The following is a 108,535-nucleotide window of genomic DNA, read 5'->3' on the forward strand; positions in this document are numbered from 1 at the left end:
TGCTGACCACACCAGGAGTGACTCAGAGCTGCCTAACGCGCAGCCTGCGCTCGCAGCTGGCCTGTGCTGGCCATCCACTGCTGCCAGGGACGAATGCTCTCCATCCCTGCAGTCGGGTGGGCCAGCATGGTTATAATTACCTCAGTACACAGTTCAACATCTTTGGGTCCCAGCCACCTGCCTGCTCTTCTCCCCATTTTTATCTTCCTGTTGTTACTTCTGTTTCCACTGCTGTCATTTTTTGGTTAACAAGAAAGCTCCATCAGTTCCTTCAAGAGACACCTTCAGACTGCTGTGCAAATTTTAACAAGACTTGACCTGGTTAATGGATGGCCAGGAGTATCATTTTCCAAACACTCCAGTGACCTCAGAGGTTTCACGAAAGTGACTTTGTGGCTTTTATCACTTAGGTTGCCCTAGCAAGGAATTACTTCAGGAACTTCATCCATAATTTAGCAACTTGGTATGTTATGGAAATGATATGTGCAAGAAATAGACTAATAATTTCTCCATTGAAAGCTGTTACTGGGTAAGACAGATGCAGGTACATGCTCCATGAGGTACCTGAGTATTAACAGTGCTTTGCAGATGTTAGGACACATTGCCATTGGCTTTGGTCCTTTATCAGTTTATGGAGTTCCTGCTCTAGATGTTGGGTCTTTTTCTTCCCCCTGTGCCGCCCCTCAGTTACACAGACGCAATTGTTCAGTAAGGCTGCACAGTGAGCAGCATCTGGGTTAAATGCAACCCTGTCTAAAGGGAAAATCTCATATACCTAAAGACCCTCTTACATCGCCAACCAGTTTAACACACCTGCTGTAATGTGCTGAGCCTGGCTTTTCAGGTAAGCAGATGCTTTAGAGCAGCAGAAGGGCCTCAGCCACCGCTGTGCCCAGGGACAGGCTACCTGGAGCTCTGCTGCAGGACTGTGCTAACCTAGGTCTGTACTCCAGAGGAGAAGTTAATCTTCTCAGAAAGGCTTCAGCACAGATTTAATCTTTCATTAGCTCTTTAAAAGTTAGGTATGAATTTGTGTGGCATAAAATTACTAAAGAAATACATCCTGCTTTGCCCATGTCCTCCCATCAAAAATACATATGCAAACTTCATTCCTGTCTTTGGAATTTTTCTGCTTACAAATGGAGAAATTAAAATGTCCACCAAGTCTCTTGTAATCCTTCGTCTATTCTTCCCTCTCACCCCACTACTACAGCTACAGAGAGACTCATATTAAGGAGAAAGGAAAAAATAAAGTTTGGCATAGAATCTACAATGTCCACCCACTCCCTGACCAAAAGACAGGGATTCAGCAAAGGACTCTATTTCCTAAAAAGCCTTTAGTTCGGGAACACTCACTGAATGAGTCCATGCAGCCTTCATGTACACTGACAGTGGTTTTTCATGGAATGAAAATGTTTAATCGAGGAAAATGTTGACAGCCACTGATTTCATCAATACTTGCCATGATTTTTCTGTGATTTTTCTTCTGAAAATTTCTGTGCAGAAACTTCATCCATCCAGTCTCCCCTATTGTTTTTGAGTTATTCCTTTCCCATGGATGGCCTTCTTACCTCCATCTGCTGGTAATAAAGGAAAGAGAGGCTTCATGTTTGTGAACATGCGTACATACATACTGTGTATATATGCCCACATAGAAAATAGTAGCAGGGTGCTTTTACTTCTCTTTATTCATGTGGGAACAGCCTATTACACATGGTAAAACTTTCACACGCCAACAGTTTTGCTGCATTTCTGAGCCAGAAAAGCTTGCAGCTCTGCAATAACAGCAGGCCTAAAACCTAACAAAAGAAATCACCCCTCAATAAAATTTTGCAGAATCGCTAGCATACAAATTTAAGCAGTCTAATAAAATACTTAGAGAGCTGATCTTCATTCTTTGCATATGGCTCCTGTAAATTGTATCCAGATATGACAGCAGTGCATTCATTAGCAGTATCAGCAACATAAATATTTTCAATAACAAAAATACGTGAAATGAAAAGGAAATATAGAGTCAGGGCATCATACAGTATAAACAGGCAGAACACTGTTCAGGCAATTCTTTTATTTTCATTTGATAATCTATAAATGCATGTTATACAAACAGGATGGAGAGTGATAGGCTAGTCATTCGGAAATATTTGATCTTAGGTGGAGTAAGAAAACATGCTACAGTGGGGTGGCATAATACAAAACCTCTAATTTGGAGCATGCAGTTCTTCAAAAAGAAGGATACTGAGCTGCCGCAAACACTGTCCCTCACTTTTCCACTCTTTACTAGTAGTAATGTAAACCCTTCAATAATAAAGAGATTTTTAATGTTATTCATTACTTACGCACTTCATGTTCAGCTCTTCTCTTAGCTTGGAACTTTGTGCCATCTGGGTAGTGAAACATGTTTTGAACACCATCAAGTGAGCTATCTACTGCAGGAAAACTTTCCATACTTGATTTTGAGAAAAGCTCTATATACTTATGAAAGTATATTCTTCCAAATGTAAATGCATATTAGATTTTGTCAGTTTCATTTTAAGAACATTCTATCAAAACACAAAGAAATCATATTACCAACTTCATTGGATTTAATAACCTGGGTCACAAAGCCAACCAATTCTCTTTATAAAATAATATATCCTTATTTCTTTTTGTAGTATATATAAAGCACCTGTTCAGTACTTTTTCTCCCCACAGACCAAAAAGTATGTTAACAACCTCTAGTTGCTGCCAGTAAAACACTTGTTGCCTGTGAACAACACAAATCCTTTCTGTTCTCATTAACAGAGGGAAAGATTGGGCTCATTAAAACCAGGCTGTGCTTCACAAGCAGAGAAGGAGAGAAAGGATATGAAAGGGACAGGGTCAGGAAAAGTGTCTGGCAGGTACGGATGTTATTTGTGGCTGTTTTCCTCCATATAAGCCTCAGGATTACCCCAAGAACTGACTGTACTTTTGAAGACAAACGAGAAATTTCTAGTTATCTGGGAAGGCATATAGGGCAGCCCGAGAGAGCAAAACACTGTGAGCAGAAATCTTCCCAGGGAGACTGAGACACAGCCTAAAACCAGACAGACAGGAGCAAGGAGGGATGATAAACAGGTACAGGAAAAGTAAAAAAAAAAAAAAAGAAAAACTAATTTGAACATGAGTGCTGAGACAACCACCCTGTGCAGGTGCACAAGTTCTGTCTTTATAGAAACCTCATTAGTATTTACTGTAACTGCACAACAGCTCTAGCCTTGGAGGTAAGTCTGCAGGACAAGAATTTCTGTACTGAACCAAGAAGTTTTACAGATTATCAGAGTCTGCCCACCAGAGAGTGTCAGTTTTCTCCCATAGATATGAAAGAGGTACCTCTACAACTTCCAAACTCTAGATCGAGAGCAGAGCGAAAGATCACACAAGGAACAGTGAAGAGGATGCCTGCTGACTATTTTGCTGGGAAAATAAAGAGCAAGATGGAAAGTTTAAGCCTAACTCAGAGCAGCAGCTAAAAAAGGCAGTCATTCTAATAGTCAGCATGACAATGCCCAAGTAGCTTTGTGAACTGAACTTCAAATCGCTATGCCGCAGTTGCCCACCTCAGTAAAGGAGGTCATAGGATTGCCCTGCTCCACAGGGCAGTTCATTAAGATTCTCATTCACTCTAAATGAAGAGGCTGAAATTAGGTGGAGTGAGTTTTTTCCACCATAAATCTGGTTGATACGTGGGCATGCAAAAGTAAGATCAAAAAGCTGATAAAAAAATGCTGGGATCCCACATCCAGGACAGCTGCAATTCAGAATGCGCTGCAGGAGGAGGTGCCTGAGTAGTAAAAACAAGATCATTTTCCATCAAAGATGATTGGGGCAGCTGGGAGAACATGCTTATAGAGGAGAGGGTGGCAGTTCAAGAGTTGCCCATATGGCAGACTCCTTGTTGCTTGACTCTGTGAGGAACCTTCCTCTGCATGATATGGTACGTGACTGACGTGGTAATGCATGGTGTCCACAACAGCTCAGCCTCTGGCCCACTAGGTATCCATGCAGCACTTAGGAAATCGGAAACATTAACGAAAAGGAGGGAATTACAGTGTACTAGACATTTTAGGTAAAATGAATCTTGCCAATTGTTGGCTTAAGTGTTATGAAAGGCATTTTCAATGCCTAGAGGGCACCTGCAAACATTTTTGCAATAGAAACCATGCCTTCTAGGATTTAGTATTTTTTGATCAGTTCTAGAGTTCCCCTTGTCAGATGTCTCTTCTCCACTGACCATCCTAGCACCTCCTAATGTAAATAAAGCAATATCCAGCATAGGCTATAATACAAAGAGAAATGTTTTCTAGTTATTTTCTATGTCTTTTAAAAGAGGGAATCTGATTTGATCAGGAAGTCCATTCCTGATCACACCAAAACCTCACTGTTTGTAATATACTCTTAATGCCACTACAGTATTAGGACAGGTGCTGACTGTAGCTGTGTTGAAATTCCTCATTAATTACGCGATTTCTACAAGTATTGTTACTGCATTTCCACCTGATTATTGCTCTCTTCTGTTGTGTTTTTATTACTTAGAAATAAAGATTAACCAGGTACAGGCTGTTACCGGTCTCTGTCACTTATCTAAGCTTCTGATTAACCTTTCCATCCAGTTGTCATGGAACTGTAAAGCATGGTTCTGCCCTGCACAGCAGGGGTTCTTTCCATCGGTAGGCTCTCTTCCTACACTTTATTTTTGCATCTTCTCAGTCAACGGTTGATATGCATCTTTCATTTTTTTGGTCAGAAAAAACTCTGTCCTGTGTTGATCCTTTTTGAAAAAGAAATGTTATTCAATGCTCGAGGCTCCCAGAGTACAAGGCCCAAATGCTGACTATAACTGAGCACGCTTACATTCTATTGAGACTAGAGGATTCCAACAAATTAAACACTTAATTATGTTAATTTTTAAAAAGTACATGTTTTTTCTTGCTGAGATTTTCTTAGTCTCCGTCATTGGATCCTGTTGTACCTTTTCCTGGCAGACTGAAGTGCCTTCTGTTATCAGGTTTGTGCTTCCTAAGTAATACTTAAGGACAGTGATCAATGCATCCACTAACCTGCTTCTAATGAAGAGATCCTTAAAATCTTCCTTTGTACTGCACCTTTTCTAGTTACTTAATTTCTGCTTAATTAGATCTTCCAGGAATCTTCTCCAGCATTCTGATAACCTCCCTGAGTTGACAACATTGGATCACCATCAAATATTTTAGGCCAGCAGGAATGTTTGGAGGTCTCCATTCCAACTCCCTGCCCAGCGCAGGCTCAGCCATGGGGTCAGACCAGGTTGCTCAGGGCTTTATCTTGTGTGGGCTGGAAACTCTCCAAGGATGGGACAGCACCACCTCCCTGGGCCTGGCCCTGTCCAGCTGTCCTTGTGGGGAAAAAGCTTTCTCCTATTTTCAGCCTCTCTAACCGTGCTCACCTTGCTGCCCACCAGCCCACCTTCTCCCCAGAACTGCCCCTGGCCCGATCGGCATCGCTGCTGGGGATTTTCCTGCCCGGAACTGGGCTGCACAGTGCTCCGGCTCCACGTGCACAGGAGTCCTGACAGACCCTTCCTCCTGCCAACCCCAGTCCCTCTGGGAAAGGCATCAGGACTAGAAAGGTAATTTTATTATCATTAGCACTAGCTAGGCTTTTCAGATCAAATATCCCAAAAGGAATCTTGTTAAAGAAATGAGCAGAGTATTAGTAGAAAGACTGCAGTGACAACATCTTTAGCCTGAGTTCTATGTGAAAGTTACAGTAGTCCCATAAATTTCACTCTGGTTGTATCCCTCCAAGCCTACCCTATCACCCTGGTGTTGGACTGTGCAAGGGGAAGGTCACAAAAGCTGATTTTTAGTTTTTCTGTTTAGTTTCTTGTTTTCCAGTCTCTGTAGCAATGACCCCATGTAAGGTTAGTAAAACCACATGATACATTAAGCTAGTAGAAAACATTCCAAATGGTGAAACTGATCAAGAACTGATCAATCTGTTTCATAAGCGGGTATAAGTCTGACAATAAAGGATTTTTGCAAGAATCTAGTCTGTATTTATCTGGTTCTTGAATGATGAATGCTTAGCAGAAGCCTACTAAGATCAGGGACTTTATCCCTGTTTCAATACTTTCAATTCTTTATCTCCGAAAGTACAAGAACTTTGTCTATCAGCAGTGTTTCCTTTCCGCAAAGTGCACCGAATCATTGCAAGATGCCTTTCTTGATAACCAGTTCTGCAGGGTTTTTTTTTTAAGTCAATGAGCAGCCCAAGTTTCATTTAATTGCTGTATTTTTATTTATATTAGTTCAATGCATTTAAAAGGCTGCTCTGGCTGGAATGGAAAGGAGGTTGTTGCACTAGCAAATATTTCTCCTGTAGGCTGACAAAAAGAAGCTGTCTCTTAACCTGATGGCAATGAAAGACAGCAAATGAATCATTGCTTGAGGAAACCAATTTATTTAGTCACTCTGTGTCGCTGTTATTTATTACTTGTCAGCACATGTTGTTAGTTCAATTAAATATAAAAACCTGAAGTTCTCTTCTATCCCTCCCCCAACGCTGATTTTTAAAAACACACAACAAACAAGAAAAATTACAATCTGCAGTGCTAAAGCAGAACCCGTTGGGTTTATTGTGCTTCTCTTGTTTTAATTAAGCTTTGTTTATTAAACTTCTGCAGCTAAGGTATGGGGATTATTAATCTTCTTCAGTAGCTAGAGATAAAAGTTAGCAGAGAGAGAAGACATTATAAAAGTACAGTTTAGAGTTCCCTACTGAGATGCACATAAAAAAAAAATGAAATTAAGTAGTGAGACAAAGTGTTGATTACAGCATTTTATCAATAAAAATACAGGGAGCTGCAGACAGCAAACATTTTCTCCCTTTTGCTTACAAAGGAATAAAGAATGAATACTCCTAAGTTTGACATATGGGCATGTATGCCCATTTATAACGTTAGTAGAAAATGTAAAAGTCGCCTTACAATATAATCACAGATGTACAAAAAAATCTCACGTATATTTCAGTGCTACCTTTCCTCTTGCATCCATGTCCTTTGTTTAAGACATGATGAGAGTAGATAACAGAATTTTTGTTCCTCATGAGAGGATTCATTGTTCTTTGTGTAACAATACAATAAGTATGGAAAGTCTTCCTCAAATATAAATATAAAACATAAAATAAAATAAATAGAAATATAAAATCTACTGGTGAGTAGAAAATTTGGCATTTGTAGATTTGTTTAATATGTATCATCACTAAAGTAACAATAAATTAAGATTACTCTACTCAAGATTCTGTTCCAACATTAAAGAGAGGGTCTGAATTGCAATTCTAACTAGGTTTACACATCATAGAATCATAGAAGAGTTTGGGTTGGAAGGGACCTTCAAAGGTCATCTAGTCCACCCCCTCTGCAAGGAGCAAGGACATCTCCAACCAGATCAGGTTGCTCAGAGCCCCATCCAGCCTGGCCTTGAATGGGGCATCAACCATCTCTCTGAGCAACCTGTTCCAGTGTTTTACCACCCTCACTGTAAAAAAATCTTTTCCTACTATCTAATTTGAATCTACCTCCCTGTATTTTAAAACCATTGTCCCTTGTCCTGTCACAACAGGCCCTACTGAAGAGTTTTTCCCCATTTTTCCTGTAGGGCCCCTTGAGGTACTGGAAGGCTCCTGAAAGGTCTCCCTGGAGCCTCCTCTTCCCCAGGCTGAACAGCCCCAACTCTCTCAGCCCGTCCTCATAGGAGAGGTGCTCCAGCCCTCTGATCATCTTCGTGGCCCTCCTCATCAACCATGTCAAATACTGATTCCTGACCCTGATTCCAGTTTTCAGTAATAACCATGCATTATACCCCAACAGCATTAGGAGCTGCCATTCTTCACTGATCACAGCTCTCACTTCAGTTAAGTTCACTCCCTTTGGCCTGTCGATATTTAGAGAATGGTACTAGCAATATTATCTTTTCCTGCAGCAAGTGTAGTTGTAATTAGGGGCTCAGTGCCTTCCTGTTGTCCCCATGTTGTTTCTGGCTTACCTTCCCGATACAAATTTCAGTGCTAATTTAGGGCTGTGGCAGTGGTACTTGCAAAAAGTGGTCCACTAAAAAGCATTTCAGACATTCACATTTTTGACATGCAAAACTTCTCATAAGGTAATAAAAAAAAACTTAGTAAACATAATTTCTCAGTTCTCAAACAGCCAATGTTTTTATTAAAACATCCCAGCATAGCATTAGTGCAAGGAACAGGACTGACCAAACTGGAATGACCCTACCTTGCAAACAGACAGGTGCCTGCAGAGCTTCGTTATTCTTGCTACAAAACCAAGATTTACCAACTGTAGATTTAGTAAAACCATGATCTACCAATTCCTGTATCAGTTTATTTCACCAAATGTGTAATTTACTGTTGATAAATATCATCACGCCAAGATACGTATAAAGGCCTACTCTTAAAAGAATGCAAGCACAGAAATTGTTGCAAGGTGCTCTCCTGCAAAGCAGATACAAATGTTGTATTTTTTGAAAGAATATGCAGATTAGCTATTGAAACAACAGACAAAGCTCTAGTATTATGTGACCTGACACCAATATTTGGCAAGAAGAGACATATTTGAATGGCCTAAATTCCACCTGGTACCCAACTGTTTCTATTAGTAGGTTCTAGCTCTTCAGAGATGCCCATACAATATGAAAGAACAGGCTCAGGAATTTAAAGGGAACTTTGATTATGGTAGATGGTACCTATTTTAATTTCCTGGAAACAATATTAATAGCTCTATGGCAGTTTAGTACAAAGATAAATTCCATAAGAAACTTATTTATTAAAAATACCCTTTTTTACACAGTTAAACAATAAGATAATCCATTAATACGGTTGCTTTGATCCACGGAGTATTTAAAAGGGTTAGCAGAAACTGAAGATAGAAAAGACATTACCTGCCTTTACAATGGCAGGAGGTCCCTTCAGCTTATGTACCAATACCGCAACCACTGAGTTTCAGTGTATCTCCATGTCCTGATGAGGCCTGGAATGCAAGTGGGAGAAAATATCAAACAACTAATGTTAATTTTGCTTGGGATATATACCAGGCTAAAACTATCTAAAAAGACAGTTTAAGGAGTGATTATATTTGTAACAAAGCAATACTACAACCTGTGATGATACAGGAACTGGTGCAGCCAAAGACACAGGACACTAAAGCAGGGGCACTAGGATTTGCAGGGTATAGAAATTCCCCTTTATGGAGGAAAAAGTGCTACGGTTGGTAAATCTTGATGAAGAGCAACTTACCTGTCCCCACTTCCAGCAGATTGGGTTAGGCATCCTAGGTCAAAGCGCCACATTAGGACTGAAGTAACGAGGGTGGTGGTCTCACCCTTTTTACTCATCTCAAGACTATGAGCATTGCTTCACCCTTAAACTTCAAGATTTCACCTAACTACACAAAACACAACAAAATTTCCTTGCTCCTACATTATATTTGTTTAAACCACAAGTCATTCCCCGTTACTATTCTGCTCCCACCCCCATTTTTACGTAGAGAAAAGCAGTGCTTACAATGTGTTTATACAGTTTGGGTTCTGCTCTTAGTATACAGTGCTTTGAAACTGACATTGTTAAAGCAACACAGCCCCCTAGTGTGGATGCAACTCAAAAGATTAATTTCCATACAACTATGACACACCAGCTTTAACTACATTATACATGGTAACCATTACAGTGACTTTGCTTAAAAAAAAACACACCAGGAACCAGAAGTATGTAGACTGGAAAATTTAATAGCTAGAATACTTTAAATTTTGAGCAGTTCAGCTAACCATTTTTGAGTGAAGATCTGCATCACTTCAAGACAGAATTAAATCATGGACCTTAACACTATAAGGGCTGCAAGAACCTGGGATATCACTTGTCTGAGATAATCCAGCACCATTTTCAGTAGTTGGATTTTAACTTCTCATTCTATTGTATCAGCACAGCAAATTCGATCAGGATGCTGATCCAGGTGGGGAGGAGCAAATGGACAGGATTTCCTGCTCAAAAAAAGTTTTCTGATGTGGTCCTTTACATACCCACATCAACTTTAACTGTACAAGAGTGGTATAGGAGGGAAGAGACAAGGAGGCAGTGTGGGAACAAGTAATCTAACCAAAATGTGTTCATAGTTCCTCACCAGTATTCCTATTCAGCTTAATGTCTTTCCCAGTACTCCATTTCTGCCTGCCTTTACAGGCAAGTTTCAACATGTTTAGACTAGACAAGCTTTCCTAGTTATGTGTCATGTCCTCTGTTCCTCTGGTGACCTCAGAAGTCTTTGTCTGCATTTCTTCCACTCCCAGCTTCAATACAGACAACACAGAACTGCACACAGTATTCCAGGCAAGTAAAGCAGAGATTTTGTAAGGAAAATAAGATTGACTGGAAGATCATGTATTCATTCGACAAGTCAGTGTACAATACTCATCTAGAACAACTTTGCAGAACCACAGATACAAAACGCAAAGATTCAGTTTTGCGTCTGACAATAATCAAGACAGATCCCATGAAAACAGATGCCATTTTCCCACGTGCTTAAGAAAGTAATGATGCACTCAATGATTATGCTTTTTTTATTTTTTTTTTTTAAACAGAGATGTTTCCTTGTTCTCTTAACCTAATAACAACGCAATATTTACACCGATACTCTGACTAGAGTCAGTTTGATTAATCAGCATGTGGCTAAGTCTTTTTACAAACTTCAGATTTTTTCTTCACCTTCTATATATTCTGTTTACATATGTTAATACTGATGCCAAGAAAGACCCATGAAACATGAGACTTTACAAAAAAAAAATAATTCCAGTATTTTAACATTTGGATTTGGCCATAAATAAACTGAATAAACATTTTTCTCTCTCCATATATTGCAGATTGACTTCGCAATAAACATGAAGGTGTATATTACTGGGACTAAACTGCAGGACTTCATAATCAGTTTTTAATTTTGTGTCTATGCTCCTGAAGTTATGCTGTTCTTTATGTTTCTGCATCAGTTAATCACCTTATCTCCTTTCCTGACTAAAGGACCTGTTTCACAATTAATCTTCAATTACTTCTGTGAAAAGGGCACATTTACCAACGTTGGTGATCTCATAAAGCTAAATCAGTGCTTAGAATTTTGAAATGGGCATGTAAAATGCCATACCACAACTTATTACGCATTTATGTGCACAAAATCTTTTTCAGTTGCTGTTGTTTTAGCAAGCTCTTGACACGCTTTATCTTCAAATGAAAATGAAGTAACTTTAGTCAAGATAAGCACTTTCGTAGACTAATATTTTAAAAATAATAGTAATAATGAAGCAACCATTTATGGTCTTTAAAGCTCTGACTGTGTAAAAAATCTGCTGGTGAAGAGATGTTTTGTCCCATTACAGGGTTCCCCCGCGGTGGCTGCTGTTTGTGAAACCCTGCTCCCTCAAATACAGACAACACTGCAGGAGAGGGCTGTCCAGCTGCTTTGCTTGGAGAGATTCACAATGCAGTGGCGTGCTGCTCAGGTTTAATACGGCATTTCACCAGTAGCCAGTTAGGACAGCATCATCTTAAATCACCTGCACAGATTATTTGATTCCTTACATGCTACCTTTGTATCTATTCAGAAGCAACCTGAAGTCAGTGATTAATAATTACAATAATTTTAAACAGCAAAGAAAATATTTTATAGTTTAAAAAAAAAAAGTTACACAATGCACTACATCTCTTAAGCAAAATATTTTTCTGAGAACAAATACTGTAATGAAAAGGGTGTTACAAACAAAACTAATTCTCTGAGGAAATGCCTGTGATTTGTCTTTCAAAGGTGGCATTTGAAGTCTAATTATTATTCTCTATGAAATCACCATAAAAATAACATCAAAGCCTCTAAAAGAAATAATAGATACTTTTGGCTCTCTGGGGAGTCACACTTTTTTATTTACCCAATACAAACACAATCAACTCTCCTCCTCAAAAAAGCATTGTTCTTCATCTGTAAGGAAATTAGAAAATATTTCTGTTGCAGTGCAGAATGTAATCAGTATCTTTTTCCTCACGCTGACCAACACCGAGTGTATAATACTTTCTCACAACAAAGTGGTTGATCAGAAACCAGTAAAATTATTTTAAGATTTCATAAATAATTCATTTTACTGCATTTTACATACAAATTGCCTCTTTCTCCAAGTGAAATATTAAACTTATTTTTCAAGGAAAAAAATCAAAGAGATATTTAAAAGTGAACAACAAAACAGTTGTATAATGACTATTTTAAATACACTGGATTTTTTTAAAGTGTGTAGTGATATGAATCAATGCAGGAACCCACACAATTTAGATGAACTGTTTTTAACCTAAGCAGCAACTCTACAATATCTTAAAAAATAAGCTGCACTTGTGTAATCAATCACATGAAGTCTCTCTTTTAATTTAATTTTCTTGGAATCCTTCTCTTCTTTTAAATTTCAAATGAAACTGGGCTGTAATTACAAATCTTCTCTGTCACAACCATAGTAACCTGTTTCATCTTTGTCACACTACACATTAAAGTTAGCATATGCAACTTCTTGATATAGACTTGAAATAACACCCTTTGACCATTCAACACACTACAAAATGATCTTTTATAAGGTGACCTGGAAAACCAATAGGAAAATCAAGCTCAGTTCAGAAAAAAAAAAAGCCATATACCTCTAGCAAGTAGGTAGCAGAAGAGAACTATGTTCTAGTTTATCATTACTTCTAGCAGCATTTCTTTGCTGCCAAACAATTGCAGATGTATTGTTCTGCAACACCAGTGAATAGACTTTGTATATTTGACTGTACCAGTTCTGCCGGTGGGGTAAGAAATATATTTCTAATTAAACCTGATTTACATTCAGCTTGCCTAAGACACTCTAAGATATGCCCTACCGAAGCACGGCTTCTGCACGAGGTAGCCCTTTGCTGTTCAGTGGCTGGCAGAAATACATGGGAAACACACAGAAGTATGCAGTCACCAAGGAATCACCTCTGCAGGTGATAAAACCACAGGTGTTGGGAGTACCAGTAAAAAAAGAAAAGACACTGGTCTAGAAACATGTGTCCTATCAATCAGCTATTACCATACTGTACATTTTTCCTCAATGTTAAGGACTGATTTTTGTTTATTCATATTGCTTGGTAGCTTCCAAACCCCATCAGTGCTATGGCTGATTGCAGAACTGGCAAACGAACCTCGACGTGAAAGAAGAGAGGCAAACAATAAGGAACAAGATTTCCTATTGGTCCAGATATACAAGGTTGCATAGCAGGACTACAAAGTAAATATCCTTGCAGGTGAGCTTTTTCAGACTCACTTGAAAGGTGAGCAGGCAAAGTGAGGTATTCAGTGCCCTAAGGATTGAAGTAAAACTTATTTTTACAGTCTAAATAGTTCCACTAGCCTATGACTTTACAAAGAACAAGACAGCATATCTAGGTTTTGCCAACTGTCTGTCTTTCTCTCATTACTTGCTTTTCTATTAAAAAAAAAAATTATACTGAAATAAGGTGGATTTTCCTATTTACAGGGGACAGGAAATGACTACATCAGTTAAACTCGAGGTCTTCTAAGCAGTCTGATTTGCTGAGTTGCCCTACATATTATGCCACATATTCAACAAAAAAAGCTTCATAGTCAAGGAAAAAAACTCTTATTTTCTTTATTTCAGTTATGACACAGAAGATAAACAGCAGAAAACAGTGTCAAAATTAAATGACCAACAATATAAAAACTCTGGTATTTGTCACTTTCAGGCACTTTCATAACACTGAAAATAACAATAGCTCAACTGTTTATTTGAAAACAAAAAAATCCCTCCCTTTAGAAATTCAACTTTCTAAATATTAAGTGTGCTTTTAGGTGAATCTCCATTCATTTTAACTAGAATAGCTACGTTATGATGAGCTGGGCCCCAAGGAGAAATAAGCAATCTCAACTCTCATCACAGAATGCTGAAGGCAGTCACATGACAAAAGACCTCTTCAAAATGGTATTTTAAATTAAGTACATATAAATCAAGTTTCTCAAGTAGTTTAACAAGTTCCTAATAAATAAAATAGCTGCTGATTTCTAACCATGGGCGTACAAAGAACTTGATTCTCCGAACCTTTCTGGAAGGCACCAGGCTCCTGCCACAGGTCTATACAGTGTGTTATTCTTTGAGTGGATAACCCAGCACAGAGACTCGATCTCAGTGAGGCATCAAACCACTCTGTGCACGTCATGAAAGCAGCACGCCGAAGGCAATGAAACCACCTATCAATGGCTTAAGAGGCAGGTCAGGATATACAGCAGGGTTTGAATGAGGAATGTCATACCCAACCCAAATGTACTTCAGCACTGAAGAGAACAGACATCATATCCTTCAAAACAAATAGTGAAAATTAAATCTAAACAATCTTAGGGTTGTTTTTTTACATCACCAGCTTTCATCAGAGCCTTAATAGCTCTGGCCCTCATCTCGAGCTCCAGAAGCTCCAGCTGTTGCGCGGATGGTTGAACATCATCTGATGGAGGAACTGCTGAGGTTGCTGCTTTGGGCTCCTTTGGGCTGGACTCTGCCAATCCCAGTATCTCATTCACACTTTTCTCAATGTCCTTCTGAAGGTCATCTATTTGACCAGCTCCACTTCTGACAGTGCTTTCTTGCACATCTGGGCCATCTTCTTCATTGCATGGGCCTTCTATGTCACTATCATATGCATCTGCATTTATGCTGAGGACATCACTATCTTCTCCCTTGCCTGTAATACAAATGTAACAATCATAGTCAGAACCATTTTTCTTTCGACTTACAAAATTACTTCTGCTTAAAGTGTTTCTCTGCAGTTTAAGAGTGGCAAAAAGATCTACAAATTTAAGACAACTAATTCCTCCTCTTTTTCTCCTCCAACTTTTAAAGTTGACCTAATGTAGACAAGTGTTAATGCATTTGTATACCAATTTAAAAGAACATGCTGTATAGCAAAGCAGCAGTACCAGGAAAATTTATTCCATCACATGGAGATACATGATCTATTTTCCTAATTAAAATGTCATAAGGTTTTATTTCACAAGGAAGCCTCTGCAGTGTAAAACTGATTCTTGTTTATTATCTTTAAAGCAGACTTAGTTTTCAAAATGCAATTCTGTCCCAGAATTAGTATGGACTAGGAAGCTGGGCAAAGCCACCTTGGGTTCCATTCAGAATTTGGAACTGTATATACAGTGTTCATACAAGCTCATTGGCCTATATGTTTAATTAGCTAATGGGCTTTACTTCCCTCTTTTGCAGTTTTACCCAGTAATAAAGTTCATGACCAGCATTTCTCATTATCTTTTTCATTTTGATAACTTTTACTATTTCCTTCAGCCACAGTTGCAAAATTCATTTTAGCACACTTAATTCCATTTTTAATTTTTTTTTAATTCACTTTTGCTTATTCTCTCATTCTCTCTTTTTTTTCCCATAGCATCACAGGCTGCAGCTCAGCAGAATGATTAGAGTTATATTTTTTAATTTATATTGATACTCTCAAAAGCTCTTTAAGGCGAAAATCTTGAGCGAAGCCACTGTTACAGCCCAAAGCCATCATGATACCATGCTTGGTTAAGTCATAAAAAACAACAATGAAGCAATCATCTGCAACAGTCATCAATTCCCTTTGATAATAAAAAAGTGGAAGAGATCTGCAGGAAATCTGTCAGTTCTAAGGTCACTCCATACAGTATAACGAGCAATATTTAAGGCATTCCTCACAAAGACATAGCAGCCTGCTTCTAAAAGTTTTGATGATTTTATTGACTCTTGTGTTCTCTGTTTAATTCTCCTCACTAATCACCTCAGAAAAACACGTTTCACAAAGTTATTCCAAGAGATATCTTTTAGATAACATTCCAAAATGTGAAATAGGAGTTGCGGGAAGCAAATAATGTTAGATCTTTGCAGAAGACAAATATAGCTTATAAGAATTTGCAACAGTCTTTAATTGGAAAAGATATTTCTGATGTTACTGCATACAGCTAGTCCAGATGAAAATAAATAGACTGAGACAAAAACACCTACAATTCTACTGCTGTAAGCACAAAATAATACTGGCAGTTGTTATATGGTGCTGGTTTAATGACTGGAATAAAACAAATACTGCCGCAAGTTAAGAAAACTGGTTTTTTTATACAGCAGATACTCAAATCTGTACCACTACCTTACTAGCTTTTGCATTTTCTATTCTGCCAATCACTGTAGTACCTGAACATCCCACCCATGACATTTTTACATTTAAAAAGAGAAAATATACAAGACAGAACATTCGTCCTCAGGGATTCAAAAGTCTGAGAGTGTACTTCCACTGGCACTGACTTTAAGTACAATATGCCAGTTAACAAGAGTGGTGGGTGCCAAGCACCATTTACTTAGACCTCAAGTGACACAATTAAACAAAGCAAGGTATCATATATCAAGATTGAACAAAAAGATTAAATTATAAGCAGTCTTTTGGCAAATAAATATTATAATGGATTTCTACCGATGTCAGAATGGAGTACTGTAGACAGTAATGGGCAAAACAGGGACTGAACTCGATAAAAGAGCGAAATCATTCTGGGGAATTTATGTCCTAATTGTGGTGAACGGACAAGTGGTGAATTGTTTCTCAATTATCTATTCACTTGTAGTGTTGTGAGGATATTATTTTGATTTTGGTGCGGGGAATTATTCTTTTTCTTCTGTTGATGTGTGTGTATTTTAATTTTCTCTCTCATCTCAAGAGAAAGTAAAACTGACTCTCGAAGAATTCAGCAAATCGTAATAGCAGTATTAGCAATCACCTGTATACCAAAAAATTGAAATGATTGAAGATCCTTTTCAGGTGAAAAACTAGATATGAAGAGCCAAATGAGTCTTGGAAGAGCTTCAGCCGTGTTCCAAAAGCTAAACTAGCAAACTTTGAAGAGCTGCAGTTAGCTTCTAGCCACAAAAAACTCTCCAGTCTCACAGAATAAAGAAGCCAAAGTTCCTACAACGTGTTCTTCAATGCTCCTGTCTTCTTTTCTGGAACTAGGCCCAAGGGAGACGCTGTAAGCCTACACCAGCTGATTTCTAAAAGGATGCTTCTCTGTGATTGCACCTACTGTTCAAAAGAGAGCTATCAGTTAACTGGAATTTGTCACTGCCCAACATCAACAAAACAAAATTTCAGCTTTCTCTTCTACATACCTTGTTTCGATTCCTGACTTTCCAGCTTGTTGTCTTCTCTCAGAGAAGAAGTAGAGTCTATACTGTTGTCTTGTCTGGAAACAAATAAGATGACATTTTAATCTATGTCTTTTACAATTTAAGACAACTTTTCTAAGAAACATTTACTTTAACTAAAGAAATTATGTGGTAGTAGGCCAATAAGCCAGCTACAGTATGAATAAAGGCAAAAAGTGCTAATCTAAGCACACTTGAGAATGAGCTTTTTTTTTTTTTTTCCTCTTCGTCTAGTGATACACAAGGATAAAGTAACTATTTCCACTAAACTCTAGCCTTTCAGAATAGTAATCCTTACTGGTAGATTTCTCCTAACATTAGGAGTTTTTTCCTCTAAAACTCAGAATAAAATGTTACACTGTTAAATTATATGACAAACTACAGTTTCGATTGCATTCAGATACTATTTGCTGTTTTCCTTTGAAATTAAGAGGCTACTTTCAGGAAATTACCATCACCCCACCACCATCCACCTCTCCTACATCACAACCTCATAGTTTTACAAAGGGACACTTTGTAAAATGAAATGCAACTCAACTGTTAAAGTCTATTCAGTACCTGCATTTCTCTATTTCTTCTATTTAAAAATTTCTACCCTTGACATGTAAGGTTTCGACTGTTTTATATAAGGGATAAGGAAGAGATACTTCTGTGGGACGTTCATGTCCTTCACATGTTTCACATGCACTCTTTATACAAACTGTGAAAATACTGTGAAATGTATAGGAAGAAGGAAGGCAGAAGGACCCAGAATCACAGGAAAAGTTCAATTGCCATGTTTAGTGAGCATTTTGACAGTAAGATTGCCAATTTCCTATCCTGAATGTCAGCGTGGCACTGGTTTCATACATAGTAATATGGAATCAATGCAACAACCCTGCCTGTGGGAGCAAACCACTATAAAAAGGACAGCAGTATTCTGGTATCAGAGATGTAAATATAATGACTTTTACAACTTGTTTTTCAGTAATGGCCTGAAGGCTTTTCCTAAAATTGAATACAGATCTATTTTCCCCATGCTCTCAAATACAGATTTTTTTTTTCTCATGTGTCCAATGGCTATGTCAGGAGGGAGAACACCATAATTCCTGTAGCCATCTTAGTCTGAAAGATAGAGTCATTTTGATTGCTATTTCCTTTTCTATTGTAGCAAAGGCTACAAATCAGTAGCCTCTTTTGTTTCTCACACTTTTTGTACCCATTGCAATATAAATGTGTATGGTTGCATACAAGAATTGATTAAGGAGAATGTGTAGCTGTTATCTACTGTCCAGAAAAGAATTTTTAAAACCCAGAAGTACTTTTGCAGCACGTTTAACTCTTTCAGAATTGATCAGATTGGACTGTACCGCTGGTGAACCGTCACTACTTCATTCGCTAGGTGGGCATTTTGCACCATCTTGTGGCCACGCAGAGCATTTCAGCTCACAATTCAGTTTTACTCTCAACATATTAACTTTGTTTAATTTGCTTGTTAGCAAGAAATACTTTTTCTAATTATCTCTACTTCAGTATAGACTTAAGAAAGGGTAGCACAGCATCATTACTGCAAACAATGGGAGCAGAAGATATGCTAATCTAAAATTAAGCACAGTATAAAATTTTAATGCCTTCCTTCATAATATGCTAGTAAGTGATTACAGCAATTTGGAGCTCCCTCTTTTTATTAGTCTTTAAAAACACTTCTCCCTCAGGATGACATTTAAGTTCAAAGTCACTCTTCCAAGATAAAAAAAAAAGAAAAGCTGAGTTTATAACAGAATAACATTTGCACAGTATATTCTTTTCAGTAGAAAGAGCTTGTTTGTGACAAATGCTGTAAATTTAAATTTTCCCTATGCTAGCTTTTCACGTTGGCATGCTCTGCAGTAGTGCAACGCTTACCTGGGCTCACACACATGGATTCTGTACAGAACCTATTAGTTTCAGGAATTTGCATAGCTGTGAAAGAAATCTGGGTTTGAGGGTGATTTGGTACCACAACTCCAGCAGATTACGCAGAGTGAGGTAAGACAGAAGCACAAGTTAGGAAAAGGGGTACTGGTCAGAGAGATGGATGGCTAAGGACTAAGAACAGCACTGCAACAGCAGTAGCTGGGATTCCAAACATCAGCAGTAACTGGGGTTGGAGACCAACAGGAAAAGTAACAGAAAAAAATATCTTCACGTAGTGCACTAGACGACAGTCCGACAACATGAGATACAGTCATGCGACACTTTCCTTACAGTGCTTTTAACTGTTGTTAAGAAACATTCACCTAAATCTCTGGAGTGAGGATTAAGATCGGCACCTCTGCTATTCTTGACATAAAGATGATGTATCTTCCTAAATTAAAATTTCCCATTGCAGTTTCAAGTCTAAAAAACATTTTCAGAAGTCTCAAATCCTTGCAAGCTTCCTGTAAATTTTTGTTCCAAGGCTAGTTTTCCATGACAAATGTGAACTAAAATAATTAATAGCAAGCCATTTAAAAAAAAAAAAAAAAAAAAAAGAAAAAAGGAACAAAGTCCTTATGAAGCAGTGCTCCTCAGGAAAAGTATCCCAAATGACAGATGCTAATCAAACAGTTTAATGAACTATGAAAGATCTATCAGTATGATCACAGGTGCAGTTTGAGGACACCACAAGAACAGAAGACAGAGAACAGATGTCAAATGGTTATGTATCTGTTCAGTGACTTGTGTAGTCAATTCTTTTAGTGTTTCCAAATGGTGAAGATAACCAAATAGTCCTAGAGGTGTAAATATCAGACGCCAATTGCATGCTTGTGAACAGCCCAGTACCCAGGAGCAAAACATGTTAAAACAAGGTAAGTCTTTAAACTGCTAACCTTTCTAAAATAAAACAAGTAAAAACTGCGCTTATGACTGCAAAGCAGTAAAAAGCCTATAAACTCTTGAAAAAGTAAATATTAAACTGCAAATTGTCACACGGTGAAAAAAAAATAAGCACATAAGATTTTCAAAGCAAAAGATCATTTACTCACATTATACACACAAACTATAATGGCATTACCATGCTTGTTGTTTTAATACTTCTAGCAAATAATTTACTTTCAATCCTTCTGTTAGAGGGTATTTAAAGAGCCAATTCAGGGAACAGGAAAGAAATAGCTCACGAACATCTTAATACCTTTCGAATGAGATTGGAAGACTGCCTACTTGGTTTTGCAGGACATTTATTGGCTAACTCAAAGTTTTCATATAAATATCTGTCATCATTTGGAAGTTTGGTGTCGTAGTTCAGCCCTGATCAGGACCAGACTACACAGTCTGTCTCTCGCTCCCCCCACCCTCCGAGAGAATAGGAGGAGATGATATAAGAAAAACAGCTCAAGGTTTGAGATAAGGACGGGGAGAAATTCTTAAAGTTACCGTCACGGGCAAAACAGACTCGACTTGGGGAAAACTATTCATTTATTTTCTAAAATTAGCAGGAGAATGAGACAGGGAACAAGATAACCTCCCCCCACTCCTCCCTCTTCCCGGGCTTAACATTATCTCTACTACCTTCCCCTCCCGAGCGGCACGGGGGGGGGGGGGAAAGGGAATGGGGGTCGCGGTCAGTTCATCACGCGTTGTTTTACGCCGCTGTATCATCGTCAGGGGAAGAACTCCTCGCATTCCTCCTCTGCTCCAGCGTGGGGTCCCTCCCATGGGCCACAGTCCTCCGTGAAACTGCTCCGGCGTGGGTCATCTCTTCCACGGGGTGCAGTCCCTCTAGAACAGCTGTCCCAGCGGGCCCTCCACGGGCCACAGCCTCCTTCAGGCCTCCACCTGCTCTGGCGTGGGGTCCTCCACGGGCTGCAGGTGGATCTCTGCCCCTCCGTGGACCTCCATGGGCTGCAGGGGGACAACCTGCTCCACCATGGTCTTCACCACGAGTTGCAGAGGAATCTTGGCCAGGAGCCATATTACTCCTCCCCCTCCTTCTGAACTGACCTTGGCGTCTGCAGCCGTTCCTCACAACAGGCTGGCAGACACCTCTCAGGATCCTTTTTACATCTTATTCACTTCTCATCTCCTCTCCACTTCTTGCAACCGGGCCGGGCCGAGTTGGGCCCAGTCGGCTGCCCGGCGGGAGGCCAGAGGGTGAGGCCTGCAAGGCCCATGAGGCTCGCGCCTCCCCCTCTCTGCCCCCCGCTCAGCTGCTTCACATCTTCCCTCCTCTTTTTCCTGTTTTCCCCTACTTAAATACGTTATCACAGAGGCGTTATCACGGGACATTCTGCTACCAATTGGCTCGGCCTTGGCCAGCAGCGGGTCCGCCCTAGGCCCGGCCGAGTCCACTGAACAAAGGGGAGCGACTTCTAGCAGTTTCCTACAGAAGCTACCACCTTAGGCCCCCCCTCACTAACAAAACCAGAACATTTGGTATACAGCAATTCTCTTGGTTTAATAGGATTCCGTTGCAGACAGTAACAAAGAAGCAACAAAAATCTGAGAACTGTATAGTTAAAAAATCTACAGAGAACTCACAAGTAATGAAGCGTATCTATTGTAACAGCAGTTTCCAGTTACTGGCAAACACAGGCCCTGCTTCTTCAGTTATTCTGTGTGCTTATTCCAGGATTTCTAGTATTTAACTCAGAAGAAGCTGGTGACAAAATAACAGAGTAAGTGATCTACATGCTAATGGAAGCACCTGAAGCTTTTACAGAGCTGAAATTTAGGGAAAGCCTCAGGATTTCCGCTTCTGCTAGGAGAATGAGAATATGTGCATTAGAAAAAGGAAGGTTCAATTTACAGTTACAGATGCAATACCATTCAAAAGTTTCAGATAAAGGTCTGAGTTTTGCAATCTTCCCTGTACCTGGAGAAAAGAGTCTAGATCTCTGCTACTTTCAGAACATACAGACAGGGTGCAGGTCTTTAGAGACAGATAAGTATTTGCATATTTTGGGAAAGATAATTAAAAAAAAAAGACACAGTACAAACTATCTCCTTCTAAGAAAGGATATTTTGATACACTTCTAATTTCTTCAGGTTCATTGATTTAAGCTTTCTGGATTTCTATTGATATATGGATACTGCTGAAGAATAAGTTTGTTGGCTATTTTTTTTTCTAAAAAAAGAACAAGGATCAAAGAAACAAACTGACATTTCCAATCAGTTAACAAATTTTTTAAGACACTGAGACTTGCTATTCACGTTTTCCTTTCCCACATTTACAGGTCCATAAAAACAACTATGACAAGTTGTACTTAAAACAAAAAAGGTTTCGTGCTGCATCATTAACAGAATGCAGAAAAAAGTTGTCATTTACAGAAAACCACAAGTAATGAAGACAAACTAAGAAGTATCAACAGGGAGAACATAAACAAAGAAACTGTCTTTTTCATTCTGAAGTCTTTTCTGTTCCCAGGGCAAACAACTTCAACCATTTATTTAAACTCAGATGATAATTTAAAACATATTAGTGATTACAAAGAACCAAAGTTCAGCTCAGCAATGCAGTTTTCACTATTTCTTCACTGTTGCATCCTTAGCCTCCCTGCCTACTGACTAAATTGTTGCTGTTCTGGCTGAAACAGTTTTCTAAAGTTTCGCAAAATCGAACTTACATTTATTTACACATAGGATTCAAAAAAGTTAACCTAAATGCCCAAAGGTTAGACCTATTTAGTAAAAAAGGCTTGTGACATTTTACAGTTGCTAAAGCATAACACTGTTCTACTTACTGAGCACTGGGTTTAATGACTAATATAAAATCTTAATTTTCCTCATTTCACCTATTTCTTTCTATCCCTTTATTTCTCTATCATCCAAACAGCTTCCCCTTTTTGTTTTCTGTTTAAGCTAACACACAGCTGAACCTATAAGCCAAGGTTCTGAGACAGTAACCTTGTGTGTAGCATACTATTTTTTAACCCACTGCATTGAAAGGGGAGGAAATGCCACAATTCGTACACCAACATATCTTGCCTGGCCAGTTTGGAGGGTTCTGAAATGTTAAACCATCAGGATTAAGAACAGAGATACAAAAAACAGGGGCACCTCAACTATTCTGTTCATTAAAGGAAGTAATCTGCTCTATAACTTTGACCAACGTCTCTTAGTTCTTTTTACTTTTTTTAAACACAATTTCTTCCCAGTTCTGCTGTCAGTTATTGCTTACGTCTTTCTCATTAGCAACGTAAGGTGACCTAGCTTTGTCAGTTTTTGGCAACTACAACAATGGTTAAAGAACTTGGTCAGTTTTATTTCTGGTGTACTTCAACACAGCTATGAGAAAAGGTAGACAATACCAACTCATTTTGGTTTAGTCACTGCTTATGCCTGGAATATTAACTGTACTGCGTAAAAACAATAGACTTCCAAACTGCAATTTAGATTCTATAAATGCTATTTTCCTGAAACCTTCCTACTTGCTGTGGGTAAATCGGTTAAGTGCCTTCAGATATCCACTAATTAAAAAAAAAAAAAAAAAGGTGAATCCTGCTTGCTTTCCTTATTTTGGTATTTTATTCATTAATTTACAACAAAAAATTCCCCTTTTTAGGTTTTTACCATCTAAAATCATTACTTTATTTACATATAAGCAAGACTTTTCTCAATCTGTTGTAACTAAGGGTCATAAATACATGTCTTAACAGTAGCTTTGAAACACCTTGCAGCCATGGAACTACTTTCCTGAAATCTAGCAGCACTAACCCTGCCACAGCTCTCTCAGATGAAGAACATTTCATGTATTTTGCAACAGTAAAGAGCTTGTGAATTAAGTCTTAAAAAAAAAAAAAAAAAATAAATTCTCCAGACATCAAAATCCTGGGGCATTTTTCACAGTCTCCTTAGCCAACAAGTTTCTCTTCTCATTCTGTTTAGAAGTTCATTGGCAGAACATCAATCACTTAATAGAGATTCCTTTATGTAAAGAGAGTTAATGTGTTTTGTAGTATTTGAATTTTTATTTTGCTTTTTTAAAGAGCCAGCAGAGGGCACTGTCCAAAATAAAAAAAAAATATCAGCCCAAATGGAGTGTACTGACACTATTCATAGATTATGTAAGCAACAAATAGCAAAGGGGAGATACAGTTGCAAATAAGCTCCAAATGGAATCCCACAAGAAATAGTGTCAGAAGATATTAAAATGTATCACATGAGAAAAAACTGAAAGATCACTAAACTTTATCACTCCATTTTCTTGTAGATTTGTATGATGTATGATGAGATGTGATGAAAAAAAAAAATTACTTTATTCAATAACTTCATAACAATTCTTATACAGGATCAGAAACCAGCTCTCTGTTAAATCAAAAATACTGACCAGAATGTGAAATTTGGATTACTATCACTACCTTTCTCATCCATTTTTTTCTATTTAGTAAGTATGAGAACTAACCAAACCAGCAACTAAGGGGTACTTTAATCTGCCCAACAGTGGTGTATTGTCTTGTATAGTCTCAGAGGTTTATTAAATATGTTGTTGTGGTTTTGTTTAGTGAGGGGGGGCTAAGGTGGTAGCTAGGTGGTGCTAGAAGTTGCTCCCCTTTGTTCAGTGGACTCGGCCAGGCCTAGGGCGGACCCGCTGCTGGCCAAGGCCAAGCCGATTGGTAGCAGAATGTCCCATGATAACGCCTCTGCGATAACGCATTTAAGAAGGGGAAAACAGGTAAAAAAAAAAAAAAAGATGAGAAGAAGCTGAGCGGGGGCAGAGGTGCAGAGGCAGAGGCGCAGGCCTCATGGGCCTTGCAGGCCTCACCCTCTGGCCTCTTGCCAGGCAGCCGACTGTGCCCGACTCGGCCTGGCCTGGCTGCAAGAAGTGGAGAGGAGAGGAGATGTGAAGAGATTCTGAGAGGCATCTGCCAGCCTGTTGTGAAGAACTTTTCTTGTGAGAGGAACGGCTGCAGACACCAAGGTCAGTTCAGAAGGAGGGGGAGCAGTAATGCGGCTCCTGGCCAAGATTCCTCTGCAGCCTGTGGTGATGACCATGGTGGAGCAGGTTGTCCCCCTGCAGCTCATGGAGGTCCACAGAAGAGCAGAGATCCACCTGCAGCCCGCGGAGGACCCCACATCAGGGGAGGTGGATGCCTGAAGGCAGCTGTGGCCCGTGGAGGGCCCGCTGGGACAGCTGTTCTGGAGGGACTGCACCCCGTGGAAGAGATGACCCACGTCAGAGCAGTTTCACGAAGGACTGTGGCGTATGGGTGGGACCCCACTACAGAGCACAGGAGGAATGTGAGGAGTTCTTCCCCCAACGATGAAGCAGTGGCGTAAAACAACGCGTGATGAACTGACCGCAACCCCCATTCCCTCTTCCCCCCTGGGCCACTTGGGGAGGTGGGGGAAGGTAGTAGAGACAGGAGAAGAGGGAGGGGTGGGGGGAGGTTATCTTGTTCTCTGTCTCATTATCCTGCTGTTTGTAGTAATAAATGAATAGTTTTCCTCAAGTGGAGTCTGTTTTGCCCGTAACAGTAACTTTAAGGATTTCTCCCTGTCCTTATCTCAAACCTCGAGCCTTTTTCCTTGTATCATCCCTCCCTATTCTCTCGGAGGGTGGGGGGAGTGAGAGAGAGACTGCGTAGTCTGGTCCTGATTGGGGCTGAACTATGACAATGTGCACTAAACCTGCGGACTACCTGTAATCAGGTCAGCAATGAAAATGGAAAAGCTTTTTATCTTGTCTTCTATAAGCAAATTTGACTCAAAATTTTGTACATTTTGGGTGGTAACTAGTAATTTTATTTTCCCCTTCACTACCTCCACGGAAACTGTCAGAAAGAGTTCCCTCATTCACTGTAGAAGTGACTTAATAGCATACTACACAAGACTTGCCTTTAAAAACCAGACAAGTATTTTAAGAAAAGGTTAAAAATTGTTGGCCTTTACAAAACTGGCAGATGTCAACCTACGAATAAGAAACCAGAAGCCTCTGTTATTGAAACTCTAGACATTCTACAACATCCCTAACAGAGAACACAGGAACAGGTGAGTGTCAGTGCTGCTTCAGCTGGGGCAGGAATGAAGGACCAGAAAGAAGGGTGGAAGAGAAGGGATACACTTCAGCTGAGTCAAAAATACCCCTAACAGGTCACTGACCTAAGTGGGAAGAAGTCACTCAACCTGCTTTAGCTCACTCAAAGAAGGTTAACCTAAATAATATTACCTCACTTCCGCTGCAGGCTAGGGGAGCGCATATGTTCAATCACCACAACTCAACTGATGAACTGATGGTAGCGATAATACCGCCACGAAAATCAGTTATGTGCTCAAGAGACATTTAATGTTATAAAGTGACACAACTATGTTTATATGTTGAGTGCTTGCTAGCACAACTCACTGTCATTCAACTAAAGTAATCACACAATTAAGGATACAGCCACTGGGGCTTTCAATGTTACATCTGATCATTTCTCACGAAAAATCCCTGTATTGCTCAGTATTCTTTTTATATTCAGTATTCTATAAATTAAGTTTTTAAGTGTTTTGTCTTTTACTCACTGACTGACTGATTCACCTCCAGTCTTGTCTCCTCCATCTGCCTCCTCGTCAGAATCAGAATCAGCTCCAACCTTGCCTAGGTATACACAGTTTCAAATATGAAAGTTTAGACAGGTGATATAATTAATACTATACAGTTAGGCTTACTCTCAATTATTAATTCTACTGTAATCAGCAGAAGATGGGTTTTTTTCCCAGTTAAGTAGATGTTCTAAAATTAGACTTACTGAAGACCAAAAACTTTGAGTTTTCTGCTACCCATACGGTTGGCATTTTTCAGTTATGCTGTATTACAAAAAAAAAAAAAAAAAAAAAAACACAACAGAATAGCTATTGCCTATAGAGTTGTACTAAAAATAAAGCATAGGGGACAGAACAATTAGAAGGTACTCTGCAGTATTCAAAATTCAGAGAGTTCCATTTAACTGAGAAGACATCAATATGTTTACAAATAAATTCTATACCCCTTGCATATGAAGTGGAAGTTCAGTAAGATACTAAAAAGCTGGAATATCCTTAATCAAAGTACACAAACTGTGTATCTCAGCAGAGCAGAGATCCACCAAGAAACCTGTAACTACACCAAACACTAGTGCAATTGCTAATACAATTGAACTAGTATTGCAGTATGTCAGTTTTCCCCCACAGAAAACCAGGAGGCAACTTAATGTTAGTTTACCTAAAGTAATGGATTTCCAACAATACTTCTATACTCCTAGCTTTGTTTTTTCCACCAAGTTAAAAGCTTTGTTTTTAGTCTGGATACTGAGGAGCAGCAGCTTATACTACTGATTTCTGAATGTGTCCCTAATAGCTTCTAAATCAATGGACAATTTCATCAAAGCTTAAAAGATCAAAACCAGCATACATATACACACACACTATACATACATACTATTAGCACGTGTATATTTGTAATGGTTATATATAAATACATATACACACACACACTAATATATACTTATTGTTAGAGAGGGGGATGTGTACACATATATATATAGATAGATAGATAGATATATATATATATATATAGGTAGCTAGAAACAGTTTAGAGGCAAACTATTCTCTGGTGCACAGCGGGGCCTAGATGTTTTATTCATACCTTCAAGTATCTTCAACAGTTTTTTTTCAGATAACAGCTCCAACTGCTCCAAGCAAAGCCTTTTGATTTCATCCATGGAACAGTTCTAAGGAGACAGACAAGAGAGACCACCAGCTACTAAAAATTTCTGAGGACAGAGTAATTATGAACCATAAATAGTACTCCAACTGTAGTACTGAATGAAGCATAAACTCAGATTGCAAGTCCCTTCCCCATTCTGATCTGCATTGATGCAACTATTGAAGAATACCTGGTAGGTGTTTGACAGCTACCAAAAATTGTGTGTGTGTGTCTTTTTTTTTCTGAAAAATTAAACAATGTACACTATCAGTTACTTGACCTATGGCTTGGAGTTTTCACCGTAGCTGCAACACTGAGCAGCAGAAATACTGTGCCATGTTTGAAGCATGGAATAGCAAACAACTGCAGCCCTGACTGTTTCTGATTCTGCATCACTCAGGAGCAGGTGGATTACATAATTAAGCCTGCAAATACCAGAGAAAACTATTGAATCCACCTTCACTGGATTGACACATTCTTAGGCAACACACCAACAGTTGCATATCACAATAAAGAAAGCATAAGAAATACATAAATTGTGATCTATTTTTCATGCTTGATATATACCACAGGCTGCCAAAGATTTTACAGGTATTTCAGTTACCTTCACTTCTCTCATACTATTTGGTGCCCTCTCAGTGAAACTAAGTGATAATTTCACACTTTCAAATGAACTATGATACCACATAAAAGTAGCAAACTTAAGAAGTGGTGAGCATATTGTAACACTCCGGACTCTACTGTAGGTTTCGTTCTACATCACGAGGCAACTTCCTTTCAAACTTAATAATGCCTTTGCCTCCAGCTGCAACAGACCTCTTCTCCCAGAGGTGAGAAATGGATGAGACTGTATGCAATTCACTAGGTGCTTAAAATGAAGAAGTCCTGCCTCACCTATGCTAATATTATGACTCAAACATTAAAGATAAAAATTTTAAAACTATTAAACAACATCACAAAAGTGGCATTCTACCTGCAGCCTCTTCTTCTGTACAGGCTGCTAGCCTAGCTTATTTTTACCAAGCCCTACAGTTCACAAGACTCAAAAAGTGTATGTTCTAAGCCAATAAAAGTCTAGCAATACTATCACTAAAGCCCACAGAAGTTACAGCTTCAGAAGCTGTTTAGCAAGAAGGGCTTTTATTGCCTCATCTCAGACATTAATGCAAATAAATCCAGCTGACACAAACAGAAATCAAACTTTTATTAATAAATCAGCATATTTATTACTGAACAACACTACCGAATTTACTCCATGCAATTATGAAACTCCTTTTGCATTTAACTAACTAGTACAGACTGATGGTATAGAAATAAGCAGCCTGCAGTTCCTCACTGGCTGAGCAGTGGAAAAAGGAATAAGCTGGAATAACCATATCATATCTTTAAAAAGTCTCGCTTTCAGAGACTTGATACGGTCTTTATTTAAGAAATACACAGGCAGCTTTTAAGCTGGAAGTCCACTAGACTCAAGAGATAAACGTGCTTTTATACAAGCATTCAAACTTGTAAGAAGTATATAAAGGTATTTCAGTACCTTTAAAATATCAGGCAGCATCTTCTGCAGTTTTTTCTCCCCTATAACACAGAAACACTGATGAAGCATTTCTTTTTTGTCCGTGATGTAGAAACTGACTGGCTTGAGTGACACACTGAGATCTAATCCTCCTTCTTCTATATCACTCGGTTGTTCAGCTTCTTCCACTTTTTCTCCAGATGGTACATTGCACTTTTCTTCCTAAAACCAAAGACAACAAGTACAATTTTCACATTTTCTGATGAACTGGAGAAGAAGGAAACTTACAGCTTCATTTGTGCTTGCAACAGGTTTCCTTTCATAGTTGCAAGGTACATCTTAAGGTGGACTTCTGAGCTTCCAAATAGCGTTTTAGTTTGCATGGTAACTACATTACAGAATCTACTTTTTTTTTTTTTTTTTACATAAAACCATTCATATGCTAGGGGAAATTTTAAAAGCTTCAAGAGGCAAAAAGTGCTTTTAAATATTAACAGGAAAATATTACCTGCAAATACCTAGCTGCTGCTTATAGGCAAAAGTATGCTTTGAGGCAGAGGAAATCTATCTCCCTGATTTGCTGTGCAATTAAAACACTAATCTTACAGTTTACAGCTACCCAGCTAAGAAGGAAATTGACATACAATTCCCTGTCCGGTAGTTTACTAAGAATAAAAGTCGCCTTCATGCAGAGAATACATCTTCCATACATCAGTGGAAGACCTCTACAGTTAGAAAAAAAAAACAGGTTTTGACAGCCCCACGATTCACTCCTGAGCGTCAGTCACCGGAGTTTTTACACTCGCACAGCTCCCGGAACAGACTCACGACCCCGCACGCAGGGCCACCACGACTGGAGTCGCCTCTGAGCTCGTGCCCCACACCGCTTACACCCGGGAAAACACAGACCGGCCCCCCCTGGCCGGGCACGGGGAGCCCCACGGCACCGCCCGTCCTCGCCGCGGGTGGGTGCCTTTGCTGCGCGCCTCTCCGAGCGTTCCCCTCTCCGCAGCTGCACGCTGACAAGTTTTGAGAGAACGCAGCCAGCCCCGTGCTGGTGCCACCGGTCCGGACGGCAGCCGGCCGGGAAGCGGGCACCGCCGCCACCACGGCAGCGACCGCGGGCAGGCCTCGCCGCCGAAGCGCGCCCGCCCCCTTCCCGCGCTACCTCCAGGGCACTGTGGCTGGACTCGGTGCTCCGCCGCTTCCTCTCACTGCCGGCCGGCCCCGAGGCCCCCTCCAGACAGCAGGACCGCGACCGCCGCCGCTTCTTCTCCTTCGAAGACTTGCGGCCCGGCATCGCCCGGCCCGGGCTCGCCGCCCGCGCGCCCAGGACGAGGCGTGCTTCCGGCGGAGCCCGGATAGGCCGCCTGGCCACGCGTCAGCGCGCTGCGCGGCGGGGTGGGCGGGGCTGGGCCCCGAGCCGTTGGGGCTGCCGGGGGCCGGTGAGGCGGGCGGCGGTGGGGCGGGGCCCGGCCCGGGAACCGCGCCGCCTCCGGGGCGGAGAGCGGGTAGGCTCCGGCCTCCGAGTCAGCCTCAGGCGGGCTTTGCGTGGCGCCCGTGTGGGTACGGAGTGGTCGTGGGGTGCTTTTCTAAATTTTGTTGAGTGGGGCTTTTTTCGGGTAGCGAGGGCGGAATAAAACTGTTTGCAGATTAGGCAAGGCACCCGTTTAGGCAAATATCTTTGATCCTCCGTAATTGCTGTTTAATCCTGACCAGTTTTCCCTGGCTTTCAGCCTGTTTCAACAACGTGAGGACCTTCCTTCGCTCCCCTTGGCAGCTCTTTGGAACCGAAGATCCTGCCCAAAGCCTTTGGGGAACCCCAGGGAACCAAGTTAGCCAGGTCCCACTGTCGTTGTGCTCAGCGGCACCTGCAAACCCTCTGAACAGGCCTGTGAGATGTTCTGCCTGGGGGAAAAAAAAATAAATAATCTTTAAGGCTGATTCATCTATTCCGGTTCTGATCTTCGCTGCAGTCCATATAGTCTGCCAAGCAGAGAGACATTAGACTTAGTTCTCTTGTTCCAGAGAGTCATCTCTCAGACTTGCTTAAAAATTGTTAGAGCCGCTGTCCTGAGTCCTGGTATGAAGCTTTAAGCAACAGATTACACATCACAGTAAACACCTAAACTTGGTTCTCATGTAACCATTTGTCCTCAGAAATTTGTTCTTATGGATTTGGTTGGTGCATTGCTAACGTCTACTGAGACATGCTCCATTAAAAATGGTTCAAGCATGGAAATATCCATAATTTAAAAAATGAAATATGCATATCCCAGTGAATGCTCATATCAACAATAAATTTAGTTTTCTGTGATATTTCATGAGTACTGCAAAAGTGTGACACAAACTATTTTTCATGGGATGGAAACAAGTAGGAATCACAGCAGAGAAGCCCATTAAAGGCAGATGAGCACTCTGTGCAGCTCGGTAATACGCTGATCAGCCTTCAGCCACCATGTAGAGGCAAATGCTAATTAAAGAGGATAGTTAGCTCAAAACAAAGACCAGAGTAGACAAATGTCCATCATTACACAGAAATAATTTGTCTTAAGAACCTCCTTTTCTGTGCAGAGACCTGCAATAATTTTCTTCTTTATTTAATGCACCAGAATGTCCATTCATCTTTTGGGTCTGTTTGTTTCCCCAGATTCAAACGTTTTCCAGTTTGATGTATTCCACATTGTGTTGGATCTCCAGACAGCATTGGTGGTACTGCCCCATTTAAGTAGACGTCCACCAAATGCAAGTTGTACAAAGCCAGTGGTGATAAAAAGCATTGTGGCCAGATGATAAAAATAATAAACCAATACAGGTAACACAGTGGTTGACATTGTGTTTTCAAAATGGTTTGAATAATTAATTAAGTATCATCTGTTCTTTTTTCAGTAAGCATGAGTTCCTGCAGACTAATAGGCAGTCACAGGGTCGGAGTTGATCCTGATTAGTATATGTTGTTAGCTTACCTGGATGGGTGGGAACAGATCCTGATATTTATCATCACAAAATGAGATGTACTCTGAAGACGGCAGAGGTAATGTTATTAGGAAACGTTGATGAGAGGTGTACGAATTTGACATGAAAATGAGACCCCTTGAGCAACTATATGGAAAGCAAAAGGTTAAGCAGTATATGCTTAGGCATGCAAACAGGACAAGAGTTTAAGATGAATCAGGAATCCTCAGATACCTAGTAACTGCCAAAGCTTCTATTTTTACATGAAACCTGCACCTTTTTTTTTTTATGTGGACTATGTTTTCAGTGAATGCAGCATCTATTCACGCGGTGCAGAAGCTAACTGGGTGTGTTGATAAAACAATTTCTAACAATACCGGCTTCTATGTGGTCACAGGGTTCAAAATTGATTGTCAAAAAGAGGTAGTTCATACTTAACACTTCTTTTTTTCTATGTGTTTGATACAGATAACAGCGACTTGTCCCACATTTGCAAATTCATCTTTGCAATTGGAAAGTCTAGAAGAAAAAATTCCCACCCATGTGGAAAGTTCAGTCTCTACAGTGAATAAACATCAAAAATCCATTGGAACCACAGGAAATCTGAAAATGCCCAGATACTCCTTTAGGCTTTCAACAGTCACATATGGCATCCTGTTGATTAACATTTAATTTCAGTCTATTACATACACATTTTGAAAAGGTGGGAAACTTCTACTGATCCTAGACTTAAGATTTGTGGATAGTTTAAAGACAGCGAGAAAAAAAAAAAGGAAAGTGATCACAGTATATAGTAAGAGATCAAATTCAGCTAAGACAACTTAACTAAATATTTTTAAGTAAAAAAAAAACTTGGCACAATTGGAAGCAGCAGGTTATAACATTTCCTAAAGCATTTACAGTTACCTCTTTAGTACTGCTCTGTGGTACTACTCTTCTAGAGTAGATTACTTTAGCATATTACATTATAGAGAAATGACTGCATCCAACGATTCATGCATGTATAGTTCCATGTACAGTGCTTTTAATGCAACAGGTTTGCAGACTGAAGTTAGTCTATTTCTGTCTGCAGCCTGAGTAGTTTTTAACAGTCTGCTTAAGATTAGACCCTGATGAGAGCAAGATGCATAATAATAGTAATAATAATTACAGAAATCCTTTGATTCATGTGTACTATGTTATGTGACTCTACTCGCTGTTTGTCTTGGCAAATACAGCAGTTGGTGCTGACCTAAGTCAGTTTTGATTCCTCATTCAGTTCCCTGGTAAGGCATTTTATATTCTCTGCTGAGTTCTGGTCTAAGTAGATGCCAAGTACTTCCACTTCATAAAATCCAAGGCAGGCCTAACAACAAAGGTTTGATGTGAAGTGCTACTGCGTGCTGCTCACTGTTCTAAGACCTTCCATCCTAGCTTAGAAAAAGATGCCAACAGAACTGTATCATCTACTGAGAGGCTCTGAATTCATAGAATCATAGAATGGTTAGGGTTGGAAGGGACCTTCAAAGGTCACCTAGTCCAACCCCCCTGCAAGGAGCAGGGACATCCCCAACTAGATCAGGTTGCTCAGAGCCTCATCCAGCCTGGCCTTGAACATTTCCAGGGATGGGGCCTCCACCACCTTTCTGGGCAACCTGTTCCAGTGTTCTATAACTCGCATTGTGAAATTTTTTTTCCTAATTTCCAATCTAAATCTACCCCCCACTATTTTAAAACCATTACTCCTTGTCTTATTGCAACAGGCCCTACTGAACAGCCTCTCCCCATCTTTCTTGTAGGGCCCCTTGAGGTACTGGAAGACCACTATCAGGTCTCCCCGGAGCCTCCTCTTCTCCAGGCTGAACAGCCCCAACTCTCTCAGCCTGTCCTCATAAAAGAGGTGCTCCAGCCCTCTGATCATCTTTGTGGCCCTCCTCTGGACCTTCTCCAACTGGTCCATGTCCTTCTTGTGTTGGGGGCTCCAGAACTGGACACAGAAGATATAATTTCTCTTCCAGGGACTCTTGAAATCTCTCAGACTTTTACTGTTCCACTGATGAATCAAATCAAGAGCACTTAGCACGCAGATCAGATTATTTAAGTTTTATTGCTGTAGACAGTAAGCTAGCTCTCAGTTCTGTGCTAGGCACATACTTGTTTTCAATGGCCTCTGGTCTCAAAAGATTGTAAACCGTTGATGTCCTGCCTTGCACATTTCCTAGGCATAGATTTAACATCCTTTCACTGAAACAGAAACTTCATCCTGGTGACTTCCTTAGGGTTTTGTAGTTGTTGATAATCTCAGCAGCGGATTTTGTAGTACACTCGTATATTTCTGTGTTAATGCACATGCATGCTTACGTGTACCACAATGGAGTTTTAAAACAGTATCATTTAAAACAAGAGCAATAGCGATTATTCATTTTCAAGATAATACTGACAAGGATACTTAGTTGTTACACATCAGAAGAAAAAGATGTCCACTACTTTGTGCAAGATTTGAGTTTCTCCCCTTTTTGCACTCAACCTGTGTTAGCTCATACCTGGTTTTGCTAGCTTGAGAAAATCCTCACTGAAAGCTACTGCACAAATGCATGAAGGCATAAGAATGCCAACATGCTTCTGTATCAATTAAAAAAAACCCCACTTTATTCCAAGATCTTGCAACATACTGTAAGATTTTGCTGTGTGTTGCAACTTTTTTGTTATCTCCTTTACACATTACCTCCATTGCCAATGCTGTCACTGCACGTCTGTGGAGACACACCCTCTGAGGACATTCCTGTGGGGATGAAATCTAATGTGTCCCCAACTCCCTCTGTTCCTGCAGAAAATGCTAAATCATGAAATGGTCAGGTACCACAGTACCCTGTAGCAGCAGCTGTCCTTCTATCCAAATATTCCTGGCCTGTTTTGTATATCTTGCCTAACATGTAGTTCTGCAGTCCCCAGATGAAGGATTGCTTCCTGTGTCCCATCAATTCCCTGTGAAGTTAAGTGGATTTTTTAGTATCTCTTAATATACCATTTCTTGGAGTTGTCAGACTATGTTTATTAATATAAACATTAATTTTTGGTCTGGGAAGTTCATGACAATTTTCACGTAAAGAGGTAATGTGTAACAGAGCAATTCCACAATAACAAAAAAAGAGTTAGAGGAGTATAGATTTCTTAACATAGCACATGTACAAACACAGTTAAAGAGCACAACATTAAAAAGCTGAAGCTTCAAGAACAATTGTGTAGTAGGCAACCAAAATTCAACAGACAGGCACATTATTTCACAGACATGTTTCCTAAAGGTAGCTTCTTACATGTTTTCCCAGGAAGGGACTGATCTACTGTTAAACACTGTAAATTCTGAATAATCTCTTGGACTGCTTTGTACATGAACCTGCAATGGATCAAGTGAGAAAAACTGTGACTAAGGCCATGATCAAGACTACGAGGATACATATCTGGAAATTCATACACAAGTGTAACAGTGCAAGTGTGCAGCTAAGGATCTGAGAGACAAAGTGTACTGGAATACTTGTAAAATAGCATTTTCCCTTTTCACAGTCACCAGTTACTATGTTAAAGCTACTTCATAAAGCTTGACCTCACATTTGTACAGTTTAGAATAGAATAGTTGTTGGAAGGGACCTACAATGGACTAGTCCAGCTGCCTGACCACTTCAGGGCTGACCAAAAGTTAAAGCATGTTATTAAGGGCATTGTTGAAATGCCTCCTAAGCCTGCTCCAGTTTCTGCTGCTCAATCTCTTCTCTGCACATAAATTTCTCTCCCACTCTTCAAGATGACTTTTTTTTTTTTTAAATCACCTAACATTTTACAACATACTGTAGAGTAAGACACTTACTAACAACTGGTGGAGTAATCCTGTCATTGACAAGTTAAAAGTAATGTAAAAGCTTTTGTGGAAGTTCAAGCCATTTTACAAGATACAAGATACGTACTTATGAGTGAAGCAAGACATCTACATGGCCATTAAAGATGCTACCCCTCAGAAACTCACTTAGTTCTAGGTTAAAAACAGTAAGAGCCATAAAAGACGTAGGTGTCAAAAAGGAACTGGAAAAAAGCTGATGGAAAAAGTAGGTAAATGCCATTTCCTTACTAAGATATTTGACAAGGGTTAATTATTAAGCAATGTTAACTAATAAGCTTGTGAAAAGCACCACTGAACTTGACAGTTCTCAGGGCTCCTTCTCTGCTGACAAAAAGCATGATCAAGGAACAGACTGTGCTGAAACGTAGAAATGTCGTTGAAGTGAGTGTTGGAGTTGACAGTCACTGAATCACAGCCACTTCCTGCATTTTCATCTTGATCACCTTTAAGTACTGAGATGGCTTGACTTCTTGGTGATCTATTTTGATCTGAGCTACATCAGAAGGACTCCTGCAAAGATCCTGCGCACTGTAGACTTCAGAAAAGCAGTCAAATGACAAACAGTGAAAAAAGTTTTATTTGCTCTGTATCGTGCAACAAATCAAGTTTAGTTTATCCACAGTATTTTCTCCATTATAGTGTCACAAAGTATGAACAGAAGCATCTTTTTTTTTTACCCCTGCATACATTATGTCTCCCAAGTACTAAGAAAAACAAAAAATTATAGCAGATTAAGAACAAACTTACAACATTCCTTTACTTTAGCTGGTTCTGATACAGAGGCATACTTTTTTATTTGAGAGTCAATTCCAAGAGACTTAGCTAATTGCACAGCATTTGTATCATCACTGATTAGCGTCCCAAGAGCCACAAGCAGTCTGAAAATGGCTTCAAGATCTTGTACAACTTCCATAACTGTGGTGATTACTGATAAACATTGAGCTTTGCCCTCAATGTTGTTGACTTTATGTAAACATACAGCATAGTTCAACATCAGTGTGGCAAGCGCAATGTGGATGTTCTTATTGCCCAATTTCGTTTCTATTGCTTGTGTCATTATTTCATCTCTCTGTTCCATCATGAGCTTCTGGCCTGCCTGGCTGACAAAACAATTGCAAAGAACTCTTAGTGCCAAAAGCTGGTTTGCTTGCTTTCCTTTAGGGTTCAGAAATTTAAGGAGAAGGATGATAAATTCTACATGATCCTTTTCGCTGCAGAAGTTCTCATTCACAGTGGGATGCCTGACAGACAATCTAAGAATGTCTAGAGCTGGAAAGACAATATCTAAGAAACAAAACAAATATTTTAGTGTTAATGTCACATTATGTGCAAATGTGCTCATGAGTTTCAGATACAGACCCCTAACTTGGCCAACAGACAATAACAGTTTCATGCAGGAAGACACTGAGGTAAAGCACAAGTTGTCTGAAATTCATAAAGACAGGTATTTACAAACCCCTTCTAGTAACACTTTAATCACAAAAAAACATGCTCCTTAACTTAAGATAAACAGTGCTTTGCAAACAATTGTAAAGTCTTTCCTAAAACCTCAATAACACTGAAGGCAAGCACAAAATATGGTAACTAATCTCTGAAAGCTCCTGAGTGACTGACCACCCCTACACGGGCAGCATTTCCCTTTGTCCTCATTCCCTATCTTACAGTTTGCTACAGCTACGAACTGCTTACAGGAAGAAAAATGAGAAAAAAAAAAAATAGGACTACCTCCAACTCTCAGACATAATTTGTGAAGGAAAAAAAGATGTCCTCAACTGATCAGGTGGAAATTACTGTAAGGAAACTGAACTTGAGAGTTTTTCAGTAGTTCCTCCCCACTTTATCAAGTTTCAAATGTATCTGGCTTCTTGGGTCTTATATTGGTATCCCATGCGTATAACCAACTCAAAGCTGAACTTGCTTAGCTAATTATTGAGCAGTTTTTCCTGCAGATATGCAGAATCTTGAGAATTAATGCTTTGTACAATACAAAGAGTCTGAAAGGTATAAAGACATTAGCCATCGCCAGCTGTGCAAAACAGTTCAATTAAGTGATTTTATATAATGAAAATAAATTTTTAATACCAAAATATTCTTCCCATTAATAAGTCTTGAACTGCAATTTCAAGAAAACAGTTCATTTTTAACTGCATATTTAGATATTTATATATGCAATGTATCATTTTTTTCCAGAAGGTGGGTTAGCCTTTCCAATCCATCAGGGCTGAAAACAATACATTATCAAATGAAATTATATCAGCTCCACTTTCATTCAGAATGTCATTTCACTAATGCAGTTCTGACCACATAACCTAGCTTCAGTAACTTCTTTTCTACCATATTAAACAGGAGCTCTTTAGGATTTATTAATAATTTATCTCCATTATTTCATCTCTCATTTGATAAAAACTCAGGACTCCAACCTCACACTTCTTTGCTCTATTTCCAAACAAGCCTCACACCTTTCTCTTGAGGATGGTCCTGCTAATGAAATAACCATGACTGATGTTTTTGCCAGGTTTCTCGTTTATGTTTACTGTTGTGCAAACAACAAAATCTGACAAGCAATTGCCAGTTTTGCAATTCATGCCACTACCTCTGCTACAGATCAGTGCTACTAGCATCTGTTTATCATCTTCTGGTTTCTGCTTGACTTATAAACTCTTTGGGACAAACTCTGTGTTAACAGGCAGCGTAACAAGACTTTTGGCTCATGGTGAAGTATTGATGAGATGACAGTACAAAAAAAATAATTGCAAGTATTTACCTTCTGGCCAGTTAACTGCTCTCCGTAAAGCCTGAAGTTGCTGTGCTGTAGGTGTTTCTGCAGACGTGTTGCATGTTGCAGACAGTAACTTTTCTAGGAGTATCAAGTCGTCTTCTGTAAGCCTATGTTCTTCAGTTGTACTGCCATTAAGTTCCTTTAATTTGCCTGTAAGACCAACAGAAGAGGCATGGCTTTCTGACATTAGAACTTCACAAATCCAGATCTTGTATGAAATACTACAAAAGCGCTTTACTAACAAGTTGCAACTATTGTAATTGTTTTTGGAGGGTTAGAGTTTTCACACTACTTTTCCCAGTCCCATTATCTTTCTATTTTTATGTTTTTAATCATTGCAATGATTGCTACTGTTAAGCCCCCTCTAATACTGCAACACGGAGATCTATAGTTCAAATCTCAGCCTAGATGCAGGCAAAAATGCAGAAAAAAGAAATCACAAGACCATTGGTTTGCATGACTGAAATATGATGCCCTTTCTCCTCTTTTCTATTACTAGGTAGTAAAAACAATAAAGAAACTATATGTTCTTAGTGTGATCACAGTTTTTATATTTTTAAGTGCCAGAAGCAAAATATTATTGTAACATGTCCTATTTTCAAACTTCAAGGCAATTTAGAAATCAAAGTGTTGGAAAAATTATTTTAATGTATAGCATTTTCCTTAAAATGGGTCTAGTATTAAGCACCTGCCAATAACAGTTTTCCAGAATTGATAAGGGCCACAACAATAAACACACAAGCAGGCAGTTTTACATTAGTACACCCTTATGAGTTTTATAGTACACACAAAAACCACTTGTGGGCCTCTTATGAAAAAAAAACATACATATCTCAGTCCGGCCATTTACAAATGTATTTAACCATGCCCTGTTACAAGACTACATGAAACTCAGTAAACCTAGTTTTCAGATTCTAAGCTTCAATAACCAAACAACTCACTAAGGCTATGGCTAATACAGCTGTCCTTCAAGAATACTGGACAAAAACAAACTGAAGTATGTTTTTATGACTAAGTAGAAGTCTCTGCTTTACTTTAACGTAGCAGAATGAAAGTCAGCCTCTAAGCAAAATGAAATTGTAAGTAAAATGTTTCACTAACATTTTTCTTTTGAGAATAGAGTAGGTCACTGTAACCTTTGGAATGTACAGGCACAGCTGGAACCTAATATCCTTAAAGAAAAGGAGGGATTGATACCAGACTAAAAGAGCAAGTTATTCACAGATGTTCCTTCTCTGCAAGGGGTGTAGAGAGAACATCACCAGACTAAAAGAGAAAGTTGTTTAAAGACGCTCCAAGTTGAATAGTTGCTGAACTTAGCTTGCTAACAGTATTTTTCTTAGGTAAGTAGCTCCTTGCTCAACGACTGTGTTAGAGGCCTGAGCAAGGAGGATAGGGGTTTTGAACCAATTTGGGCTGGTAGATATTTGGTAACAGATTTAGGATGTATATTGAGCATGCGCCAGCAAGGAGTTCAGCTAAAGGACACTGACTTTTGGGGGCCTGTGACCACCAGAGACCCCCAGCGGACCACTGACCCATTTTACTACACATGCACAAAGGACATTTAAATATGCTAAATAGTTCCAGGAAATGTGATGAATATACTAATGATTTATTGGGAAACTAATGAATATATAGGTATAACCTCTCTATATATTCTTTGTTTTCGGATAACGGCATGCACGTTAGGTGGAGCTATTCCCCATGCATCCAGCGCTGTAATAAAGAATGCTTGCTTTCGGAAACTCCAGATTGAATCTTAGAGAGTTTCCTGACCAGCTTTTACAGTAACAAGCCACTCTCACTGTTCTCTGTCTTAGTAAGTTCTGGACAAATTTTTACTGTAAAATCCCTGCAAAAGAGGTAGCTAAATGTATTTACTAGCGACAACCTATAGAAAAAAAAATTCTAGTTTGTAAATCCCTTCTCTTCTCCCAGAACAAACAAATACCATAACACAAGAAAACTCAGGGGCACAGGACAAGGCTGACTGAAGATTCTGATATTTTTAAACAGAAAATGAAACCTGAACAGTATGTAGAAAAGCAATACTACAGACAGGACCCAGAGAGACCTTAACAGGCTTGGAAAGTGGACCCACGCCAACTTCACAAAGTTCAAAAGTATAGTATTCAAATGTACCAGCTTAATAAAAAGACACTGGACTGAGAGCTGAGGGGGGGAAAAAATTGGATATCCTGTATTAGATAGAGTTCTTGTTAAATCCACTCATACTCCTAAGCCTTCGAATACCTGCACCATTAAAGTGATGAATGTAATTTTAAAAGGTCAAAACCAAGAAACAAGAGGAAAGCTATGGAAAATCGCTTAGCTTTTTGAAAAGATCAAAAGTGAAGTTACTTCAGATAGATGAAAATTAAAACCATCCTTGAAATTAAAACACAGACCCAGTATCTGTGTAGGATTGGCCTGGTCAAAGGTGACAGCATCCTTCTTTGGAAAATAAATATTTTCAACTTTCGCTGCAGCTGACTCGTAGGCGCCCATTCCTACAAAAAGGGAACATGAGAAGTTCAACAGTGTACCAAAGTGTCTGACATAGAACAATATCCTACACTAGGTCTCTCCTGTTGGACACTACTCAGAAAAGTATCTTTTAAAAAACTGAATGCTTATGCAAATAGCTGTCATTCCTTACGTTATTTTTACATTTCAGGGTTAAAGCTTAAAGCAATACTTCACAAACTGTTCTCCCCCAATGTAAAGATTTACTGTACAAGTGTACATTATTAACAGTGAGTTCTGAATTACATTAACTAAACACACAGGCATTCATAGGAATGAGTACTGCAATTAAGACATGAAAAAGACAAGAGTCATTTTTAGAACAAAGATCCCTGCTGTCCCCAAAATCTTATCTTTTGATTGTTTTCATAATGAATAGGTGAAGTTTTTATATATTGGAAGACTTGCAGATAGACCAAGTTAATGTCACATGCAACAGCAGCCTGAAATCTCTTTAGAAATAGAGCAATAAAAAGCTTTAATCTATGACCTATAGTATTTTCCTAGAATCACAGGGAAATCAGTGGTTGGTACTGTGTAATTTCTACTAAGTACATATATCAGTTTCTTTGATCAACAACACAACTAGTAAGGAACCAAAAATCCTCTCAAAACCAGATTATTATCATACATTTTAAAGCTTCTGTGCATGATTCCCATGTGTAAAGGAAGGCTCTGTTATCCCTATTTTCTGAATAATTTCCAGAGTATAAGCAGCTTCAATCACCTCATTTTTAATTAAGTATAAATTTGCATCAATGCAGAATCCATGTCAAATGCAAAACTGAAGCAAAATAACAGAGATGCTTTCCATTGGCAGGCATCATCTCTTACCTGTATATGGATCAACTCCACCCACTGGAGCTACTGCATTTGATGCTGAACCAGGAACATAGCGACCAGCACCTGAACAGAGACATTAGGCTTTTTAAACATCATCACTGGTAAAGAGGTAACGCATACCTGCATTTAGCTACTAGTTTTCAAACATCACTACTAAAGGTGTTATTTTGAACTAAAGAAATTAAGAAGAAGTCTTCTACACTTCCTGAAATTTAAAGATTAAATCTATGGCTACATGTGAGGGTGGTTCTGGTGGCGTTGATGGCGTTTGCAAGTTAAGTGGCCGACAGCTGGGAGACATTCTGGCACAGTCTGTGGTACAGCTGATACCTTATCCATGACACCTCCAGGGGGAGTGGACTCTGTTTGCAGCACTGAGCCTTCAAGTAAAGGAACTGCAGGGTCTTTGCATCTGCAGAGACCATAGCCTGAGCCACACAAAGCAAGGGAGAAGACACAGCTAGAGACCACAGTAGAACAGGAACGGAGAAAGACTGTCAAGATGGAGAAAGCTGAAGGCTGTGGCTTTTCACAACAGCAAGAAGGCTTCTGCTTCACCTGCAGATCTGCAACTGCAGAACAGGCACTGGTGAGGACAAACACCCAACAAGGGATGCATCAGAGCCAGCTGAGACTGCACCTCACGTCTGCAAAAAAAGTAAAGGCAAGCAGCAATACTGGGAGGCTTCCTCTTGCAGGGTCTGAAGGTACCCATCTACTAACACGACCCCATGTCTTGGGAGGTTTGTGTCTGCTGGGGGCCAGGATGCTGCAGAGATACTGCCAAGGCTTGCTAGGCCTTCAGACTGTTACACTGCTACTCTTCCACATAGGCATCGATGATACTGCCAAGGAAGTCCTGGAGAATATCAAAAGTGATTAGAAAGTTCTGGGAGCAAGTGTGAAGGGCCCAGGTGGTGTTTCTTTGATGCTGCCAGCAAAGCAAAAGCACTTGAGTAGAAGCAGGCTCATCAAGTGGGTCAGCAACTCACTGCATGGCTGGTTTTGCAGGCAAGACTTTGGTGTCTATTGACTGCAGGACCCTCTGAGGAGCAAGAGCTATACTAAGCAGGGATGGGATAAGTCTGACAAAGCAGAACTGGAATGTCTTTGTAAACAGGCTTGCTAAACTAGTGAGAAGGACTTTAAATTAGCTATGCCAAAGAGGTTTAGAATCTAAAATTTACGGTGGAAGGTACCAGTACAGGTCATGTAATAAGAAAAAAAAGAAATAATAAAGAAAAATGAAAACTACTTCTATGAATACACCCATTCCTGTGTTGGCCATGCATACAAAGTTTGACAAAGCAATGCATAAGACCTTAGTCCCCTGCTGTAGAGGACACAGTGACATGAGGCAGACCAGACAGCAGAGGACTCTCCTCTACTGAACAGATCTGGACATGCTTTGACAGTGATGGAGTCCACCTCACCAGTCTGACCCACCCGACTGCCCTAAAAGGAGAACTGAGCTGAACACGGAAGTAACTGAACACGATGAAATACGCATCTTAAATGTTAGCAAGACAGATTATGAATTTCACATTACCTGTAAATGGATCTGCCGCAGGTATTGTACTTGATCCAGATGAAGAGCCTGGAACATAACGTCCAGCACCTAGTGAAACAGAAAAGCAACAACTACTATACACAGTTTGATGTTATTAAAATGTCAATACTTTTCAGAGAAGCAGCTCAAAAATAAAGCCAAACATCAAATATGTCTTATTCTTTATTGTAGCATTATAAAAAATCTGGTCCTATCCACAAAGAAGACTCCTGATGCTGAACAAATTCTTCCCAATTATTTGAAGGTCAGATATTTGTTTTCTGGAGCATAGGCATTACATATTTGGACATAGCCAAATCAAAAGTATGTGCATAATTTCAGATAACTGCAGCTCTGCAAGTTACATCTGAACCTGATTAACAGCCTGTATTCTCATTTCTAGTTCATTGCAAGAAAAAGATTTAGCTCAATTTTAATAACATTTTATTCCTAACTTCATCTTTGTTAAACTAGTTTAAATAAGACTGGTTTATTTTGTAAATGTGGTAAGCAGGATGTAATTGATTAAGCATATGAATTCAGGATATGAATAATTAACTTGTTCTAGTTCCATTTCCTGCCTGAAAAGGGGTCATTTATGTATTTCACTCAGTTTCAGTTAATTCTCTAACTAAATTTTTGTATTCCATTAACTGCCTGAACAGCACTTGGCCACTTCTTAAAGGAATATGAAAAGTGGAGTTTTCTTCTACTGGAAAAAAAAGACTAGGCTGAAAAATACAACTGACTTGATTAAAATTTTGTTGGAGATTTTTTCCTGACATATGTCACAAGTTTGTGAAGTTTTCATATTTTTCTTGTCAGATCTCTCCATGCCTTGCCCTCAATCATTTGATGACATGAAAATCCTGTACAAGAGTGCAGGAGCTATAACACTGAAGTCTGCCTGAGCAGATAGACTGAAAACTGACTGAACAGCCAGGCCTACAGGGTGGTCATCAGTGGCACTACATCTAGTTGGAGGCCAGTCACTGGTGGTGTACCCCAGGGGTCAGTATTGTGTCCAGTCCTGTCTGACATCTTCATTAATGATCTGGAAGATGGGTCGGAGTGCACCCTCTGCGAGTTTGCTGATGACAGAACTGGGAGGAGTGACTGATGCCATCATTTAAGTTTAAAATGTTTACCTGTAAACGGATCTGAAAATTCAGCACTTGTACTCAAAAGTGTTTGCCCCTTAGTGTTGTCCATAATAAACTTGGCCACCTGATCCAGAAACATAGGATTTAGATCATTCTTTTGCAGGAAGTTGTATGCAGTCAGCCAAGGATCATCAGTGATGTTATATGGCAGTTTGTAGGAAGGCCCACTTTCATTTACATCAATAGTGAAAACATAGTCATACTCCTTGAAGTAGAATAAAAATTAAAACAAATTAGAATTTTGTCAGCAATTTTTACATACAGGCGTAGCAAATGCAGACTAATAATGGCCTAGACCCTTGCCTAAAGACTTCAATTATATCAATAATACTCTCCTATACAGGCTGCAAGTAAGAAATACTTAAACCATACACTATGTTTTCCAGAATTCTCTGGTTCTAGAAGAGTAGGCTAGAACAACACATCATGATAATGCAGTGCAGAAATATTACAAAATAACAGATGGATCAGGTAACTCTTATGGACAGCTCTGGCTGCCTGCAAAGCTATAGAGCAGTCAGATGCCTCAAACTCCCGTCTTGAAAGCACACTTCTGATACAACGAAACAACAAATTCTTAAGGTTTCTTTAAGCCACATGAGATATAAAATTAGTATGTCAAAGGTGTGCCTTCTGTGGTAGCACTAGACAGACTTTTCTGTGTCTATTTCAGTAAAGGAAACATTTTTCAGCTTACCTGTCTTTAGGTTAGAAAGTTACTACAGAAAAGTGGTACAGAAAGCCTAGTACCTAATATTTTAGGTAAGCCTTGCATTATAAATTGTATGGTTCACTACTTTTGGACACCAAGTTAAAACTAACTTCTCAAGGTATTAGCAATAAATACTAGGGAACTTGATAATTTCTCTACTAATAGTTTACCTTTCTCCAAAATATTTGTCTCTGTTAACTGGCTTGTTTTACAAAATATGTTTCAAAAGTAATAAAGCAAGTAGTAGTTACTTATACTTCTACCTCTGAGATTTAATAGATCAAAGTCAACAAAAAAATAGGAACAAATACCTGTTTTCCAAATTATATTTATTTAAGCAAAGACTGGAAGAAATTTTTTAATGGGAAATTAAGCATTTTACTTAGGAAGAAATAAAACAAGTTGAAGTTTTCATGTACCTTTCCTTCAAATAAAACCTTTCCAGATGTTTGTTGTGTAGCTCCAGAAGAACCAACAACATCGCCAATCTTTATCCACCTTCCTTCACTAACACTCCACTGATATGCTTCTACTTTCCCGTTGTCTTTAATAAGCCGTGTCTGTCCATCTCTTGTCCCTGTAGACAGGAGCATTTAAGAGTCTGAACAAATTCAAGAGTCTGATTTACTTTAGGATAGAAGAAAAGTCTTCAAAGAGTGGCTAAATTTAAAAATTAAAAGATAGTTCACCAACATTTAAATTCACAGCACGGGGAGTAACTAAATAGAGTGTGTTGCAACAAGAACAGCAGAAATATTGACAACAGTATTTTACAGCTACAGTAATGGTATCTGCCACCAAAAGTCAAAAGTTTACCATATTCCCAGGGCGATGACAATCAAGAAAGGTGATATTCTCCCATGGTCTAACAAGATGGGAAGCTCCATATGATAGTAAGATTTATGCCACTTGCTGATCAGAGCTAAGGGCTGAGGTCACTGGTTACTTCAACTTGGGAAGAAGTACTTGTCTATTTAAGAGTAATCTTAACTACCACTGCTTCCATGGATTCTCAGTAATCTCCCAAGTACCTGGAAAGCGTAAACTGAGTAAATCGAGACAAACTAATTTTTAAGCTGAAAACTAAAGCAGAAAATTTGCATCTACTTTTCTTTTAGGAAAAAAATTCCACGCTCAGTAGTCCTTTTGCAAATTACCTGTCTCATATCCTATTGGCAAAGCTGGCATAACAGATCCAAAACATCTTGAACACACTGCAGCATCCTGAATTCCACCTTCTAAATTATCTCATAAAAGAAATATTTTTTACCATTTTTGTCTACAAAAAACTCATGTATTTGAACTAGAGCCTTGCGTCCAAAAGAATCAATGAGAGAATATCAGAGCAAAATTAAGCTGTTTTGTTCAGCAGCTCTGTTGAAAGTGATCAAAGCATTAATTTTGGAAACTATGGAAATTTTCAATACCTCAGAACCAAGATTTGGAGGCATCTCTAACATGGCATAAGTACAATAACTTACCAGGATCCTTAAGATGTTCTCTTCCAGGAAGGTCATCAGCATTAATGTCGCCTAAATCACCAGTTTTAGGGTCAATGGATGCTTGGGAAAGCTCATTTTCAAAAGCCTGAATCTCCTCAGCACTTGCTGTACGTTCCAAAGACTCTGTAAACACTCTTACAATTCCATCACTGAACAGAGAGAAAACATTCAAATAGAAACACTATTTTAAATGTCAAAATTATTACAGACATTCTAATGATTACTTCTATATCATGAGATACTATCGTTATTTCCAAAACCCCTTCCCCATCATTTTTATGAAAAAATTCACTCTCATGCTAAAAATACCCAGAGAAGGACTTAAGCATGTAAATCCATGTGCACTACAATTTTAAAATCAAGGTAGGATATTGCCTATCAGAAGGGTTCTTTATACAGTACTTATAAGTCCATTCTCAGTCTATTCCTGCTTTACCACATTTCCAAAGAATTTACTCTACCTCTGCAATTCACATAACAAAAGAATGGCTTTTTGGATGAAGTATAGCACATGCTCAAATTTAATACCCATGCACTCTTTAATGGCTGTATTTTTAAACAGAGACAAAACTGATGGAACTTTGATGATCCAAAGTGATGCTTGCAATTTAACCACAGGTTTTTAGATTTAGATCTAAAAATACACTGAAAGTAAAAGCTGGATACCTTGCACCAACTACGATGTCACCATTATCTAACACACAGCAGCACCATACAGACTGAGCTGGGAGTCTGATTGTTTGAGCACATTCTCCTTGTCTCCAGATTCTAAGAGATCTATCCTCTCCAGTAGTTACAAAACCTGAAAAGAAAAATTAATACTTTTAAAGTGTATTTTTAGTGTACTGTTATACTAGATGCCATTCTGCAACTGGGTATCTAAAAATAAGATCAGTAAAAGAACCTTTCTACAATTTAATACTTCTATCAATTGCAGGAAGAGAGCTAAAAGAAAGCCACTGAATAGCTGTCTTATAGAAAAAGTGCATAAATTGCAGGCAAAACAGCCAGACAGGGACTGAAGTTATACTCAAGATAAACAAAAAGACTCCTTCCTTGTTTCAAGAGTTTAAACAAAGAACTTTGAACAATTTTGTAACCATCACTGTTCCATCTTACACTATACTTGCACAGTATACATGTTACCATTTTAGTACTCTGCAACAGTGCTGAAATACAGGTGGCAACCTGTAGAGGATGGGAACAAGAGCAAATGTATCAAAGTAAATGGAAACTGAGTACGTGATGAGAAACAACAGTACTACGGAGAAAATGAGAGTACGTGATGAGGGGCAACAGGACAATGCCAGCCGGAGTGCGGACAGCGCGTGATCAGCAACCGGATTGGCTAACTAACGCATGATACGACAGTGGATTGGACAGTAGTGGGGTGGCAGAACTCGTGCAAAGAACTGTCTTATTGGTAAAGAGTATAAAGCACTGCTTGCAAAATAAACTGTGTCTCACTTGCACCACAAGTTGAGTCCATGCGGTAATATGCTACAAATGGTGCTTGACCAGGGACTTGAAAGGAGGTGTGAATAAAGTCCGGACCAGTGGCATAGCCCAGCTGAACCAGAGACCGGAAACCAGAGACTGGGATCAGGATGCACGTAATCAAGAGGTGCACCCATCACCTGCACACAGGTGAGCCGCTGGGAACCATGGGAGAGAAAATGTCCTCGGAACAGATGTAAGGCATTGATGTGATGAGAATAATGCTAAAAGCTCAGGGCAGAAATGTCACTGGCCTACAATCAGTGACTTCGCTAGAGTGGATTCGTGATAATCATCCACAATTTCCAACAATTGGGACGTTTCAACTAGAGGCATGGGAAGGAGTGGGTGCAAGCCTGCAAAAGGCCACCGCAGCAGGAGATAGCCAGGCTTGCAAAAACCTGGCCACTTGGGGACAAATAATACTAACCATCAAAATGCTTCAATGGAATCTTACTACTAACACTCCCTCTTCTCTTGAGGTATCAGCGCCTCCGTTGCCAGATCCCCAAACCGCGGGCACGCCCTTCTGCAGCGGCGGGCGGGAGGGGCTAGTGCAGAGAACTCCATGCTGGTAGGGTGCGGTCACCCCCCTCCAGCACCCTCCCCTCCAACTCGGGCTCCACCTACCAATCCTTTCCCTGATACTATGCTTGCTAATAATGACACCTCTCCAGAGGAAGATCCATTTGACCCGGGTCCAACAGACCCTGAAAAGAAACCCGATCTGTTCCCTACTCTGAGAGATGTGAAAGCTAGCCATGCAGCTCCGAGTGCCAGAACTCATAATACCTGGGAAGCCATGTAGGAGGGAAGTGATGCAGAACAGCGACTGGCAAATTGCCGTAGCCCGTCCGGTTATGTATTAAACCAACCAGCAGCCAGTTTGGCAGCCTCTCACTTACAATGCCATAAAGGAGCTGCAACAAACAGTGAAGGACAAAGGGGTATGTTCTCCTTTTACTACGACCCTGCTTGAAGCATTAGTGGAGTCGTATACCCTAGCTCCACACGATTGCAAGTCTCTAATGAAAACTGTATTAACACCCACTCAATTCATGATGTGGCATGCAAGGAGTGTACTGTGCAATCCACGAGCCCTTGGAACACTCCTGTTTTTTGTATTCCAAAGAAGAACGGAAGATGGCGCTTTTTGCACAACCTTAGAGCGGTTAACGCTGCCATTGAGCCTATGGGAGCACTTCAACCAGGGCTCCCCTCACCACCTATGCTTCCAGCTAATTGGCCTTTAACAGTGATTGATTTAAAGGACTGGTTTTTTACTATTTTTTTTACACCCTGAAGATGCACCGCGTTTTGCCTTTTCCATTCCATCATTAAATCAGCAAGCACCCATGCAATGATACCACTGGACAGTTTTACCACATGGTAATAACGGCCCGATGATGTGCCAAGCTGTTGTTGATGCAGCACGTCATCCAGTGAGAGTCCAAAATAGAGATGCCATCATTTATCACTATAGGGACGACATTCTAGTTGCTGCACCATTTGACAATGACTTAGAAAGGGTTGTTGCACAAGTCTACAAGGCCATCGAGCAAGCTGGCCTGCTGATTGCTAATGTCCATCAGCTTTTTGCAGCTCTCTTTCAATGGGAAGAGAATGCAAAAGACCTCCTACGAGTAATTGAATGGCTCTTTTTGCCACATTCTCAATCAAAAACAGTGGTAACAATCCTTGAAGCTTATGCTCAATTGATACGAAAGGGAAGGGCCGATTAAAGGCTCTTGATGGAATAGATTCGTCTGTCGTTTTTATTCCCGCAATCAAAAAAAATCTGAATTGGCTTTTCGCTGAGAGTCTCGATATGCAAATTGCTTTAGCTGATTTTCAGGGCCACATCTCCATTCGTTACCCGAAACATTGGATTTCGGCTGAAATTACTAAATTGCCCCTGCATACCAAGTTACCCTGTTGGCCTACCCCTGTACAAGGCATTACAGTCTTTACAGATGGGTCTGACACATCAAGAAAAGCCACCATAGTATGGAAGACATCCCAAGCGGCAGAACGGCAGCGTGAAGTAAAAATTGTTCTCAAGTAATTGAATTGGCTGCAGTGAATATGGCCATTTAAGGATGAACCTGTTAATCTTGTCACTGACTCATTTTATGTAGCTGGGATAGTAGCAAGGCTTGATTATTCAGTGATTAAGAATGTGCATAACCCCTTTTGATGGCTGAGCTTTGGATGCTTTGGTCCTTAATAGATCAAAGAAAGCATGATTTTTGTTATGCATGTTTGATCTCACACTGATTTACCTGGTCCCACAATGGAAGGGAACCAATTAGCAGACTTCTACACCATGTCTGCAGTGATTCCTAATCAATTTGAGCAAGCCAAATTGTCACATTCCTTTTACCATCAAAATGCCAGAGCACTTAAATGGCATTTTCAACTAACCATGACTCAGGCACGTAGTATTCTTGTACCTGTCCTGACTGTCAACTCCTAGCCCCGTTGCCTGCCAATGAAGGAGTTAACCCACGTGGTATTAAAGGTAATGATTTGTGGCAAACAGATGTCACACACTTTGGAGAGTTCAGCAAAATGAAATATATACATGTAACAGTAGATACCTTTCCTGGGTATCTTGTCACTACCGCACATCCAGGAGAAAGGGCTCGTGACATTTGTAAGCACTGGCTAACCTGTTTTGCTATTTTAGGTGCTTCCCAACAAGTGAAGACTGACAATAGGCCTGCCTATAGCTCCACTCACATTTGAGCATTTTTACAACAATGGGGGGTTGAACGTGTTACAGGTACTCCTCATTCAGCCACAGGTGAAACAATTATTGAACAATTTTTGAAGCAAATATTGAACTATTATTGAACGATTTTGCAAGAACAGCTCACAAAACAAAAAGGGGGGAGTATGGGGTTGGAATCCACATAGGAAAGGTTGCAGAAAGCAACTTATGTTCTTAATTTTCTGAATCAAGCTCAGATGTATAAGTCAAAATATGAAAAACAACACGGTTTATCTGTGCCCTTTCAAGGTAAACCATTGGTAACAGTAAAAAAATCTAGTCTTTGGACAATGGGAAGGACCAAAAGATTTGATAACGTAGGGTCGGGGATATGCTTGTGTTTCTACAGGTGACTGACTGCAATGGGTCCCATCATGTTTTGTACAACCCTATGTCTCAGCCTCATCGGAGGAGCCACAGGATTGCCCACTGTCGGCTTGACTGCACCTGACAGCAATGTCTGGCTCGTCCTCGCTAAAGCAACGAACACAAGCACCATATGTATTTCCACGGTCACACCAGCTCATCCTTTTCGCACATGTTTGGTAGGCATACCATTGGCAAGTCAGGAATTAGATACCCTTTACCATGTTTCAGTGCAAAGTCCAAAGGCCACATTGCGACCCCAAGGCTGGTATAATACATCGCTAAACATGGTAAACGATTTCCCAGCCTTGCCAATTCAACCACAAGAGTTAGACATTATGGGTACATTGCAAAGTCACATTTGTTTCCCTTTGAACTTCACAGCTAGAATATACCTGAGTAGTTCTGGGTTTGATGTTTCACCACACAGGGCAGTTTTTAAGAACGGGACTTGGTGTAATAACACTGTGTCGAGTCAACTTATCCCTGGGACTGATGCTATTGGCCTTCCTGATGGTATCTTTTTGATCTGTGGAGATAGGGCATGGAAAGGTATTCCCGGGAAGGCTGTGGCTGGGCCATGTGCTTTTGGCCGACTAACTTTGTTTCATCCTAGCATTCCATCTCATAATCTGACATATCAACTCAGTCGTCATACAAGACAAGCTGCAACATCGTTCCCGGAGAACTGTGATTCAAATGTTCAATTCTGGAATGTGGGCGAAAGAGTTTTTCCTTCTTTGATTGCATCCATAGGGACAGCACAAGCACTAACCACCATTAACAAGTTAGGGTGTTGGCTTGCTAAAGAAAGCAATGCAACTAGTGCTGCTTTGCAAGGCTTATTAATGTATGTTAACTCAATAAGGCATGCTACATTACAGAACCGAGCAGCAATTGATTTTTCACTCTTAGCTCAAGGTCACGGATGTCAGGATTTCGAAGGCATGTGCTGTATGAACCTTAGTGACCATTCGGAGTCAATTCACGCAAGTATTGAGAAGTTGCAAGCTTTGACCCAACAATTGAAGTTGCACTCAGAAGAGGATTTTTTTGGTTTTCTTTCATGGTTTGGGAACCTTGAGCCATGGGTCAAAAAGCTTGTTATTTTATGTTTACTAGGGATATTCGTAATTTTTTTAATTTCTGTCTGTATTCCATGCATCTTGACTTGCGTGCAGCGGCTGATCGAACGCAGTATTAACAAGATTATGCTTATGCATGTCAATGAAGCACTTGCTTTAGAACTATTAAACAAAAACAGGGGTGATGTAGAGGAGGGGAACAAGAGCAAATGTATCAAAGTAAATGGAAACTGCGTACGTGATGAGAAACAACAGTACTATGGAGAAAATGAGAGTACGTGATAAGGAGCAACAGGACAATGTCAGCAGGAGTGTGGATACCACGTGATTAGCAACAGGATTGGCTAACTAACGCATGATACGACAGCAGATTGGACAGTAGTGGGGTAGTAGAACTCGTGCAAAGAGCTGTCTTATCATAAGAGTATAAAGCACTGCTTGCAAAATAAACTGTCTCACTTGCACTACAAGTTGAGTCCATGCCGTAATATGCCACAGCAACCTAGTTTATAGCTTTGCCTGTTTCTTTGCCAAAGTTTCACTTAAGCCTTACAATTAGGCCTAACTCAGGACATTTCATCTCACCTACTGACAGAGGTGTGATCTGGAGTTAATCACAATACTTTTTTATTTATGCTAAAGGAAAAAGTAAATTAAATGCTGTCTTAGTTTTGACAGCTCCACAGAACTACACAATGCCTACCTTGTCATTTTATTTTGGAAAAATGTTGGGTAATAGTCACAAAAAGAATCTTACCTTTACACTGAGGGAAGACAGAGATGCTGTATATGTAATTTGTATGTCCGTAATACACCTGCAGACACTTGCCAGAGATGTGCCATCTTCGAACACTAGCATCATTAGCACAGGAAAGGAATTCCATTTCACTGAGAATAGCTAAACCTCTCACACAATCTTCATGTCCTTTATAGAAGAAAGGAAAACCTGTAATGAAGCTTTGCTTTCCATTAGAGGCAGTATACCATTTCTATTTAGCTCACATCTAAATCCTGGCAACCAATCTTCATTATGGGAGTAGTTGGGGTTTTTTTTAAAAAAAAAAAAAAAAAAAAAAAAAAACCCAACAATTCACTGGTCATGATTCCCTGAAAAAAATCTAATTATTTTTAAAATTATGTTGTTTCTGGGCATACAACTTTAGACACTTTAGAAATTCTGCCTAAAAATAGTTTAATTTATCTATGGTTTTGTGGGATTTTAATTTTTATTTAAAAAAAAACCAAACACATAACCCTGAAGAAATTACCAACTTCAGCAACATTTACCAGTGAATGTTCTTTCACATCTGCCTGCTTTCCACAGTTTAATGGTTTTGTCAGCTGAGCCAGTCAACATTAATCCCTGTTCAGGCAATATTTTCACTGCCCATATTGCAGCTGTGTGATCCTGCAAAAAAAAAAAAAAAAAACCAAAAAACCAAAACCAACATTGTTAGGCTTGTCACAATAAAATTCAGAGTACCTGCTTTACATTCACATAGAGGAACTTCATACCTGTAATGTCATCATACATCTGTCATTCAACCAGACCTTCGCTGTAGTGTCCCATGATCCACTTAATAATGTGCCAAATTTCCCAGATGAAAGGCTGCAAACTGGAATGAATGTTCAAATCAGCACTAACAAGTTTCCTGCACTGCCACCAATCTTATAACAGCAATTTAAAGAGATATATTTAAGGAGATTTACTTCGCACTAGCAGCATATTTAGTGCTGAGGAGTTTGGGGAAGCATTAAGTAGAACTGTAGTTGCACTGCAACCTAGAAAGGAGTTGCTTAAAAATCTCTTCACCTTACATTTCAAAATTTCACATCTTTTTGCCATTCATACTTTTAAATTTCTCTAAGTACTAGATCTCTTCTCCTCAGACTAGAATACGCTGACAAGCAAGTTAGATAACTAGTCAAGACACAAAATTAATGCAAAGGTTTAGTTTTAAGATTATAGAGAAAGCCAAGATTTCATCAACATTATTAATTTACGTCTTCAAGAAGCAAGACTTCCTACAAAAAGTACTTAGCTCATCTTCTTGGAAGGGAAAATACTACCACTGAGAACTTGTGGTGACTTTTAAAGATTTAGCAAAAAGATAATCTGCAGACGCCCCAGTAATACACAGGTATAAAACTGAAGACACATGGTGCTAAATAAGGTTATACCAATAAGTTTACAAAGAGAGCTAAGTCATGAACAGAGAGTACCCTGTCCATAATTGTTCATAAAAGGAAAGTGTGGCTTTATGTTTCTCACTTCTGTGACTTCACAGTGGAAACAGGACAGTATTCTACCCCTGTCACTTGTTATGACCTACTTTCTTTCCATTTTAAAGCAGATTTTACAATTAATGTACTTTTACATTTTTTAGTGTTTCACATTACTGTAAAAATTGCTACAAATATTTTTTGTAGGTGAATCTATAACTTGCCTAGAACACCTCATCCTTTTTTACACCTCTGGAGGAAGCATGTCCCATATTATTTTAACTACTTATCCATCCCAGGTTTCTGATAAGCTATTCCATGCCTCCTCCTTACACAGGGACATTATTTTCTTTCTTCCTTTCTCAGAGAAAGCCAAGAGGTTTACAATACAAAAATAAGTTATTGGTGCTGCTTAGCAGTCTGGGGCATTTTCAAACTGGTCTCTTTTAACAACCATTCTTTTACACAGTTAAAAAAGCCCCAAAAAACTCAAAGACTTGAAATGTTTGGGTTGTTGGTTTGTTTTGTTTTTTTTTTAAATCCTACAATTATAGGATTACACTGTTCAAAGATCTATTAAATACTAGATCAGCTCACAGAAAGACAAACTTAGTAAGCTAATATGAAAATTGATGAATCTTTTATAGCTCAAGAAAAGGTATTCAAAGTTGGTTTAACATGTCACATGTTACGCTGACCTGACTAAAGACAGATGAAATCTCGGCAGTGAGCTTTTAGCCTTCACTATATATTTAAAGCACCAAATAATATTAGTTCCCCATCTAGGTAACAAAATGGGCAGTGAAAGTTTGTTTATTTAGGAAGCTCACTTTTTCTACTTCTATCAACTTTTACATAAAAATTAAGCTTAATACATTGAGAACTAAATTAACTGCTTCTTAAAATGGCAACTCTTCGCAAAAGGGTTGCTATGTGTTCACATATACAGTAAAAGCTCAAGCATTCATCAATGTAAACCTGGAAGTCCTTGCAATGCAGTCACTGCATGAATTGAGATTATAAAATCGTATTTGCAGACGCTATGATTAAAGATGTCCTGCATTAAATACCAAAGAAATCAAAATTCAGTTTTACAACTTCAGCTTAATATCCTCTCTAACAAATCATGTTAACTTCCATGTAACAAACTTAAAAATAAAAGTTATTACATACCTGTGTTCTTATGACCCTTGAGGACGTAAAGAGGAGCTGAGCTGTCAACTGTGAAAACGCAAATATTATGATCATTGCCACCAGTTGCAATCAGCCCACGAGGATAGAGGTCACTTGGAGGTATGATGCACACACAAGATACAAAATTTGAGTGGCCACTCATACAGTGCATTTCAGTAAAACCCCTGTTAAGACTAAACACACATGATAGTCAGTTCAGGCTCATGGTACAGACAGTTCTTATTTGAGGCACTGATTAAAAAAGGTGTTTTATACTCCAGCTCTTGAATTAGTAACTATGCCTGCATTGTGCTGAACAAATACTGTGGATGACACAGAAAGAACGAAAATCATTACCATCGCAGTCGCCAGGATGCCAGCTCCGGTGCCAGCACAACCAGCAGTCGCGTGTCCCAGCGCAGCGCACAGTGGGGATTCCCGCAGCAGGTAAGCTCCGGGGGGAGCTGAGAGCTGCCCAAGGAACCACCAGCAGCCCGCACGACACCTCAGCGGAGCCAGGAGCACCAGCGGCCCAGCACCGCTCCCGAGGCAGCGCTGCGAACAGGGCAGAGCATGGCAGCAAGGGCAGGAGGGCACCGACCCAGGGTACTCGCTGTACCTGAGCCTCAGGGCAACACGGTGAACACCCGCCTGAGAGCAATGGCTACAGCTCCGGCCGGGAGGTCCGCACCTGCTACCCCGCGGTGTCCGACACCTCCGAAGGGAGAGGCTGCAGTGCAGACCTCAGGCTGCAGGCAGTGCCTGGGCCCTCGTCCCAGGGCAGGGACAGGCAGCCCTGCCTGCAGAAGGTGTGCCCGGGTGGAGGAGCTCCTGCAGCAGCAGCTGAGCTGCAGGAGGCTGCGCCACATCAGGGAGGCCGAAAAGGAGCTGGATTCTCAGTTCCAAGTGCAATATGCACTGGAACCACAGCCCCCAGTCAATCAGCCAAAACCCCCCACCAACACATGCGGTAGGTAAGCAGGCAAACAATGCCGAATGGAAGCTCACAAAGGCAAGGGCCAGCAGGAGAAAGAGACTTCCCCCAAACCCTGAGGTGCCCTTGCAGAACCGCTTTGCAGCTCTGCAGGCTGAAGAAGTCAGACCCAGCACCTCAGGAGAGGCACTGGAGCCGAGCCAGGCAGCCTGACCTGCTCCCATAACAACTAGTGCTATCATGAAAAGGAGACACGTGGTGGTAGCAGGCGACTCTCTTCCAAGAGGTACGGAGGCACCTATCTGCCTAACGCGCTCTCTAGAGAGGTGTGCTGTCTGCCGGGGGCTTGTAGCAGGCATGTCACAAAGAGAGTACCGAACCTTGTATGGCCCAGAGACTATTATCCACTGCTGCTGTTTCACATGGGCACCAGTGATGGAGCCAGGAACAGCCTGAGGAGCACCAAGGACTATAGGGCCCTGAGAGCAACAGTTAAGGACTCTGGGGCACAGGTAGTCTTTTCATCAATCCTCCTGGTCAAAGGGGAGGGGCCTGAAAGGGCCAGTCAAATCTGGCAACTCAACACATGGCTTAAGGAGTGGTGCCACAGCCAGGGCTTTGGGTACTTAGACCACGGGACTTGCTTTGAGAAGCCTGTTCTACTAGGGGCTGATGGGGTACACCTGACAGAGAAGGGGAAGACAATCTTCAGGCAAAGGTTTGCCAGGCTCATCTAGAGGGCCTTAAACTAATGTTGCCAGGGAAGGGCAAGCACGATCCAGCCCACCACTGTCAGTATGGCACCAGTGCCAGCAACAGGTGCCCAGAACCTGGGCAAGGATCACAGGTAAGTACGAGAGCACCTAAACTGCAGCCCAAAGGAATTCCTATTGCTTCAGCCAGCAAGTCTGCTTCATCAGGTGCCCAGCTTAAGTGCCTCTATGCCAACACATGTAGCATGGGGAATAAACAGAAAGAGCTAGAGATGTGCGCACGCCTGCAGGGCTACAACCTTGTTGGCATCACGGAGACGTGGTAGGATGACTCCTATGACTGGAGCGTTGGGATGGAGGGATATAGGCTCTTTAGGAAGGACAGGCAGGGAGGACGAGGAGGGGGTGTCACTCTCTATGTCAGCAACCAGCTGGAGTGCATGGAGCTCCACCTGGGAATGGAGGAGGAGCTGACAGAGAGCTTATGGGTCAGGATTAGAGTTAAGGGCAGGAATAGGGGACATTACAGTGGCGATCTGCTACAGGCCACCTGGCCAGGAGGACTAAGTGGAGGAGGCCCTCTACAGACAGATAGGAGCAGCCTCACAGTCATAAGCCATGGTCCTCATGGGGGACTTCAACCACCCTGACATCTGCTCAAGAGACAACACAGAGGGCACGGGCAACCCAGGAGGTTCATAGAATGCATGGATGACAACTTCCTCCTACAAGTGATAAGAGGAGCTAACAAGGAGGGGTGCTGTGCTGGACCTCAATCTCACCAACAGGAAGGGGCTAGTGGGGGACATGGAACTCAAGGGCAGCCTTGGCTGCAGTGACCATGAGACGGTGGAGTTCAAGATCCTCAGGGCAGCAACAAGGCTGCACACTTCAGGAGGGCAGACTTTGGCTTCTCCAGGGATCTGATGGGTAAAATGCCATGGGATAAAGCCCTGGAGGGAAGAGAGGCACAGGAAAGTTGGTTGATATTCAAGGAGCATCTCCTCCAAGCTCAGGAGCAATACCTCCCAATGAAGAGCAAATTGCGCAAAAATACCAGGAGGCATCCAGCCTGGAGAGAAGGCCCCAGGGAGACCTTATAGCAGCCTTCCAGTACCTAAAGGGGGCTTATAGGAAAGACAAGGAGAAACTCTTCAGTAGCACCTGTTGTGACAGGAGGAGGGGTAATGGTTTTAAAATAGAGGGAGGTAGATTCAGATTACATATTAGGAAAAAAAAACTTTTACAATGAGGGTGATAGAACATTGGAACAGGTTGCCCAGAGAGGTGGTAGATCCCCCATCCCTGGGATCAAGGCCAGGTTGGACGGGGCTCTGAGCAACCTGATCTAGTCAGGGATGTCCCTGCTCCTTGCAGGGTTGCAGGGGGTTTGGACTAGATGAGCTTTAAAGGTCCCTTCCAACCCTAACCATTCTATGATTCTATGATTACCAACGCTAAGACTCTGTATCAGTTACTTATGTCTTCCTCACACAGCCCTCAAAAACTATGGGTTAGAATTAGACTTCCTTTCCTGCAATAATTTGCATGCAATTCAACAAGATCTTTCCCTTCTGATGAGAGATTTAACACAACACACTGCGATTAGTCTTCCTCCTCCTCGGTTGCAGAGCTACAGAGATCAATTTAAACACATGTAAGCATTCAGGCAAATTTGCCAGTTCTCTGTTTTACTAGAAGGCAGTGCAAAGAATATCAATGTCTAGCAACTTCAGAATGCAGTTCACAATTTGAAACTATAGACAGGTGAGGGGATAATGTCCTGTACCTTCCTGCAATACCATACATCTCCACCATCTCTCATTCACATTGCTTAGCAGTACCTCTTCTGGTCATAACAATATGCTGATAAATTCACTGAGTGAATTCAACAAGACAAATCCATTAGGAGACAATTCTGTACAATATGAGTATCAGAGAAAATGCTGGGATTTTTTTTCCTTTCCCCATGTCTTTGTGTATTTAAATTTTCTGCGTATTTTTGGTTCATACTCCATTTTATGTTGAAAGAAGCCTGCTCAGCAAGGGTGAGAAGAGTTTTTTTTAAAAAATATTGAAAGCATATCACCTTACTGTAAAAAAATGCAGCACTGCTACCTAGCAGGATTACTCTGGTACTGAATACCAAAAGGTAGAAACAACATTAATATCACCTGGGGAAAAAAAAAAAAAAGACACACAGACTTATAGACATTATTAGTGTCTGCAAAGTGCACTGAACTATCATAAGAATGGTTTGGATTGGCAGGGACCTTAAATATCATCTAGTGCCATGGGCAGGGACACCTTCCACAAGATCAGGTCACTCAAAGTCCCATCCAGTCTGGCCTTGAACACTTCCAGGGATGGGGCATCCACAGCTTCTCTGGGCAACCTGTTCCAGTGCCTCACCATCCCTCACCCTCATAGTGAAGAATTTCCTGGTTATGTCGAATCTAAACCTACCCTGTTCCACTTTAAAGCCATCACCCCTTGTCCTATCACTACACGCCTTCGTCAAAAATCGCTCTCCATCTTTCCTGTAGCCCCCTTTAGGTACTGGAAGGCCACTATAAGGTCTCCCCGGAGCCTTCTCTTTGCCAGGCTGAACAGCCCCAGCTCTCTCATACCAACAGTTACCTGTTTAGGCAAATGCAGCCCTCCTCGAGAGCAGGCGTGCAGGCGGCAATGCCTCCGCCACTCGCGAACTCCCCAAAACGCCTCCAGCGGACACTCCCACCGCCACGCACAGGCCGGCCCCAGGCCTCCGCCGATCAAGCCCGGAGTCCCCAGCCAGAACACGGCCGCAGGGACCGGCGGGGTACGGGCGGAGCCCCCGCCGCAGCACCCCCGCGCCCCTCCTCCCGCTGAGCGCGGCCGGCCGGGCCCGCCCAGCTCCGGCAGCTCGGCCGACGAGGGCCGCGGCCTGGCGCTCACCTGTCAGGAGCCCAGAGCCGCGCCGTTCTGTCCCGGGAGACGGACACGAAACTGCCGTTGGGGAAGATGCCGCAGGTCAGGCCCCGCACGTCCTGCTCGTGCCCCACCAGGGAGCAGCAAAGCCGGTACGCGCTGCCCTCGCTCTCCATGATGGGAAGCCACTGAGCAGTCCTGACACAGCAGCGGCCGCGGCGGCAACCGGAAACCCCAGACTGCCGCGCCGGAAAAGGTGTCAGCGGGCGCGCCGGCCGGGGACTGTGGGACTCCATGTCCCGGTAGGCACCGTGCGCCAGAGGGGACGCAGAGCCGCAGCACTTGGGTCGCGAAGCACTCTGGGGAGTGTAGTCTTCGCGCGCTCCCTTCCTGCGGCGGCCGGAACGAGACTTCTGAATCTCACGATACGCGGGCGCTGCGCTGCTTGGCTGGGTGGTTGCTGCGATACCGGCCGCATGGCCCGTGGCGGCTGCGCGGGAGGCCGGTGAGGGGACGGCTGCTGCCGCCGCTCGGGAAGCGGGGTCTGCGCCTGTCTGCGGCCCCGCGGGGCATCCTCCTTCTGTACCTGGGGCCGCTGACACCGCCATCCCCGCCCCTCCCCGGCGGCAAACACCTTCGGCCTGCCTGCGGGCAGGTTTGTATCGCCTCGGGAGGGCGGCGGTCCGGCTGGCTGATTGGGTCGTGGCCGGAAGTACCGGCACCCGACAGGCCCCTCCGAGCAGCTTCGGCCGTCGGAAAGCTGTCCCCGCCGAGAAGGAGCTCCTGGGGGGCCGTGTCGGGGGTGGCACGGTGGGGTTTGCTGTGCTGGCTTGGTGACGCCTGAGGGACTGTCTCCAGATAACCCCGGCGGGTGTTGACAGCAGCTGTTCTGCTCCAGGTTGTTTCATGAGAGACCCGAGTTCTGCGGGCAGGTGCTGAAGCAGTAAAAGCCACAAGAATTAGTAGGACTTACCGGTTTAATAATATGAATTGAGTGCTGGCTAGACACTGAAGAGGGACTGCGGTCTCACCTTGGTGATGGACCCCTGTGGTCCTTTCTGAGCTCTGCCTCACACCATGCTTTTTCAGTAAGGACGCGCTCCGCAGATTTCTAAAGAAAACTAAACTCCTCATAAGGGGAAGAATTAACCTGTAAAAAGTTGGATCTCTGGTAGTTTTAAAGAACTTACACAAATTAAAGGACTATTTCTATTCTTTTTTTTTCCAGTGGAATGTTAAAAAGGGAACAAATATGGCCAGTAATCACAGACCTCCAGTAGCTCGTCCTTCTTCAAGAGCAGGAACAGGGCTGACTGCAAGGCCTTCATCGTCATCAAGGACCCCATCAGCAACCAGAATAGGAACAGGGGTATGTTAAAGATTTTGAACATTAGCTTCAATATATTTAGATTTTTATCCGTTTTTTTTTTCTTTGCGTCGTGACTGGAGTGAAGAATTTTAAGATTTTGATTTTGTAGAGAGTTTTATTTTCTAATTTTAAACGGGACCAAGGAGATCTAGCATCAAGAGTTCACTTGGAAGACCTTCATAGCATTGATGTTGCAGACAGAAGGAGCAATGAACTGTTGCAAGGTAGTCTCTTACCCTTCTGCAATAGATACTTGACTGAAGTTTTGTTTACCTGAAGATACCTAAATGCTAAAATATTCTTATAAGAACAGGATAGGGAGTAACTTAAGTTTTTACTTGCTTTGGAAATTGTATAAGGATAATAAATTAATAATTTAGAGTTGGGAGGTTTGTGGGTTTTTTGGTTGTTTTTTTTTTTTTTATAGATGGCCCCTAGTACATCAAGACCCAGTTCTCGTGGTGGTTCTTCAGCTACTGCAGGAGTCTTATCATCTCAGATTAAAGTTGCAGACCGTCCAGTGACTCAACAGGGATTAAGTGGAATGAAAACTGCAATGAAAGGTATTTTTTACTGAAAATAGCTATTAAGGTGTCTGCAAACATTTTAAAGAAATATTTAGATTTTTAGGGGAAAACTTTTCATAGCTGTATATATTGCAGAGGTAATAGATATGATTAATAGGAGGAGAAAGGAAGATTAAAACATCCCTCTTTTATTTTCTTTGCTCATGGCAGTAACAGAAGACAAAGGCTTTTCTGTGCCCGAGCTGTATTTGAAAATAATTCAAGAGAATGGAACAGGATAAAATGTGTCTTTTTCCATCACTGCAGAATAATTAAAATACTTTGTTATGTAGTAGTGTCGTAGTTCAGCCCCAATCGGGACCAGACTACGCAGCCTCTCTCTCACTCCCCCGACCCTCCAAGAGAATAGGGAGAAATAATATAAGGAAAAAGGCTTGAGGTTTGAGATAAGGACAGGGAGAAATCCTTAAAGTTACCGTCACGGGCAAAACAGACTCGACTTGGGGAAAACTATTCATTTATTGCTAAAAAACAAAGCAGGATAATGACACAGAGAACAAAATAACCTCCCTCCACCCCTCCCTCTTCCCAGGCTTAACGTTATCTCTACCACCTTTCCCCCGCCAAGCAGCAAAGGGGGGAAGAGGGAATGGGGTTTATGATCAGTTAGTCACATGCTGTATTATGCCACTGCTTTGTCACTGGGGAAGGAACTCCTCGCATTCCTCCCCTGCTCCAGCATTGGGTCCCTCCCACAGACCACAGTCTTTGTGAAACTGCTCTGGCGTGGGTCATCTCTTCCACGGGGTGCAGTCCCTCAGGAATCAGCTGCCCCAGCACAGGCCTTCCATGGGCCACAGCCTCCTTCAGGCATCCGCCTGCCCCGGCGTGGGGTCCTCTGTGGGCTGCAGGGGCACAGCCGGCCTCACCACGGGCTGCACCACGGGCTGCAGGGGAATCTCTGCTGGGAGCAGCATCACTGCTCCCCCTCCTTCTTCACTGACCTTGGCACCTGCAGCCGTTCCTCTCACAAGAAATTCTTCACAACCGGCTTAGGGAGACGCCTCTCAGGATCTCTTCACATCTCATCTCCTCTCCACTTCTTGCAGCCGGGCTGGGCCGATTTGGGCCCAAATGGCGCCTTGCGGGAGGCCAGGCGGTGAGGGCCACAGGGCCCACAAGGCTCACATCTCCCCCTCTCTGCCCCTGCTTCTGCTTCTTCACATCATCTCCTCCCTTTTTTTCTGTTTTCCCCTTCTTAAATACGTTATTGCAGAGGTGTTATCACAGGACATTCTGCTACCAATCAGCTCGGCCTTGGCCAGCAGCGGGTCCACCCTAAGCCTAGTTGAGTCCACTGAACAAAGGGGAACAACTTCTAGCAGCTTCTTACAGAAACTGCCACGATAGCCCCCGCCTCACTAAATAAAAACAGAACAAGTAGCTATTCATATAGCTGAAAAAGTAATGTTCTTCACAACAGTCTAAAATTAATTTCTACCTTTGTTTTTTTTAATCAGGTAAAATCTATTTACAAGCACTGAGAAGATGGCAGTTCTCTACCTCCACATTCTGCAGATTGTTTCCGCAATTTACAGTTCATCGAAGTTAGTTGTTTTCTAACCAAATGTCATCTTATTCTCCTTTGTAGGTCCTCAGAGACAGATAATGGATAAAACATATTATCTTGGACTTCTGAGGTACGTCTTAACAACAGGTTCGAACTGCAGAAGGTTTAATGCTCTGCTCCCTTTCTGACATGAAGTTTGTTGTGCTTAACAATAGCATGCGATAAGAGGTGTTCACTTATAATGAAATCTGTCCTGTTGTAAGAGTTAAGATCATTTTGCATGTAGTTTGTAGGAAGAAAGCAATTTTGTGCTTATGTCCAAGTACGAGTAGATTCCTTTGACATTTTATTACTAGACTTGCTAAGTTAAATGCGTTAGTAAAAGAAGAGTCAGTGATTTTGGGCTTCCACATGTAATGCTTGATAGGTCTGATAGCTCTAATTATAAGAAGCATCACAAACTAAGCACTTCTTAGGGTACATTTCAGGTGGTTTACTTGGTTTATACGTTGACTTAGCACTGACAAAGGCGAGGCCTTGCAGAAACCGTATTGCATATGCTACTTTGTCAGCTGATCATATTGCAGCATTGACTAATCAGTCCTAAAAGATGTCATTTTAAATATGGATGATATCCACATTCTGTGAAATGACACTATGATTTTATTTTTTTTTACTGTCTGTTTGAGTATAATTTACATCTCTTACACCAGCAGGGACAAAAAGCTAATTAAAACCTTTTATTTCATATCCAGGTTTTCTAACAACTGCTTATGATTTTATCTGATAGAACCACTCTATTTTTTTCCTCACATATCCACCTCTCTTTGAAATACTGATCTGTAACATGAGGCAGTGTTAGAAAGAGATATTGATTGCACATCTCTTTTAGTAAAATATAACTTCTGTTCTATATGTGTTTTAGTTGCACATTCAAATGTTAATGATTATTGTTTGGGTTTTCTTTGCAGAAGCAAAACAAATGAACTCACAACAGAAATTAACAAGCTGCAGGAAGAAGTAGAAATATACAAGCAAGAGAAATCTGTCTATTTGTCATATGAAAAAAGGTGAGATATATTGCAGCTAATGCAGTGTTTCCTTTCTCAGTCACAAGACTGTTCTTGGGTATTCTGCAGGCTCCAAAAAAATACTTGGTTTTTTCATTATTTTGTTTTTATATGTACAGATCTTCCCATATTAAGTTTGCCTTTTTGTTTTGTATTTAGGGCAGAGACTTTAGCTGGTGAAATCAAAGAATTTCAAGGTCAGCTAGCAGACTACAACATGGTATGCTGCTGCCAACTTCTGATACTGAATGCTCTCCCTTCTCTAATTTACTTTCTGCTGTTCGTGCTTTACTTCAACATGTTTTTTATTTACAATTCTTTGTAAAAACATACTGGTTAATACTGCTTTTTATTCAATTATTGTGAAGGAAAAAGGTGGAAACTAAGGAAAATATTTAAGAAAGAGAAAGTGTACTATACATTAGGAGAAGCAGTTGCTTATGGATTTAAGAAATTACTGCTGCATAATATTTGTGGGATTTTTACAGCTACATATAATGACGATTACTTCTAAAAACCGCATGTAACTTATAAGGATTCCCAAATCATGTTTTTCCATTTGCAATAACAGAAAATTGCTGTGTTTTCATGAGTGCTTTGTGAGTTGCTACCTATTTGTCTGAGTGTTTTTATGTAATAAAAAAAAAGAGAGCAATAACAGGTTGGAATTCTGTCTCATTTCAGGTTGTGGATATACTTAACACTGATACAGATACTGCAGAAGTGATTCAAGATTACAATATGGTAAGAATTAGGATATTTGCTATGTTTGAACAGTGAAATGGTGTGTGTTACGTTCTTGGTGCTTTGAATGTATGACATATATAAAAAAAGCATAGCACTAATTTAAAACTTAAAAATTAACCATAATATTGGCAACATATTTGCAGTGAGACAGTTGTCTGAAGTGTTGCATTAATAGCCTCATGCTAGTTTTCTGTGTTCTAGATTTGAGAAGGCTGTCATCCCAACCAAAGTTCTGAGTGTTACAATATATTCTTTATTTGACTTGGAAGCATAGAAAGCTAGTCTTGTGAAAGGCAAATTCACTAGACTGCACTGCCTTGTAAAGCTGCCTGGTCTTCTGGAAACCTAGTTCTCTTTTTTTCTTTTGCCTTTTAAATGATTCAAGTGTAATAAATATCAAATTGGTCTCTGAAATGGCAGAAAAGGACATGGGGGTGCTGATTGAGCCAGCAGTGTGTCCGAGTGGCCAAGAAGGCCAACAGCATCCTGGCTTGTATCAGGAGCAGTGTGGCCAGCAGGAGAAGGGAAGTGACCATGCCCCTGTACTCAGCACTGATGAGGCCGCACCTCAAATGCTGTGTGCAGTTTTGGGCCCCTCAGTACAAGAAGGATGTTGAGTCACTGGAGCATGTCCAGAGAACGGTAGCAAAGCTGGTGAGGGGTTTGGAGCACAATTCTCCAGAGGAGCGGCTGAGGGAACTGGGGTTGTTTAGTCCGGAGAAGAGGAGGCTGAGGGGAGACCTCATTGCTCTCGTCAGCTGCCCGAAAGGAGGCTGTAGGGAGGTGGGTGTTGGTCTCGTGTCCCAGATAACAAGAGGAAACGACCTCAAGCTGTGGCAGGGGAGCTTTAGGTTGGATAGTAGGAAACACTTCTTTACTGAAGGAGTGATCAGGCACTGGACAGGCTGCCCAAGGAAGCGGTGGAGTTACCATCCCTGGAGGTGTTCAAAGAACGTGTAGACGTGGCACTTGGTTTAGTGGTTATGGTGGTGTTAGGTTGATGGTTGGACTTGATGATCTTAGAGATCTTTTCCAACCTTAAAGATTCTGTGATTCTATGAACCACAAAATCAATGAGCTTTGTACTTTCTTTACTTTTTTTCTTTATTTTCTAACATGGTTAGTGTGTTCCCGTAAGTATTAAGATGTGAGTGACATTAAGCATGTTTGATTTCTTATGGTCACTTTGTCCATAAGCAAAAGAAACTATTTTTAGAAATGGTTATTTTGGTAGCTTGAAAACCCACCTGAGTATTTCTTCGTCAAAACATTTTTTTTCCCCCCTGCATTTTACTGAAAAATACAGTCGCAATCACAAAAAGAGAAGAATGCTTTTCAAGTGTTACATTTTCATTTTGTTTGTAGCCTTAAACAGTATTTTACTAAGTGTTCCAGGAACAGATCCCACAGCAATAGTAAGTGAATTAATTTGTTACAGACCTTATTGTATTTCTTTTTCAAACATGGAGGTGCTTTCCTGCTTCATCTGGTTTCCAGTGGAAGACTGCACTTTCAGAAGGTCTTTCTTCAGTATCAACTGCAAAAAACCTCTGGGGCAGGTAGCCTCTGCTGCTCCTTCCTCTACTACATTCTCAGCAGCTTCTTGCTCATTTAAAGGAAACTTTGAATTTGTCTATAATATCTGTATCTTCATTATCATATATTATATCAAAATATCCTTTTTTTTTTAAGTTAAAGGTTCAGAATGACCGAGATGCTCAGAGTGTGGATAAAATTTTCACAGAAAGACAAGCGTAAGTACATGAAGTGTATATTTCTCTGAAGCTGTTAAAATATTGACTGAACTTGGTAAAATTGAGGTGTTACCCAATTCATAAGTTCCTTAACAGTGTGATAGCTGAGCAATTTCCCACCAATATGTCAGTGCCATGCTGCAGCTGGAGTTCCCGGCTTTAAACTCGTCTGAATAACTGCTGTGGAGACACTTACCATGTCATCCAGGAGGAGTTGCATGACAGTGGAGACTCCTCTCTTTTGGCAATCTGCTGTCAAGTTCCTGAGTTTTGGAGGTTGTGTTGTGGAGTAGCAGAGTGGGGAAAGCAAGCAGGAGTGGGAACTAGAACTGTGTGGTAAGGTAAGGGTGTGTGAAGGGGAAGATGAGGACAGTGAGATGCTTGCAGTAAGAATTTGTAAGCCATAAAATTGGCTTGTATAGGCTGAGAGAGTGAGTTTCTGAGATGTCTAATTTAGGGACAAATGTGCAGGAGACAGATATTTTCTTTCCTGCTTGTTGCCAGTAAGAGCAATCTCAACAATGAGACTTGATGTATAAATAAGCACTTTAAAAAAACAATTTACTATTTAATAATAAGTCACTTTTCAATAACACTGTGGTTTTCAACAGCTCTAATATCCCTAAATGTATTTTTAAGTGCTAAGAAAATATGAAAGGAAAAACTTGGTTCAGTAGCAAACCCAAACGCTCTGTTCTCTATTTTGTGTTAGTTTTGCCTAATACACTACTGAGCTGTGACACCATTGATTTGGATTCAATCCCCAGTCTGGCTGTGATCTGCTTCAACATTTTATATAAATTATTTTTCCTTTCTGGACTTCTTTACATATACAGCATTAGTGATTCTGCTAGCTTCAAAAGATGCTTTGTTAAGACTTGTTCATGTTAAGTAATATACAGTAAGCTGTCCCCCTCTGCCATAAATAATCAAATAGATTTTTATAAAAGGTGGGTTGTAAGTATTTTTTTGCATGTTTTGAAATAGTTGTTGTGCACACTAATGCACGCACATCACCTTGATTTTTAGATTCATGATTCATGCAGTAACACCTTGTTATGGTTTTGACAAGATGAAAGGAGATGGACTGCTTAGCTTCATTTTGTATTGTACATAAGTAGTGTAATATGAAAGTACAAGTGTACTACAGTTTTCAAAAGTCAGTTCATAATCCATTGTTTAAGACATTAACTTTCCTCAGTTACATAAGAATCTATGTACTTATCCTCAATAAATCCATCTTCCCCAGGCACAAATGCATGGATTTTCTCAAATATTACTATGGGATCTTCATTGTTTGTATCTGATACTGTAGGAGGAGAACTCATGTCAGCTGAGAACTCCTGTCCAAACATCTCTGAGTCATTTTCTTCCAGACGACGGTGTCTGTAGCTGATCAAATAGTGATACCATGTCGGGCATTTTATAGCAGTAAAAATCAGGAGTGTAGTGCTTAGGACAAACCCTAGGACACCCGCTAGGAAGGTCCAGCTTTTGCCAAAACGTGGTAACTCTTTAAAACAAATGGAAGAAAAAGAAGAGTCATCTTTATGAGGAATACCAGCAAGAAATCTAGTATGATTTTTTTTCATAGTTAGATCGAGAATACACAAAATAAACAATGATAAGGGAATTACTGAGTGTCTCCAAAGCTTTAGTAGAATTTTGTTGCTGTTACTAGAGAGTCAGTAACATCACTCAGAGCAAAAAATGCATGTACATCTAATATTTTCTATCAATATAAATCCAGCATGCATGTTTATCAAAATTAAGTAATAGATTCAAAATCAAATTCACTTCTGGGGTCACATAAAAGATAAAATAATCATTTTTTCAAAATTTAAATTCCAAGATTGGGCTTTGGGGAAAAAAAAATCAATAATTTACTTCAAATTCAATTTCCCAGGCTTAAATTTCTGTATGGTGATGATATCTGCACCCTAAAATAGTACATCTTTCATTTGGCGTATCCTTTCAATTGTATTTCTTCTGTAATAAAAATTTCAGTAGACTGTAGTTGCCAGTAGTCTTTATTTAGTAGATGACTTTGTGTGCTGGCCACTGTCCTAAAAGAGATTGTAGCTGCTACAGCAAAATAAGTCTGTGACAGTGGTGGCATACAATTTGTCTATGTATCTGGAGACTGATATTTCTTCTGCCTTAGCTGGAAGCAAGAAGTAAAGGATTTCAGTATGGAAGAGTGTAGAAGAACATTAATTTGCATGTTTAAAAAAAAATAAGTGACTTTACCAAAAATAAAAGTTAGAGTATTACAGAGTGATGATGGAGTTAATATCAAAAGGTGAAGAAAAATAAGGAGGCTAATCACTGAAATTTTCAAAGAATATGGAACACACTGAAGGCAGGACTAAAATTACACTGAACACAGTTGAGGGCAAGACTAAAATTAATAGGCTCACTCTTTCACATTTTAAGAAGACAGTTAGCTCTAAAAAGCAGTTAGTTTGGAAGAAGTAATTTATTTTTTTTAAAGATACTTCCCTGGTTCTGATAGGCGGAGATCTCAACAGTCATCTGAATTTCAAGCTTTTGAAATTTCATCATCAATTTGTAGTATCCTTTGAGATTTCAGGTGTGATTTATTCATTTTGAACACTTATTCAGTAGAGTTTAACATTCACCATAAAGTATGTACAATCTACCAAAACCTGGCAATACGCTTGTTCCGTAGCGCTGGGTTTTATGGAAGAATTACAGTGTATTAGGAGTACGAAACAGTTTGAAATCACGGAACAGCAAATCAAACAGCTTGTAAGCAGTAAAGCAAAACATCAGTTTGTTACCTGCATGTGTTCCATTGCTTCCAGTGATGTTTGGAGTCAGAGCTCTTTTAAACTTAATGGAAGAAGTGGAAGTTACAGTGCTTTCTAAATAAGTGTTTTCAGTTTTGCAGTCAGATGGTTGGATAGCTGCTGTCTTGATAGACAATTTTTGCGTGGTGTTTGGGAACGTACAAGTAGTGTTCTTTTCATTTTCTGTGAATGGGAGCAGTGGAAAGGCTATGAGATATTGTTAATTAATTGGCACTCTAATAAATCTTCATGGGTAACTGAACTATTACTGCAAAATACAGATAAGTTGATGATGGATATTATCTGGGTCAGGAGAAAACAAGATAATGCTGTTTGATGTAAACAAGTAAGAAATGCTACTCATACCAAAACTTACCCATTGTCACATTGAAGGCAGTTAGCCATATCTGTAAATCAAGGAGGTCACAGGAGCAGGTCCATGGGTTTCCAGCTAAAATTATTTTAATCAATTTAAAAGATGATTCTATATGAAAATATTTCAGAAAGTTATACTGTAGATTTAAAACTGTCAGACTTTTTAGAGAAGTAAATACATCTGAATGTAGCTGAGTAATCATGTTATAGGATAGATTCAACACTGACAGCTGACTTAATCCTGCAAATGCTGCTTTATGAACTGTGCTGACATGATTGTTGCTCATATCCAGAATTATGAGTTTTGTCAAACTACAGAAACTGTTATTATACAGTTCAGTAATCATGTTTTCATTCAGATAAAGTTCAGTGAGGTTAATAAAACTTGTGAGAATCTCTTTGTCACTATCATTTAAAGTGATTTTATTATTTCTGAGGCTTAATTTAGTAACATCTCGGAAAAGGTTAATGGGGATATTAGAGAGATTCTTTCCAGACTCCTCGCAAATGACCTGTTGAAAAAGAAGAGAATGACAATAATTAAATACTGTAGGGAGGTCCAGTGATGAAGGTGTCTCAGTGGTGACTACTAAAGACATGAAAAATCTTTCTTGTATTTTTTAACACCAGCCCTTTAAAAGAGAAGTTTTACTGCTTTTCATGCAATTTTATTTACATTTTTCTTAATATACATGTGATCTGGTGATACAGAGGAATGAATCCTCCTAGTATATAGAGACTTGAAGTTCTAGATCACTTAGTGCTTAAACTCTGTTATACAAGGGTTTTTATGTGATGATCATTCAGAATGTAACCAGTTTGCCATACTGTTTTGGAATTAATAGGTCTCTCTGTTTTGGAATTCTGTGTGAAGTTTGTCTGGATAGAAAAGAGATTCCTTTACCACGTAATCTGGAAAGAAGGTGTCATAAAGGAAGTGGATTCAAGGATGAAAATTAATTCAAATATGCTTTTTCAAACGTTTTGTTTTAAACCAGCTATGTTTACTCTTTAAAGCATCTTTGGAGCAGACCTTCAACAAAACATTTAGTATATATTTTTGTTATATGTATAGCCCTTAAATTCATTTTGGTTGCCTAGGTTGAAGTTTAGCATTAGAAGAGTAGATTTCTTTTTATGTGTATGTATGCATCGATGTGGGCTACAGTTTAGTGTCAAGATACTGGAACTGGCTTTAAAGGAGATTCTAAGTACTGGGAAAGGGTTGATTGCATTATACCTCTTCCTAAATAAGTACCCTATGTTCAGCTTGTTAACTGCTGCGACCAAATTGAGTCTAGATAGCTTATTTAAAAACAAATATATATGGAGTGCATTTTCTACACTGTATATACTCATTGTGTGGTGATTTTTTTGTTTTTCATGTTTGTCTCAAAGGTGAACATGCAGTAGATACAGTACTGGTCCTGTAGGCAGTGGGTCAGAGCAAACAGTGCAATACCAGTTTTCTCACTTGACTGTTAATCAAGAATTCTTCCTTCCTTTCCGTTTGCCAATGAGTACAAAATCCATTAATCTCTGAAAAAAATCTTTAAAATTTCTTCTGTGCATTTGGACCTGACTTGGGCAAGTGCTAACTCAATAAATCTCTCTAACTTGAGCAATAGTTGTGCTTGTCCGAGTAACAGTTGGTTTTCAGGTCTATTCCAGAAAGAGACAGGAGGCACTCCTGTTGTCTGCAGAGAGATTTGGCTGAGATAGAAAACCATCTCGGATATGTTTCAGTGTTACTCACTCACTCGCAATGACTGCCAGCAGCTAGCTCTCCGTTTTGCGGAAAACCACGTCTATGTGCTTCTTTGTTTAGGATTTTTATGTTTACCATTTTTAAATGCCTTAGCTTCTGGTGAGTCTTTCAAAAATAATACTAATTTACATACATACAAAACTTACAGTTTGAGAAGTAATGTTGCAGTCAGCAGTGACTGGATTCAAAAACAGTGTTCCAGCCCAGATCACAAGCCAAGGGAATTTCATGTTTGGTGCCTAGCGAAAAACAACACTTTTGCATACCAAGACCAGAATACCAGTGTCTTCTGTAGTGGTAGTTTATTAAATGTATAGATGTAGTTATTTCAATTATAATTTAATGAATTTTGTTCTACATAGATATTACAAAATGTAAAATTAAGAGGAGAAACATAGGGTATCAGAATTAATGCATTCAGCTTTCACTTAATTGACCTAAACCTAAAATCCAGTGAGCAGACTATATCAGCAAATAGAAAAGGGATTGATTGGACAAGTTAATAGACAACAGTTTCATAAATGGATAAAATGAACAGGCAGGGATGTACTCATTAATACCCCTGTTAAAGCAATTGTGGGTACTGGAGGACTGTGAGAGGAGTTAACTGCAGAAAGTATTCAGGCTTGCATGTTCACCCTAAGTAATTTCTGCTGTTGCTACTGACAGAGATAGAATACTGTACTAAATGGATTGTCAGTTTATCCAGTTGTGTTTCTCTTATGTTCTTACATAAGCTATTAGGCAGTTTTTGTGAATTTTTAAACAGTAGATTGATCTTCTAATCTCTTTCTTATCCATAATATAATGTATATCATATGACATAAACTGGGACCTCTGTATTATGAAGGTATGTAGTTGTTGCTTCTGATCTTTGGAACTAAGTAAGCATGGTTCAATCTCTTGTGCTGGAGTTTTTCTACAGGTTTGAACTTTATTCTTAGAGAGTCAGGAAAGCTTTTCTGACAAATGGTATTCACTGTGACATTAGCATCTCAGAGAAAGTGTCAGTCATCCATCTTCTTTGAATCAGGCGTTGTCTGCAAGATCATCTTGAACAGGAATGTTAAACCATCTCTGTCAGATGTCTAATTAGTCACTGTTTATGTTGGACTTGAATTAAAGTGTTATGTAAAAACGTAGATTATTCCATCATTTTTACACTTTTTCTTAAGTATTTGAAGAGAAAAGATCATGGACTAAGTGAAGCTTACTATCATCTCCTTCCCAGATTTCTATCTTCCAGTTTAAAAAAGACTGAAATGTAAGGTGCAAGATAGTTGTTTAAAATCTTGAGCTGTGAAGAGTACTCACTGAATTTAACAAGGAGTGAGGGAAATACATAAGGAAGCTCAATTGCACAAACAATGCTAAAGATAGGCAGCCAGTCAGATTTAAAAAAGCTCCACCAGTCATTAAAAAGAGTACCACGAGGCCTTGCTGCTCAGTATGGAGTGTATGAGGTCACAGACAAATTGGTCAAGTGATTGCTTCTGTACATTGGTGTGTCTGAGGATTGATCTCATTCATCTGACTGAATCAGCCTGGAAACTTACTACTATATTAGAGGGAAGAAGAAGATAAATACCACTTAGACTGCTCTCAACCGTTGTGCATTTCTACTACTGTTGGAAATTTACATTAAATACAAAGAGTCCATAAAGCTTTTTGTTAGACATCAGCAGCAGCAGGGACTAGAGGTACTAGCAGCAGCTGCCACTATGGTGTTATGTTCTGTGTTAGGTATTGTTCTTGTCAGTAATGGTACTGGTGGCCTGCATACTTTTTGGAGCCAGTTGGTATATTGGCAGTGGAAAACATGACATAGTTTGAGAACTCCAGATATAAACTATGTTAATAGTTGGTTCTTGTGGCATACTTGGACCTTAAAGATATCACTTCCAAGGTGTTCAAAAACAGAAAGGACCTTAACCAGGCAATCTAGAAACACAGATTAATAACAGTATTATTGTAGTCTGCAGATTTCAAGAAAAATATGTCTTTAATAGAGTGGGAAATTTATTAAAATATTATTTAAAATAATATTAAAATATTTAAATGATATTATTTAAAATATTTCAATAATGTAAAATATTGTTTTAAAAGTTAGTCTGTAAGTTAATGAATAACAATCAAGTTGAAAATGAAATTTAATTAAAAAATTTATCAAAACTTCAAGCAAAAAGTGAAAATGTCTGAATGAAGGTGATGCTGTTAACTTGAAAAATCCTTTTCCTGTCTAAAATTAATTCTACATAAGTCTAAGTTAAAAACACAGTTTCTGTTTTTTACTTTAGTTTCTACTGAAAAGTTAGGGATTTTCTTAGAAATTTAATGTCCTGCGTTGTGTGTGTGGGAACCCATACAATCAGTAGAAGAACAGGAAAGCATCTGTAATTTTAATTGCAGTTTAGCCTTTTATTAGAACTAGACTTCAACAATTGCTGTTTAAAGTAATTGCTTTGGAAAGAAACTGAGCCTGGCAATACATTGGTAATACCTTGACGTTTCCTTGTAATTAGAAACATTTTCTTAAAAAGTTTTCCTCAGAGAATTTTTGAAGATTTTATCATTTAATAGTCATGTAATTCCCATTATTTTTCTTGCATTTGTAAAGGAAAAGGTAGATTTGAGGAGGTAATGGTGTTTATATAATCAGATAGTCCGCTTTTCAGAGAAGAAACAGGCAGTTCCCTGGCTTTCTTCTGAAGTACAATTTACTTAACAACTTGACGTGTCCAAGGTTCATAGTAATTCCTGAACTTTTAATGTACCTCAGGATGTGTTTGTTTCCAGTCTAGCAACAAAATTGTACTAGTTCTTCTTTGCGTGCATTTTGAAAAAGATATGCCAAGTGTCTTACCTTTCTGTTGCTTCTTAGAGGCAGCATATGTACCTGTGCAGATTTTTAAATGCACTGACAAGAAATAATATGTTGCAACAGCACTTTGTGTTCAACCTTTGTACCTGATGAATAAGCAGGCAGTGTAAAAAAAAATAAAAATAATAAACCTAGAAAATCCTTAGCAAAAGATTGACTAGGTTGAGCAACTTCTTATTATCATCTTGGATTTAATTGGATCCACAGCCAATAGGGAAGGCTAATAGTAAGTGGTATGCTCAAATGTCAAGTTCCAGATCACATAGGAAGCACGGAGGTAAAATGCCGCTGGGAATTTACAAGCAAGTTGGGTTATAATCAATTAAAGACATGCTGGAGACAGAAAAAGACTTGCGCGCTTTTTTTTTTTTTTTTCAATGTGATCAGTCATCAAATGAAGAAAACATCAAGATATTTGCATCCTGAAATAAAGATCTCTTGTAGTTACTTGAATCTATGTAAATTCATATGTTCTGGAAACATCAGCATCAGAGAACGTGCAGGGTGTGATATATAAAGCTCATTATTTACAAAAAATTACAAGCACTTAAGGACATCTGTTATATGGTCTATATTTCAGAAAAATTCTAAAAGCAAACTATACTTGCTGTGATTTGAGAGCATGTCTATAGGCAGGTTGAAAAAGTGATTGTATTGATACACAAAAACAGTATCAAATAAATCTTTTTTCTTGTTTTGGTGCTCATTCTCTAAGCGTCATCCTGTCCAATGCACAGCATCAAACTATGAAACAATTCAGTCTCCTCTCATTCTTTATTCCTCTCAAATATGTGGCGGTAGAAACCAGTTTGCTTCACTATCCGTCTTTGATATTATTGCCATTTTGATTTTTTGTGTAATATCTCAACATTCTGCAACTTTTTCAAGCCTTATCCCCAATGCAGCTTCATCAGTAGTCTTCAAATTACTTGTGGTAATGAATTGTCTTCCTGTGACAGCCATTGCTGATGTTTTTGTTGCCTATTAGAAAACCACTGAGTTTTAACCTTCTGTGAAAAGGTTTCTGCCAGAGAAGATGCGTCACAGTTAAATCAAACATTTCTAGTCTCAAGGATATACGGGCTCACCTTGAAGTATTTGGACAGGAGTCCTTATCACATAAGAAAAACAGATTTACCTCTGGTAAAGAGGCTTCTATGTAATGTGTCCACACACACTTGACATCAGTGGGGCTGGAAAAGTAGGCTTTCTTTCCTTACTCTGCCGTGCATACTTGTAGTAGTCTCAGGTATAGATGAGAAAAATCTCATAGGGCTTGGAGACACCACTGCCCTCAACAGTGACAGCTGCTTCCACGTGGTGTTTTGGACCACAGGACCAATGTAGCAGGTGATATTCTTCTCTCCCTCCCTAAATGCCCCAGTGATCTCCAGGAAAAGGCACCCTGTTTTTACTTAAAGACAAGCTCCCTGTGGTCAGTATTGACAGTCTCTTCAAATGAGTTACATCTTCGTGTGGAGATTTATTCTGGAAATCAGAAACCTTAACACTTTCTTGAATTCTGCATTGCAATTTCTCTGTTTTCGTTCTGTCATGTCTTCAGTTGGGCTTGACTTGAGAGAAACTGTCACTGCTGAGACCTTGCAGCAGCTTTCATAGGCCCGGATTGAGGGATGAGGAGCCTCCAATAAAGAGGTAACATGAAAGCTCCCTGCCAGCTCCCAGTTCCATGCCTTCCAGGGCATCTTGAATTGAACTACTTTCATAGCTTAAGAGCATGCTTCGCTTAAAAAATTACTTATTTTCAGTATAAGTGTAACGTAATTATCCATTCACAAACTGGTGTACTTAGAGTGGGGACCTCGGTCTTTGGACTGGGTCTGAACAAACTGGTTTTTTCTCTCAGGAAAGTCAGTTTGATTTGTTTCATCATCAGGCTCCAAAGCATCTTTGCAGCCTGAGTTGCTAACCTGACAGTATTTCTGCTTAAGATCCTTAGATTCCTGGAAAGCACAGATCTTTCTTGAAGCCAGTTGGAAGACCGGGTACACGTTCGGATCTCTTTTTAGAGTTTCTCAGAAGTGGTGAAAACTATGAGGAAAGGCTGAGGGAGCTGGAATTGTTTGATGTCTAGAAGAGAAGGCTAAGCGGACACCTTTTCAAAGTAAATATCTGATGGGCAAGAGTAAAGAAAATGGTACTGGTCTGTTCTCAGAGATGCACAAGGGCAGGATGAGAGACAATGGCCACAAATCAGAGAACAGGAAACTCCATTAAAATGTAAGAAAAAGCTCTTTCTACTGTCAGAGTGGCCAAACATCGAAACATTCCCGAGGCAGGTTGTGGGGGGATACTCAAAATACTCAAAACCTATCTGAACAAGTCACTGACAGCCTGCTCTAGGTGACCATGCTTTCAGAATTGGAGATGGCCTAGCTGACCTTCAGAAGTCCATTCCAACACCAGCTCTACTCTGCTTCTATGAAATTTTCATTATTCTCTTACCCTGAGATTGTCCTCATGCAGTTCCACTGTTTTGCATCATCTTTTAAGTCTGTGGGCATTCTTGGATGCCATCATTGATCTGATAGTTACACAATTTAAAATTTTAGGCATCTTGCAGCTCAGGAAGAGGTAATGAAAAATAGAAGAGAAATAAATCCTGAAGGAAGGTATCTAGCTGATTTTCTCATTCTTAGTAGCAGAAGTCACTCTGCAAACAAGCGAACAGTTTAAACAATCTTTTATTAACTGTGAAGGGAAATAAAACTCTTTGGGGTCTCAGGAGTTTTTGTTAGTTTCCTTTAGCTATGTTCTCAAATTATTTGACTCTCTAGCTTTTAGGAATTTCATATAAATTACTCGATATTACCTGAAACAGTAGTAAAAACTCTTTATGCCTTCCTTGAATCTGCTAATACATTTGCTTGTAGCTCACTATAGCTGCAGCAGTAGAGAAGTTTTTATGGTTGCTGCCCATTGATTTCCTAATGAGATTAAAGTCATTAATCAAGAATGTTAGAAATGGCTAATTCCTAAGACTCTGAAGCCAATCTCATTCTTAAGGAATCCAACAGTTCATTGCTAAAAGTCATCTTACTATCATTATCCGGCATTGTCAAGTCCTGGTGTCTATATAATATATTCTTGTTATGTGCATTCAAAAATCACATACAAGCTTCTTTATTTCAGACTGCCTGTTCTTATTCCAGGAATTCACTGATTCAGAGCAACTGAGAGGGAGTAGTATACTTTTGCCAGTGTGGAAGATTATGTGGGTAGGCAGAGTGGGAGTGTTGGAAAGTACTGTATGAGCACTGTAAGGGCAAAGAATTCTTCATCTTCTGCATTCCATGGTGTGAATGTTTATATAGCTAATCCGACTCGAAGAAGATTAGATACAAGTGGGTAACTCCTTTTTAGAGTCTGTGGACTTTTTGTGTTAAACAAACATTTCAGTGAGGCTGAAGGAGGAGGAGTTTTAAATGGGTGCTTAGAATCAGCATCAACTAGTAAAAGTTACAAAAACATTCTATTTTTACAGCACAGAAAAGTTAATTCAAGGTGTAGAAGAGGATATTGAACGTGAAAAAGTTGTAGCAGATGACATAGTAAAAGACATGTCACAGGAAAATCAAGCTAAATATTTGGAGATGAAGGCTGCAAATGAAAAACTCTCCCAGGTTGGTTTGTCTCATTGTACTTACCTGAAATGTTTCTCAGTCTAGCTCCATTGGTTCCAGGTACAATTTAGATGTTAAAGAGCTTGAGAAACATAGTAACACAATAAAAAAAGCTTCCTAGTACTGTAATTGATTGTAGAAGTGCCGGAAAAATAAATAGAGCAATTGACTAAACCAAATACTTTGTCTTTTTGTATTTCTTATTTTAAGAACAAATGAAGTGCATAATTTTGCTTTTAAATTTGAGGATTAACATGCAGATTTTTAAAGCCACTCTAATGCTTAGGTATTTCGTCATGTGTAAAAGGCAAGCAAAAGAGAAAAGCAATCCCAGCAGTATTTTTCATTCACTTCAGCAGAAAGTTTTCTTCCTGTGTGCAAAAGTGAATCTGACTGGGGTTTTTTTTGTTGTTCTTGTTGTATATCTGAATGTGGCAGAAAAATGAACTGAGCTTTGTAAAATTTTTGTGACTTCACTAATCCTAATGTTAACAAAACCAGTAAGATTTCTAGGTTTTCTGGGGTCATCTTAGCTTCAGGCATACAGTCCTAGAAAGTTTCTCTGTACAGTCTGTATGAAGAGATAGGTATCTTTTGAGGCCAGTGCTTCCCAGCTGTCTTAGGATGAGCTGAGTCACTAGTCAGAGCCTACCTACCTCTTTCTGGGCTATGAAGAAACTGTGGTGACTAGTTCGGGTTTTAAAATCTGACTTTAAACTTCTGAAGTAAAAATGATAACTTCCACCCTCAGTACTAATTTCAAGAAAAGTAGTGGGAAAAGGGCCAAATTTTTTTTTTTTTTAATAGCCCGACTGCAAATAACTACAGTAATAAGGGTTTATTGGAAAAGTTGAATACTGAAAGTAACTGGATATTGTATCTGAGTTACTTGGAGAAGCTGGGCACAGTCTTTTAAATTTTTAAGAGCAGCAATGAGATGTTTTACAGCATTTTACAAGTACTAAGTTGCAGAACAAAAAAGTAATCTCTTCAAGTAGTGATTTTTATCTTAATTTTGCATTTTTTCCTCTTTAGGAATTGATTGTTCAACAGCAGGAACTGGACGCACTAAATGTAAAGGAGGAGACTCTAAGAGCTGTATGTATGATAACAGGTGGTCTCTGTACCAGTCTTCACTGAACTCCAGTCTAAACAATAATGCAGTAGAAAAATACCTATTATCTTTTTACTTAAATTTTCGGATACTGTAGGTGTGGTGTGCTAGAATGGCAAGGAAAAGCTGTTTTCCACCAGTAATTTCTAATCAGTTGTGGGTAAAATTTGTTTTTACTAGATGTCAAGTGCAAAATTTTTATAGCTGAACTTTCCTAGCTTTAGTTACTCATTATTTCATTTTTTTTGTGTGTGTGACTTTTGATTGATTTGGAATTGCTCTCTGGAGACAAACATGAAATTATCATTCACTTCCTTCTTAAGGATTTGTGAGATCTAATTTTTCAATATGTTTTCAACTTTCAGGATGTGTGAGAATGATTTTCTTGTTCCACATTCCGTTTCAAAAGAAACTGACATTTGAAGCACGAAGTCAGACCTGCTAAGATACTTTTTATGCCACATGTATATATAAACACACAGTTCTAATACACTGTCATATTGCTAGAATGAGGAGAATTTTCTCATATTGGGTCTTTCATGGATAAAAGTGTCTGTGAGCTGAAACAGTCATGCATATATTCAGAAAGTATAATTTTCAAATACTACTAGACATTTTTCTAGTCCTTTTGAATACTATATATGGTTTGGGATGCACTAGAAATGGTGAAGTAGGAGATCTAGTAAGAAACTTGGCCTGAGGATGAACTCACAAAGCAAGAAGCAGCTGACTGGGATATCCATTCCAGAAAATGCAATATTGAGAATATGGATTATAAAATGCATTGTTTATGCTGTCTCTGTACTGTTTGCTAAACATAAGCTTCACTTTCAGTATATAGATAAGTGTTACTTAACTGAAGCACAATTTCTGCAATGCTCTCTTGCCATCTGAAAATAGCTAGTAGGTGTTTGCTTCTCCCCACAGGAAATAGCACACTCCCAGGTGAAACGGGAGGCTGTGCAGCTGTATGAAAAGCTCCATGAACTTGAGGAACGTCGAGATCAAATGATTGCTGAGGATAAGAACATGGAATCTCCACAGGAGGAAAGAGAGAGATTACTAAAGCAGGCAAGAACATAAAATTTTATAATGTAAAAGATTCTCTGAGTCGGTATTTTAAGGGATGGCAGTATATGAAAGTACTTGGTTTTGAACCTTGTCTTTATTTACTCTGTAAGCAGCACAAATAATCTGAAATTAAGAACAGTTAATGAATTGGCTGAATGAGATGTTTCAGGTTCAGCCGAAACAAAATTGGCAGTCAGCTTTTCAGCTGATTGACTTGTTCCAATTAATCACTCATGTTGGTATGGGAAAACTGATCCTATTGAGCAGTTCTATAACATAACTCCAGACAGTATCCTTGTGGCGTACTAAGCAGATGTACTAATCCAGGAACAATTTAGTTTACAAGGGTCTATGCTACGTTATGTAGCTATCCATATATGCTATATGGATTATTGGACTGAATGACACTGATAAGTGTGTCTGATTTTTAGATGTGTATTGAGAAAGCAGAAGAACATTTGGAAGACATAACATATGTCACTTCTCTTCAATAAAGAGTCATTGTCAAACAATGTGACAGCAAGTTTGTGATTTCATATGCTGAGTTTCTAGTCCTTTTGTACTCATTTAAGAAATCTTTTTTTATTTTCCTTTTTTCATTTGTAGATTTTATTTCATATGTTAAATTAATTGTACTTTTTTTATAGGTTAAGGACGATAGTCAAGAAATAGCGAGCATGGAAAGACAGTGAGTAACCCCGTTATATTGTTGCTACAAGTTACATTTAGACCCTAAAGACAGATAGTTGAGTTCCATCACATATTTCTGTGGACTTTTCGAACATCAGCACATTTTTGAGCCTGTGCCAGTGTTAACTTTCCACAGAGAATAGAATATATCCTTCTGTTTCAACTAAACAACTTTTATAGTGACATGACATTTAGATCTGCATAATAAGATACTTCCTATCCTTATGAAGAAGCCTTGAGAGTATAAATTGGTAATAATAGTGACACAAACTTCCCTACGGCTAAGGAAGACATTCATCCGTAAGAGATAGTAATCCAGGACATCTATGAAGTTGAGCGTACATTCTGCTGCGGTTACATTTTGAAGAGTTTGTTTGTTATGTGTTCTTAAAACCTAAGAGTTAGAAAATTGCTTACAGAAAGTTCCTGTTACTAAAGAGTAACAGGGCATTGCTTCTTGATTCCTGGGTACTGGACCTTTCTGAAAATTTACCAGAAACTTTGGTAGATGTTATAATAAATAGTAATGTGTTGGAGGTGAAGGGGAGATAAAACAATATGATATTTTTGTGATTTTGAGCCTTTTGATTTTTCTGTCTTTAAAGACAAATTAGGATAATTTCTGAAATCTCCTAGAAACAATTTTAAATTCTTCTAAGCAGTATTCACAACTGTAAAAATTGGTTAACTTTTAATACGTAGACAACTTTGGCTGGATAATAAGTTGCTTAACAGAATTTTTGGAAGGGAGCAGTAGCAGAGAAGTATGTTTGAGATTTTACATGAAAATGTTTTTAAGCGATTGATTATGTAATACAGTCTTTTTCTTAATGAATTTTAGTTAACACATAGGTAATTTTTAAGGAATACGGTTCCTTGTAGTTTACCAATTATGTTATACCTCTGCAAAGCTATATAGCAACCAGCAGAGGGACCAGCTGAGTAAGTTAAGAACTACTAATGACTCAACAAAAAAATGTTTTTAATAAAAAAGAGTGGCAGTACATATATTTAATATATAACAGGGACTAAAGTGATGGCTGCTTACACATACCTTTTAGAATAGCAGCAATCCTCCTGATATTCTTTTGATTTTGATAAACTTAGGTTTGCTGGTTTTATTCTTGATTTTTGTCTCACTTTTTGTCTAAAAACATAAGTAGTTTACAACACATTTTTAACCTTGGCTTTCTTTATCTATTTTTCAGGCTGACAGAAGTAAAAGAGAAAACAAACCATTTTAAAAAGGTCATTCAAAGACTTGATATCGATCTGGAGAATCATCAAGGTAATGCAACTGAAGTTGTAGCTGACTATGCAGAGCTGTATCTGTTCGTATTGTAACACTTATTGTTATGGGCATTAATTGCTTGAAATTTTTAGGCTTATGCAAATACCCGTTATTCACCATCAAAAGAAGGTTTTGTATCTAGGGGTGCAGGCTTCACTTTTCAGGTTTAAGAAATGGGGAGTAGCCACATTTGTGTTCACATTGAGTAGTAAAACAACCATATAAAATAATAGTACAGCTGTCCGGTTTTCTGTCACAATTTTATTTTTAGGACTGCTTGAGGAATATAAGTTTCTCTTACTGGCAGCATTGCAGAACCAACTCAGCTTTAGAAAAGCTTTTATTTATTTTACCTTTTACATGATCTCATATACTGTCAGTGAATGTGGAATTGAGGATATTTAATAATAATGTGTAAAACAGACAGAATTCAGTACTATTTTTTTCTGTGTTTAAACTTCTTGGGTTGATCCTTGCAAGAAGAGTTTGGGAGCTGCTTAGGAGTGGCATTAGCTTAGAAACTTACCTCCAACAAACACCTATTGTGGCGCATAAGCCTAGGTTAGGTTGGGATTTGTCCTGGCCCTGGAAGGTTCTGGAGGTAGTAACTAGTTTGAGCATGGGCCCTCAACAGCTGTGGAAGATTCTCCTTAAAGTGGAAATTCATCCCACAGAAAAACTTCTTCTAATTGTAAGGAATCTTGTTTAGATAGGGGTTATATAAATATGTGCATACATTCTGGAAAACTGTGTCACAAGTTATTTAAATTCTGTAGGAGTGATCAATTAATGTATTTGTGTTCTTTTTACTTTATACCTTTTCTTGGGTGATCAGTGTAAAATCTAGGTGTAAATTTCTTCAAGGTGAACAAATATTTCTAAAATTTACCCTGAATAAATATTTCTTGTCTTTTGCATCACAAAATATTTCATACTTCTCCAGATATTTTATTACTTTTGTGCCAATAAATTATTAAGACTGTTTTATTAGCTTTCTTGTTTCCAGATAATATCATTGCCAACTTTACTATTCTGCTTTAATTTTTCCTTTTTGCTTGGCTTGCAAATCTTATTTTTTGTATCTTTGGAGAAATGCAGAAGGTAAGAAGTGAGTTGCTTTTTGCTTTTTGTAGTTATGATGTTTACACACACAATCATTCTTGCTGGACTGTATGTCTTTCACTGTTTTAGAAAAAGACCTATGTTGAAGAAGAGAATTTAAAGCATATGTAGGAGAAAGCACATGCTCTCTGTCAACATGTTAGGAATAGTCAGTATATTCAGAATAAAGTTACGTTGTGGTATTCTATAGAGGGAGTTACACCTGTTGGTATATCGTAGGGGGAATAAGGAAGATATTCATAGGGATTAGCTTTAAAACACAGAACTCTAATCTCCCAATGACTTATTTTCTAGTGAATGGAGAGAGAATCCCAGAGGGCCATTCATACTTCTGCTCTGAATCAGCATCTTGGTCTGTCCTTGAGGTTCCTGTCCTCCCTCTCTCCCCAGGCAGCTTACTTTTGGCTCAGTATTTAAACTGTTTATTACAAGGCATTCACAAAACTGCAGTTAAAAAAAAAATTACAACTAAGGATTTCTTTAATGTTTCAGGCTAAATATTTTAGTGCTAGAATCATTTTTAAGCAGGAAAACCAAAATAAACAGACCATAAATAGAAATAACTAATTTTAGTCTTCACTTAAGAAAAGCTAAATAAGTGAAAAACTGACATACTTATTATATGTTCCATGTACTAGCAGTTATCTTTAACTGATTAGGCAAAATTAACATTAACTCATAATGGAATAGATTTAACACCTCATAAATTACATGAGAGGCTAAGATATTTATGCAATAATGCCATATTTTTAAGAAAACTTCTCTGTAAAAACATTTTAAAGGTTGTGGTCTTTATTTCATAATTTTTTTTTTTGTTTAAACACTTGGCAGATCATGTAGCACACTATTTCACAGCTCACTGTAGACTTTTTAAGACTAGAATAGATTGAGTTATTAAGTATTGGGGACTTGCCTTGCAAAGTGAAAGAGAGAGTCCAGCAAGGAACAAAGCCACAGCTGCAAGGAAGCTGAAGCAGAATCACAGTCCCTTAGGGGCCCACGGATGTTCTTATTGTTTGTGTATACTAGATAAAAAGGAAAGCATGGGAGTGTACAAGTAAAAAGACCTGGAGAAATTTGCTTGCTCAGTTATATCTATATCTACTTCATTCTTTTTCTTTATACTCCTTAAAGTTACAAGGTTATGCTGATAATTAGTCAATGACCAAGACTCAATCAATTAAAAATTGACATGTTTTAAACTTAAAATTATTCTTAGGAGCTGAATTGTGACAAGTGAAACTTGTGACAAGAATATCAGGTCTCCAACTTCACTAGTACATTTTCATTAAGAGCTATTTATAGTCAGTAGTTGGATTTAAAGATGGAGTGAATTATGTATGGTATGTTATTCGTTACTCCTAACACCTCCATAAAAACGTATATGGAAATATTATTTTAAACTTAATTGTAGAAAGCTTTCTGTGGATTTTATTTTCCTGTACAATTGCTTGTACAGTTCTCCTGTTTATTTCCCTGAGATTGTCACACTGTTGCTTACAAGCTGCATAACCTTATGAAAGGCCATTCTGATACATCAAAGCGCCATTGAAATGGCCCGTATGTTAAACTGAGCTGCAGAAAGTTTTAAGTAATCATAGTGCCCAAATACACAAAAGCATTTGTTCTGCTATTGAATTTCATCTGACTTCAGAAAAATTCTTTGAACTTCCTTTGTTCAAACCAAGTATTTATCCCACTCTTACTTATAAAAATTATAACCTGTAAAAGATTCTAAAAATTGCATTGAGGCTGATTTATTAAAATAATTATCTTTTTGGTTACTGTAAAAGTATGTGTGACATAGTCAATTGAAGTGACATTAAATGACATGGGATGAGTCCTGTAGTTTCTAGGCACGTAGAATTTTTATTTTTAAAACTTACTTTTTGCCTACCTAAAGGAGTCCAGGACTGAGACAATATAAAGTTAAATCGATGTTACATCTCTTGCAGGAGAGGAAAATTGGAAATACAAGGAGCTGAAGAAGAGAGAAGAAAGCATGGACAGTAAGTTATCTAATATATTTTAATTAGGCCGAACTCTACTAAAATACAGCTTTATTGTATTGTTAACACTCAGTTAATTTAGAGCTGAATAGAACTGATGTCTTGATCTTTGCATGAAGTTTCTGAGATCTACCTCAGGACAGAATAATTGATATCTTGGGATTTATAGGACAGTTACAAATGTTTGGAACATCTTTTAAGGCTTTTCATCAAGTATTAAAGATATTAGGAACACAGCTTTATTTTATGAAGTCAAGGCTGAAATTAATCTTAAAATTAATTTAAATGAAAGGTACATAGAACCAGCTGATCAGGCCTCATTAAAAGCAGAACTTCAAAATGGACAAGCATAGACATTGCATAATTCTTTAAAATTAAGGCTTCTTATATCTGTTTATTCAAGATGAACTAAAGCTTTCTATATCAAAAGGTTCTAATGTTGTAGAGACCTCAGCAGCAACTAACAGAATGAAAACAGAACTGTTTTTAAAATACACCCTGTTGCTAGTATACTGTAGTAAGCAGCTTGCAAAAAAAGTTGGTCTGTTACTCAGCAAAAGGGGAAAATGATCAATAAATAATGCCATGAAGGCCAAAGTATATAAAATATTTTTGTAACAGTGTTCTCCAAAAATGTTAAATATAATTTATGGCTAGCATGATACTGAAAGAAGGGTCTCAGGATAATAAGGAAAGATGGATAAGAGCATACTTACAGAGTTTCTGCGTTTTCAAATTACCTAATTTCCTGAGAAGCAGAAGGGGAAAAGCTCACTTGATCTTGATTTTTGGGACAAATATAGACTGCAGAACGGGGGCCCTGTGATCCTTCTGACTTTTTGGGGTTTGATTCTGCTTCCACCCTTCTTCAGGAGACGTTGATGCAGTTCCAGAGCTGTTTGACATTAACTGAGAGGTCTGGGGGAACATGCAAGAATGTTAAAGATGGGAAAAGAGCAAATATGGGCCCTGTCTTAAAGAAGAGGAGATAGGGAAGTATAGACCAGTCAGCATAGTATCAATTTCCAGAAAGACTGTGGAAAAAATAAGCAGCAAATAATTTCTAAACATTACAGAAACAGGAGTATAGATAACACTATTATTGATTTTTCAAGAACAAACAACTAATTTCCTTCTTTGAGAGAAAAAAAAATGCAGAATAAAGGAGGAGCAGCAGATGATGTGTACTTCAGTACCTCTTCTGCTGCTGTTTGTGGTGTTCTTAGAAGCAAACAAGTGCAATATTTTCCATTATTTCCAAATGCACATTATACTGTGCATTTGATTGTAAAATTATTAATCAGCCAAGATGGTAGGATGTATTAAGCAGAGTTTTGCAGTGTGTTGGGATGTTCAGGTTAGTTGATGTTTTTATTAATCATCTGGATGACAGCAGAGAGAGCAAATATGTTGTTTTACAGAAAATGCTACGTCGGAAAAGCTGAAATAATGTTGGAAGGTTAGAATTAAAATACTTATGGCAGATTAGAAATGAAGTACAAAATTTCAAAAAGGATTAAGTGTAAGTTTATACATGTAGGCAGAGTCATTAACGGCAAAAATAGAGAATCAGAAGCAGTTCATTAGGCACAGCTCTGTGATATGGCTCAGAATTACAGCGAAAGACAAAGTGAACATGGCTTAGCTGTATCGTACTAACATGGAAGAGAAAATACCACAGCAGTAGGTATACACAGGCATGTCATTTGTCAGATAGGTACAATTCTTAGGTCTTAATTACACTGTTTCAGGCTCAGTTTTATAAAATTATGTATTTGTGGAGGTACAGTGCTTTGGCTTTGTTTCATATTTATGAATATGTCAGAATGCTTTTCTTTCATGAAGGTTCTTTTATTTCACTCCTCTGCCTTCCCTGCACATGTGCTTTGCAAAATTCAATGTCCTCATTGCCTACAGCTTCCTTGGAAGGAAATAAATATATCAGAATATTGTAGTCAATTTATTTCAGACATCTTACAAAGATGCATCAAAGTCCATGGCATCGTCCGTTACATTGAACAGAAGTGGCTTAGACCCCCACAAGAGTCACGTGTTAATGAAGCCTTTGCTCTCCACTGGAGCACTGAACAGTTAAATGTGATTGAAAGTTTTGTGTTGGGTTATCCGAGTGATTCCCTTTGTAAAAATTACCCCCTTATTTTTTTAAACATAAAAGGAAAGAACAACTTACATTTTTTTAACCGAAAACATTAAGCAAGAATTTCAATACTATTACTTACCTTACTGCCCTTTCCCATAGCTCTCTTCTGCTCAGATGTTTTCTTAGTGTAGAAAATTCCTGTCTGTATTTCAGAGCAACAGATGGTATGAAATACCCAATAAGTGCCCTTTGAGGAAAGAGCTCTTTTTGGAGCTGTCATTGTTGCTCCTCTTATCAAAGTATAATTGTGCTCTCTTTAAGATAAAACAGACAAGTTAATTCTGAAGGAAGAGAACATCACAGAGAGCAAATAAAACTTCCCTTTCTAGGAACAGCTTCGTTTGCGCTCCAGGCAGTGAAGAAAAACAGACCTGGCGATGGTCTTATTCAGCAATTGGGATTTGACGAGCTTTTTTCAATTGTAAGCTGTTTAAGCTTTGGTTTTAACTATGTTTCTGGTTGCTAGTTCACAGTAGTGTTGGCAAAAGGTAAACCTTCTTACGTTCTTGCTTAGTACTGTTCTCTGCAGTTACTAGTCAGTGTCAGGTGGACCGAAACTATTTCACCTTTTTGAGCCAACTGAATCTGCATCAGAAGTAGTCATTATTTTTAGCAATCGGCTGTGCACGTTACAAATGTGTTTCTAATGCTGTTCATTTAGCTCTAAGAATTCCAAGTAGTTTTCATCCTGAAATCTCTGCCTCAGAGAAGGTCTTTGTAGTACCTTAGTACTGACCCCTGACTCCAGTCATTCACATTTTCCACTCTAAAAGTTTTAGCAGCTGTACTCAATGAGGTGTCTGTTAACTCTTTCATGGACAGCATTGCAGATGATGCCAGATATTATGATAGTTTTCTTATCCATAAATGTTTTATTAGTAAAGAATTTTAAAATGGTATTTTTAAAAAATCCTAGATCCTCTGCGATCCACAATTCTCTGGTCAGTCCTCATCCCTTCAGGATTTGTCAGTGTTTCCATTAAGTAGTTCTTCTTATATTCTTTCTCTCTTCCCAAATAATCCGTCTTGAATTTACTGTTACCTAATTCTTCTTGCTCAAACAAGCACTTCTCCTCTTTTTCATCCAGCTAGAAAGTTTGCAAACTCTTACTTTTCCTCACTACTCCGGTGTATTTAAAGCCATGTTTCAGGAGAAGAACCCAGCAGGAAAGGGATGATCATAATTTACAGACCTAGGTGGCATCTTGATCGACCTCTGACTTTCATGTGATGTCTCCAGCACCTTTATTTCGGTGTGTCTATCATGAGAAATACAATGTAGTATGCCTAGGACACAAATACAGAGTACATGCCACCATTACAACTGTCTTGACAGATTTAGCTGGACACTTCTAGAATGGACGTAAATTAGCTGTAGCAAAGGGGTGTCATACTGAAAGAAAGAGATATTACCGGGTGAATATCGGTCTCAGGTCTTTAGCAGTGTTTGGCTTTTAATCCAGGCCATTAGAGTTCATGAAGTCGCCTATTTTCTTTATTTAGTAGCCCATTTGGAAGCTTTCAGAAAAATGAAGACCAGCAGCTGCTGGGACAAGCATTCAGAAGGGTATCAGAAATGATGCTGATGAAACTCCTTTCTCGTTGGGTGCTAACCCTTACCTAAACAGTGTCCAAGGAGGTGGTGACCTCGTGTTGTTAGTCAGTCAAATGCATGTCTCTAGAAAAATTGTGCTCTTTTTCATTCCAACCCATAAGTTAACAAGTTTCAAGGACTCTTACCACACACTTCTAAAATAAACTATTAATCTTAAAGTAACCTGTCTGAAATTGTACAGTTTATCAATTTAATACAAAGTTTTGACTGGAAACGACAAGGACTTGTGCTGTACTCATGCAAACGGCAGTCTCCTTTATCGTCTTTGTTGATCTCTAGGTTTTCTTGAGACATTTGAAGAGGTGAAGAATCAGGAACTGGAACGAAAGGCCCAAGTAGAAGCAAACATTGTTGCACTCCTGGAGCGCTCAAGCAGGGTAAGGACATTTCCCTCCTGTGGCAAGCTAGGTGTTTAGAAGCACAGAACAGGTCCTGTTAGAGATAAGGAAGAAAAGTGGGGTTTATACATTGTCCAGTCAGTATCTGCATAGTAATCTCTCAAGAGGATTAAACATTAAACCATGTACTGCTGTAGTTAAAAAAAAAAAAAATCAGTTTAGTTTCTTTTCATTTCTGGGAAAGGAGTTTTGAACATTAGATAATCTTGTGACCAGAATAAAAGAAATGTTTGCACAATTGCTGTAACTCATCATCATTGTGATAGTGAACATTATTCCATGCATGATAAACATTTCAGAGTATTGCAAATAAAACTACTGCAATATTTTGTTTACCTAAAATCTGCAAATCTTGATTCATGGTTATTCTGTCACTACTATTAAGTAACGGACAATATTCCAGTCATCTCTCTGATCTACTAAAATTATGTTGGGAATAACCTGATGGGTCATATTTAATGTAAACCCTTTAGAAATTGTTCCCATTTGTAGCCTGACATATTTTTGCACTTTGAAAACGTTTTTTCTTTTAACATTTTTGGTTCGTATGGATTTTTTTGTTTTATAGAAGTCTTTCAGCTGAATAATACTTTGGTTATGTCATCCCTTCAGTTGTCTTCTAACTCTTTCGGTGTGGGATATCATAAGGTATATTTCAGGCAATGACACTTACTTTGAAAGAAATCAATATGGCAATACAGTTTACACTTACTCCATTTTTGTTTCATCTTCAGTCTCCTGTCAGTACATGTTTTATCAAAACTTGACAGAATGAAAATCATTCGCATTTCAATCAATTCTGATTATTTTCAGTATTTTCAGTCTTTATAGTAGAAAAGGTAAATAATAGAGAATGTACCAGGACAGGAGATTTTTTCACTTGTCCAGTTATGATTTGTTGTTTCAAAGATATAATGTGTTCTCATTATTCCTATTGGTAAACACACAGAATGTGAATCGTATGAAACAAATTTCATCTGTTACCAGTCAAGAGCTGAAGATTATGCAGGAAGACCTCACTTTCAAATCAAATGAAATGCAGAAATCACAGAGCACTGCTAAGAATCTGGTTACAGGTGAGATGAGCAATAAATTTTCAAATTCATTCCTTAAAAAAATTAAAATTGAGTTGTTACACTAATAACAAGTACAAGAGCAGTGATCTCCAAATATTAAAGTAAAGGGGCAAGTTGACAAATTGAAACTCTTGTGGGTAACATTTATATTCCTCAGGAGTACTTTACTTACTATTATAAATAAATGATCAGCTTACCTCCACAGATACACATTAAACAGATGTATTTTAATACAGGGGTACAAAGTTCTTTGAGCTAGAAGTTTGACTTTACTAATATTTACCTCAAAATAAACATTTTTCACAATCTTAAAGTACTGTTTAATAAATTGAAGTAGAGACTTCCATAGTTATGTAACCATGTATTGTTTGTATTATTTTTAAATGTAGTTCTCAGTATCACTTACTATTTGTGCTTCTGTAAAGGAGTACGTAACATGGGAGAATAATTGGCAACAACAGTGAATAGCTCTCAAATTCTCAGGCTTTGATTCTGCAAAGTGAATATTCATTTTGACTTCATTTTGGAAATACTCAAATACTTAAAACTATGTGTAAGAATCTGCAGTATCTTGCCTATAATTTCAAAAAGCAGACAGTATTTTTCTTTCATTTCCGTAACAAGTATCTATTTAGTTTTTTATTTGTACTGTTTATAGTGGAATTGTTCTCATAATTCTAAGCCTTTGCCAATATCATTATTGGTTCAGCAAGCCTTTCCTTGTTTGTTTGGCTGAAAGGAAAGGGCAGGAATTAAGAACCATAAATCATTTTGTTAGAAGGCTATTACATGCTGTACTTGATAGTAATTTTCAAAATAGGAGCCTGTGTTGTAACTTCAAAATAGTTATGTGCAAATAAGAAGTTGTTATGCACAAAATGTTACAGAAATTGATTGTTCTGATGTGTGTTTGAAAATTTAGTGTTCGCTTGTCTGCAAATGCTCATTTTGTAGTTCTAGCGTAGTTTAAAAAGCTGGGCCGTACACTTCAAATGTAACTTTTTGTTCTTTCATGTAAGCATCAATTCTTACTACTTTACAATATGAGGATGTTCCAGAAGCACACAGTGCTGTAGAGACCTTATTGAAAGACATGTTTCTTTCTTCACAAGGGGAGAGAAGGAAGTTACAGTACATAATTTTCAGCAGATCATTTAAATGATTCATAAATAAATTTCTGAAAGCAAGGAGTCACAGATACTGTAACAAACAACTTCAGATTCTTTAAAAATACAGTAAATGTTCTGTTTGCGCAGTTAAAGTTCTCCATAACCTTTGAATTATAGCACAGTCATCTTCAAGATTCTTTTGTTGCAATTAAAATCTGGATTTCCATTTTTTCTTGCTGTAACAAAGATATAAAATGTCCACCAGCAGAACTCAAAAAAAAAAAAAAAAAGAAAAAAAAAAGGAAACTATGAAGAGTAAACAAAAGTGCTGATGGCATAGTTTCCCAAAAACATTTCCCTGGGTCACTGTAGTTTGGTCTGAGAGTTTACTACTGTGTACACACTGCCTGCTAGACGCTGCAACTTCATGGTGTATCAGAAGGAACTGGGCTGCATCCTCTTCCTGTCTCTTCCCCTAGAGAAGTTTTGAGGTTTTCTAGTTTTGAGGTTTTTTTATTGAGGTTATTGCTGGATAAGAATAAAATTCACCCCTTCCAGTTTCTTCCCTTTTCTCCAGAAAATGTGAGTGGGTAGGAATAGCACATTGCTATATTGCTATAAATAACAAGATACAGATATTAGAACAACTATATTAAAAGCAAAACTGCTGTGAATGGGCCTAAGTAAATCCTTAAGAAAATCTAAAGTTCTTTTCTAGTATTTCTTCCCAATTTGAATTATTTTTATTTTGCAATTCCATTTTTTGCTGATTTTATCGTTAAAGCCCTAATTTACTGAGGTCCTTAAGCATTTATCTGTCTTTAAACCACAGAGCCATACGAACAAGAGAAGTAGAGCTGTGATCTGTTCAGTGATGTTTTAGGATCTGACATTAACCAATACCAAGTACTTCAAAGTGAAATTGTGGGCAGTTATGAAATTTCTAAACACAGGGAAAGTGTTTTCTTAAGCCCTTTAGGGTGGAAGGCAGCATAAACATTGAATCACAGACATGCAATGCAGTTATAAACCTTTTATTTTTAAACCCTTCTTTTTACCAGTATGGAAATTTTGCATATTTATATAAATGCACTTTGCACATACAGGACCCTTTCAGTCTTACCTTGTGGAAGTGTATTCCTCAGGATAATTGCATACTGTGCACAAAAATCTTGGCTTGTCTTTTTTTTTTTTTTTGTTTTGAAGTTCCTAACAAAATCACCAAAGCACTCTGGAATAAGCCAGAAGTGTTGATTAGAGACAATATTTCTCTCTAAAAATTGAGTATATGGCATGAATACACAAGATTCTTGCTTTGACAAGATTTCAATCAGTTGAGATTTTCCCAAATAGTTCCGCTAAGGAAACCATACCCACCGTTTTTTGAAAGGTGAACTCTGTCCCTGTCACTCCCTTCTGCCATACTGCCTTGGTTAAGCTGGGGGGGAAATTGCCTACCCTTTTTCCAGGTGGTGAGCACAAATCTGAGTACGTGAGCAAAATATATGGTCTATGCTGACAGAACTGTCTTTGTGCTATCTCATCTCTCCCAACAGCCCACTTTGCTTGATATTTTAGAACGTAGAAAAAAACCCTGCATTATTTGTATCATTCTTCTGAGTTAGATAGAACTCTGAAACTCAAGATTACATAGCCATGTGTTTAAATATTCCAAAACATGAAGAAAATGCAATGACAAGGCTGCAGCTCAGAAACCCATCCAAAACAAGTCTAGCCACATCTAGTCCTTCCACACTCAGAGTGAGTAACTTATCCCCACACTGGATCAAAGTGTACTTTTTTGTGTGTGCATCTTTACTGTATGCTCTCTTAAGTGTCTGAACAGTTTCAGTCTATACATCTCTCTTCATATAAGAATCCATCCATACTTCTAACTCCTTTAATTAGCGGTATCTCTCTTGTTTCTTTTTAATGGATTGTCAGAAGTAAATGGTCTATATTGTAGCATGTGCTCATTTTGTAAGCTATAACAGTTCTTATTCTGTGGAGATACGGAACTGTTTTCCTGTACAGAGCAAATGTTTAAAGCAAATTTGGCTGTTTACTCTCATAAAACTAAGTCTTATCATATACAAGCAACATAGATAAAAACAACATGATGCTAAAAACTAACAAAAATGGTTTTTTAAATTGTCTGCATTATTGCAGTCAACTTTTTGTAAGGTGTCACCGCTGCTTTAAAACTTGAAGTTGACTGATGCTATAAATAACAATAACAATAGAAATACCACACTGTGGTATAGAAAATCTCCATGTTTTCATTACTCATCACTTAACTAGTATAATACAGTAATTGTAATATAGGAATAGGAATCTGACTTACAGGATGATTATGAAGATCAATTTTTTTTTTCTTTCATTCACATTAACATTCCCATGAATATGAAATCAGAAAGATGCACAGGAGCTGTTTGTATTGCTTAAGTATAGCATAAACCTTTATACAGGGGACAATGTGTTATGAAATACAAAGTACTGGTAATTTGACGTGGTGTATCTGGTGATCTAGAGAGTCAAAAACTGCAGATGGACCTACAGAAGATGGAACTCTTAGAGGGCAAGATGGTTGATGAACTGGCTTCTCTTAAAGACAAAATTGAAGAAACTAAGATGGAGTTGGAGGTCTATAATAATTTGCCAGCTCTTAAAGCATCAGGAGAAGAGAAGAAAAAGGTAACAGAAGGAACGAAATCTTGGATTGTACAGAATTTGTGTGGTTTTGAGCATGTAGTGGAAGGGAATCCAGGTCTATGACTGGGAATCCTGACTGATAACTGAAAACTGGGCTTGCACGCCCGTGCAAATGAATCCAAATGCTTCTCTGCTTATATATGTGACTTATTAACTGGGTACATGTAGCAGGCTATCAGCTGGATACCTTTTGATAACTTCCTTCTACAAAATTTCACATTTATTTTAGTGTTCATTGGAACTTTTCTACTACCCATAAGTTTGAATTTAGCAATCTAACCACAGAATTCAAACAAAAAATAAATATCTATCCTACATGTATTTGCTCTGAGACAAACTCTGTCTGGAGCACTTCCCGTTTCACCTGTGATAAATTTCCTACAAATTCTTAACATCAGCATTACCACTTGTGCTGATATATCATTGTCTAGCCTACAACTTGGCCCTAACTGTTGAATATTATCTTTAGGATAGAGCATGCATTGCTAGAGAAAAGCCTTATGAGTTTTTTATGCATGTGATCTTATTCTGAAGGGAAGAAAAAGTAGCATCTTGAAAGCTGAATTAAAATAATTTATCTGCAGCCCAGAGCATATTAACTCATCTGTTAATCAGTTTGTGTTGTTTTCTTCGGACTAGAAACTCCAGGATGACAAGGAGAAATTAACAAAACGTAACCATGCATTCAAGAAAATAATGGAGCACTTGAATACAGAGTATGAGACACTAAAGAGAGAGCTGCAAGAGAACGAAACACATTCTCAGGTATAGCCTAAGCTGCGTATCTCTTCAGTTGTTCCTATCACAGTTTCAGTTTTCTCATACAAGTGAAATCTTGTGTGAACGGAACCAGTTTATTCCTTCTCAGGGAGTTTTCAAAGTTATGTGTTCTAAATGCTTAGCCATATTTTCTGTTTTCAAACGAAGTTAGTATCATGCCAGTAAATTTCTTTTAAGCTTTGGATTTCTGAGTTACTAGGCAGAGGTCTTTCTGAGCTCAAAAATTGTGCAAATTCTGTGTTTAAGTGTTTGTACTAGTCTTGTTCAGAACTTTCCCCCTTTTGCTTTTCCTTTCCTTGAGGAATTTTGAGGACCAACTTACTAAAAAACTACAGGAAAAATCATCAATACTAATTAGATAAGATCTCTCTTGCTTTTAAGATTATGGTGGTAAGTTTTTTTTTGCAACCTGTACTATCAATTCCATTTCCGTTTTTCAAGTCCTTCTGCTTCTTGCAGATTACTGAAGTTTTACAATTTGTTCAGAGTTCTTTAAACCCAAGGAGCTTTGGTATATGAGTATATTTACCTTTACATTTCAAAAGTGAATCAGGAAAGAAGATGTTTATAAACTCTTGAGTAGCTTTGATTCTTCCATTATAAACACAATAAATTCCTGTCATTTTTGCAACAGGATTTTACTGGCATGGAAGTTTGAGTGCACAGAAGGAAAATTGATAACCTCAAAATAAGCTGAAAAATAGATTGTCTCTGCATTTCACTGATTTTTACGGATTCAGGTTGTTGAGGTCTTTGTCTTTTAGAACTGTAACTTTTTTCTAATTCAATTAAAAGCTGAATGTGATATTTGTACATGTTTAAGTTAAGTTTATTCGGAGTGATCTTTATGATAGAGTGAATGAGAGGGCATAGATCTAAATGAGGAGATACACGTATGCATTTATAGCATATGATCATTGTGGGCTAACTCTAGATATAAATCACCAAGCTGCATGCCGAAGTCTGCAAGACTTCAGATACTGTGTATTTTTTATGCCAAGAACAGATTCTTAGTGCTAGATATTATGTAAATCACAAATTGATACCCGGACAGGGTTAAGATACTTGCATAATGATGTTACAAAGTAGTTGTACAGCATTTCTTCAGCTCATTAATCTGTGGCAATTCTGTTTCAATGTGTGCAAAAAGGATTTATTTCTTTGCTTTTTATGTGTAAATGTTGTGAGGGTGAATAAAGGTATATCTTAAAATAGCTGATTAGTTGACGTGCATCAAGCATTTGAAGTACAAATACCATTTACCTATCTTGAGGATTTGGGTGATTTTGCAAGCAATCAGATGTATGAATTGTGGCATTCAAGGATTTACCATTAAAATGCGCTGACTATTTCCTTTGGTTTATATCATAGAGTATTTTAAACCTAGGCTTCTTTACCGACTGTATTGCATGTAGCAACATCTACAAAGGGGGCAATAAAAATTATAATTGGTCAGAAATATTGTATCTTGGAAGTAAATGACTGCCATGTTTACTGTGAACCAGTACACTAGATAACTGATTCTTCACTGTAAGATTTATTTTGAGTAATATAGCAACTATTTTTATGGCTTCTACCTCAAAAATAAGCTTTTAAGTAAAATGTTGCAATGTTTTTCTAGTTTATTACCTTTGTCGCCACTGAACATTCAGTCTCAGAATGATTTTCAGTTTTTGCGTTTAAAAATAACATCTGCATATCTTGAAATGCAGAGCCTTGAACAGTAGCATCAGAAAAACAAATATTATAAAATTGTATTGTAAGGAAGCAGCCATCGATATAATGTCCACATTAGTTTCCTGTTGATGCTGAAAGTATTGAAGAAGTGCCAGCACTTAACCCACACTCCTACAATCTTCTCGCTGCAGCTCTGTTCTTATCACAGCTTCTGGCATCAGACAGGAAACTTAACTATGGAAGTAAGGAAGTTTCTTCTGTATAGCTCAAAGTCCAAGACAGTGTCAGGAAATATTGTATCTTTGGTGATTTTAGATCTTAGTGATTTTAAGAAGAGATCATTTAAATGATATGAAGTATAATGAGAATTAGCATCTCCCAGCAGCATTCATCTTTTTATTTCTGTCTTACTTATTCTTTTCCCTATGTGACGGGTCTTGAATTCTGAACTGTTTTTTTCCATCCACGACTGCAGTTGTATGCAGTGCTTTTATGTAAATAGATGTATGAAGTGCTAAATTATATACAGGTTAATCACTGGCAGCTTTAAAAATCATTTTGCTATTGTTTCTAATTTCTGTGGGGTTTTGGTGACATTACTTTGATCTTATCAGGCGATAGAGTACAAGGTATTGATACAACATTTCTGGTAGATTCTTTGTATAAAGTACATGTGTAATAATTATCATTTTCATTTTTGACTCCTTTTGTGTTTTCAGCTTACAAATTTGGAGAGGAAATGGCAGCACCATGAGCAAAATAACTTTATGATGAAGGAATGTATCCTTTTCTGTAAGAAATAAGGTAAAATTCACACACTGTATTAATTGAGGAAGAAGTCTGTTTCCTCCAGCAGAATAAGACAGGACGGAATGGAGTACAGGAGACAGGGGAGGAGGGGAAAGGCGATGCTTTGCAAAAGTCTGGTTAGCTGATAGGTATTATATGTAGCAAAATTTGCATGTGTTGTCTGATATGATTTTACGGGGTCCTAAAGTGTAAGATTTGTCTTGCAGTCTGGAGTTTTTCCCATTGGGTTGATTTTACCAATAGGTTTCATATGAAGGGCAGCCTCTTATCTGTCCATTCTTACCTGAAATGATCCAGCAAGTGTAGCAATGTTTAAAAATCTGTATAGCATGGTGACTTTGGAGGGTATTTTGCAGTTTTAAAACTTCATAAATGAAGAAGTAAACAACAAATTGTATGTATTTAATGTATTTCTTATCAAATAAAAGAGAAATTGCTTATTATTGGGGGGAAAAACGTAAATGTGTTAAGATATGACACGGAGATGCTTCAGCTGCAAAATGGGCTAGAACGGAAGAATTTCATTGTAGTTCTGTCATTATGTGATGCTAATTAAAGAATTACATTCCACTAATCATATAAGACCTTGCAAAACATCAGCAAAATCTTACTTGCTGCAGGTGACTTTCATAAGGTAGTTTCTGAAATTAGCAAAAGCACTGAAAGTTTTTTAATTAGAATTGATGATTCTTATTTTCTACTATTACTATATTTCTACTAGTTACTGTAGAGATCTAAGTAGGGCATAGTTGCACTTTTATTTTATATCCTAGGGACTTTGGATTCACTTCAATAAATTAGCTTATTAAAAATTACTTAGGAAATACAAAATCTGAAATCTCAAAGATGCATAGAATCGCTGTTGTATGATTATAGTACAAATGTAATTGTTAAAAGTAACAGCAAAACTAGACAGTATCATCCAGTGTTGTGTTGGACAATGAGCATTGCTACATGTCTCAGAAAATGGCACGAGAATATCTTTCAGGCAATTCTGTAATAGCCTAGCCAGCAGGGAAAACTAATAGTAATAATATAGGATCTACATATAACAGTATCTTTTTCATATTCCAAATATCCCATTTCTCATATCTGATAAGTGCTTTAATTCTTAGAAAAAAATCTGAAAAAATCTTGGACAACATAATGTAATTGGAGCCACCTCCTCTATGAAGAAGGCTCTGCAGGAATATTTTATTAAAGCAAGAATCTTCAATCCTATTTTTTCTAACAGAAGAAACTCTAGAACAAACCAAGATAAAAAGTCAATCAGGACAGTAAAAGCACCTCCTAACATGCTACAGTGTTTTATCCAAGTGCAGTCCCTTATACAGAGTTTTATGTCTGTGTGGGCTAGTGGAAAGAAAGGTCCTGCTTTCTTGGACTGGTACTTTTGTAGCCAAAGTTCCAAAGTGCCAGACTGTGTGGCTGTAAATAACTGAGTCCCTTGAACTGGTTTTGTTTGCAGTGTAGCAGTGGGCAGAGTTTTCCATGAGGGACTATTGTCACATATACATATGTGAAAACAAGACTGACTCAGATGGCAGCTAGTAAATTGGTGTTAATATTTTAGACCCAGTTTAAGTTTTTTCCATTATTTACAACCCTTCACATTTTTCACAGAAGGAAAGTTACTGTATTGTGGGTCCCCTAGGATCCCTAATTCTGCTAATATTTGTTCTGGCAGTTTGTTTCCTTAATTCTTTTAATCAGTCATAGCAACAAAAAGTCAGGAGAGTGACTACCAGCCAATAATGAAGAACGTGAGAAAGCTGGTCACAGAATACAACAAAGCTCTCATAGAAGCTTTACAGAACACCAAGAACTGAACCCAGGCACTTCCTTCCTGCCCCAGTGGACCAACAATGAGAGATGTGCACAGGCAGCATGGAAAGCTGGACTACTAAGCTCACTCATTCACCACTATAGTGACAGATATTCTTAAAAGTATTTTTCCAAGTTTTTAGAAGTCACAGGTTTTAATAATATCTCTTCTTTTGAAACATTTAAAAATTTTAGAAATAAATTCTTAATTTTAGAAACTTGTAGAAAGAAAAGGTAAATACTGCACAATGAGTGTAAAATCATCAGAACATTTTACCGAGGCTCATTGCTGGATTGCATCTCAAATGTGAAACTTCAGTCTGCTCTCTAATTGTCTTGTAGTCCTACTCCTGCCAAACAGAATAGGAGTTTTCCCTGAATAAGGACTGCTTGACAGGCTCTCATACGCATTGTCTTAAATTAAGTGTATAATAAGATAAATGGTAATATCAACATACTATCCCTATTTAAATAGCAATTTATAACAACTAAGGAAAACATCTAATGATGACAAGCATCCTTTTCAGTCAGAATTGCTTCATAGTGTAAGGTCTTATAATAAAAGCAAATGTACTTCGGATCTGTCAGCAAATTTTCATTACCCAATGGACAACTGACGTGCTTCCTTATTTTATATTTTTTAATGTAATTATAAGGAGAGAACTGTAATAAAAAGTAATGAAACATAGCTAGTACTGAGCTTGTACAGAGCATTTTACCTTTGTAGTATTCACCAATAAAGGAAATAACAGGGAAAATTATTTGTATTTTCTGCAATGTTTTTTCTCTCAGCTCAAGGCTGAGAGCTTTTGTCTCAGCACAGGCTCAAGCTGCAGTGTCATATGCAACCTCTACTTTGCCAAAAATACATAGAAAGAGATTCAACATAGAACAAAAACAGGACTGGTACAGAAATAACAATGTGCTTTATAATACAGAAATTTCAGAAAAAGTTTGTATCAAATTTCCATTTATGTACTTTCCTCACATTCTACATGTAATGTAATTATAACCTGTCTGTTGATAATATCCTCCAGCTGGTACGTTGTAAACTAGTCCTGATCAAAGAGAAAAAAGCACAGTTGACTGTAGATAGGAATCTTAGCCAGACAGCAATCTAGCCCATTACAAAAAATAATATAAAAAAGTGGGGTCTGGATTTTAGTTGTTCTGCTCTCTTAGAAAAGTTTTTAAAAAAAGAATGAGATTATATGCTGCATTTTATAGAACTGGAGTAGACAAAGAATTAGAAAATGAACTGAGTCCATTAAAATAGAAGTTCTGTATTTTTGTCACTAATTTTCTCCAAATCAGTGATTGTCATTTTAAGTACAAAGAGGTATGTAAAACAAAAGTATTTAAGATTCTTGCAGAAAACACTGTGTTTTCAAATTGAGCACAGTAAATTCTATTGCTCTGTATATTTGTGTCTGTATAATATTTAGAGATAATGGAACAGGATTTCTATAAACCAAGGACTGTTATTTAGGGGAAATTCCCACTAATGTCTCTTCCTTCCTGTCAAAGTTTCAGCTATTCCAGAGAGAGACCATTATTTGCTGAGATAAAGTTGAAGTCTAATATTCTCACCAATCAAACCATCAGCCGGAGAGATCGCCTCCTGAATTCCACATGTGCTACAATAATGTATTTTAATGAACAATGGAAAAAAGCTGCAGACTGAGTAAACAGACTGCTTTAAACTAGCTTTCACTCAGGGCAGGGGATGGTTTTATTCCTTTGTAGTGATTCTGTAAAATAGCATGGTAAAATTTACAGATTTTCGTTGTGTTCCCAGGAGCTGCCTTTCTAAAAGCCCTCTCTCCAGTGTGCTGTTCTTTTCCTTGTTCTGTTGAAGAATCTCTAGATTATTTGTTTCTGTCTGAGAATTTTGTCAATTGTTCCTTCGTTTTAACAGTTCATCCTTTACGGTCCTGGATCATGGTCACAGTACCAGGGGCTGAAAAGAACTATGTGGATTCTAAATGGAGAGCTACACAGCTGGCATTTTGTCTCCCTGTAAGAGATCAGTAATTCATCCCCAATAGTGAGCTAAGTAAATTGGATCCATGTATGGCTTCTAAAGTCTCAGTGAAAATAACCTTTTCTTTAATCTTTTAACCTTTTTTTTTTAAATACAAGTTTTCACCAAAGCTCCTGTGTGTATATGAAGACACTAATTCAGTAACAGAGGTCTCTCCACCCAGGCAATCTTTCATGCATTTTGTGCTATGACTTCAAACTGAGAGGCCATTAATTAAGTGGCAGCATCTATGGGGTGGAGAAATTTAAAACCTTTTCTGCTCACCTGTCTCACCAGGGCTGAATAGAGGTAAGGATCACCTCCCTTGGCCTGCTGGTAATGCTGTTCCTAACACACCTCAGCATGCTGTTGGCCTTTTTTGCCACGCATTGTTGGCTCATGGCAGCTCGGTGTCCACCAGGAAGAACCTCAAGGTCCTTCTCAGCAAAGCTGCTTTCCAGCCTCTCAGCCCAGTGTGCATATGGTTGCCTCTTCCTCCCCAAGGGCAGGACTGCTCATGTACCTTTGTGGAGCTTCCTGAGATTCCTGTCTGCCCATTTCTTCAGCCTCTTGAGGTCCCTCTGAACAGTGGCACACTCATTTGTTGCATCAGCCACTCCTCCCAGCTTTGTATCATCTGCAAACTTGTTGAGGGGGCTTTCTGACCCATCATCTAAGTCATCAGTAAAAAGGGTAAACAGTATCGGCTCAAGTATCCACCCCTGGGGTACACCACTACTGACTGGCCTCTGGCTGGACTTTGGGCCACTGATCGCAGTGAGCCCCAAGCCAGTTTTGAGCCCATCTCACTGTCCACTTACCTAACCCAAACTCTGTCAACTTATGTATGAATATTTTATGGGAAATGCATCAAACACCTTGCTAATGTTGAGGTAAACAGCATCCGCAGCTCTCTCCTCACTCACTGAGTTAGTTACCTTCCTCAGCGGAAGGCTATCAGGCTGGTTACATGTAATTTCCCCTTCATAAATCCATGCCATCTACGCGCCATCACCTTCCCATCCTTCATGAGTCTGGAAATGGTTTCCAGTGCAAGTTGCTCCATCACTTTCTGAGGGATCAAGGTGAGGCTCACCAGCCTGTAGTTGGCTTGTTCTTCTTTCTCTTCCTGAAGATAGGAGTGACATTTACTTTCTTTCAGTCTTCAGGAGCCTATCCCTATTACCCTGAAAAAAAAGATAATTGAGAATGGCCTTGAAATGCCATCAGCCAGGCCCCTCTGCACATGTGGGGGCATCTCAACAAGCCCTGTGGATTTACATATGTTCAGTTTGTTTAAAAGCTCTCTAACCTGATCCTCTTCCCAGAAAATGACACTGAGGTGTTAGGATACCAGATTTGACTGTGTCTGTCACCCCAAACCCAACTTGCCTGGCACACTGCATGGAGATAAGCATTTCAGTTTCAAAATCTTCAACCAGACAGTCAGTTATTTCTACATTATGTTTGTGCTTTGCATGAGGATGAGCATAGGAATGACTGTCATTATTCCCAGCTCAAGATGGAATGACACTGCACAAACTTTACTTGGGTCGTCAGATCTCCAGGCACACTGTATTTTTGCTGCAGGCAAGAGTTAATATTCTTGTTCTTCTTCCTGCTTCATCTTACCTTCACTGCTTTTCATTGTGATCAAGAAAACCTTATTTTTCTTTCAAAATGAGTCTATTTTTTCCTTGCATTCGTGAACTTAGAAGACAACATGCAGCGTTCCTGTGAGCAATTCCAGATAGGCAGAACACAGAGGTTCTTTCTTAGTTCTTTCTGCCCGACAACATTAGTTAATGCTTCTTGGTGCTGATGCACACTGTTTCACAGTCGGAGGGATATGTTTCCAAAGTGAAGTTGTTGTAAAATCTTTCAGTACACTTCCATTTTTCTGCTGCAACTGTAAAACAAAAATACAAGGCACATGGCAGACCTTATGATGAGGTACTAGCCATAGAATATCTTAGTTTGAGAGAAAGATATTAAAATGCCTACTTATGCAAAGTATCTTCTTTGCGTGAAATCCTTGGAGGCATGTCTCATAGTGATAAGGCATCTGGATGGAGTGGACGTGGCAATTGTCTGGAGTGAAAAAAAAAACCCTCAGATTCTGAAAGAGATCATAAAATTGGAATACATTTGAACACGTGCACAATGGTGAATACTAGCTGAATGCCGAACGTTATATCTATTGTAGGTGACAACTCCAGCCAAAGCAATGCTGCAAAATGTAGGTGAATCACTGGAAAAGGGAACTGAACTGTTCCCCGCAAAAAATATTTGTCATCCTTTTCTTCTTTGGTAAAGAGGAAGGAAGCCTTTAGGGGTTTCACAACTGCAGAGATGATTTTAATTCAAACCCTAGCTTTCCATTCAAACCCCAACTTTGATTCACTGGGATTGGCAGAAGTTTGGAGCAGAGGAAGAAATGTTCCTTGCCCCAACTTGCAGTCTACATTTGCAGGTTCTACTTTCAGGAAGGAGGATTAACCGGACAATATGCCAAATGTGTGAAATGGAGGAAGCCTCTCACTTTTTCTTTTTTTTTTAAAAAAAAGGAGCCAGAAATGTAAAATCATCCACTCTTGTTTCCTCTTGGAAAGCTAATTCCTTGAAAGCTACATTCATCTAAAGTGACTGAGCTGGATTAACTGAGCACTGGTATCTTTGGATCAGGCCCAGGATTTCTGCTCCACAGCAAAGTATAAGTAAGGTGCAAGACCTCTGTCTCCAACATACAACACAAGTTTGCTCACAAGTAGTATTTCAAGTGGGGTGAGAGGGAATCAGCACCTCTGAAAAGCAGAAGGAAAAAGAAAATAATTATTTCAGCAGAAATTATCAATAGTATCAGTTACCCCAACAGTTATGCATGAGAAACAAAATTCCAAATAAAGCCTTCAAATTTGCAGTATCCTTCCTATTCCTTCTTTTTCTTCCAAATTAAATTAAAATAATGTGTTTAATGGCTTTTAGACTTATGTTAAAATTTGCTGTATTTAATATTTTTTTAGAATTATTGAGCTGAAAGTTACTGAAGTTCTTTACCTATATGCAAATCTATATTTTAACTTCTCACCTTAAGATGAGATGTGCATATCTTTCACACTTCCATATTTAAAGAATTCCTAAAATTATATTGTTCAACCTCTTAAAAAAAATTGCTATTTAAAAATCATTCTCTCACACAGAGCCAAGATTGAAGTGAGAGCTGGAGCGTTCAGGAGAAGGAGCTGTTGCACTGCAGCTCACCAACCATTCACACGTGGCTCTTCTGTATCAGTACAAGATTTTATGTCGCACAGCATGACATAAATTTGGAAGCAGAGATAGGTAGACAGCAAATTTATCACTAAGATGCACTTATCAAATGGCAGTTAAAGTTAAATGATGCAGACATCAAATAAAAATTACCATTAGAATCAGATTAACAGTGTGAGATTAACTCAGTGGAAGACAGTGGGTCCTGCAAACAGGATTTTAAGAATAAATTTTTGTAACCTTAATGGATTAAAGCACTAACCCTGAGATCTAGTTGGCATGACCCATTTCCTGCTCCTTGAAAGCAATGGTCTGATCTGCAAACTTCATGTGCATTAAGTGGCTTATGCAATTAGTCGTTGTCTCTCCAAATTGCACAGATACGAAATTTGCCTTATTAACGAGAGACTACTTTAGGCAGTCATATTTTATTGCTGTGCATCATTTGGGGTGATTCAATGTTAGCATCTTAAAGACATTTGGATATACAGTTGTTGCCATTAAACATAAGTACACAGGTTCATTCATCCTTCAAAACATATTGTAGAAAATTTAAGTAGAAAAGCAGTAAGAGAAAAGAGGAGAAAAATTGTGAATTCTGTAGCTGCTTATGAGCTCTGCTCACCTCCTGTTGGATGATGCCTCTTTCAGACTGGAGAATCTCATTTGTCTCCAGACTTAGGCTTTGGGACAGCAGGAGTATTAACATCACTTATGTTTGTGCTCCCAAATCTGATCCAATCTTGGCAGAAAGAAAAGCTTGATTTGGGGTTAACTTCGCACATGTTCAGAATCACCTATTCTAGCAGATCTTTCAAAAAACAGAGGAGACATGCTCTAAAGTAGGAAAACAATGTGCTTAGAAAGTAATGACAACAAGGATGTAGTTTTATCCTTTTTCATACACACTAAGTGGGATATAACTAGCCTGCTTACTTCTCACTCATGTACTTCATAGACGTGTTTGACATCATCGGTGGCATTGCTGGCTCTTCACTTCACTTCTCACACTTCTTTCTCCAAGCATTTTTAAAAATAGTCTCAGCCCCTTTGGTCAGCAAAGAATTGGGAAACAAAAACTATTTTTTTGTCCTTCTGCTGGCAACAGGCCATTCTAAAATCTACAGAAAGCCTATGTCAGCAAAATACAAATGGCTCACAGGGTAAAATTTTCCAGAGTATAGACCTTAGTCCGAAAGCCTGATGTCCTTCACAATGACTACTGATATGGAGAACCTAAAGTACTGTTGTCTTGTGTCATCAGCTGAACTTTCCCCTTGAGAGAAACTTGAGATTCCCATGAGATCTTGTGTTTAATTTCACTATAGTAAATTCCATTTCATCTCACTAACAAAGAAGACAGGAGAGTAACAGCTCCCTTTGGCTGAGGCTGTTCTGTAGGCAGCTCAATACTCAGCCATTTTCCAGACTATGGTCTTCTGAAAATCCAAGAGAAGCTCCTTTTTGAGAAGAAAAGAAAAACACTGAGCAGAAAAAAAAACCTGACCATAGCTATGTTTGCAGTCCTGCAGTACCTTTTGAGTATGCATATCCAGGAAAGGCAGTAGAAAAACCAAGACGTAACTGCACCTCCTCAGCACAGGCTGCCAAGCCAGGAGAATGAGCAGTAACAAAAACCAGGCTCTGTTACCTTTTCTACTGCACCAGAAAGTTTCTCACAGCCACCTATTACAACATCACCTCCCCTCCACACCACCCCTTCCCCGTTAGTATGACTTATCTTTAGCTATGTCCTGCAGAAACCTTTCTCTCCCTCCTGCTTCTACACCATCACAGCATTGTGTAGAGGTAGTCCTCATCCTGACCGCTTAGACCAGCAGCAGCACGCGGCCTCTGAGCGGCCACCTAGCTGCTAGCTCTGACTTCCAGGTGACCCAAAAGAGATGGCTTGGGAGCTGCAGTTGGCCTTAGTGGCACAGGCTGTTCTGTAGGGGAGAACAGGATCTGTTTAAGAAAAGAAGCTTGAACTCCATTATTTATGAGCGTCTGCTTCACATTAGCTGATTGCAATGAGTAATAATTCCTAAAGTTCCTTTACGGCCTCCTACTAACACATATTAACATCATGTCAAGGCCAAAGTAATGGCTTGTTTCCAGAAAGCTTAATACAGGCCAGATAATGCAAAAGGATATGTGCTTTCTGCTAACACATCTACCTGATTAAAGTGCAGAGTGGCATTGTTCCTTTTTCCTCCTCGCATATTTCCATAAGCTACAGCATGTATGAATGGATTGTCCTTGAGACAAGCATGCTGCTTATCTAAAGAGGAAA

The 108,535-nt window shown here is 39.0% G+C and overlaps 5 protein-coding genes across 12 annotated transcripts; 2 read left to right on the forward strand and 3 right to left on the reverse strand.

The window, feature by feature from the left end:
• Positions 1 to 13,681: 13,681 nt before the first annotated feature.
• CAAP1 (caspase activity and apoptosis inhibitor 1) lies at positions 13,682 to 30,746 on the reverse strand. Its single transcript, XM_086770167.1, has 6 exons — positions 30,564 to 30,746; positions 29,417 to 29,617; positions 27,820 to 27,904; positions 26,718 to 26,793; positions 17,241 to 17,314; positions 13,682 to 14,790 (listed from the first exon to the last, which is right to left on the reverse strand). Exons 1-6 carry the CDS (start codon positions 30,693 to 30,695, stop codon positions 14,447 to 14,449), a joined length of 912 nt encoding a protein of 303 aa, XP_086626293.1. The 5' UTR covers positions 30,696 to 30,746; the 3' UTR covers positions 13,682 to 14,446.
• A 6,034-nt stretch (positions 30,747 to 36,780) lies between these two features.
• On the reverse strand, positions 36,781 to 61,268 carry PLAA (phospholipase A2 activating protein). Of its 3 annotated transcripts, none has more exons than XM_086770155.1 (14): positions 61,000 to 61,268; positions 56,416 to 56,609; positions 54,535 to 54,635; positions 54,307 to 54,427; positions 53,777 to 53,944; positions 47,965 to 48,100; positions 47,278 to 47,447; positions 46,216 to 46,373; positions 45,070 to 45,289; positions 43,922 to 43,990; positions 42,364 to 42,435; positions 41,412 to 41,513; positions 38,986 to 39,150; positions 36,781 to 37,505 (listed from the first exon to the last, which is right to left on the reverse strand). In XM_086770155.1, the coding sequence occupies exons 1-14, from the start codon at positions 61,266 to 61,268 to the stop codon at positions 36,943 to 36,945; spliced, it is 2,508 nt and encodes an 835-aa protein (XP_086626281.1). In that variant the 3' UTR covers positions 36,781 to 36,942. The 3 variants fall into 3 exon arrangements, with proteins under 3 accessions (XP_086626281.1, XP_086626282.1, XP_086626283.1); XM_086770156.1 differs by having other exon boundaries at positions 56,416 to 56,528; positions 61,000 to 61,199; XM_086770157.1 differs by lacking the exon at positions 61,000 to 61,268 and adding an exon at positions 60,703 to 60,860.
• On the forward strand, positions 48,236 to 53,483 carry LOC147596394 (syncytin-1-like). 2 transcript variants are annotated; one of them, XM_086770162.1, is made up of 2 exons: positions 48,236 to 48,945; positions 51,918 to 53,483. In XM_086770162.1, exon 2 carries the CDS (start codon positions 51,931 to 51,933, stop codon positions 53,299 to 53,301), a length of 1,371 nt encoding a protein of 456 aa, XP_086626288.1. In that variant the 5' UTR covers positions 48,236 to 48,945; positions 51,918 to 51,930; the 3' UTR covers positions 53,302 to 53,483. The 2 variants fall into 2 exon arrangements, with proteins under 2 accessions (XP_086626288.1, XP_086626289.1); XM_086770163.1 differs by lacking the exon at positions 48,236 to 48,945 and adding an exon at positions 48,959 to 51,316.
• Positions 61,269 to 61,397: 129 nt separating the features above from the next.
• IFT74 (intraflagellar transport 74) lies at positions 61,398 to 101,710 on the forward strand. Of its 4 annotated transcripts, none has more exons than XM_086770159.1 (20): positions 61,398 to 61,477; positions 62,201 to 62,341; positions 62,769 to 62,904; positions 64,520 to 64,568; positions 65,410 to 65,508; positions 65,668 to 65,728; positions 66,193 to 66,252; positions 67,948 to 68,009; positions 79,352 to 79,490; positions 80,526 to 80,588; positions 81,532 to 81,675; positions 82,323 to 82,363; positions 83,574 to 83,653; positions 86,734 to 86,787; positions 90,843 to 90,940; positions 91,911 to 92,037; positions 95,677 to 95,840; positions 96,498 to 96,623; positions 99,035 to 99,095; positions 100,839 to 101,710. In XM_086770159.1, the coding sequence occupies exons 2-20, from the start codon at positions 62,225 to 62,227 to the stop codon at positions 100,952 to 100,954; spliced, it is 1,797 nt and encodes a 598-aa protein (XP_086626285.1). In that variant the 5' UTR covers positions 61,398 to 61,477; positions 62,201 to 62,224; the 3' UTR covers positions 100,955 to 101,710. The 4 variants fall into 4 exon arrangements, with proteins under 4 accessions (XP_086626285.1, XP_086626284.1, XP_086626286.1 ...); XM_086770158.1 differs by lacking the exon at positions 61,398 to 61,477 and adding an exon at positions 61,714 to 62,060; XM_086770160.1 differs by lacking the exons at positions 61,398 to 61,477; positions 67,948 to 68,009; positions 79,352 to 79,490 and adding an exon at positions 61,714 to 62,060.
• On the reverse strand, positions 68,023 to 75,855 carry LRRC19 (leucine rich repeat containing 19). 2 transcript variants are annotated; one of them, XM_086770165.1, is made up of 5 exons: positions 75,829 to 75,855; positions 73,112 to 73,204; positions 71,199 to 71,709; positions 70,814 to 71,005; positions 68,023 to 69,522 (listed from the first exon to the last, which is right to left on the reverse strand). In XM_086770165.1, the coding sequence occupies exons 1-5, from the start codon at positions 75,853 to 75,855 to the stop codon at positions 69,197 to 69,199; spliced, it is 1,149 nt and encodes a 382-aa protein (XP_086626291.1). In that variant the 3' UTR covers positions 68,023 to 69,196. The 2 variants fall into 2 exon arrangements, with proteins under 2 accessions (XP_086626291.1, XP_086626292.1); XM_086770166.1 differs by lacking the exon at positions 70,814 to 71,005.
• Positions 101,711 to 108,535: the final 6,825 nt, after the last annotated feature.

The sequence above is a fragment of the Chlamydotis macqueenii genome, chromosome Z, assembly GCF_036417535.1.
Source record: "Chlamydotis macqueenii isolate bChlMac1 chromosome Z, bChlMac1.mat, whole genome shotgun sequence".
Classification (NCBI taxonomy): domain Eukaryota; kingdom Metazoa; phylum Chordata; class Aves; order Otidiformes; family Otididae; genus Chlamydotis; species Chlamydotis macqueenii.

Coding starts and splice junctions, on each gene's coding strand:
- LRRC19 (XM_086770165.1), bottom strand. CDS start 75,855: ATGCTGCCTCTAAGAAGCAACAGAAAG. Junction 73,205..75,828: donor CTCTAAGAAGCAACAGAAAG/GTAAGACACTTG, acceptor GTTTTTCGCTAG/GCACCAAACATGAAATTCCC. Junction 71,006..71,198: donor TGCCTTCAATGTGACAATGG/GTAAGTTTTGGT, acceptor TCCCATTCACAG/AAAATGAAAAGAACACTACT.
- IFT74 (XM_086770159.1), top strand. CDS start 62,225: ATGGCCAGTAATCACAGACCTCCAGTAGCTCGTCCTTCTTCAAGAGCA. Junction 68,010..79,351: donor ATTTTCACAGAAAGACAAGC/GTAAGTACATGA, acceptor CTATTTTTACAG/CACAGAAAAGTTAATTCAAG. Junction 96,624..99,034: donor AGAACGAAACACATTCTCAG/GTATAGCCTAAG, acceptor TTGTGTTTTCAG/CTTACAAATTTGGAGAGGAA.
- PLAA (XM_086770155.1), bottom strand. CDS start 61,268: ATGGAGTCCCACAGTCCCCGGCCGGCGCGCCCGCTGACACCTTTTCCG. Junction 43,991..45,069: donor ATTTTCAGATCCGTTTACAG/GTAAACATTTTA, acceptor CTGTTTCACTAG/GTGCTGGACGTTATGTTCCA. Junction 41,514..42,363: donor TGGAGTTGATCCATATACAG/GTAAGAGATGAT, acceptor CCCTTTTTGTAG/GAATGGGCGCCTACGAGTCA.
- LOC147596394 (XM_086770162.1), top strand. CDS start 51,931: ATGGGTCCCATCATGTTTTGTACAACCCTATGTCTCAGCCTCATCGGA.
- CAAP1 (XM_086770167.1), bottom strand. CDS start 30,695: ATGCCGGGCCGCAAGTCTTCGAAGGAGAAGAAGCGGCGGCGGTCGCGG. Junction 29,618..30,563: donor CCAGCCACAGTGCCCTGGAG/GTAGCGCGGGAA, acceptor CTTTGGTTTTAG/GAAGAAAAGTGCAATGTACC. Junction 17,315..26,717: donor GGAGGTGAATCAGTCAGTCA/GTGAGTAAAAGA, acceptor ATTTGTTTCCAG/ACAAGACAACAGTATAGACT.